The sequence below is a fragment of the Melozone crissalis genome, unplaced genomic scaffold (genome assembly GCF_028551555.1).
Source record: "Melozone crissalis strain CALT ecotype California unplaced genomic scaffold, PUWL_Pcris_2 ptg000007l_1, whole genome shotgun sequence".
In the NCBI taxonomy this organism is placed as follows: Eukaryota; Metazoa; Chordata; class Aves; order Passeriformes; family Passerellidae; genus Melozone; species Melozone crissalis.
This window is the reverse complement of record NW_026535785.1, coordinates 21057436-21201614: the sequence shown is the minus strand read 5'-3', so window position 1 is coordinate 21201614 and position 144179 is coordinate 21057436. Positions and strand designations below refer to the sequence as shown.

Genomic DNA, 144179 nt, shown 5'->3' with positions numbered 1-144179 from the left:
CAGGCACAAAGAGATCCTGGGTCTGGCTCTGATATTGGGCTCCCAGGGAGATGGGTCACAATTCTCCAGTCCCAGGCCCATAAAATGTAATGCTCAAATTCCAGTTTTAAATGTCCTGCTGGCTGTCTAACCATGGAACCTGACTGTGTTGCCGTGATGATAAACCTGGGGCTGCTCTCCTCGTTGTTGTTATGTTCATGTTGTCTATCTGCCTGTATTAAAACCAGACTTCCCTGGTGTTAAAAAAAGACCTCACCCAAACCAGGAATAGCTCAGAAAATGCTCTCTTTACTTGTCATGGTTACAATGGTCCCACTATTTACCCTTCCTGAAAAGATGGGGATCTCTCAAGGAGCTGCTGCTGGTGCCTGATGGGCAGATCATTCTGTAGATAAGCAGGTGCTGGAAGCCTTCTTCCAAAACAATGCCCAAAAATGTGTGAAATGCTGGAAAAGGAGAGCTCCACTGACCAGAAATTAGACCCAGCAGGCCCTGCAGGGACACTGGGGATGCAGAACTCAGAACTGCAAAATGATTTCTTGGTTATGCAGAAAGCCTGTTCAGATTTCTTTCATAGGAAGACCAAAGGCTGTGGAGGGAAATGCAGTTTGAACCCCAGTAGAAGGGAGTGTGCTGCATGCAAAGCAACCATGCTCTGGAGTGCAGGGAGGGGACTGAATTTATAGTTAATGGTTCAGTTGTACATTGTCTTTCAGAGGTCCCAGGTGTCACCAGCCCCCTGTTCAGACACTGTTGTTTTGTTTCCTGAGTTCACTTTTTGAAGTTTAATCTCAGATCAAGAATATTGATGGTACCAATGGAAGCAATCAATTAATATGCTCGGTATTTTGGGTCTAAATTCATAATTGTAGGTGAAATCACCCTTTCTGAAGAGCTGCCAGGAGCACTCATGTAGGGCACAGGCTTTATGCTGGCCTGCACAGAAGATAATTTGTGTTTTCAATAGTGTTTTCTTGTTTGATTTATGTAGATCATGCAGCCAAATACTTTGTATTTTTAGCTGACATGAAAAGACTTTCTCAATACAGCGTGGTTTAGAAAAATCCATTCAGTCAGGAAAAAAAGTTGTGATGACCCATTAAGGAAACATTCCTTAAACCCCAGCAGTTTAATTTAAAAACATCTTGTTTCTTCAGTCTGTTAATCCTAAACAAGCCCTGGACATTTTTTGAACTATGCAACTAATCCTGAGAATGCTCACCCATGCAAATTGTTGCTTAGAATGGGAATAAAGAATTATGCTGTCAGGTTTCATATCTGGGATATAGAGGACTTCACATTTTAGATTATAGAAATGTCACTAATCTTCTGAGGGAATGAAACACACTTTAACCTTGCCCAAGTACTTCTTTGCTGTCATTAAGGTAAACAGAGTGAATATTAATAGGAGAGTTTGGCCTGTTAAGGATGGAAGGCAGTATCTGTACCAAAATGCAGTTCAGAACACTGAAATTGGCCTACTGGGCTGCAAATCCTAAAATGCATTAACATCCCAAATGCCATGAGGCGCTGATGGGAGTTTTTAAAGGTATGAGGCTGAAACTTCCTCCAGCATGTTCAACACTTGCAGAGTAGAGGATGCCTGCTGATGGAATGGGGCAGGATTGATTTGCTAATGGATGTTTGTCCATTTACATCTATGGATCTTCCAGCCACAAGGTAGCAGATATGGTGGGAACTTCCATTTGTTGTGGGAAGAGGAGGAGAGCATGAGATCATGGCCCTGGATAATATGGCCATAGTAAATCATTCATTATTGTGATGTATATATTGCCTTGGGTTACCTTCAGCAATGTGAAACATGACAGACTGTTTCTTTATTTCTAATGATTAAATAGACAAAAAGCTTAAGACATCTTCTGATTTCCATTTCTCCTTTTTGGGATTTTTATCTACCATTGTTTTCAGCTTCCTGAGGGTGTTCTTTATTTTAAATAATGGAAGAATGGGGAAGAAATGAAGAAGGAAGGAAACAGCTGAGAATGGAGACAGAACTCCTTCTCTAACCACTGTGTGAAGCTTCTGACATGCCTTGACATTGCTCCTCTCACACAGATTTAAAATATATATTTCAGAACTTCCCCATGCCCCTAAGCCATAAATATTTAATTCTCAGTATTACCATCAATCAGCTTAGAGGATCTATGAAGGATATTGGTGGTAAAAGCTTCTTGTGCCATTTGCTGCAGACCTCCAAAAGCGCTCCAGTTACTCAGAGCACTCCTGAGGAGCTGCTGGCACAGGGGGGTGTTGATTCCTGGCTCCCTGGGACCCTCGGACACCCCTGCCTGGGTCAGAGAGAGGAGAGGCAGCCCAGGAGCAGAGCTTGGTGCAAGGCAGGCAAAGGCTGGCAGCGTGCAGGAATTCCTGCAAGGAGCAGGAGAAAGGCAGCAGCTCCCTCTGGGGCAGGAAAATGGGCTGCAAAGGGCAGGCAGAGAGTGAAGGAGCATTTTGTAGTACTCAGGCAAAAACAAGAGACAAGACAGATGATGTGAGAGGGTTCGAGAAAAGGCAATAACAAGAATCCACAGAGAAAGGAAGCTTAAAGTCTGTCAAGTTTTGGGGCTTTTTTATAAAGTATAGTTTAATTTATCATCCATAACAGAGGACTCATATCAGGAGGGTTTTGTTTATTTATTATTTTTGCTGCCAAAAATACACCATACTTTGGACAGCAGGTGAGGGAGGGGATTCTCCCCCTTTACTCTGCTGTCCTGAGACTCCACCTGGGCTGGGGTGGTGCCACCTGTGAACAGTTCTGATGAACATAAAAAGGACATGGAACTGTTGGAGAGAGTCCAGAGGAAGCCATGGAGGGGCTGAGGGCACTGGAGCAGCTGCCCTGTGGAGCCAGGCTGGGAGAGCTGGGGCTGCTCAGCCTGGACAGGAGAAGGTTGTGTGGAGAGCTCACAGCTCCTTCCAGGCTCTGAGGAGAGCCCAGAGAGGGACAATTCCTCAGGAACTGCAGGGACAGGAGCCAGGGAATGGCTCCCAGTGCCAGAGGGCAGGGCTGGGTGGGATCTTGGGAATGAGGAATTGTTCCCTGGCAGGGTGGGCAGGCCCTGGCACAGGGTGCCCAGAGCAGCTGGGGCTGCCCCTGCATCCCTGGCAGTGCCCAAGGCCAGGCTGGACACTGGGGCTGGAGCAGCCTGGGACAGTGGAAGGTGTCCCTGCCATGGATGGGGTAGAATGAGAAGAGCTTTGAGTCCCTTCCAACCCAACCCATGCTATGATTCTATAATTTGCCATTCTGATCCAAGCTCATTTCTCTATCCCAGCAGTGTCACCAATATATCCAGTACATCTAACAGTCCGGTATTTAGTTAAAATAATGCTCACACTGCAGGGGTACAGGAAAATTCAGATAGCTTGGTTAGAGTAGATTGTTCTGCAAATGTGAGCTATTTGTGATAATTGGCACAGAACATTTACTGTAGCCAGGCAGTTTCTGTGTCCCGGGGACATTTCTTCCATGTAAAGCAGAACAGAGTGCAGGAATTTGCATTGCTCAGTCATCCATGTATCCCAGTGTCATGCCATGTGAAGAGTCCAGAAACACATGCTCCACAAAACTGAAAAATTGCATTTTAGAGTAACTTTATCGTTTTCTCAGCCTGTGCTTACAATTCCTGGTACAGAGCAAGTAGGGTTTTTTCAGTCAGTTTCCACTTGAAGTCATTGAAAGACTTTTCTGGAGTAAAATGCCATCCCACAGGTTGCCTTCCTGACCAGCCAGGGAGCTTTGTTATTTACAGATCTAACTGTCTGTAAATGCCCTGCATTGAAATAAAGGTGGCTTTACTTTGCAAATGACGTTTGCAGGGCAAGGCATGAGGCAGTCTTGGGAGAATTCTGTAAATAGAGGTTGATTCATAGAACCTGGGAGTCATTGGAGGGGAAAAATAAATTGGCTTTAATGAGCTTCAACTTAGTATTCAAAGTAGGAAATTTTGACACGTTTGGGAGTACTTTGCATTAGTGTGAATGAGCCAGGAGCACAAATCCTTGGAATGGGAATTATTTCATAATGATCACAGGCTGACATCACTGAATGGGTCTAACTGCATCACTGTTAGTGGGAAAAATAAGGGGAAGAGATCCTTCAGGGCATGACAATATAAACTTGAGCTTGGCATGGAGTCTCGAGAGGGGAATACCTACAACATCTCCCAGATGTGGGTGGGCAATGCCTAAAACCCAGGGTGCTTTCTTCCATAGGAGCCTCTATTAACTGGTGGCCATGGAGGGAGAAATGCAGAAAAATGGCAAAAATGTCAGGGATATCCTGCTTGACATGGAGGCATGGCCACAACTGAAAACCACCTCCAGGAACTCAAGGAAAAATGGTTTCTTTGGGTCAGGAAGAAGGGTTTAGAAAGGTTGTCAGGGAGCTTTTATTGGAAGAGTCATTTGGAGTGACGTTTTGAGGCTGCAAGGACACACCATCCACTTCTTACAATGTGTTATTCCTGAGAGATCCCACACCACCCATGTGTGCAGTGCTCATTTCCTAAATGACAGCAGCAAAACATAAACTTGGGAAGCAACACAGTTTCATAATGGAGTTGGTCTTTCTGGTGAGGATTAGTTACTTCTAACTGGTGACAAAGCAGCAAAAATAAAAATATTGCATTTTTTCACTGTAAGAAAATGATTTTTAAGATTATGATGTCAAATTATGTGCAGAGGGTACAATGATCTTATTTGCTGCTGGGCATAAGTGGGCACTAAAATTTGTGCCATGCTCACTTCTGAGAGGCAGCATTCTAATCCAAAAGCACAAGATTTTTAAAACGGCATTAAAGAGATATTTTTATTGGGCAAGTGGGAATTTTGGTGCCTAAAGATATTTTTAAAAATCGCACTAAATGCCCTAAACAACAGTGAAGTAGCTTAAGAATGAAGGTTTGTAATTCCTCAAGGAAGAGAAGGCACCTCCTTCCCCCCCAGGTCTGTGAGATCTGGCCATGCCTTTCTCATGGACTTGGGCCTTTAATGTCAAGGCTGTTATACCTTGACATTAAAGAAAAAGAAAAGCAACTCTGTGAGGGGACTTTTGCTAGTTTAAAAATCTTAAAAGTACCGTCTCACTAGGGAAGACGTTTGGAAATAAAGGGATAAGCTAATTATTTATAATTAGGTCAGACTGAGTAGGCTGATTGCCATAATTAACACAGCCTAATGACTGGCCGAGGGGATTGTACTTGGCTGTACAAGGTGAAATCTGGTCAAATGCATCTCGACTGTGCTGTGCTGCTGTGAGAGCATCCCCAGCCCAGCAGGCTGGGAGCAGGGAGCGTGTGGGTCAGGGAATTGGGTGTGGGTCAGGGAATTGGGTGTGGGTCAGGGAAATAGGTGTGGGTCAGGGAAATAGGTGTGGGTGGCTGTGCTGGAGGGCCCGGCTGGGATGGAGCTCCTGGGAGGGCTCCGTGGGCTGGGGCACCGGAGAGGGGCTGGGTGAAGGGGAAGGGTTAGAGAGCTGTGCACCGCAGCAAACAGCAGCACCCGTGTGAGATGCAAAGCTGTGTTTCGTGTCAGGTACAAACAGGCGATGTGTGTATTTGTAAATGCAAAATGTGTGGACCCTGACAATGGGAGAGCTGTGAATTCTAATAATAACAGGAAATTAAAGCATGGAAAAAGGCCTTTGAACCTATCTTTTGTCTGCAATTAACCCTAGTTGATTTAGGAGCAGTTGAATTAAGGTGTTAAAGATGTTGCTTTTTGCTTGCATTTCATCCATAAAAAGCTCTGCAATAATAACCTTTTGATGTATAATTTTAGAATATTACTTGTATCCTTGAAACTATAGCTTTGGAACATATAGAAAGGAAATATGCTTATCTCATGCCTTATTGAAGCAGAGAAAAACAGCTTGAGAAAGGAAGATGAACATCACCTCAAGTTTTGACCAAAGGGAAGCTGGACATCAGTTATGAGATTTATAGTCTCTGCAATTAAAAGGTGGACACACATCTGGGGAGCTGGACCCCACCAGATGGGATTCGTCTTTCTTCTTTCGGAAGCTGGACCGTCACCATCTGGGGATAATCCTTCGAGATACATCCTGAGAAATTAAAATCACAATAGTGTATAGAATTGTGATGTAATAATTTGGAATAAAAATTGCTGATGAGTAAAAGATTGGAAATAGAAACTGCTGAAAAAAACTGATGGGTACCCCTATAAATACCTGTAACCATCAATTATCGGTGTGCAGTTGGAGGGAAAACGTCCCCCACTGTACCCAGCACTGTATTGCTCATATCGTACCATATTAAATAATAAATTGATTGCTGCTTGAATATTCTTATTCTTATTCATAACACCCAGACTGGGTGAAGGGGAAGGGTTGGAGAGCTGTGCACCACAGCCAACAGCAGCACCCAACTGGAAAGAGATGGCTGGAAACCAGAGGAGCGTTCCTGCGGCTCAGGGAACCGAGGGTGCGTCCAGACTGAGCTGACCCAGGGTAAACACGGCACAGAGAGAGAGGATGAGCCAGGAACGTTCCCAGTCCCACAGCCCCTTGCAGGGGAGCCCAGAGAGCTCTGTGGGATGCGCAGCGAGCCGTGCTGGATCAATCATTGCTGGAATTGATGCAAAGTTTAAAAGCTTCTTAAGTTACTTTAGTCAGTTTTGCTCACCTTTGTGCCGTGGGAAGGGAATTGAGGTTTCTTTTCAGAGGACTGTTCCACCAGGCGAGGTCTGATTACCTGAACATCTCATGCAGCAACAGATAACGACCATCAATGACCATCAGCTCCAAACAACTCTGCCATCGTCAAAAAAGAGAGAAAAAAGGTCTGGGAAACAGAGAGAAGAAAGAGGACCTAATTAGCATCAGAGGATCCGTATGCAATAGGAAACCAAACACTGAGAACTGCACAACTTAAGACCAATGAACATTGAACTAATGAATTTCTATGGATTTTGACTGCATAAAATATGTGAAAAATATGGTAAAAATCATGTATCATGGAATGATTTTCTTTGCACAATGTGGGCTATGTGTGGATGAAAGTATTTCTGTTGCATGTCCTAGCCAGAACAACATTCTGGCCAGAATAAAGTAATGCCTAACACTAAAAATGTTCTGATGTTCTAACTCTAAAAATGTTGTTGGAGAGTTTTTGTTTTTCCCACGGTTTTGGTGACACCATCAGGCCTCATTGTAGCACAGGAAAACACTTGCTCTGGTGCTTTGCTCGCCAAATAGAAGTTGCCTGAGAAGAGAAGACATAAAAATGACAGGTAGAAATAATTTCATACATAATAGGTGACAAGAAAGAGACCTTCCTGAGGCCTTGTGCAGCTCAATAAAAAGATTATTTTCCATCTTTACTGACATCAGGCCCAAATGTTTTAATGTTTTAAGATCTCCTGGTCTTTCATAGGTATTTGGTAGGATGGTGAGGGAAAAGATCTCAACTCCATTGCTCTGATCTGAGTGATGCTGGTGCCTCTCTGGTGCCCCTTTGGAAATGTGGCTGGGTGTGGGGGTCTGTACTCAGAGTTAACGTGGCTGTCTGGGGAAACAAAATGCTTAGAGGGTCTGCAAGACCCACAGTTGTCAGATGCACAACCAAAACACAGATTACTGGAGCTGTGTGACAAATGCAGACTCTTGACATTGATGGCCATTTTCCCATCACATATTGCTGTCATCAAAGTATTCATGGCTCCCCAAAAAAGACAAACACAATGCTTTACAAAAATCAAAGCATTTGTTTTTGACAGATTTTAAACATATTTCCCTGCTCCTATTTGCATAAGATTTCATTTGGAAGTTTATTTCAAATTCAGGTAAACTTTCCCTTTGAACCGTACAAAAGTGTTGTTGAAATACTGAAATACAAAATGAAGTGTTCAGTGCAGATCAAAGTAAAGGCTTCAAGTACATGCTTGTCCACCCCCCAAACATTAAAAATATTGTTCTTACAAACCTACCTTTTTTTTTTTTTAATTAATGAAAAGCAAGGCAAAAACTTAATCTGGAGGTGACATGGACAACCTCCTGCTCAAACTCAGCCAGAAGCTCCCAGTGCCACAGCACTGTATGAGCATCTCTCACTAGAATGGCTGTTAAAAATGACCTTGGAAATGCAAATTTTGGTAACTTAGCACAGTTAGGTGCTCAGAGGGCAGTTTTCCCTCTTGCATCTCTGATGGTCACTCTCCCCAGGCTACCACCAGTGTCTCATTTGTCGAAACCCCAATTATCCAGTGTGTTGAACATTCCCATTCCTGCAGGACTGTGGGGTGCAGAGCTTTGTCATGTCCCAGGACCCCAGGAACAATAATGCTGCACTGTCTTACAGCCACAGAGTGCTTTAGAGAGGGGCACTGTACCCTGCAACCCCCAGGTGAAGTCAGCCTGGAATTGGAAGAAAAGCCCTTGTAGCCAAGAATGGTCCTTTTATATACATATATATATATATATATATATATATACAGCATGTCCTCATTTTAAACTAATGATGACTTTTAGGCACAGTGTAATTACAGCACCAGTGGGAACCCATATGTCAGCAAGCTTTCAAATGGAAAGGTTGTGCCTACAAAATGAAGCCATATATTCCCATTAATTCATTAATTGAAGCAGTTGATTTCCAGTTACACAATATTAGTTTTAATGGTGGGACTCTGTAAGTCCATGATTTTTTTTTCTTTTTTCTATTGCTCTGTGGTGCTAAGGTGGCATAATTTAAACTGAGCTGAGTGACACTGGTGCCAGCAGGGTTGTGAATATAAGTGACTTTCAGGGTGCTTGTCTGTGAGGTGGCATCAGAATAACCTTGGAGGAATGGTCTGTCAGCACTGCCTGCACAGCCAGAGCAGAGAGGATTAGCAAGAGAAATTTTGATTAAGGTATTTACTACTAATGACTGCCTTCAAAATTGCCTTTTATCTACAGCTTTTCAAAGCATTTTCTATTCATTAAGCCTTATAAAGCCTTAGTAAAATTGGTAGAAGATATAGAAATGCAGATATCTCTGTGCCAAAGCACACAGAAATACTTTGACAGAAAAGGGCAGCGGTACACACTGAACATTATTTTAAATAAGAATTGCACAATGTTACAGTGATGCTATCATTCTGTTAATTAGAGTTAGACCAGAACAGGGGAACAGTCCTGCTCTTATGAAAAATGGTGCAGAATGATCAGTAAATAGTCCTCAGGGCTCGTGTTTTGTGTAGTAGCAGTGAGACAGATGTATGTTATGCAGTGATATAAAAAAAAAAAGTTAAGAATAAGAATGGCACCTGTTCTTTTATTGTAATGAAATCTGCTTCCCAAACTGCCATCCCCAAGAGATAAAAGCAGTGAGTCAGACCTACTAAACTGCTAAGCTGAAAACCCTTAGATTTGAAAAATGATAAATGTAGGGTCTTATTTTAAAGAGCCTTCAGAGTCAGTTTTCCTTTTCTCTGTAGGAAGGAAGGAAGGAAGGAAGGAAGGAAGGAAGGAAGGAAGGAAGAAAGATAGAAAGATAGGAAGATAGAAAGATAGGAAGAAAGAAAGAAAGAAAGAAAGAAAGAAAGAAAGAAAGAAAGAAAGAAAGAAAGAAAGAAAGAAAGAAAGAAAGAAAGAAAGAGAAAAAGCTGAAGACAAATCCACAAAGATGTTCAGTCTGGTGGTGTTCAAGAGAGGAATGTGAAGGCAGGGAAGAGAAGTAGGTATTTGGAGACTCTGTTATGGCAGTCATGATCAACAAAGACTTAGATAACAAGTTTTTTGGTAAGCTCTATTTCCTTCCTTCCTTCCTTCCTTCCTTCCTTCCTTCCTTCCTTCCTTCCTTCCTTCCTTCCTTCCTTCCTTCCTTCCTTCCTTCCTTCCTTCCTTCCTCCCTCCCTCCCTCCCTCCCTCCCTCCCTCCCTTTCTCTCCACACAAATTCAAACTTTAACAGGTTAATTCTCACTGTTGATGTTTAAATTCCTCCTTCTTTGGAGTACCCCAAGAATTCAGCAGTTGCTATAGGAGCAATGTTTAAGGGCTATCAAAACCATTAGTCTATCCTATAAAAACACAAGCAGTTTAATAGTTGAAGGCTGCCAAAAGATACAGTAATCTGTTGGAAACCTTAAGTTCTGTGCACATGTGTCAGAGTGAGTCAATGTACATTAAATTAAAAAAAAAAAAGACCAAATTTTTTACATGGAAATGACTTGTGGAAGGAACCTCAGAGAATGTCTGCGTATTTTTAAAGGGAAGGATGTACAGATAATGCACAGGATGACTTGCAGATTCAGCCATGCCTGCTCTGAGGGCCGCAGGAATTCTGTGCATCTCTGAGCGCCAGCTCCTCCCTGCAGGGCTCGGAAGACGTGGTAAGAATGAAGGGTCACCATCACAGTGAGTAAAATGTTGCATCCAGCTTGGGTGGCTTCCAGGAAATTCTCTTATTTAGTTCATTTGCTTATTGCCTTGCCATTTCTGCTCGTTAAACCAGCCACTGTGAAAGTCAATTGCAAATAAATAAATTAATGAATTGATAAATATTCAGTGATGCAGGAGAAGGCTGGATAAGAGGTGGCACACTGAGAGCTGAGGAGGAGGGTGCAAGAAGGCTCTTTGCAGCCCTCCCTCATAGCTTTTCTAATGGTTAGTAGAGGGAACCTATAGAAATTTGCTTTCTGATTTTTGGACAGTGTGAAAATCCCCACTAAACTTGTGTAAGGGCCTGACTGTGTCCATAATGGTTGTAATAAGATTGCTATGAAAAAATCACTGAAGGGTTTTCTAAGTAAGTCAGTCTGTAAGCTTAGGAAGAAGTCAGATTTTTTTCTGTTTCTCAGGGCTGTAAAGCTACATAATTGTTCATTAAGGAATCACTTGGTGGGTGAGAAGTACCCTCATTCCTGAGTACAGTTCAGTTTGGTCGTCCTGATTAAAAAAATCCCATGCTGCAGTGTTAAACTACTATTAAATAGTTTATTTTATATATATATACATATATATATATATATATATATATATATATATATAAAAAATATTAAATACTATTAATCGTTAACTACTATTAAAGAATAACCTGGCCTTTGGCCATTGGAATTCACTGTAGGATTTTTTTTTCACCCAGTTTATTTCACAGCATTTTGGATTATTTTGAGAAAAAACAAACAACCAAGCAAATACAAAACTGCTTCATTTCACAAGTAGATGGAAACTTTCAGAAAGGTTCATGGAACACAGATCCTTGTACAGGGAGGATCTCAGGAAATGCTTTGGGAAAAAAGGACACCATATTTAGGGTCTTTTGAAGCCTCCACTAGGCACCAAAGAGCTTTGAAGTCTTTTAAATGATTCTTTTATAAACCATTGGCACCAAGCTCAGTTAAAACAATCAGCTAATTTTTAATCAGATATATGAAAAAGCATAGAATAAGAATGTGGGTTTCTTTTCTGAGGCTTGTTGGTTTTCAGAGTAGTGCTGGAAAAAAGGCAGCTCCATTTCAGTGCTTAATGTGCCTTAATACTGCATGACCACAAACCATTAGGTTCTTCATCGATGGGTGATTAATTTCCAGGGAACATATGTTAAGTGAATGAAGTCTATCCCCAGATTTCCTCCCCAAAAGGTTCTCACCAGGCAATGTCACTGTTTTGTATTTACTGACACAAAAATGAAAAAAAAAAAAAAAACAAACCCAGAGAGATGAAAAATTGGAATTTTTTTTTCCAACAAAACTAGTTTTAGTCATTAGAGGGAAAACAAATATTTCCCAAAGCTCTGTGAAGCAGTATGGTGATGATGAGGAAAAAAAATATTGCAGCTAACTTAATGTGAGCATGAGATGCATCATCACTGTTCCCTGACTTCTGAAACTGGATGATGCAAGTTCATAAAATGACTATAATTTCTTAGGCAAAACCCCTATTTAATCTCCTTTCAAATAAGCAGAAATGTAATTCTGTTGCCCCTACTTTAAGCAGGCAGCTCAGTGCTCAGGCTCCTCTCAGGGGCTGATGCTGAGCTGGGGAGGACAGGGCAGGATGGGAAAATCCTGAGAGAACTTGGCTGCCGAGTGCTAACAGGTCTGCACTGACCATCTGTAAACTGAGTTCTGTTCCCCTCCTCCCCAGCCAGGCTTAGGCATCTCCTACCCTGGGCTGGGTTTTCTGAGGGCAGGATCAGTGATGAATGGACGTGGTTACCCAGGGTCCTGCCAGCCCCCACAGCTCAGCAACGCTGACATTCCATAACAAAACTATTGCCAGGATTCTCTTCATCTCAGCTCTACCTTTTCACTGAAACTTTTCACCTGCTCTATTTCTCCAAAACTTGGTGTTCTTTGAACAAAACCAGGAAAAAAATAGTCTAAATCGTTTATATTTGACAAATTATGGAGGTTTGTATGTGTGCCTGTTCAAGGCAGGTCTTAGCGTGAGGTTTTAGTGCTATCTCCAGTATTGTGTAAGAACAGCCCAACGGGGTTTTCAAGTTATATTAGTGCAATTGTTTGAAAAATTATGTACAGCTAAATCTGTCTTTAAAACTCCCTATTTATTGTGTAAGCTTTCAACAGATGGACCTAAATATCAGTATCGAAGTCATCTATTTCACCTGTCTCATTAGAGAATTAAATGTAAGAGCCACAAGAATGTAAGGGTTATATAAAATTGTATTCACTATTTATGTATTATTGTCTCCAACACATATGTCCTTTCCATATGGGATGTTCTCACTGTACAGAACATGGTCGCTTCCAAGTATAACTCAACAGAAGCACTCAACCTTTGGTTTTAAAACTGTGATCATCCCCACTTCAACAGCCCACGTTGGGAGGAGATTCCAGATTGTGGGGGGGGGGGAATGGCTGCCAATCTGAATGGGGAGGAACGTCGTCAGATGGCAGGGAAGTATTTGTACGAGTTGTATTAACAGAAGCACTGACCTTTACACACTCCAAAACAAGCCAGATGGGCCTTGGATCACAACACCCGTTTGTCGCGCACAACTCCTGAATCATCCCAGGCAGTGTTCAAATACAGCCAGGAGAAGCCTGAACACAAAGATCTCCCCTAAAATACAGCCCTGATGCAGTGGAGGCACACCAGGTTTTGAGGTGAATGCTATTCAAACCTTCAAATCCTAGGCACTATTTTGTTGTGTAAAATTTGGCCTATCCATTGTCTGGGATGGAAAACAGATGGGCTGCAGTTTAGCTTTGCAGCAAGAATCCAAATTCAATTCTCTGGCTTGTTGTTAAGAGAGTTAATGCAAGTTGAATAATATGCACTGGCAGCTCCTAAAACCCTCCGTGGTTTTCTTTCTCTTTTCCTTGGCAGGGCGAGGCCATTCTGCATTAAATTTGCATATGGCCACCTTTCTCCCTAGAATAACTCCAGTGGTTCATCTGACCATATTTCTGGTGGATAAGGGTCTGAAACTGCAGGAACTTTGCCCTCACAGACGATCCTCATGCTCCTTTGCAGCTCCTGCAAGTGAACCAGAGGGACCTGCAGAAGTGAGCAATGATTTAGCATTTACCCTGTTTATTCATTAAACTGGTGAGGGTGATATTCTGCTCCTCTATGACAACACTGATCTTTAACTGAAACAAATTAGACTTTCTTAAGGGAGAGAATACATTGAGTTGTGGATGTTTGTGGCAGGGATATTAATAGAGTGCTCAGGGTGGCAAACATAACACATTTTAAATGGACTCTAAAAGAGATCAAGGAAGAAAACACCATCTTTCAGGAAAAACAACAACAAAAAAACCCCAGAAAAATTGAGCATGTAAGCTTTGTTGTGAGTAGTGTGAGTAGAGCAAAAAAGTGCATTGGGTTTTCTTGGAGAGTCCGGAGGAGAGGAAGAGCTCACGTGTCAGAACTCAGAGCTAAGAAAACACCACAAACATTGCAGTCTTCTGAGTTAAAGTGATGATGGGATTCAACCTAATAGACTAATAGATAGACTAATTTTGAAGTTTCTGAGAGAGATGGAAACTCTTTGCCAGATAAATAACTCTGAATTTGGCCAATTAGGAAATAGAGCCTTCTTCCAGCTGGACACTGCTTCCCTGCCATTCCATTGTGGGCATGGAAGCTTCCTGGAAGGAAGGACTGGAAAGATTTATCCTGCTTTTGGTTTTCTGACCTGCCTGACTGTCTTTCCAGACAGCAGTGATGTGCTGAGCCCATGGGGAGCCCTGGAGCACAAGAGGGTTGGGAAGGAACCCAGTAGAGAGGGGATGAAAGTTTTCAGGGGTCTGTCACTCTTAAAGATCAATGGGCTCGTGAGACAAAGGGATTCTAAGAGCTGCAAGGTGACATTTGAAGTCAGCAGGGACCTGGATTCTTTCAAATGTTGCACCCTCAACAGACCTGCAGGGCCTCTCAGTGGAGCTGGTCCCACTCACAGGGTGCAGAGCAGCCCTTCCCTGGCACAGGAGCCAACCCACTGCAATGGCTGTGTGTCCCTGACTGTGTGTCCCTGGCTGTGTGTCCCTGTGTCCCATGGCTGTGTGTCCCTGTGTCCCTGGCTGTGTGTCCCATGGCTGTGTGTCCCTGACTGTGTGTCCCTGGCTGTGTGTCCCTGTGTCCCATGGCTGTGTGTCCCTGGCTGTGTGTCCCTGGCTGTGTGTCCCTGTGTCCCATGGCTGTGTGTCCCATGGCTGTGTGTCCCATGGCTGTGTGTCCCTGGCTGTGTGTCCCTGTGTCCCATGGCTGTGTGTCCCATGGCTGTGTGTCCCATGGCTGTGTGTCCCTGGCTGTGTGTCCCTGTGTCCCATGGCTGTGTGTCCCTGGCTGTGTGTCCCTGGCTGTGTGTCCCTGTGTCCCTGGCTGTGTGTCCCTGTGTCCCATGGCTGTGTGTCCCTGGCTGTGTGTCCCTGGCTGTGTGTCCCTGTGTCCCTGGCTGTGTGTCCCTGTGTCCCATGGCTGTGTGTCCCTGGCTGTGTGTCCCTGGCTGTGTGTCCCATGGCTGTGTGTCCCTGGCTGTGTGTCCCTGTGTCCCATGGCTGTGTGTCCCTGGCTGTGTGTCCCTGGCTGTGTGTCCCTGGCTGTGTGTCCCTGTGTCCCATGGCTGTGTGTCCCATGGCTGTGTGTCCCTGGCTGTGTGTCCCATGGCTGTGTGTCCCTGGCTGTGTGTCCCTGGCTGTGTGTCCCTGTGTCCCATGGCTGTGTGTCCCTGTGTCCCATGGCTGTGTGTCCCTGGCTGTGTGTCCCTGGCTGTGTGTCCCTGTGTCCCTGGCTGTGTGTCCCTGTGTCCCATGGCTGTGTGTCCCTGGCTGTGTGTCCCTGGCTGTGTGTCCCATGGCTGTGTGTCCCTGGCTGTGTGTCCCTGTGTCCCATGGCTGTGTGTCCCTGGCTGTGTGTCCCTGGCTGTGTGTCCCTGGCTGTGTGTCCCTGTGTCCCATGGCTGTGTGTCCCATGGCTGTGTGTCCCTGGCTGTGTGTCCCTGGCTGTGTGTCCCTGTGTCCCATGGCTGTGTGTCCCTGGCTGTGTGTCCCTGGCCGTGTGTCCCTGGCTGTGCTCTGGAGGTGGGCTCCATCATGGCCATGCAATCAAAGTGGGGCTGAGGTGAGCATCGAGGCCTGAGTCCCTCTCACTCCCTCACACAAACTCAGATTATCTTGTGTGCCTTGTTGGCTTTGATTTCTTGCTCCATAGGACATTGAACCAATCAGACCAAAAGCACTTCACCTGAATCTTCTCCTGCTCTTCTCTGGAAGAATTTTCAAGACAAAGAGTAAAGCTCAGAGAGACCAGGATGGTTGAAGGTGAGCTCCTCCTGCTTCCCCTGCTGTCTGGTGTTTTCAGGCAGGCTCCCTTCCTCAGAAATGCTTCTATCCCACTGTTTCCTGATTCCCCAAATGAAAAAATGTTTTTTTCTGGCTGCAAGGTGGTGGTTCTGGTGGTGTGGTCACGGCACATCATTCTCTTGGAAGATGCAGCTCTGCATTGGCTCACCCGCACTGCTGCCAGGGCAGCCCAGGGGTGCCATGGGCAGGAGCCCCGCATCTCTCACCCACCAGTGGCTATTCCAGCCTGCAGCTCCCAGGGATGGTTCATTAATGCTGCCCTCAGGGTGCGCAGCCAGCACAAACTGGGAGCAGAGCATGATGGCACCTGCGAGGTGTGAGGGAGGTCACAGGAAAGGAAAGGGCCTGGGCGGGTGGAGAGAGGATTCCAGCCACCCCCACAGCACCAACCAACAGAGCAGCGACTGCTCCTGCTCTGGCTCACCTCTGGAGCGTGTGCTGGGAAGGGGCCGTGGCTGCAGGGAATTTCTGGCATCTGGCTGCCTGCATTGCATGGGAAGGGTTGGTTTAGGCTCCGAGTTTTATAGGTACGCTGGGAGTCTAATGCTCTTTTATTAGCACGACTCCACTCTGACCTCCATGCTAAAAAAAGCAGGGACTTTCATTTCATCTCATAATCCACCAAGGGCAAATAAACAGTCAGAAATTCTACTCTTTCTTTCTCCCCAACTCTCATTAAAACTGTGGTCTCTGTTATTACCATGCAGACATTTTGCACTAGTTTTTTATGACAGTCAAGTACAGATGCCCTTTTTATTTTGAGGCAGCGTTAATAGCAAAGGGTTTTTTTGCTAAAGTTTCTGATTATCTGCTATGGCTGAGAGCACTTTGCCAGCAATAATCTCCTTGGAATATTCAGGGTTATGCACAGCTTTTAATTCTTTAAAGAGTTTGTCGGTAAATAGCTTGTGAACGCTGTGATCTCACTTGAAAAGCAGCCAGCAGATTTCTGAACGTGCCTGTCCACTTCTCCCTCACCCAGCCACTGGCCCAGCATCAGGAACATGAAGCTGCTGATGCAAAAGGCACATAATGGATTTAATTTAGGGGATTTTACAATGAGCCATTGGGCACAGCACAAGCCATGCCCCATGACCATTGTTTTGGTATTGCTGTGGCTCTGTGCTCTGTAGGATATCCCTGTGCTCTGTAGGATATCTCTGTGTCTCTAGGATATCTCTGTGCTCTGTAGGATATCTCTCTGTGTCCTGTGGGATGGTGCTGGCCTTGCTGCTCTCACCTGGATGTGGCACAGGAAAGGGCGAGGGCAGCAAGGAAGAACAAGAGATGCTGTTTTGGTCTGTGTGCTGGGAGTGCCCAGGCCAGGCTGGGCAAGGGCTCTGAGCCCTGCTCCGGTGAAATGTGTCCCTGGTGGGAATGGGATCGTCCCCAATGCCCCTTCAACCCCAATCATTCTGTGATACTTTGATACAGTGGCTGGACAGTCCAGGCTGACCCTGCTGGAGATTTACAGTGGCTCTCAATTCAGCAAATTTCTGCTGATTTTTTCCTTTCTTTTTCAAAATATTGAAAAGCAGCTCCTATGTCTTTATTTGTTTTTGTTTTTATTCTTACTACACTTATGTATTTTTACTTAGCTGAGTGAAATAGTCAGCTCTCTTTGGGTGGCCATGGGAAAAAATCTGCCTTTCTACCTGTTCTTAGTGGGGGACTTAGGTGTTATTGGAGGGATTTCCTCATGAAAGGAATGGTTTGTGACACCAGGCACTCCAGAGCAGTGGCAGCCTGGGTGGGCACACAGAGTGTCCATATTGCTTCATCTTATGATGTTTAAACACAATGTGACACAGCAGCCTCCAGGAGTGTGGGAGCACTCGGATTCCAGCTGTGCTTGCTCATTACACTGACTGTCCTGAGTGCTACCATTTACTCACAGCAGTAAACACTCTGCTAGAGCATGTACACAGGATCCAGGCTCTACAAAATGATACAATTATGACAACTGAGCAATCCTGAGAGACTGTGCTTAGTGGAAAACGTTTGCTGGAGAATTGTATAAAGCCACAGAAATGGGCAGTTCTTGGATGTCAGGAGGTTTTTTACCCAGATAAAACTCTGATAGAAATTGGATGTCTGAGATTAACTATGATTCATTAGTGAACAAAACTGCAGAACTTGGGGGCCATTCAGTACCTGAGCTCCTTTAAGACTCTTAGCAAGGGTGAAGGATGGCTGGCTGAGGACAGCCTCTGAAGCGTAGATTTCTGCTAAATCAATGGAAGAGATTTATCAAATTTCCAGTCATTTCCCAGGGCTTCTGCCAGCCCCCACAAACAGCTACTCTTTCATTCACTCTGTGCTAGAGACACATAACAGGAGAGCAAACTGTGTTCTCTGGGGTTTTACACTTAAAGGCATCCAACTTTCCATTTTAGAAAGCAAAGAATGTAAACAATTGTTTTGTTTCTATGTCTGGCCAATGTAGAGCAGGTCTAGAATCAATAACAGCACATGTTCCTGAAAGGCCCAGCAGACCTCAAAGAGATAATGTGAATTGTCCATTAACAGTAAGTCATTATGGAACTTATTAAGTGAAGCCTTGGGACTGTCATAGAGCCTAAAGGTTGACATAAATTTTTCATACACATTGAACTTTGCTAAATGTGCTTGCATTTGATTAATGATTACTTTCTCCAGTGTGCTAATAAGAAGAAGGAGAATGAGAGCGGGGGCTGCAGCAGGGAGAATGGGCTCCCGCAAGGAAGGGCAGTGTCGGCAGCAGGAGAACAATGGGCCTTTCTAGAGATGCCCTGCCAAGCTGGAGGGAGTTTATAACTCCCTGAAAAACTGCTCCTTACCACCCAGAGACAGGGCACTGAGCACAGCATGAAAGCCAATTTTGTAATTGTGGAAGTAAAAGCTTCATAGCTCCAAAACACTGTGGAAAAATCCACCTCCCAGCCCCCTAAAGCACTCATATATCACAAAGAACAACCCAACGCCCCAACCTCAGCCCCTAAAGCCCCCCATACATCACAAAAAACAACCAAAAACCCACCCTCAGCCCCTAAAGCCCTCATATATCACAGGGAACAATACAGAAGATTTTCATATTCAGCAAGAGAGAGGAGTGGTGTGTCTGCAAGTCCTGCTGGAGACAGAACTGCAGGAAATTTGCCTTGGCAGCAAATGCAGTGAGTCATGGACTCATGGAATGATTTAGGTTGGAAAAGAAGACAACAACAACAAAACAAAGCCTTCACTTGCAGCTAGGTCTGGACAACAGCATATGGATTTTTTCAGTTAAAATAAACATGTTTTTCCCTTGTTTGGAAGTAGAACAAAAAGGGAAAGCAATCAGCAACCTCAGTCCAAAGCAGTCACAAAGTCCAAGACTCTTTCACTAACCACCAAAAATGCAAGGCATGCCCTAAAATTCAATTAAAATTGAATTCTTAAAAAAACTACAGGGTAAGTTTTTTGGGATTATTTTTAAATTTCTAGTTTTAAAGTTGCTAAAGGCCAAACTTTTAAGCTTTTGTTTTATTTTAAAAGGGCAGTCCTTTGAACAAGAGTCTGCCAAACAGCCATAGCAAAGAGGACTCAAGATGAAGTCTTCTCCTGGCTTAGATAGCTGAGCAATCAGGTATTGGTCCTGATTTTACAAACACAAAAGGAAGAAGAAATACAGAAAACAAGAGATGTGGCTGGCTATTCCATCTCCTGGCAGCATGGGGTAGAAGACAATAATTGTTTCCCCATCACCATCAGCTATAAATTTGCCACTACAGAGCAGTTTCCCCCAGCCATGGAATACTTTACCCACAAACTTGGTTGGTGTATCAGCTGTTGCTCTTCTCTGTGCAGTTACAAACTACTGCAAATGGACTAAACAAGTACAGAAAACAAAAACGGAGGGGGGAGGAAAAGTATCAGGTTTTGAGTTTGACAGTTAAGAGAACTCACGAGGACTTTGAAAATCTCAGGTTCAATTCCCTGCCCTGGATAATATTTATTTATAAAACACAAACCGGCTTCACTGGGAAATCTGAAAGACTCTGGAAGGAGTTCTGAGAGTCACTCACAGCCCAAGCAAGTCTCTCCCTCTTTCTCTCGTTTTCCTTCCACGGGGAAGCACGAAGTGCTCCGTACCCTCTGCAGACCAGCCAGGAGCTGTCCCCGACATGCACATCCCTCACAGGAGGAGGAGGTCTGGGGCATCAGCAGGGTCCCCTGTGTGTGCACGCACACCAAGTTCCCTTGGCAGGGCCACTGCAGCTTCTGCCCCTGCTCTGTGGGACAGGGAGGATGCCCACTGTGGGATCTGCAGCTCATCAAGGGAGGGAGTACAGAGATCTAGAGTTGGCGAGCAGGCGAGGTCCAAGATGCAGAAATACAAGAAAAATATTTTTCAAATTACTATGAATCCATGAACTGGAGTGGTAATTGGGTAATTGTAGCCAGTCCAGCTAAGTCAGGTTTGAAAGGGCCTTTCTAATCAAACACAGAGATCAATGATAATAAATAATGGAAAACTTGGGCAATGCAGGGAATGGAACTGGGTCAAGATGGTTGATCCCCAATCTCAGGCTATAAGAGTGAAACAATAATAGAGCTTCAGAGACCTGCAGCTCACTCCCTGGAAGGCGCACTCAGTTCCTTTCCCAAGCCATTTCTTTGCTTTTCTCACTTTCATCTTTTTCTTTCTTATTTTTCTTTTTCTTTTTCTTTTTCTTTTTCTTTTTCTTTTTCTTTTTTTTTCTTTTTTTCTTTCTTTTTCCCCCTTGATATGGAATGTGATTCTGATGCTAATTAATCAGTTTTGGTTACAGTAGCTCAGTATTTAGAGCAAAGGCCAAAGGGAAAACTTGCACAAGTCCTACCTGGATTTTTGCTTACTGACTCTTTCATTACAAAAGTAATTCTGACAATGCAGTTAGATGGGGAAGATGTACAAGAATTTCACACTTTTGGATCCCTAAGAATGTCCCTTTGTGAGCCTTATTTAAATTCCCGCTGTTCTCTTTACCTCTGAGCTTGCCAGCAGCAACACGGTAAGCTTCAGCATTTTATTTTGCCAGTCAGTCAACCACATGGAGCCAACAGAACCTACAAGCTCTTTAAAAAGCTTTTCTCATCTGAGTTGTAGCAGTCTCTGGGGCAGGATCTCGCCTGAGATCACAGAAATGCAGGTGGTGAGCTTGCAAGCTTGTACCCCTTAACATGGTATCAAAGACTGCTTGACATCGTGGCAGGAACACGGCAGAGGAGATCTGAGAATCCCCAAACAAACCCTCCCCTTCCCTATCAGTGCTAGCTGGGAGACCTCCCTTAGCAACCGGCCCTGCACTTGCTTCCCTAATTGCTTCTTGCCAGGAGGAGGAACAGAGTTCCAAACACTGCAGAGCCTCCTGCTCTCCTGGTGATACCCAGCTAGGCCAGGAGCTGAGCAGCTCTGTCAGCTGCAGCTCAGGCATCGCTCAGCTCACTACAAAATCCCGCTGGCCAGGTCAGGCTGTCTGTTGCTGGTGGTGTTTGGAGGGGCGTTGTTGTGGCCCCTCAAATGATCCTCGGGCGAGGCTCGCAAGAGGCAAACCTGGCCAAAGCATCACCTTCACTTGCCACCGTCCCCTGCCTTACCTGGCTCAGCCGTGGTGATCCTCCTTGTGGTCAGGGTTTTCTCCAGACCCACTGAGGCTGTAATTAACTTTTCAGCTGTCTTCCATGGATGTGAGGCTCCGTCCTTGGGGAAGGCAGTGCCTAAAGTAACTGGAGTGGGTGAGTCCTTTCCCAGGTGCCTTGGATCTTTGGAAATGCTGCAACAGCCCAGGGCGCACAGCATTGCTGGGTGCGTTGGGGCTAACCCGGAGCCGCCGTGCTGGGCTGGGTTTTACCAAGCTCGGATTAAAGACCCGAGGCTCCGTGAGTGCCGCGGTGAAGTTCAGCGCAAAGCAAGGTCCTGTCGTGGTGCCAGAACACGCTGCTCGTCCCAGGTGCTGCCGACGGTCCGGGCTGAAGGTAATTCCCAGCATTTCAGGGCTGGCTCTGGCTGAGATTAGCAAACATAACTCAAAAAAGCACTATCACAATTGCATGTTCACTGGGAAGGGGAAAAATAATGAAATGAAAAAGGACAAAACCAGCAGGGAAAGAAAATTTATTTCCAAGCATCTACGAGAGTGCTACAAACAATAAGAGACTAAAACTCAAAGCATTTGAAACTATTAAAAAATGTAGTTGACAATGTCCTTCTTAAAAATTAAACATAAAAACGTAGAAAATGCAGTTATTAATTCTAAAACTTGCTCAAAAGTGAAATAAATCCAGATAGCATCAATGAAGATGGAGTCCTACAAATTACCTTTTTTTTTACTTTATTTCAATTTGTTAATTTTCAAAGTGATACTCATTTGCTTTCTCTTTTTTTTAATGTTTATTTAAATTTATAATGGAGAAATGTGCAAATCTGGCAAAATATTCTTTGGATTATAAACAGAGAAAAATCAGCAACCAAAGAAATTTGAACCAAGTTAATAATAAGCTATAGAATTATATAGAATGCATACAGGTATAATAAAGTGAAATATTACAATAAACATTGTAGAGCAAATCTGCTAATTTAGCAAACTCTGCCTTATAAAACATAGGGATATAATGGGACAAGTGAATATGTTAGGGATGTAGAGCTGAAACATCAGTCATCATTTTTAGGAGTTAAATTTTAATCTAACTACATATATGGGGGGGTCTTCAGAAAAGCAACACACCAACAAATCAGATTTCCTCTCAGATCAAGCAGTTTAGTACCTGACTGCAAATGAAGGACAGGGTCTGTAAAACAAATGTAGGAAAATGTAGATAATTTTTATTTATTGCCTCTTCCCATATTGCAGCTGCTGATCTCTGACCCTAAACAGCCAACTATATTAAATTCAGCAGAGGTACAGCTGTACACAGATGCAGAAGATGTTGATGTGCAGAACATACCCCAATCCCTTGCTTCCTCTGAACTAATACTTAAAAAAAAAAAAAAAGTTATAGATTCCTTTTTGGATTAAAAACATGCATTACAAAGAACAATTCTGAAAGCATTCTGTATTTCTGTCATCACAAATTAAAATGTCTCCCTATCTGCAGATGATGCTATTCTACTGGAAATTAGAAGAAAAAAAAAAAAAAGCCAAACAAACCATGCCCCACCCCTCCCAGAAAAAAAAAAAAAAAAAAAAAAAAGGAAAAATAGGAATTAAGTACCGGAATATTAATTACTACTCAGGCAAGGTAATTCAGGTAGAAGAGTCCTTAGGGAAGTCACAGCTAAACTGGGTCAGATTTCAGTCTCCAGAACCTGCAGAAGCTCAGCACAGATTCGGAAACTCACAAGGCTGGAGTAAAGTGTAAGCACAGAGTACTCCCGCCCACCCAAAAACTCATGAAGACTTGGGAATCTCTAAGATATAAGATAAATGCTATTACATGGGAAATATTGAAAAATATTACACTTAATTTAATCCAGAAAACACAGTAGGACTATATGATGATTCTTACTGTGTTCTGGGAGCAGCCACAAGCTGTAGATAGAGAGGGTACAAAATGTTCACCAGACGTTACATTTGTTTTAATCTAAAAAACATTTGTAAAATGTACTTGATTTTTAAATAATCACTTAACAAGGCAACAAACCAACTACAAACACATAATAAATAAGGCTATTAAAAGGTCACAATTGTAGTAAATTAGTCAGAACTATAAATGGGACATTAGAAACACTACGTTTTTCCTTATATGCTTAATAACCAGAACAAGAATTAAAAAAGAATCAGTTTATTTCAAAGTCTGCTTCTTATATTGAAGCACATATTAAAGCAACAGTACAATGTTCATAAAATATAAGTGTGATGCTGTAACATTTCTTACATGTCAGAATACTGATATTTGTATGTATACTAAAATAAGAATTTTAAAATTGTACAAATAGATACATTAAAAATGACATAGAAATAGGGTGCCTCCCACCGAACAAGACAGAGTTTTTATATCTGGCACGTATTAGTTTAAGATGAAAGAATAAGCAAAAAGATTTACAAGAATCAGCAGTAACAAGTTTGATGCTCAAGAGACATAATAATTGTACATTGTACTGTACATACATCATATGGGTTTAAGCTGGCTGAATATTATATATTTCAAGTTTAAAAATGCACTACCATATAGAGTGTCCATAGTTTAAGGCGAAATTACAGCTCAGAACTGTTATCTTTTCTAATTTGTGGAAGCTTCTTTGAAATAAAAGATTTTGATGTTCATAACACGTAAAAGATTTCCCTTATTTGTAGGTTTGCTTTTAGCATTTTCCTTCATTTAAATATTTCTCATATCTTAAGTGGGTTTTTTCCTTCAGTGAAGCTGGCAGCCAGCTTCCAGATTTGCCTTTTATAGGAAAAGGTACTTCACAGTATTTACCACTTTCATGTCCTTTTTCATCAACGGAATCCTCTCTGTCAAACTTAAATGTTTAAATGAGATTTTTCTTGATTTTTAAAAAAATACCTGTTTACATTTCCTCTGGATTCTTCAGAACTTCGGACACAGTTCTTAAGGCCAAATCTTAAACTTTATTGTTAAGAATCATCATCAAAAGTGTCTTTGGAGCCATACAAGTCTGCAAGTTTCTTAAATCGAGGTCCCCAGTTTTGTAGATAGTCGTAGTCCAAGTCAGAATCTGTGGTTGCTGACTCCAAGGAGCTGAGGGACCCAGCCACGGAGCCCCTGCCCTCGTAGCCATAGATCTGGATGGAGTCATAGGGAGGGGCAGTGGGGTCGTTGTCGGCCTCCTGTATCCTGGTGTTGATGAAATCGTCCACGTCCACGCTGTTGGGCGCGGGCCGCAGCCCCGGCCTGGGCAGGTACTGGTACTCGGGCTTGATGTCCTTGCGCGGGATGAAGCCGTTGATGCCGTCGGGGTTCTGCAGCGTGGCGATGTCGAACGCCTCCGTGTCCTCCTCGCCGCCGCCCTCGTCGTCGTACGTGATGATGTTCTCCCGCACGTCTTCCTCCTCAAACACGATCAGGGGCTCTTTCTTCTGCCTCTTCAGGGTCACGAACAGCACCACGATGACTGGGAAAACAAAACACGGGTTAAACTGCGCCGTCACACAGCAGCGCCTTTGTAAGTAATTATTGCGTCCCCGAGCCCTTGGCTTTTCTGCTGGATTGTTGCAAACTTCTGCATTTTTAGTGCTCCTTGCTAGGTAGAAGCAGAGATGTTTGTACACAGAACCAAACGCACTGATCTGAGGCTTTCTGTCTGAGCTGCATGCCAGTGCTCTTACTAATTGCTCATTACTGCAACACTAATTCGAGGGAAGTGTTTGTGGGGCCTCAAGTGCTGCGGAGTACTGTGACACTGCCTTTGAGCAGCCCAAGCACATGAATATCTGCAGCAAAACAAAGATGAATCTTTATCCTCTCCTGTATGCCCAAAGCTTAACTCTAGTTCCAGTGTGTCATTTCCATTAAAACTGAATTTTTTTATGCAACACCTTCAAAGATGTGTTTGTTTTGCATTCTCACTTCAAATTTCTATAAAATAAAATATATGGAAAAAAAAGAAATGCTATAAAATATTGCAGGGAAATTAGAAAATATTGTGTAATTTTTTTCCAAATCATCAGGAAATATTTTGCAGCAATTTCTTAAAAGCAGGTCTTCCAAGTCACTCATCTGGTTTCAACACAAGATGGGTTTGAGGGAAATAGCTGTCAGGGGCCATTAATCCTGGCTGACCTCAATAAGGAACTTGTCAACCAGGGAAGAACACAAAACTTAGAACTGTATGTCATGACCTCCTTTAAGCAGTGTCCCTGATTAGCTGGCATTAGGCCATGGGAGGACATTCTCTGAGCACATCTACACAAATCCATTGGTGTTTGTTATTGAAGATATCACAGAAGCCCAGAATGGTTTAGGATGGAAGACACCATAAAGCTCACCCACTGCCACCCTCTGCCAAGGGCCTTCCACTGTCCCAGGCTGCTCCAAGCCCCAATGTCCAACCTGGCCTTGGGCACTGCCAGGGAACAATTCATCATTCCCAATATCCAATCCATCCCTGCCCTCTGGCAGTGGGAGCCATTCCCTGGGTCCTGTTCCTTCAGCCCTCGGCAATTGTCTCTCTCCATCTTTCCTGCAGCTCCTTCAGGCCCTGCAGGGCCACCCTGAGCTCACCCCAAAGCCTTTCACAGCCAGGCAGATCAGCACTCCCTATAAAAACAAAAGCTAAAAAATTCAGATTCATTTCTCCATCTTGGAGCTGAGGGCAGGATTACTTTTCTAACGCAAGCCCAGAGCGGCAGCACGGAAGGAGCATTTTTCACCTAGGAGAATGACGATGCAGGCCAGGATGGCGATGAGGGCGCCGGTGCTGAGCCCCGCGTTGAGCACGTAGGCCTCGGCGTTGCAGGAGAGCAGGGAGCCGCTGCCGTCGCAGCCGCACACGCGGATGCTCAGCGTGTTGGTGCTGCTCAGCGGGGGCACGCCGCCGTCGCTGATGACGATGGGGAGGAGGTACAAATCCTGCTTCTGCCGGCTGAACCCTTCCCGCCTGACCAGCACACTCGCTGTGTTATCTGCTTGGAGAAGAGAGAGGGTCATTGTTAATTCTTCCATAGTCGTGCTCTTAGCCAATATTGAAAAGGAAATTATCTTGCTGCAAAGGCTCTCAATTTTCTGGGGCTTTAGCGTAATTTCTACAATAAACCAGTAGAAAGTGCCGCCTTTGTAATGACCTAAGAGCAATTACAGATTGTATTTAATTCATATAGAACCACACTCAGCTTTAATTCTTTAATTAACACAAGCAACACAGATAATCTCTGTCTGATAGCGCCTTTTAGTATCTGTAACTTTCTGAGAAATTCACAATATTTTTTCAACTACCCAAATTGCTGGACCTTCTTATTGCTCTCTGATCTGGTTTGAGTGTCTCTCCAGAATGAAAGCTTTCAATGGAGGGGTAAAACCCGTATCTCCCTTATGAGTTCTTGGAGTCACATCTAAAAGCATGGTAGATGCTGTCCCAAAATGGGCTCTGATAATGAGACTCCCATCACAGCAAAAGCCAGTATTTGCTGTGTATGAGCAAATTTGAGCCTTGTTTTTTCAGCAAGAAATGCTGAAGGTAACAGCGTTTTATCAGAATCTGGTTTTCACCCAAACTTCCAAAGCCATAATTCAGAGAGCTTGATCATACATGCACAGTATGTCTGGTCACATTTTGAATCATGTGGATGTGAGGAAGAATTAAATCACAGACTCAAAAACACCCTGAGTTGGAAGGGACCCACAGGGACCCATGAGTCCAACTCCTGGCAGTATTTCTGTAACTCTGTTCCCATTGCCCTCATGAGAGGTGACCTGCCATGGTGCAGGACATTTTGGATGGTCCTGCATACTTCCTCTGGCTAGAGCCTTGGAAAGGGGACAGTTGAGATGACACTCTGGGCTGAGGCAGCCTGTGCTTCCTGCTCTCAGCAGAACACCAACAGGCCTCCCTTGTTGTGCCCCTCCCCTGCCTCTCACCTCAGCCTAAACCAAAGTTTATAACAGTTGTAAACATCCCAACGTAAATAAAGTGAAGCAACCACATCCATGGTTTTCAGACCTTCAAAAGCCAGTTTATATTGAAGATTTATTCCATACAACCTTTCCTGGCTTGCTATGTTCTTTATTTTTCACTGTATAACAGAAAGGGAGGGGAAAAAGAGCAGTTCTTTTATCTTCTGAGGGAGGGCTGTTCACCTCCTAAGGTACCCACTTTACTGCTGCCTCAGGCTTCTGCAGATTAATCGTTTTCCTGTTGAAGAGTCAGCATAAATCCCAGAATTTAATAATGCAAACCATAAAACCTCTCATAATGATCTAATCACTGTGATTTCCATGGAAATCTGTGAATAAATTATACCTGAAGAGAAGTGTTCTTGCCTTGCATTAAGCACCCTTGCAGGCAGTGCCCCCGATGTAGGACAAGGTCTGAAACTGCCCCCAAATTTGGTCAATCTATGGGATGGAGGAGGATTGCACTGCTTGACTCTCCCAGGAACTTCACCAGAAAGGATGAATATTTAAGGTAGGAGCTGTTTGTTACACAGCAAATGAATCCATCCCCCATACCTGCCCCTGTCCTGCCAGCCACACCCCTGGTGCCCTGAATGGCCACCTGGGCTTGACACAACTGCTGCTTTCTGCTGTTGAGTCTCACAAAAACAACAGCTGGGTGGAAAGGAGCTTGTTAACTTCTCTGCACAATGTCACATTTGCTAAGGACAGAGACACTGATAAAGATCTGATTGTTTATTACTTGTGCCTGTTGGAGGTGTCTCCCTCAGAGTCCTCCTCATCTCCTGAATGTTTACATGCCATCTAAACTTTGAGGCACAATTTTTTACGGGACCTTGGTGACATCAATGTCTGCATGACAAAAGCCTTATTTTAGGACTTTATTGGGCTCGTAACAATTTGGTACAAATAGGAATGCAACATCTAATATCTATTAACCTATCAGCTAACTTGAACTAATAACAGGGGGGCTGAGCTACAGCTGCCTCGAGGCTGCCACGGCAATGTGTAAGGAATGACAATACCATATATTACTACATATAGTCTTTGGCTATGCATTTTTTTATCATATATTTTGTTTTTCTTATGTTTTGTTGGCTGAAATAGTATTCCTAATTTAAAATAAGAAAAGCATGGCAAATTATTTAGCTGTTATGCAGAATGGCCTGGTCCACTGCAGTCACACTAAACAAAACTGATTTTGATCCAATGGCTGATCTATCCGTTTTAATGGGAACCGATTTTCGGTTTAACATAAATTTTTAAAAAGAAAAATCCAATCAACATGCCTGACTAAAGTTTAAAAAGGAATACAATACATCAAGACTAAAAGGTCATTTTTAAACTTTTACTGTTTATGTTCACTTCTCACATTTAGAAGAAACATAATATCCATTATAGGAAAAAACCCCCTCCTTTCTTACCTAGATAAAAGATAACATATAATCCTAGCTAATATTCTCATCCTTGCTTTTTTATTATTTTCAAGGCCCAGGAGTAGAACTCTAATCCTGGTAAAATGGCATTTTTTAAGCCAACAGAAGGTAAATGTCAATACCAGCTTAAAACTATTACTTAACACATATGGGAGCCACTTGACTGTCAGTCCTAATTAACACAATGGGGGTCAACACAAGAAGGAAAAGAACAGTCATCTCAAGGCCATTCCCAAAATATATCACATTTTTCCAGCTACTATTGCCTTGGCTATCCAATATCCAAAGATGTTACAAGTGAAGATTCCCTATGCTCTCCATGAAATCTTCACAATTAGAAGCTAAAATTGCATTATTTCTTGGTGATACTTATACTGCTCTCTCTGACCTTTGATTTTTGTCTTTTTCTCTGGTGATCTTATTGATGATTTCCAATTTTTCCTGTGTGCACAGGCAAATGTAGCTTAGTTTTTGGGGCTTGTTAACACATAGATTGTGTAAGGAGGATTCTAGATTACAGGGGTTGACTGCAGTGTGAACTTTATCACCTATATCAGGTGTGAGTGCTGATTCAGTCAGAAAATGAAACAATTTCAGGGGTCCAGCTGTCTAAAATCCTTACCTTACCAGGAGTGGCAATCACTGTGGATAATCCATGACAAAATCCTGTGACTTGATTGTCTGTTTCAAAATTTTCTTGTTGAAAAAGTGTGAAGCACATGTTTGAATTTAAAAAGTGGACTCTAGTCACTGATTTTCGGGGGCTCACAAGTTTAATTTCAGGCTCTGTAAAGCTCTAACCTGTGAATTTGGGACTGCAGCCATTCCAGTAATGCCATGCTGAGGGAGCTCAAGGAAAGGGCATCTCAGCACAGGACCCAGCAGGGTCAAAAGCAGGAAATCCATTTACTCAAAATCTGCCTCTCTGCTGTGAAGTGCCACGAGCCTCTGCTGCTGTTTTGAAGGCCTGAATTCAGTGGGAGCGGAACTGAGCAGAGCCCGGGCAGACAGTGCTGTTTGTTTATGAGCTATAATATAGGGAAACAGTGCAAAAGTAATTCTGTGTTTTATCCCAGCGTGGGCTAAGCCATTATCTCATGTTTTCTATGGGAGATGGGCTCAGCTGAAGACTTGGTAACACAGTGGGCTATTAATAGGATGTAGAACGTGATTATGCTTTTTTGGATTACTGCAATATGTGATTACTTTCAGGAGCTGGTAAAAAGAAACTCTATTAAATGATAATTATGAGACTGTATGCACTTTAAAGTTCTGTAATAGGCCCAAACACTGGAGTTTTCATTAACTGTTCTCCACAGTTAATAAAGCCATTTTTCTCTGAAAGTAGCAATTCCCTCTGAAAGCTGTGGCACGGCTTATAGAATACTCTGACTTATAACTGTAAAAACAACTTTGAATGACCATGGACATTATTTGACTTGCAAATGGTCACACATTCTCCCTAAGAAGTTTTTTTATATGGGAGTACACAGAATTTTAACTTTTTTACTTTGTTCTAGTATAACTTACTTTAAAAAACTCACAAGAATATGTAAATTAATAACATAATTACACTGAGGATTGAACAAAATGAAGGAAAAAAAGGATGGAAATGAATGAATTTCCTCAGACTATTAATTTCCCAAAAAGAAAATTATATGGGAAGATTCAATCCCTCAATATTATCTTCTTGAAATAACCTTTTGCATTATTGTCAGGTAGAAACCTTATATTAAACTGACATAATAATTTCAACTACAACACATTCTATCTGAGTTAATTTTGTCCGTAACAAATTTTGCTGCAAATGGCAATGAAGGATGAGTGGGATTGGCTGGAGTCAGGAACCATAATACCACTCAGAGTATCTCCACTCTGAGCTGTGCTTCCTCTGCTAGATTATAAAATCTAATCTAATTTCAGTTTGATGTGGTGACCATAAAATGTATTTTATAGCAAGCCTTGGCCTCTGGGTCTCAAGCAAAGAATACATGCTTATTTACTCCTTTCTAAAAATACACCCATGAATTTTTCAAAACTTGTGTTTTACTACTTTAAAGAGAATAAATATATGCCCTGCACTGGCTCCTTTATGAATTGCTTATGTATGTACAAGTGTCAAGCACCAGGCAACAGTATTACTTTGATCAGTCAGGAATAACAGAGATTTTGTTTGGGAACTCTGATGATAATTACACTCCCTTCAGATGAGGAGAGAGATATAAAGTGTGCCTCAACAGAGCAGTTTTTACTGAAATCATGTATCTGGATTGTGTTGCCTTTTGTATTTCTGGTACTCTTGGATTCATTATTTAAGCCAGTTCAACCAAGTTTTACTTTTCAGAAAACAGTCAAGTTTCCTTCAAACATTAAAGCTTACTAATCAAAACCAATTCCTTAGAAGCTGAAACAGTTTTTTTCCCTGTGAAGGGAAATAAAAAATGAACATTTGAAAATGAAAAAAAAAAAAAATAATCCAAATATAATTAAATAAATGGAATAAATACATATAATGGCCAAACCTGTCTTTTTTTTTTCAGTTTTCCCATTTCCTCTGCTTCCCTCAGCCTCTGGCAAGTTCAGGTTACTGATGTTATTATATTGTGATCAATTGAATTTTGACACTTACCCAGGCCTGACGATTTTTGCTTACAAATTTATTACATCTTGCCATCAATCTGAATGCAAAGCTCTACTTTATTTTGTGAATATGAAACTGACAAAGGGATCAGGATATGCAGATCCTGAGACAGCCAGCGCAGGTATGTTCCACAGCACAAATCCCTGATTCATTTCCTGCACTGGGCAGTGATTTGATTCCGTTAGGAATCTAGCCCACATCTCTTGTGATCCATAATTTACAAAAGCTGGCAGGCACAGTGGTGAACAAATACAAGCAGCCTAATAATTTATGCTGTCTCAGCATAATTTTAGGTTTTCTAATTCAAGGAGATCTGCCAATTCCATTTACTGAGTGTTTGGCAGTGTTTTTATCCTCTTCCTGGGAGATAAAACGGCAGTGGATTCTTCCTATTGGGTATTATTATGTAATTTATAATATGCATTCAAGAAAATTCAAGTGAGTTAACAAACATCCCACTTTCCCAAGAACATCCTTGCATTTTAGCTGTATGCTTTTTCTTTCCTCCCCTAAATCTTGGAGAAAGACTCTGCCGAAGTTAATGACAATGCTGTTACATGACATTACATTGGCCATTAGTTCTACTTTGTCATTTCTTTGGATTCTGGTAGAGTGATAATCTTCACACAAACCTCTGTTGTCTCTGAGTGTAAAATTTGGATTATGAATAATTTCAGGTGGTAAACTGAAGATAAATCTTGGTCCATTGGCCGAGTCATCCTTGTCATCAGCACTAATTGTAATAAATTGCTGTAAAAGAAAAGCACTCTGTAAACAAACAGCTCCTTCTCTGGGTACATCACATACAGGCAGCATTCTGAGACAGCCCTTGAGTAAGACTTGTAAAATAGCAGAACCCCCCTCAAATTCAAATATAAGCAAATAAAAACACAGAGCTGACTCCAAACTACAACAGGCAATCTTTAATTACTATTGCATTAACCACCCCAGAATTACAGCTGTAAAAGTACACATCTTCAACATTCTTATACACAAATATGTGTTAATAGTAACACAACAGATTAAATAAAATTCTGCAGAAAACTCAGCAGCTGAGAAAGTCTCTTTTAAGCTTCTACACTGACTGCAGAGGCACAGATCATGTGCAGAACTGTATTTCTCTATGATCCTAACCCCTCTTCCTCACAGATTGCCAGGAACAAATTGCTGGCTAGACTCTACAGGCACTGCACTGCAATTCTTCCCATAAGACACTGACCATTTCTGTAATATCCAAACCAGTCTCACAAGTGGGAAAGCTGCCCCCAGCTCCACTGGCCCTGTGCTAGTGGGTACTCCCAGGCAACACCAATCCCACTCCATACACAAAGCACCGGATAACTGCTGATAGCAGTTCAGAAACAAAGTGCCTTTCTGGGTGCTCAAGGCTTTCTGGTCAAAAGCTCAAAACAAATGTTCATTTACTCCCTCTCATTGGAGCTGACAGGACAAACCTGGGCTAATGCCTAAGGGAAGAGCTGCGTGTGCAGGGAGGTGGGGGGAGCAAGGAAGGTGGTGGGAACAGTGAAGGTGTTGGGCACAGAAAGGTGGTTGGAACAGAAGGGTAGTTGGAACAGGAAGATGGTGGGCACAAAACAGTGGGCAGAGGAAGGTGGTGGGCACAGGGAAGGTGGGGCAGGGGAGGATGGTGGGCAGAGGGAGGTGGTGAAAACAAGGAGGTGGTGAAAACAAGGAAGGTGCTGGGCACAGGAGGTGCTGGGCAGGCCGTACCTGGTTGCTTCGGGCATTCTCACACACAAAGGCTTCGTAGGCAGCCGCAAACTTGGGAGCGTTGTCATTGACGTCAACGACCTTGATTGCAACGGGAACTTTGGCTTCCTGGTGCTGTTTGTCTGCGGGAGAGGCAACACTGAGATGAGACAGAAGCAGGAAAACCCCTCAAGACAAACAAATCCCCAGCTGCATCCAAGGAAAGATCAAATATGCTGATGTAATTCTGCTGAGATTTCTTGCAGCTTATCAAACTGAGACAATTAGAGGATTACAGATTCGTACCACTGATTCTCAAACACCTCAGCGAAATACTCACGGACTTCCACTGCAAAGACAGAGATATTATGCCAAGCCATTTCTTCCCTATCCAAAGTCTTTATTGTCTTGATATTGCCATCTTCTGCATTAATAACAAAATATCTTTCAAGGTCGGTGTGTCGATCAATTGAGTATCTAAAAAAGATTGAAAGCCAGTAATTAGAGAATTGAAGGACTTAGGAGTTTCCTGCATCCAGATTTGTTCTGTATAATTATTATTTCTAAATAATTGTAAGTAGTACACCTATTGTTGTCCTCAACATCATTGTCAAAAGGACGATATGTGTTCTTTAAAAGGAGAATCACCTGGTTGATTTCTACATTTAGAAAAACAGTACATCAGAATGATTGTAATAATTGAAAATGCTGGTCTTTGAAGTCTCTATATCAAAGCTCTAATATATTCTTTATTTTCTTCTCTTATAAAATATGATAAAAATATCTACTGAGATATTTTTCTCTTCTGTTTCATATGAATCTTGATGATCTTTTAAGTCTTCCAATCTTTGGTTTACTTGGAATATTAATTGATCATACCAATTTATCAGCTATTATCCACTCTCTGCACATTTGTACAGCTTTACACAACTCTGACTTTCATAACTTCACGTTGAAATTCTTTGAAATGTTAAGTATACCCACAAAAGAGGTCTTCATAATTTAAGTTACACTGAGAACATGGCAAATAAAATTAAATTAATAGAAAGCTATTATAATATAAGAATTCTTTACTATGAGGGTGGGGAGGCCCTGGCACAGGGTGCCCAGAGCAGCTGGGGCTGCCCCTGGATCCCTGGCAGTGCCCAAGGCCAGGCTGGACACTGGGGCTGGAGCAGCCTGGGACAGTGGGAGGTGCCCCTGCCATGGCAGGGGTGGAAAGGAATGAACCTTAAGATCCTTCCAGCCCAAACCATTCCATGAGTCTGTGATTCCAAGACGATCCAACATAACTGCAGAAAGTAGGGGCCTGTGTGGGCTTGTCTTTAATAATTAACACTTAACAATTACCCAGCCCAATCCCTAATCTACATCTTAGACTTTGATATGATGAGAAAAATCCATACTGTGATAACAGCACAAGATATTTGTGGAAAATTTAATTTAGAATAGATGCCCTTAAGTATATTTGAATTAGACATAGTATGATACAGGCTTTGAGAAACTGGCAGCTTGTGGAACAGGCACATAAACAATGCTGGATGGTTAAACTTTCGATATTCTGGGTGTCTGTAGATCTGTCGCACTGTCTTCAGAACTCGCCTAACAATTCCACATGCTAATGCTCAGAAGGAAACAGGAAATCCAGCAAACCTTATAGCACTGTTGGCAGCATCCGGGTCTTTGGCATGTACTTTTCCAACCACAGTACCAGATGCTGCATTCTCCTGTACTTCGAAAATGTAACTTGGCTTCAAAAACACTGGTGGCTCATCAGCGTCTTCCACTGCTATTTTCACTGTCACCGTGTCCTTGAAGGGCCCGTTGCTGATGAACTTGGGGTCAATGTGGACATTGGCTGCCTCCACCTTCAGGCTGTAGGACTTTTTGGTTTCATAATCTAAGGTCTGTGAGAAACAAGAGGACAGTGCGTTCCAGAGTCAGGGACACCAGGCTGTAAGAGCAGCAGGCAGCACCCCAGTGTTCAATGACATCAAACAAAGGTGAGTGTCTGTCAACGAGCTTGGACTGAAATGTGTGTATTTAAAAACATAAAGACTCAAATGGAAGGAGCTACATTCTATGTATGGAGCAGCATAGAAAGGCACTCAAAATATCACCACAGAGTCTTGGTCTTGCTCTTTGCTTGCTGTATCACTAAGGAAATCATCTGTACTGGAAATGTGAATTTTGTCTCCATCCAGCCTTCTAGGCAGCACAAAAGTGCAAGGGATGGGAAAGGGGCTCCCACAAGAGGCCTGGCTTTATCCAGGTTGGCAGGCATTCCACGTGGATGTGGTTTCAAGTGCTCCTGGGTGCACCATGAGATAGCATACTGAGGAGTTCAATTATTTAGGTAGTGGAGAAAATACAAAGATGGTTTGGAGTGCTTTCATTCCTGCAGTTCTTTCCAGCACAGAAAACTCATAACACTTTCCAAAGGGGAGGTGGAATAATGCCCCATGGGACAAGTCCTTTTGGGAGCCTGATTAAAGCCACAGCACCTCTGTACCTGCATTAGCATGAAGCAGCTGCAGGGTTGCACCTCAAAATGATCACACAGGTGCCAATCACAATTCTCAAAGTATGTTAACACCAGTAGAGTGGAGTGACAGCTCACCCACATTTCAAAACACACAAAAAATCCACTCCCACCTCTAGGACAGAGACAGAAATCAAACCAGGGCAGTTTTAAGCAGAGGAGACCTCTGGGTCCCTTCCTGATGGGCTGCCCTAAAGGGCAGGGCAGGGTTGACCAGAAGTTGACCAGGCCTTCTCCTTTGATTTCTGATTATCTTCAAGAGAGATAAATAGCTCAAAGATACAAAAGGCAAAATGATAATGCTTCCATAATAGTAAGACTTTATGTTCTGTAATTTGCAATTTAAAATTAATTTGATAACGCTTTCAAAGCTCAGCTGACGGGCTGTGTGTGAAATCCCCTCTGCTGCTTTTCCCATAGCCTGTGACTCCTTCAAAACACTATTGTGGACAATGCACAGCTGAAGAATTCAAACTATAGGGTATGAGGCTTTTCAGACTGAACATAAAGCAACAGTGAATGTCTGCTACTTATCAGCACTAGGCAAAACTTCATTAACAATGAAGCTGATGGCATCGTATTTTACCGTGACTTTTATTATGAATTCATTTAGTTTGTGCAATTAATCCACTGTACAGTATTTATGTAACTCTTCTTGGTTATTTTCTTCCATTCCAATTCAGCTAATGGGGAAATGGAATATTAAGAGTTAATCACACCTTGAAAAATTAATTAAGTGAAATTTGCATTTAGTAATATTTTAGCTTAGGTGCAATCCATTATTACCAAATATTCTGTCAGCAAAAAACACTACATAGCAGTAGGCATCACTCACCTTCTTAAGCTTCACAACCCCTTCCTGAGTCTCATAATCTGTGGTGATCTCAAACATGTCCATGCCATCTCCATCGATGATGCTGTAAGCCACCAAGCCATTCTCCCCAATGTCAGGATCTTTGGCCTTCACTCTCCCCACTTCCTCTCCTGGGACAGCTGCTTCCGACACCGACATCTGGTACACACCTGGGCCAGGGAGCACAGGGACAACAGGCGTGTGCCCCGAGTGAGCAGGGGCTCCCCACTTGGGTCTTTACTCTTTGAACTTGGGAGCTCCAATAAACACAGCGATTTTTGGCATTGTCACCCCCGTGGAGGATTGTTGGGTTGTGTTGTGTTCTGTTGTGTTGTGTTCTGTTGTGTTCTGTTTTGTTCTGAAGAGCTTTGAGCAGCAAGTCAGCTGTGAAAACTTAACCCACATGGATAATGTGTAGAACATGACCTCCTCCCTGTTACCCCTCTGCTCAGGGAGGGGCTTAAAAGGACAGCCAGGCACCCAGAATGCAGCAATTGTTGTGGCATCAAGGTTACCATCGATAGCAGAGATGTTATTACAAAAATGGAAGGAAAACTCTCTCACATGAGTCATGGTAAAACCTTCATCTCTCTTTCTCATTTCTGCCCATTCATTCAAGAGCCATAAATTAGATACAGTGAACTGGATAAATCCTGTCTGCTGTGCTGGCTAAAGTATAAATCTGCTGCTTTCTATGGCTTGAATTTGGAGTGTGAGTGTAGAGCAACTGTGACTATTAAAATTTCACACCACAGAGAGTATGCACCAATTTGTATGTGATTTCATGCCAAACAAAAAATGGCTTTCCCATGGCAAGCTCCAATAGGAAAACCATCCCCAAACATCCCACAGGTGTTTCCCTGGGTATTCAGGGACACCAGAGAAGAGCAACACTGTTCCTGGATAAATATCTCTCCAACAGTTGTCCTTTAGGCACTACTGATTCCAGAACTTTCCATCCACTTCCAGAGTTCAGATAACATAACCTGATCCTAAATAGATAAATCTATGTCAGCATTTTCTGCCACATCATCAGCAGTAAAAAACTGGAGAGGGAAAAAAAAAAGGGGGATGATGAAACAAAATAATCTAATTTATTCCCCTTTGTAGTTGCTCTTCTTTGCTCCGTGGGCACCCTAGGAACATTAGGAGACTTACACCAGGCAGGGACTTGGCTCATTACCCATAAAAACAATTGCCACATGTCATTGAAATAGGTCATTAACTCCAGTCACAAAGAACCCAAAATTTAAGCATATAACTCATTATCAGCTTGAGCAATGAACATTAAAAACAAAAACAAAAAAAAAACAACAACAGAAAAAAGGAAAATAAGAATGAAAATATCAGTCATTTGGCTGTTTATACAGACAGCTAAACCCTGGTTATGAGTTACAAAACATTCCCAAATCAGATTTAACCTGGGGATGAATGATTAAGTAGAGGAACTGCTTTTGGACGTTTCTGATAATTTAACATGTTCTTGCAAAACACTCAGTGAGAGGCTTCAATTCATGAAAAAAAATCATAATTTGATGGAATTAACAAAATATTGTATCCTGGTGTCCAGGTTATGATGTGGAGGGAAAAGGCTTGTTTGTAAGGTACATGAAACCTGATTTTTTATCATTTAATCCTTTTCTTTTTGAAGGGTAAATAATGCAGGCACAGATTTTTGCATTCAGCTCTTGCATGAGAAGTCAGGGAGCTGCAGCACTGGAAGAGGAGCTGTAAGAGCTGTTAGGGGGATGGCCATGGCCAGGACACATCAGGGTCAGAAGGGCTGCTCACAGGAGAAACACGGTGGGCTGAGACAGCTTTGAGTGAGTCTGCTCAGCACTCAAAAAACCCCAAACCCACACAGAGATGAGCTGCACAACAGATGTGTGGGCCCATTAATGTACTTCCACCCAGCTGTGAAGGCTGAGTCTGGTAATGTCAGCCCTGATTAATTTTATATGTGAAAAGTAAATTGCTCAGGTATAAAAAAATTGCTGTATTTGACCTCCATTAATACACTTCAACAATTTAAAAATGTAATTGTGCAAAATTTAGTTTGTTTTGTTATGGTAACTGTGAGTCTTGAAGAATATATACATAGGTCTCTCTGCTCATATAAGTTACACAGCATGGCCCAGTAGCTTCAAAAATGAAGTGTAGGGTCAGGAATCTTTGCAATTAATGCTGGCCCTAAAAATGTCTCACTTTGCAACACAAAGCAAATATTCCAGACACTAAAGTTACATATTTTACCAGCCACAACTTCTTTATTCACGTGTGGTGCAATAATCCATCAGTTATTGCCTCTTCAAGCCTTGGGTGTGTCTGATACTTCACAAACATGGGTCCTGGTAGGAGATGGGAGAAGGACTGTGTTGGTACTCACTCTGTGGGAACTTTGGTGGGTTGTCATTGACATCTGTAAGCGTAATTGTCACTTTGGTTGTCCCTGAGAGGCCTCCCATGTGTCCTCCCATGTCCTTGGCCTGTATCACCACGTGGTACTCCTCCTTGGCCTCTCTGTCCATGTTGGGAAGGGCAGTTCGGATGATTCCTGCAGGCACGAGGAAGGTGCCAAACACAGATTTAATGAAAATCTGGCTGCTGCCTTTGGAGTGCATTAAACACAGCAATATTTGCAGTGATGGTGGAGGTTCTGCTTTCCCTGAGCACTGCTGTGCGGAAAGCAGCCCCAATATTCCACCCAGAGGACAGGCCTGCAGAATTACAGCTGAGCACAGAAACAGCCTTTCAATCATACAGCACACAGAACACCCAGAAACAGCATCAGCTTTCTGGTGCAGGAGCTCCAGCAGATGCAGGAGACCAACCTGCAGCAGAGCAGGAAGATGTGCTCAGACACAGCAGCAGCTGTGCCCAGCCAGTACATGCAGTTCATTGATGCACTCTGGTCATGAGGTGCACTCAAATAAACTGTTTGACAATACCTGTTTGAGCCTCCACTGAGAAGTAGGGCTGACCTTCAAGGATACTGTAAACCAACTTGGCACTGTTCCCATAGGTAGGGTCATCAGCATCTGAAGCTGTTACCTGAATAACTGATGTACCTAAAAATGGAGAGCAGACACAGGAGGGAGAGTCAGAGGCGAACACGTCTGGAAGGATCATGCAGAGATGCTTTCAGACACACAGCAGAGCTATCCCTAAAATTTTTTATTTCCATGTTTAGTAAACGAAAATCAAAACTACTTTACAATTTCTATGTGGCAAAATATACTTGTATGATCCAAAAAGATCTGTCACCAGCTGTGATGTGGATTAATGTTCTAACCAGTGAAGATATAAAAGTCAGCAGTCACCCTGCACTGTTATGGTTTTTCCCCTCAGTAGTTTAAGCCTTATATTGCTTTTGTTGTTAGACAGCCAAACAATAGAGTTTTCCTTTACATTTTTCTCAGTAAGTTTCAGACAAATCATTCCTGTAGAAATCTCTCAGACAGACACAAGCTCAAACAGGAGATGAAAATGGAATAGTTGGTGAGGCAGTAACTTCCCAGCTTTATTACACAGCTCTGCCAAAGGAATGATCTTTGTGTTTACCCCAGAGGATTCACACTCCATAAATTCCAGGGGACTCTTCTGCTCCTTCCTAGGAGGAAAAATAGTTCTATTCTAGGAAAAATAGTTCTATTCTATTCTAGGTCTCCCAGTTAGGAGCTGTGCGGGGTTTGATTTGGGCAGCAGATTAAATACATCAAGTGAATCACTGGCTGAACACAAAAGTAAATTTTACTTCCCTGAATCCTTGACAATAGGAATGAAATAAAGCCAAGATATCCTGAGAGTGCAGCACCTTCCACAAGGGCAGTGCCCTTCTGAGTACTCACCTACATTTGATCTCTCGGGCACATTGGCATGGTAATTTTCATGGAGAAACTCGGGTGGGTTGTCATTTATGTCTTGAACTTTGACAATGAATTCAGAGGGGGGTTCCAAAGGTCTGTTTGTATTCCTGTCCACAGCCTGAGCTGTCAGGGTGTACTGAGCTCTCTCCTCCCGATCCAGTGTCTTGGTTGCATGGATGTTCCCTGATTTGTCATCAATAACAAAAATGATTCCTGCTCCTTCACCTGAGAGAATGTATTTAATGTTTCCATCTCCAGAATCAATATCTGAATGAAGCTACAAAAGGAGAAACAGACACACCTTAACAACAGGGCACATATTTCCTGGATGTGTTTATAAAACAAAGAAATGCAGAATTGCTATCATTTCACAGTTTTCAACAATTGTGGCTTCCATCAGGCAATAATCTACACTCAGGGACATGCTGTGACCACAGGTACCCTGCATCCAGGGCAGTGCCAGCCCAGACATGCCTCCTGTCTCATGCAGGGCTCTGCTAAACCCAAAATTTCAGATTGAAGGAAGAAAATACACAAAAAGATGCTTATAGCAGGTTCTTTATTCGCATGAAGTTGGTAGGAGGAGTAATTTTTACAAAGCTTTTGTACACTTCAGTGAGCCATGTTCTACTGGGTTGCATGTAAAATGCTGTTAAATAACAAAGGGGATGAGTTGTGTGATAAATGAATGAGTCCAGCTGCACCCAGGTGTGCAAGAAGGCCAAGGGCACCCTGGCTTGTAGCAAGTACAATGTGGCCAGCAGGACCAGAGCAGTGACTGTCCCGTGTCCTGGGGACACTGCTGAGGCCACACTCGGGGCTGTGTCCAGTTCTGGGCCTCCCCATTCAGGAAGGACATGGAGGGGCTGGGGGTGTCCAGAGCAGGGATCAGAGCTGGGGAAGGGGCTGGAGCCCCGGGAGGGGCTGAGGGAGCTGGGCAGGGGCTCAGCCTGGAGCAAAGGAGGCTCAGGGGGCCCTTGTGGCTCTGCACAGCTCCTGACAGGAGGGGACAGCCGGGGGGTCAGGCTGTGCTCAGGGAACAGGGACAGGAGCAGAGGGAACGGCCTCAGGCTGGGCCAGGGCAGGCTCAGGGTGGGCACAGCAGGAATTTCCCCATGGAAAGGGGGCTCAGGCCTTGGCAGGGGCTGCCCAGGGGGGTTTGCAGTGCCCATCCCTGGGGGTGTCCCAGGAAGGGCTGGAGGTGGCACTCAGGGCTCTGGGCTGGGCACAGGGTGGGCATCGGGCACAGCTGGGACTCTGTGGGCTGGGAGGGATTTTCCTATGTCAGTGATTCTGGGATTCTGTGTGATTCTGTGTGATTCTGTGATTGCCAACTATTTTTTAATTACGTCCTCTCTCATATAAAAGAGACAACAAATGCTTACTAAACATTCTTAATTCCAAAACCAGTGCACATTTCAGTTTGATGAATGGGGGAAACATTGAGCCAAATTACAGATTTATTGATTTTATATTGACAGCTACAAATTGCACCATTTTAAACCAGAATACCCAGCATGGTATTTGCTGACATTGATCCTGTTTCTCCACTCCTTTTGTGTTGTGGTTAAGTCAACACCATTCTGCTGCTCATTTAGAAACTGCCAAATATACTGGTTTATTTACCTGTTTATATTTTACCAGTGTTAGACAGTAGCAGAATAAAAAACCAGTCCAGGATGTGTGTACATATACACGTGCACACAGATATTTACCTTCCTCTATACATGGACCTCAATATATTTCATTTTACTGATAATTTGAAAATGAGAGGATAAAAAGATACCTATTTTACTGAGCTTCTGGGTTAGACATTCAATTTTAATTGCTGTTTTTAAAGATCTGAGAATGATATTCTTGAGACATATTTTTGCTCTGGTTGTTGGCGTGGTTCTTGCTGTTTTGCTGAGTAACAGCCTGCATACCTTCATTCAAGGACTGCTGAGGTCAATGGAAATATTTGTATTGACCTAGGTAGTATTTTGCTTAGCATCTAAACTTATCTACCAGAAAATGAAGAAGCAGCTTATAAAGCGCAAAGGCAACAGCAAAAAACAAACAAACAAAAAAACCCCCCCCCCCCCCCAAAAAAAAAAACCCACCAGAAAACCACCTCAAAAATAATAGAAATGAAGCATATTAATGAATGGCTGAAAAAGGAATGGTTTCTTACCCTTCCTACGAGCACAGGATCTGGCCCCGTGTACTCCTCGATGACGAAGAACTGGTTCCACACCCAGCCGCGCTTGGAGCGGTGCAGCACCTGTCCCTCCTTGCCCCGGTCGCGGTGCCCGTGCAGCGAGGGCCGGGCGCGCTCCCCTGCCAGCCCCTGGCTGCAGCACAGCACCCCCAGGCACAGCAGGGCCGCCCGCACACAGCGCTCCTCCTTCATTCTGGTCAGAGCCTAGGCACGGGAGGATCCGAGATTCCACCCCTTCCACCTGGGCAGTCAGCAAGTCTGGGGCCGCCGGGGAGGTTCACACCAACCCTTGTGCACATAGGATGCCACCACGCATTAAACGCATCACCTTAATGCTCTGCAGCTTCCCAGCTCAGTTCCTGCAAGAAGAAGGGAAAATGGAAAAAATCGTCAATTCTTTGAGGATCTAGTAGGGTTTTTTATTTAGTAAAACAAAACTAGGACTTGGTAAATATCAAGATAAGAAGATTAAAATAAAAACATCAATGCTGATGAAATCCTGAGTAATGAGCAGATTTGATGTTTTGCTACATGCAGCTGCTACCTTGCAGAATCTCCTGGCTGGCTTGTTTGGCCACTCAGTGGCTGGAAGTTGAAAGATAGATAGGGAATCATATTTTCTCATGATCTTCTCAAATAGATTTAGCCCAAAATGCAAGGTAACTGTAGAAATACCTAATTTAGACCTAATCCCTCTTTGGAGCTTAGATATAAGCCTTTGATATAAACTGCTAAGGCAGAGGTCCAGATACAAGGGAGATCCCAAGACTTATCAGGAATGCAATATTTCTCCTCCAGCCCTTGCATGATCAACACATCCTTATGCTGAACGTAACCACCCCTGGTTTCTGGGCAGGAGCAGGGGCTGGCAGACCTCCAAGGAGCTCCAGTTTGGATTTAGACCCTGGAAGCTCCTCTGAGGATCAAGGCACCACCAGCACTGATTGCCAGTGTGATGCATTCAGATATTTTTGATAACAATTGATTTAACTATTTTTTCTACTTTCCCTGGATGTCAAATTACTAGGATTACATTGATCTCCTACTTTCTAATACTTCTTAAAACATTAGGTCGGATTTAATATTTGAGGGAGAAATTGTATTATACAGTGAAACTTGAACTAAGCAGCCCTCAATCCATCACAAAGGCCACTTCCACTTATCCCTGGGGTTTCCAACATATTCTCCTTAAATCTTTACACAGCAAGAAATTTTACAAGGTCCCTAAAATGTTTGGTTTAGTTTTTGGTGTGATTCACTTTACTCTTCTGCAAGATACAGATAAAAAGCTTGATGTTATATTTGTACAGGCAAATATATAAATATGTACCACCATTAACTGTAAAACAATGATTTTTAAATGTGAAGTAGGGAGATCTTAATGGTATTTTCAGCAGAGAAAATGTGAATATAGGCAAAAGCTTGAAGCTAAGCACATTCTGTAACTCCAGCCACAGACAAACATCTCAGTCCCAAACCCACTCATTTGGGGTTGTCTTTCTCACGTCCTAAGCAGTCATGTTCTCCTTCCACATTCCTTTTACAGTTACATAAAAATACATTGGCTGGCAGGGGTTCATGAATAAGGAATGAAATATATTGGTTTATTTCCTCAAAAAAGATTAGCTTTCAATTTTATTTTACTGAAAACTGAAATCACAGCACCAAACTAACTACAGCATAATGAATGAAATGACATTCTCATACATAGATGCAAATGTAGTCTGGCTTTCCCAAGCATATTTATTAAATGGATTTGGTGTATCCATTTGGCATTTTCCTATTGTTACATGATGACACATTACAGATTACTCACACCAACATGGAAGACATACAAAGGAAAACAATCCCTATGATTTTGCTCAGGAAAATGCTTCTATTTTGACACAATGTATGTGCGTGAAGAGTAGAGCATTAGGTCTGTGGTTTCATGTCTCCATTTCATGTCTCCATCTTGCTGAGGGGTAAAAACAATGAAAGGCATAAATGGTGTGGAAACTGAGATTTCACCTAATTTGGATGCTTGTTTTGCACCCAGCTTTGCATAGGGATAGAAAAGGATGGGATTTGTGCTGTAGGGATCACTCATGTGCAGTAGTTAGATGGGATTGGGTTCCTGGAATGTTATAAAGAACTTACATACTCCAAACATGGAATAGGAAGATATTCCTGGACAGCTGTGCATTTCTAAACCTGCTGTGAAAAAAAAAAAAAAAAAAAAAACCACCAAAAACCCAACCTAAAAGCTGTAAATAAACTTCTTATGTTAATAGACTTGGGGTGCATTTGCAAATTAAACTCACTGACAGTCATTCATCATTAGCATCACAGAATGATATCAGCTACAGAGATAAATAAACAAATCCCCCCACTCTTCCCAACTCCTCAATGCTGTTATGTAAACCAGTAAACACTTTTTAAAGCTGCTTAACCAGAATGGCAGAGTCAAGCTGATACATACACTGCTTATTATCAGCTATTCAAGTGTGAAGTGCTGGAAACAAAATGTTAATCACAGATCCATGCTTATTTACTAACAAGGATTTAAAGCAAACTTCTTTGTTATCTTTTGTTTTATCCTCTACAAGTACAGAGATGAAGCAATAAGGCTCCATGTCTTCAAGCTAAAAAAGCCTATTCTTCCTCATCCACCACTTCAGAGAATCCCAGAAGCTCAGCATGGTTTGGGCTGGAATGGACCTTAAATCCCACCCAGTGCCACCCCTGCCATGGCAGGGACACCTCCCACTGTCCCAGGCTGCTCCAGCCCCAGTGTCCAGCCTGGCCTTGGGCACTGCCAGGGATCCAGGGGCAGCCCCAGCTGCTCTGGGCACCCTGTGCCAGGGCCTGCCCACCCTGCCAGGGAACAATTCCTCATTCCCAAGATCCCACCCAGCCCTGCCCTCTGGCACTGGCAGCCATTCCCTGGCTCCTGTCTCTCCAGCCCTTGGCAATTGTCTCTCTCCATCTTTCCTGCAGCTCCTCCAGGCCCTGCAGGGCCACCCTGAGCTCAGCCCAAAGCTTCTCCTGTGCAGGTGAACAATGGCAGCTGTGCCAGCCTTTCCTCCCAGCAGAGCTGCTCCATGCCTCTGCTCATCCTGGAGCCTCCTCTGGGCTCTCTGCAGCAGCTCCAGCTCCTGGCTGTGCTGGTCCCAGGGCTGGGGCAGCTCTGCAGGTGGGGTCTCACCTGAGGGGCAGAATCCCCTCCCTGCTGCCCACGCTGGGCTCAGCCCAGGGCAGGGGGTTCTGGCTGAGTCAGGCTCCTCTGGGGCTAAAAACCAGTCCCTTGGGCTGTTTGGAGCAATTGCTTCTGCTTTGGGCTATAAAGGCAAAGGGCTCTGTGCTGGCAGCAGTTCCAAGCTGGCTCTGCAGGCAGTGACCCCCAGGTGAGGCTGCCAGGAAAGCTGGAGCTGCAAGAGCGTGGCCCTGGCCTCCTCCTGCCCCTTCTCCCCTCCTGGAGTTCATGCTCTGCTCGCTCACATGATGTTCCCTGCAGCAGTAAAACCTCTGACTCCTATCCCCAGAAAACCTAAAATAGCATAAATCAACAGGCTCCCACTGAAGCCTGTGAAATTACTTAAATTCAAACCAGCCACAGTCTGGATTTTCATAAACTACTTGTATTCTAAAAGATTAGGTGCACGAGATGTTCTTAAGTTAAAGCTAAAATGAACTTCATTAAAAAATGAAGCAATAGCTTTTAACAAAAAAAAACCAAAAAAACCAAAAAACTCCAAATCTCTCTTTTCCTTCCTTTATTTTCCAAACAATCTACTTAAAACATTTCAAACATTTCAACATTAATTCAGCTGCTGAAAGCCTACAGTTTCCTTCTACAGAAAGGAAGAAAGCAGAAAACATGGAAAAACAGCTAAACAATTTATAAAGCAATTCCTTTTTCTCTTGGGGAAAAATACCTCATAAGACTGAGAGTTTGGAATACAAATGTGAGGATGGCAATTGTTGCAGCTGCTGGGCTGCTGCTCCAGCGAGCACCTGAGAATTCTGTGTGCAGCACTTGGATTCAGATGCACAGATTTGTCAGACTGATTTGCCATTAAAGGTTGCAGCCTTTTTTAAAAGTCACAATCTTTGAGACCTTTGGGTATCTCTGCCCATAGGTTACAATCCTCAACTGCAGCAAAGCCAGTCTCAGTGGGCAGCTGATCAAACTGCAACACTGGGACAGAGTTAACCTTCCTCCTGGAAGCTGCTCCAGTGGTGTGCTTTGTATTTAGGTGGAGAATGATGCTGGTAACACTGAAGTTGGAGTTGTGCTGAGCAACTGCAGTGTGCATCACTTGTATTGTATATTCAAATCCTTTCCTGGCTGTTATCACTAATTTCTTCCTTTTCTATCTTTATCTCAACCCATGAATGTTCTCACTTTTACTGTCCCAAATCTCTGCCCCATTCCTGGGGAGTAGCAGGGAGTGAGCAGTGCCTGTGTGGTGCTCAATTGCTGGCTCGGGTTAATCGACAAACACCCTGATTTTTTTTTTTTTTACATTATTATTTAGAATTGCGCAAGGTATCATTTTGAAATCCCAAATTTTCCTAACAAATCTGTAAGAAAAGCTGTTTCCCACTTCCTTGAGCATAGTGGATCCCAAGTTTCATGGAAACGTACAATATCCTGAGTGGGAAGGGACCCACAGGGATGATGGACGCAGCCCCTGGCCCTGCCCAGACCCCCCAGCAATCCCCCCAGGATGATGGGTGCAGCCCCTGGCCCTGCCCAGACCCCCCAGCAATCCCCCCAGGATGATGGGTGCAGCCCCTGGCCCTGCCCAGACCCCCCAGCAATCCCCCCAGGATGATGGATGCAGCCCCTGGCCCTGCCCAGACCCCCCAACAATCCCCCCAGGATGATGGATGCAGCCCCTGGCCCTGCCCAGACCCCCCAGCAATCCCCCCAGGATGATGGATGCAGCCCCTGGCCCTGCCCAGACCCCCCAGCAATCCCCCCTGTCCGTCCCTGGTGCCCAAAGGCTCCTGGAGCTGCGGCAGCCTCGGGGCTGTGCCCATTCCCTGGGCAGCCTGGGCAGTGCCAGCACCCTCTGGGGGCAGCAGAACCTTGCCCTGCTCTGCAGCCTGAGCTGCCCTGGCCCAGCTCCAGCCACTCCGGGGGCTGCCCTGGCCTGAGCAGAGCTCGGAGCTGCCCCTGGGGAGGGGCTCAAACTGCTCTGGCTGAACCAAGAGGGACTTGTACTCAAAAGCAGGAATTCCATTCATACCTTTGAACTGTATACAGATGAATGTAGGCAATTTTGGTACTGAATAACAGCGTTATCAGGGGTAAAGGGTGAACAGGAGTTAGTCAGCCACCACACAAGACCTCATCTCATTAGCAATGCACATGAGTGCAGTGAAATCCCTGAATATCTTTGGATGCATACAGGACAGAGAAATATTTAAAAGTCTAGTCCACACTCTAAAAAACAACCTGCATGGGGAGGTGTATACCAAAATGTCTGCATGGAAATAAAATGTGTCCCTAAACAATTGTGAGAACAGGCCTGCTGGGCATTTCTAGCTGCACAGACAGCATGGCTGTGCTGTGTGCTTGTAGTTAATGCAAACCTCACCAGTTTCAATCTTAATATAAGAAGAGTCTGTTCTTTGACTGCTAGAAAATAACACCTATCAATATTCCTAATGGAAATATGCTGTTCATTTGAGAATTCAATCAAGAACACAACACCTGAAAAATAACATATCCATGTCCACGTGGAAACCATATTGCAAGCAGCCACTCTGCAAAGTCAGTGTGCTCCCCACAGCTTCACACAGATCTGAATGACTGCTCCAAGACACCAACAGTGAAAAATGAAGAGGCAGCAGAGATGATTTCAATGACAAGAGCAGTGGCGGAAGTGAAGTCTAGCCAACTTTAAATTCCTTTCATTATTTTTATAGCAACAATAATCCCCAGCGTTCATGATGATTTCCTGTATGCTATTAAATGACCATATGCCAAATTATAATAGACTAAACAATTTTTTCTGATTTGTCTAGGCCATAACTTCTGGATGATGCATTAAAATAGCAATTGTTCTCAGGAATACACTTGGCAGAAGGCAGCCAAGATCACAGTGTTGCAATATAATAATGGATGATTATGTTCTGAAATGTTTTGCAAAAGTATCAAGTAAACATAGCAAACTCCCAGTCTAAATGAGATTTTAGCTGTAATTAGAATTAGCTGAAAAGATGAAGGATTTATTCTACCATAATTTTATCATCAGACAAGGAAATGAATAGCTTTTTAATGACAGAATAAATATTGGATCATATTAGTTCTGGAGCTCAGAGTGGCAGAGTTTTGGGCAGAGAGGCAGAGGTGGGGCTCGGCTGGAGGAGCCCTGGGAGGCAGCGAGGGGCCTGCAGTGCCCAGGTGATGTCCCCAGCAGGGCAGGGACTGTCCCCAAGGGATGTGGCACCACAGGGCTCCCAGCAGCTGCACAGATCCCTGCCTCGGGCACTGGGGCTGTTCTGAGCAGCCCCGGGCTCTCCTTGCATGGTTTAACCTCAGTGCCCTGCAGTGTCCCTTCCCTGGACACTGCAATGTCCCTTCCCTGGACACTGCAGTGTCCCTTCCCTGGACACTGCAATGTCCCTTCCCTGGACACTGCAGTGTCCCTTCCCTGGACACTGCAGTGTCCCTTCCCTGGACACTGCAATGTCCCTTCCCTGGACACTGCAGTGTCCCTTCCCTGGACACTGCAGTGTCCCTTCCCTGGACACTGCAGTGTCCCTGTGGAAAGGAGCACTCCCATGGAAAGCAGGTGGGGAGCACCTCCCCAGATCCAACAATCAGTCGAGGCATATTGCCTAATCTTTAGGGCACATCACAAAGGTAACTCTGGGAGTTTTAATGAAACACACGAGGGGAGGGATGTGGAACAGTTCTGTGCACAAGGGTTGCATTCTCCTGAGCATCGATGAGCGTGGGAGGAGCTCAGCCTGCCACGGATCTTTATCCTCCTGCAGATTTCTCCATGCAAACCCTTGATGCCTACCAATTTTCAAGAAACTTGGTGCATATTAATAAGAAAGGATTTTTGAAGGATAAAAGTTATTGTTACAGAAAGCTATCCAGTCCTAACCAGACAGTCTCCCACATTTAACATTTAATTTTATTTTTTTCCTCTTTGAAAAAATGTTGTTCTCTTGAGTCATTTCAAGAAAATAACATAATAAAGTAAATTGATAACCTCTTCCTTATTGTTTGTGAAGCAAGAAAAACCACCAGAAATCAGTACCTTGCACATTTAACTTAATTCTCTCCATTAATTTTTGATTTTAAACTGTTCTGCATTATCAAACCAATCTTTGAATAGTTTTTAGCTTGGACTTCATGACAAACTTGTGCAAAAAAGGGCTCCTCATTTTATTTACACAAAATAACGTTATGATATCAAGATCTGCTTTGCAGCACATTCAGTTGCATGACACATATGGCAAAGCCAGTTCTTCAAATAAACCCTTTAGTCCTGAAAACAGCTAAAATTTTAAATTCCAGGTGTGCTAAATTTGGACGAGACTCAAATGAGGATTATTGCATTTTTCTGCAACTAGAAACTAGAACTGCAACTAGAAAACCTAGAAAACAGGCTGAATTTACCCTTAAGCAGAGTTTAGGGAGGTGCAACTCTGCTTTGTCAAAATTTGTAAGCCCTCCTTTAAAAGGACAGCTGAACTGGGAGATGAGACAACATCAGCCTTCAGCTGTACCCCAGCTGTTTAGGGCTTCCTGTGTATTTCCAGTCAGGAAATCATCCCACTGGGAAGCGGAGTTTTGGTTCCTCAAATGAGCCCCTTCTCCCAGGGCAGCACTGGGACACAGCAGCAGCACAGCTCCCTCTCTCAGTGCCAGCACCATGGGCCTCACTCACCATGTGGGAAATAGGAGAACTAAACACTGAAGGACTCCCTCTGCATCAAAGTGACTCCATGCCTGTGAGCAGCCCTAGAGGCTGGTCATGTACATCTGTGTGTGCTGGGAATCAGGCACCAGGAGCGTGGAATGACAGGACAACTGACAGAGGGAAGATTTGGAGCAGATATTAGGGAAAAAAAAATGAACAAGGGAGGGTGGGCAGGCCCTGGCACAGGGTGCCCAGAGCAGCTGGGGCTGCCCCTGGATCCCTGGCAGTGCCCAAGGCCAGGCTGGACACTGGGGCTGGAGCAGCCTGGGACAGTGGGAGGTGTCCCTGCCATGGCAGGGCTGGCACTGGGTGGGATTTAAGGTCCCTTTCAGCCCTAACCATTCTGGAATTTTTTAATAAACGCTAATGTGCACTGGTCTCATGTAAAATGTTTTGTTTAGATGACAAGAGCTCTGATCTCTATACATTGCTGCTGTATAGCCAGCTGGCAAATTTCATGTTTCCCAGTGTGTGTCCCAGAGCAGAGCAGCAGCAGTTACTCCCTGGGAGCCCCTCTGCAGCTCTGGGTCCCTCTTGCTGGAGCACATTCCAGGCTGGAGAGAACAGCAAAAACCCCTCAACTGAATGCAAATGAATATGAAGTTTTCTGTGCCATTCACAAAACATAATTAGTCTTATGAGACAAAAGTATTTAGTGCAGAAAAGGAAATTCCTCAAATTTAAAGATACTTGGGGGAAAAAAATTCTCTTAGTTATTGCACTGAATAATGAGAACCTCACACTCCCCCAGTTCAAGTTCTGTGTTTTGCATGGGAGTGCTTTACGTTGCAATGTAAAGGATTAGAATTTGAGACTTCAATTCTACAGAGATAAGTGTATATATAACTTCATATATAACTTTGTATTTGGTGAGCAAACAGCCAAGATTCTAGAGGTATCCTACCACAGAGGAATTCTAGGTCATGGCAAGATTTGTATGTACTAAATACAGAAGTGAAATCTTTACAGAACTGGTGATTTGCATCTTGACAATAGAAGTTGCTTCAAAAATGCTAAGCAAGTTTTGTAGAATCCTATTCTGCGTTCTGTAGAATCCTATGAAAGGAAATCTTAATCCTTTGCATTTTTAAATTATGTTTTATAGCACTGTATTGGATTACTGAGATGTTTAAAGCCAATAATCCCCACCTGCCCGAAAGAAGAGTTTTTGAAATGTAGCCACATTTTCCTGTAGCAGCATTGAGACTCAGCATTACAAAACCACAGACAAAGCCAGAAAATGATGGCTCTTTGAAAACAGAAGTCATTGTGCAGGGAAGAGGAAGAGAAATAACCCCCTGAACAGTGTGATGTGCTATCTGTCAGCATCCACCTCTGAATTCATCATGGAAGGAGGGCATTTTCCCCAAGCTCTGATTTAATTTGTGCTCGTTGGGGAAGGGTGAGATTGCCTCTTGCTGTACCTCATATAAAGCAGGGGAAAGCAGGAAGACAACTTAGTACATTATGGAGTGAATGACACAGAAATAAGCCTGAGAGAGTGATATTAAAAGGCTTGGGAAATGAAAAATGGCTGTAAACAGAGTTTTACATTTACTTGCTGCCCTGGGGAGATCCACTTAAGATAAATGTGACAGAGGCTGTCTGGTTTTAAGCATAAACTCTACAGGAACACAACCAGCATAAGAAAGGCAGTCTTATTAAAGAACATGGTGATTGATAGAGTCATTTCGAGTAATGACTAAGCTTTTGGTAGAGTTTATTTTAAATAGTAATTGTGTTCTTGTGCTCCTCAGACAAACTAGAATTCTCATAATTCTGTGGATGCTCCAAGGCCAGCGAGGCTGCAGCCAAGCCCATGCTAGTCTCAGTCATTTTGTTATTATGTAAGTGGCTATCAATGACAGCCTGAGGAGGACACAAATGACAACTAAAGTCAACTTACTTGCAACCACTAATGCTGTATTTACGTGCTAAGCCAACCCTGAATATTTTTCCCCCTAAGAATTGATATGTATGCATGTCTGACTAGCATTTGTGCTGTGACTGATAATCTCTTTGGTTTGTGCCAGAAATGAGACAGAAAGTCAAGATTAAAGGATGAAAACCTATGAAAAACTAATGACTGCAGGCAGGTCTATTGAGCTCCCAAACCAAGGCAGACAGACTTCCAGCCAGCAGTCCATTTGTGCTCGGATCCACAACCCCTTGCTGAGAGGCTGGCAGCCCCCTCAGGAGCAGAAATCTACATTCAGCCCGTGGTTCTGCACTTACAGCTTCATTTCCAGAGGCAGCTTCAGCAGCGCTGCCCAAAAGCTGGACTACTAAAGCATGCTGGGTGGTCTTTGTGTGGCCAGTGTGCTCCTCCACAAAACATTCTTCCCCTTTGAATTTAATCCTGCTGGACTCCTCCATCCCCTTGTCCCCTTCAGTTTGGTCTCCCTCACGCAGGAAAGCTCCTGAGGAAAGATTTCCCCTCCTTAGAGAGGTTCACATTACAGGCCCTGGAACATTTATCTTTCTAAAACTCGACAAGTCAGGGAATTACTGAGAGTTCCCTTTACAAATACATTTGCTAAAAAGAGAAAGGTGAGGGCTAAATTAGCAGCCAAAAGCCTTCTCCTGTCCCCAGCTTTCCCGGAGCTGTGGAAGGAAGAGCTCAGATCCTTTAGCCCTGCCCATGGAATGTTCCTCTTTTGATAGCTTGCTTAACTATTCTAGTTTAGTGCAGATTTCTTCCACAAAGAGCATAAAAGCCACTTTGAGACTTCTGAATGAAAAATTGAATCAATAATTAATTTTTGCCTAGGCAGAGATTGTCTGTGAGGAGACCAATTTTGGCTCAAAAGTATGAGATAACAACCTCAGAATATTCAAACACATTCCCAAAGCAGCCTCAGTGGCACTAATAAAGAAGACCATCACTGTTTAAATACCTAATGGGAGGCTACAGCTGAAAGGACCAAATCTTCACATTTCTATTATTATTTGCAAGCTATTAAATCACAAGATTATAATTAAAACAATGTTTGCATGACTCTTTCCTGAGATGCCTTGCTGTAATTAGTCACCACAGAATATTTCCATTTAACCTAAGAAACCCCAAGTACACAAACACAAAGAAAACACCATCTTCATTAAAACAACTTCCTTTTGGCTTCCTGATCTGCTCTGAGCACAAATCAGAGGAATTATATGGATTTTTAGGGTTCACAGGCTGTAAGAACTAAGGCAAAATTTCCAACTTTTTATTGCAAACCCAAAAGTCCAGCAACAGGTGCTAGGATGATGCAATGAGATGCTAAGCATACAGATAAATACAATAATAGCACAAAAAAGACGGACTGGTGTCAGCTTGCAATTAAAATTTGGTTTTCATTCAACTAATCCATTAAAAAAAAAAGGCAAATGATTCAGCATATTTTTCATAAGCATAATTCATTCTGAGTTAAACCTGTCCATCACATCTTTCTAACTGATCACAGGAACCACAAACACATCCCAGACCTGGCTTGGCACTATTTCTGACCTATAATTACAGATGATGGTGCCAAAACATTTCATTTCTGTTCCTGGGACAGAACCAGTAGCAACAACAAATTTAAGGCAGTGCCTTGCTTTAGCTGGAATGATGTTTGGTGTCATTGTTACCATGCAGAAAAGGCAAATTTTAAATACCCGAACTGATATTTCACAGAGTTTGTTGTGGGAAATTGGCCAAAAACGGGCATTTAAAAAATTAGCTTAGTGATATTCATAGCTGAATCGATGAATCAACTTCATTAGATGTATTTTGGAAGTGCATTAGGGATTTTGAGGCTGTAAATACCTTTTGTGGTGCCAAGGGCAAGCCTTGGCCTTAAGAGTGCAATAACCAGGTCTGGGGGGGTGAATCTGCAGGTCCTGGAACACCAACCTCATTTCTGCACCAGCAAAGTCTTCCTCAACCAACAGGAGGTCATGGAACTACTGGAGTGGGAATGAACCTATGTCCAGGCAGGTGGAGCTTCACCTTCCACATCAATAACAATTTTCTCATTAATGAAAATGCCTGAAGTGCCCTTAAAAATGAGTTTGGGGAAAAGAAAGAGGAAAACCTTACATTTGGTAGGACTGCTGGATCGAGAACAGTTTCATTTTTTGATGAAATGACCTCAATATGAGGCAAGTAGAAGGGAAAAATTTACTTTTATAGAAGTGAAATAAATCAAAAAACCTATAATTAAAAAAAATGCCATGCATGTACAAATATACACATAAAAATGCTGAAGGCTCCATTCACCAGAACAGGATTAGGCATTTTTTTCCTCCACATTAAACATGCCCTTACATTCAGCATATTTTCTACCAAAATGTTCTTTTCAAAATGTTGCCAGGGTGATATCACTATTTTAATCCAACCAATTTCCTTTGAAGTCTCCCATAACAGTAATTAAATAAATTGCTCTTGCAGTAATTATGTTGGTTTTTTTTCTGGAAAAGGAACTATTAGGTTAAAGAGAGATGAGAGAGTCTGTCACCAAACATAATCTTTCTAGAAACATTGGTGCTTGCTACATTTATTGGAAGAAGGATGGAATACTTAAAAACTTTGGACCTTTTTAGCTTTTTTAAAGGAAATGTCAACTTCCCAACTGAAATAAGCACCAAGCTTAAATGACTGCTGACAGTCCTGGGAGTGCAGAGGGAAAGAAAATGGAAGCTGTGTCAATAGAAAGCTTTTCAATTCTATGTATTAAGCCCAAGAGGGCTGGTGAGAACTGGAAGGCCAAATTGCAGAGTTAAAGCAAGTGGGTGGTGAACAAGATGAAGGGGATGGAGAGCCCAGGACTGATGATCCAGAGGAGGGCACAAAACGGAGCAGTCAGTCCCTTAATCCATCGTGTTGGAGCCCTTGGGACTGGGCTGCTGCAGCTGGGGGGGTTCTGTGTGTGCCCATCCATCAGCTCCAATGCCTCCCCTCTCTGGGAACCTGACCTGCCCTGACAGAGGCAAACGAGGCTTTCACAGCTCCACAGAGTTTCAAATGTGTAACTTTATGTTCCAACTGTGCTTTGGCTTTGGCTCCAAACCAGGCTAAAATTGCTAGGTGTAGCATGTTGAGCATCTCATGACTTTTTGAGGTGTTTTATTTTTCCCAGAATAAATTCTTTTACCTTTGCTAGGGATTCCCTTTTATTTGTGGGGATTTGGCATTCATCTGATAAGCAGCACTGATTTCAGAACAAGCTTGTTCTCTGTTCACCTTGTTCTCTGGCTTAGTCTGGTACCTCAGACTTCATAGAATTAAATTCTGGTGCTTGCTAGTATTGTTCACATTGCAAAGAACAGGGAGCTTTCCATTTAAAGCTTTTCTTTTAATTCCTTGGCTATGTTTTCCTTTATGTGTGATGCTGACACACCCATCCTCCTTTTCCTTTAAATCTCTCTGGTATATGAGATAATATTGCATAAGGATCACCCACGTGGATCAGTATCTGAATTTCTTTATGGATCTTTACCAGATCCCACCCAAGGACAGTGACCCAGTGCTTGTCTGCAAGCTGAACCTCTACTTTCTCACCACACTGAAGACCCAAAGACAGTGTTTCCAACTTAAAAACTCACAAGGGTGAGCAAAAGGACAGCAAGAAATAGCTTCCTGGAAATCCAGTGGTCAGAGGGAATAAAGCACCAGACAGGCACCAGCTGGAGAAACTGGATCTGGGGATTCATCCAAGAACAGGGAACATCTTTCTGAGCAGACAGACATATTTCTTGTTCCAATGGATGGCTGACAGGGTAAACATTGCTATAAAAAGCTTAACGTGATATTTTATTTTTTTTTTAACTCTTCATACAAATTTTGTGAACCCCTTCTGGCTTAAGCTTCAGCAAGTGAGCTTAGAATCAGACCCAAGGAAATGGCAAATCCATATTACAAGCAGGAAGAATAATTACAGAGGCCATGCACAGGCACTTGAATGAAGTTTGTAAACACAGCTTGAACTAAACCCAGCCATGATACGTGACACGAATGATGGTGTGACAATGAGATTGCCTATAGGAGTGTTTATAAATGCTTATTTAATAATGGGGCTTAAATAAATAGTGTAAAACATAATTTTCCACATGTTAATGTGAACTTGTTAAAATTTCAGTGCCTTGTAAGCCCTTAGGACAGTGTCACCGTTGCTTGTGACATGCCCAAGCTGGAGTGAGCTGCCAGCACAGGCAGTAGGACCCAGCTGGATTCTTAGGCAGCATCAGCACCACTTTTGGCCTGCCCAGGCCTTGGTTTTATGAATTTGGTTGATTTATTTGGCTGTAAGAAGTTATTTAAGGACCAAAGGGCCATTGCCTGATTTGCTTGGGCTTATTGCTTCACTCAGGATGACTCTGTGCTGTAACACAGTGGGTTCATGTGTATGTTTGAAATGAAAGGGTAAAAATAATAATGCACTGGTCCACACACAGTGAACTACTTGTGCAGCCAGGAAACAGCACAGGAGGAGAGAGGAGATGTGAAAATTGGAGGATGGTGGGGCTGGAAACTGCTGCCCAGGGCTCAGCCATGGAATCACTGAGCCTGGGAGCTGCACAAAGCTCAGAGGCAGCACAGAGAGCAGAGGGTGCTGCCCAACACCCAGAAAATCACCTTTCACAGCCACACAGGCTGCCATGTGCCCTACAGAGCCCAGGGGAAAGTGCAGCCTGAGGAGCAGGTTTGCAAATTTAACAGTGACTCTGGAAAAATAACCTGTTAGAAACAGAGCAATGGCTCTGGGTCCAGGAGAAGGATCCATCCCTGAGTTCTCTGGGATAAGGTCCTGCCCCCAATGCCTCAATAGCTCTGCCTGGGGCAGCTGATGGCTCCTCTCCATCAGGAAAAGGCAGGGACTGGGAGGCTCCTCTGCATCACTTTTAACTGTACATAACTTGTATAAGAGCTCAGTGTGGCAGAACTGACAATTCTCTGGTTAGACGCTTTAGAATTTAGGCCAACAGAACATTCTTGGCTTTTAATTCCTGTTCTTTTGGGTTAGATGAGCTCAACAAGCTGCAGCAGATTAAACTGATGGAGACTTGAAGGACCCTGCACTGAGACCTGGATGTAACTCCACAGCTGCTCAGAGGCAGAGCACTCAGCTGGGCAAAGGGCAATGTGTGAGCCTCGTGTGAGCACAGGAAACACAGGCAACAGCACTGGGGAGCACAGGGAACTGGACAACCCTAACCCAAGAGAGCACCAGCCCCTGCTTGGGAGAGTGCTTTTGACAGCTGTTAAAAAGTCATTACCATTCTATTCCTTGCTGGAAAGTTTTCCCACTTAAACAATTAATTATCTCTGTATTTGTTAAATATAAAACAAATCAAATGACTACAAACCAACAAGGAGAAAAGTGGTCTGTCGCAGACATCTTTTCATTAAAATCCTTTCGTTAGGATTTTTCCTGCTGAAGCTGAGAAGTTTCAGCAACAAATGTAAACAAGGGTTATCTGCCGCCGTGGAATGCAACAGGACGATCTGTGATTGGTCTCCTGTGGATGTTTGGATTTGCTGACCACTCATGGCAGAGCTGGCTCTCTCTCTGCTGAGACACAGACCTTTGTTATTCATTCTTTTCTATTCTTAGCTTAGCTAGCTTCTGAGAACTTTTCTCTCTATTCCCTTTAGTACAGTTATAATGTTATATACATATCATAAAATAATAAATCAAGCCTTCTGATCACAGAGTCAACATTTTCGTCTCTCTCTCATCCCCAAAACCCTTGTGACCACGGTCACAGTGGTCATTCCATTTGTTGGACACAGTTTTGGGGTCATTGTGCTAAGGCTGGGAGCAGCAGAGGGGTGATAACCAGTGGGTCAGGGGCTTTACTGGCAGAGAGCACAGCACAGCCCTTGCTGAGCTGCCCTAGGGGTGAGCCCGTTCTGGGATGGGGCTGCTCTCTCCTGGGCCTCACACATGGCAGAGGGGGACAGGAGACACAGCTGGCACCTTTGGGCTCATGAACAGGCCAGCAGAGCAGGGAAGGCTGCAGCTGGCTCCCAGCCTTGGGATGAACAGCTCATTAGTGAGCGCTACATGTTTGTGTGAGCACGTTTTCTGGAATAAACAGGGAATGTCTTCTACCCAGCGTGCTGCAAGTCACACATGCTGCCTGCAGTAAGAAAGTATGGGAACAGCTCAGGAGGTCAAGGCAGAGCCTTTGGCTTGGTTGGTTATTTTTGCTTCAGTGACGCCCTGGTTCACAAAGTGCAGCTGATGGCAGGGACCCCAGCCAGGACAGCCAGGAGGCCTCTGAGAGTGGCCAGGCTGTGCAGCTTATGTAATCTGCTCTCTCTTTTGGGGGAGAGATGGGAGAGCTGGAGGCCAAATGGCCAAGTTCTCCTGTAAAAGAAGGGGAAAAGCTGCAAAAGTACAGGGGGTCAGACCGCATGACCATGAATATTCAGGATTTTAGGCTGTTGTTTCTAAAAGAAGACTGTGTTCATAAACAGAACCAGAAAATACCCTTCAGGGTCAGTCCTGCTTTTGATTCCAAATGTTATGTTGGCTCAGACTTCCCCTTTCCTGGCCTCTCCCATTATCCCATTGAATTCATTAGGAGGCTGTGGCTACTGGCCAAAAGAAACGGGTAATGCATCCCAGAGCCCATATTCTTTGAAATATCTTCTGAGACAGGAATTTATGGCATCAATATAATGAAACTCGGATTACAGCATTAAAGTCTGAGTCTGTCTGCTTGCCACACATACCAGAATTATACAGAAAATCTGAGCCACAGAACCCTGAGGAAATTGGGGAAAATATGCACTCCCATCTAGAGGGAGGCTTTAGGACTTGGTTGCACCAAGTCAGAGAACAAGTTAAACCAAGTTTAAGAACAGCCCCAAGCAAGAGAGAAATCACACATGATACTACACAGGTAGCAGCAGCAGACCTGAAAGCACTGCTATGGAATCACAAATACTTTGGCTTTGGCACACTGAACTTAGCAAATTTAGCCTGGTCTACAGCAGTTACTACCTTAGATAAATAAAAATAGGATCAAGTCCTGACTCCGTTCTCATTTTGTCCCTCCTCCCCCTGACCAGCCCTGAGAGAGTTACTTTTTTGTTTTAAGGTATCTGTTTAGTATGCTGTATTCTATGCCATTCACTTTGATATTATGTTTATTATTATATATCCAATGATTATCAAATGGGTGCTTTCTATCCCAAAAAATCCACATTATTCTCCTGCAGTGATTACAAGTATTGCTTTTATAGACCAGAAACTGGACACCTTTTTCCTGTAAAAGAACAGGAGAGACTTCACCTAAAACCTTGGAACAAACCTTCATTTATGAGACAAGGGAATCATTTTTATTCCACTACATGAATTCAGTGGGCTGCCACAGGCCAGTCATAATCTGTTATTGTTTCCCTACAACCTTGTACTATTAATTTTTCTTTTTAATGAACTGTCCAGTCTAGTTTAGCTGTGGAAGCTATGATGGAGCTGCAATAGAAATGGTTTATGTCATGCCTTTGTCAAAAAGCTTTCCCCTACAGCAGCAGAATGTAATTGAAAAGCCATTTTAAAATAAAAGTAACTGAGTGCTTGCAAATGCAGGTTGTCAGGAATGGAGAGGGAAAAACTTTTGCATTACATTAGATTTTACCAATCACTACTTGTGTGTCTTTATTAGTGTTTATACAGATGAGGAAAGGCACAGAAACTGCATCTGCTGCATCATTATATCAGCAAGTGTTCCTGAAAGATACATTCTTAAGAAGTTTTTCTTTAACTGTGACTAACAACGTAGTAATTGGCTGGGTTAAACACCCCAAAAGAATTAAATACACTAAATTGTAATTTATTTTATGGCATACAGAATATGTCAATTTTTGAGACAGCAAACTAACATCTGAGCAGAATTCAAATAGTTTTTATTGCATATGAAACCTTGAAAGGCTGAGTGCACAGCCATCTTTTCATATGCAATATATATGTGAAGGGCATGCTATTTACTCTTCTCTCGGGTTTATTTTTCTAGCCCTGGCTATGTGTATTTTTCTTGGGGACACTATAGTATAAATTTTAAATTTGCTATTATTGTCCTCCTCACCATCACTATTAAAACAGAAAGTGAGCAACTATATCTATATCTATATCTATATCTATATCTATATCCATCCATATATATATATACACACAGAGATATATGTATATAGGTATACATGTGTGTATATATACACACTGTATATTTATGTATTTATTGTTAAAGCTGACAACAGTTTTATCCACAAATTCCCATTAAAATTGTTTCAGAAAGACTCCAATTTCGCTTTTAATTCCCACTTTTCACCTTTGAAGCAGCTGTGGATCTTTTACCACCTCATTTTACTGGAGCATAATTTCCAAGTATTTGAGGTTATTTGGACCCAGAAATGATGAGAGTTTTGGGGAGTTTTTCAGTCAATGGATCAATCTTTTAATGGCCTTTCTCCTCTGCTGGCCAATCTCTGCAGCCTATGCAGTGCAAATTCTTTAGGGAATCTCATCCTGGGGGGGATTTCAGAGTTTCCCATTCCTTAGCCCAGCCAGGCTGCTCCAGATCCTGCTCCAGAGCTCCACCCTGCAGCCCAGACATGGCTGGGATTCCCCAGAAAGCTGGAAAATGCAGGGATGAGTCTCTGATGACTCAGTTGTTTCAGGATTCAACCAGGAACAAACTTTTTTGCCACAAAAAGCTGAATTTCAGTTCAGGTTTTCATTGTTTCCAAAAACAAATCACTCATTTCAGCATTCTTCTACATTGAAGATTCTTTCAAGACAACATAGAAATAATTTTCTATTAAAAAGTAATAGGAAAACCTGAAATGTCCATGTTAGTAAGTACTGAGACCATAAGAGACAGGACAGTGTCAATGTATTTCCCCACTTGATGTCTTTGAAGCCATTGTAATTCCTAACAAAATAAGCATTCTTCTTTGGTATCTGTTTGACCAGAATAGGTCTTATAATTATCCCAATAATGTTTCCAAAGGTTTTTCAGCTCAGGCAAGGTCTTGAAGAGAACCAAAAAGGCAGAAGTAATAAATTCAGACTCCATCTCATTGCACAGACTATGTGAAATGACACTTACTCTTCTTAACAGTTCACTCTCAGGCATTTCTTTAAGAGCCAGCTGGAGATTCCCTGTACTTTGGAGCGTCATCCTACTGAAATCAAAGCTTTTGCCCTCACATGTGAGCCTGTTTCATTTAGATTACTAATATCCATCCTAAAATACATGTAACGAGCTAGTCCTGCAGGTACACTGAGTGTCTGTTCAGTGGGCTGACACTGAGAATTCAAAATTCAGTTTTTAAAAACCTACAGAAGTGGATATTTGTAGAGAAGCGAAGTGAAGATGTGAGACAGGATAAAAGGCACCTGGAGAGGGAACACTCTGCTCTGACTTGTAGGCTGGGCTCAACATGCAGGACAGGGATTCCAAAGGAAAATTAATTTTCTTTCCACGTGCCATCTGTGCAAAAACAAAACTATAGAGGAATTTCATTCCAAGATGTCCTCTGTGCATTGTGAAGAGCCTGGTTTTCCCATTATAGTTTTTCTAGATAAGAATGAAATATTACATATGAAAGAGGCAAAGTATGCATTATACAGCACTAATTTATGGATTTAAGAAGTGAACTTCAGTTTCTCCTCCCATCTGAGGAACTCATCACAGCCTTCCAGGACCTGGGGTGGCTGCAGGGAGAGAGAGGGGCTGGAGAGGGGCTCTGCACCAGGAGCTGCAGTGCCAGGGGCAGGGGCTTCACACTGGCAGGGGGAAATTCAGTCAGGTATTGGGAATGAGGAATTGTTCCCTGGCAGGGTGGGCAGGCCCTGGCACAGGGTGCCCAGAGCAGCTGGGGCTGCCCCTGGATCCCTGGCAGTGCCCAAGGCCAGGCTGGACACTGGGGCTGGAGCAGCCTGGGACAGTGGGAGGTGTCCCTGCCATGGCAGGGGTGGCACTGGGTGATCTTTGAGGTCCCAGCCCAACTCATTCTGGGATTCCCTGATTTTATGATTCTATGAGAGTATTCTTCTTTGGGGTCCTGAGGAGCCTTTATTCCTGTGGGATGCTTTACAGAATAATATAATCATAGGGAAGTGTATCTGTTGTGCTTATCCTCAGTCTCTTGAAATTCACTATAGAAAATCCATGCAGCACAGGAAGAAAATGTCCAGTCAGGATATTCCCAGTTCCTGTAGGTCCCTGGTCACCTTCTGCAGTGACTGAGCCAAGGCTGTGTCACAGCCCCCAGCAGCTCAGCAGGGCCTTGCTGTCTGCCCCGCTGCTCTTTGTTCCATGAACAATAGTTAAACATGAATATTTTACCTTCTCAACTCTTGTCATTATCCAGATACTGTAACAGGAAATTTGCATTCCTGAATAGGCACAGCTGGAAGTAATTTAAGAAAGATCCTTCAAAAGAAGGGAAGAGAATTTAGGAAGCATATGGAGTCACAGGTTTACATGATAATCAACAAAAGCAGCTCTTGTTCCTCCTCATTTGCAGGGAGACACTTCACACTCCAAGCAGAGGGAACATCCCACAGTCTCTCTGCAGGAAGCTTTCTTTCACAAATTATTTGCTTTAACTCTGAAATGCAAAGAAGTCCATGTAAAAAAAGACAACACTTTGTCAGATAAAACTTGGGTAGAGACCCAGTTAAAGCTCACTTATCTCACACTCTCTAGTGAGAGTGGTGGGCTGTTTTCCTTTAAGCTTATTCCTGACAGTCCTTTAATTTCTAAAAATTAAGTCTGTTTGGAAGTAGCTCTGAAGTCAAGAACAAGTGGAGTAGAAAGGGGCCTGAACTAAACCATGAACTGAGATATTAGAAAATGCCAAAAGAGGCAAAACTGTGGTGAGAAAATTCATGTAACTGTGCATGGAGCAGAGACATGCAGAACTAATTTCAGATATTTTCTCTACGTCTTCTTAATACCCAGGAATGAATTTGAAACCTAGGACGTCCTCAAACCAAACCCTCTTTAGAATATTTCTGTTGAGAAACTGGATTTGAACAAGAGCTGAGCACTGTTTGCAGTTGTGGCTTTTGTGTTCAGACCGGACCAGAACCTGCCCTGCTGAGCTCTGCCTTTGCTCAGAGTTAATTCAGCCCAGTGCTGCTGGTGTCACCCAGCCTGGCTGCTGCTGTCCCCTCCCCAGACCTGAGGACAGCACACACACAGCCCATAGAGCTCACAAGGATGTTGAAGCGTTGGTTCATTTGGCTGCCAGAAATAAGATAATTGTCATTTAAGGGATTTTCACTGAAATTAAGCGTCTGTCAAGCAGGACCTGAGTGAATTGAATGTAGAAAGTGTGAATGAGTCAGCAAGACAAGGAACTTTTATATCCGGGCACTGTACTTTTTATCCCACACGATTCAGGTGGGCTCGTGCCTTTGATTCTGTATAAATGACAGTATTTAGATATTTATTGTCTATTACACCAGATCTGTTTCTGTGTTAAACTTAGAAACAAACAATGGACAGTCCTGTAAATGAGCAATTCTCACCTCTGTGGAATTGCAGCAACAGCACAACTGAAAGTCACAGACATTTGAACAATTAGAGGCATCAGAGCAGCAGATCCAACTAGTTTTACTTCTAGTTTCCTAAACTCTATACTTCCACAATTTCCACCTTCTCTGAAGCCTAAGGGTCACCATGAAGTTACTCTCCTAACCCAAGTCTGAGCAGTTATACTGAGCTCCATAGTATTGCACAAAATATCAGAGAAAGAGTCCAAATGTGGAATTAATCACTCACTAGAATAAGCAAACTATGAACCTGTTTGACTGATCACTTCCAGCTGTAAACCTAAATATCAGCAAAATTCCTTCATTCCTGTTCTTCAGCGTTCCGCTGCTGTGAGTTTTCAAGTGATACTTTGATGTTTAAAACAAGAAATTCAACAAAAGGGATTCAAAACCTGTCCCTTATCAAACTGTGTGTACAGAGGTAGAAGGATGGTCTGTGTCCTACAGCTGACAGCTATCAGGAGCTCTAGTTAAACTCTCTGAGGGATCAGTGCCTGCAGAAATGTTCCCCATACTGCACAAACTCTGTAGACACCACAGAAACAAGGTGCCAGCCATGGACATCCCTGAGGAGATCACAGGGCTGGATGCAGGACTCACCTTCACCCACTGGAAACCTGCTGCCAGTTGATGTAGCATATTCCACACATCTGAAATGGCACCTCAGGAGCTGTGACACCTGTCAGCGCTCTGCTGCCACTCAGCCACTACTTCAGCTCTGGCTGCAAAGAAGGAAAAGGACATTTGAAATCCAAACTATTGGTGGGACCATAAAAAAGGAAACTGAAGCCTGGCCTATAAACTACCTCAGCAGCTTAAAGAGAGTTTAAAGACAAGCAATTAAATACTACTTATAATTAATAAATAGCTTTTACCTAGAATCACAGAAGTCCAGGTTTGGAAAGGACCTTAAAGATAACCCAGTGCCACCCCTGCCATAGGCAATGACGCCTCCCACCACCCCAGCCCTGTCCAACCTGGAATATTTAAGACTCACTTTTGCTACAATGTTCCCATAACTAAAATGCTTGAGGCCATATCAAAATTCTTTCACATCTCTTTTGTGTTATCTATGGAAGAAATCTGTTCTGGCAATGTTATCCAAGACAAGACACACTGCAGTGAAAAAAGAAACAGCTGCAGATGCCATTAACCAGCAAGATGTGCTTTGAACATTTCTAAGTGCTCTAAAGGCATATTAGAAAATTAGTGGGTTTATCATTTTGATGGAAAAGGGAGAAGATTATTTTAGGAAGTGGAACTGCCACTACAGTAGTGAAAAAATACATAAGAGAAGACAAAAAGCAAAACAAAGCAAAACAAAACCCACCAAAAAATCACAAACCCAAAAAAAACCCCAAACACGTAAGAGGCGCCTGTGCCTGTAAGAAGTTCATCTACAGCTGTTTCAGTGGTTACAATTCTTAAATAAATAGGGCAGGAAGTTGAGTCAGTCTGGACAAAGAGAGCAAGAACAAAAAGAAACCTGCTGAATCATTTCTCATGACAAGTCTTGAATTTAAATTGGTACATTAAGGATGGTCACAATTTCCCAGAGCAGTCATCCTCACACCTCATCATTTCACAACTCATCATCCCAGGTGTTTCTGACGATGTCCTCACACAAGTAAAATATAGATAAAATATAAGTAATGTGACTGAATGCAGAGGAAATACTCAGTGTGATCTGTTGTTACCTACTGGTACAGACACTGCATTCCTGAGATTCATCTGAGACCTTGATAGACACTTAAACAGCCCTACCTGAATTCCAGGACTAGGATCCATTCCAGCCAAGGAAAACAGGCTAGATTCCCTAGCACCTCCAAATTTCTAGAGCTAATTTCTAGAAAATAATTTCTAGAAAATAATATTTCTAGAATAATTAGTTCTAGAAAATTTCTAGAACTAATTATTTAATTATTAAGAAATAGTCTCTGTAATTTGGGCTGATAGATCCAAGTCAGTAATTTTCTGTAGTGTTTAATTGTTGATGATACGTCATCTGTATCAATCCTTCATTTTATACCCACTTTTCATCCCTGTTAAACCAATCGAGTTTTAATTGCAAAAAACCAGTTCAGCAGCACAGGTGGAATTTCAGAGTTCTCAGCACAAGTGTTGAAAAGGAAACAGGCATTGACTGGCTATTTTATATTCAGCATTGCACAAACATATTTCACTCTTGCTCCACCAAAGGAATAAATAAATTCGTGTGGTTTCTGTGGCTACGACTGCAAATACATTGAGTCTTTTTTAAAAACTTGGCATACATGTGCCATAAAAGCACATTCCTAGACAGTGCATTTTGCTAAGGTTAAGCTCTGTGAAGTGATGATTTGTGTGACGACTGAGCCACTAATATAAAAGCACTTGGTTGGTAAAAGTACTCCACACATTCATACTATGAAGTACCTATGGCACTTTGAAATATATTCATTTTGCAAGTATTTTTTTTTAAATAAAGGACTCTTTTGAACTAATTCACAATTCATATGAATGACTGAAACTGAATAAACTCCCTCATTTTGACAATTTGTTCAATATCTTTACAGAAAACAACACCTTTATGGACGACTTTGCAGCTCAAGACTCCTTTATGCCCGAGACATTTGAATTTGCTTGGATAAGGACTTCTCAAAATATCCTCTTAAATATCCCCACCATCCAATTTTTTAAGCTCTTTTGTCTTTAAAAGCCTCAGAGATTTGATAACAGCCACTGCCAGACCCCACCTGACCTGCAGCTCCATTGACTGCATCTGCCTTGCCACCAGCAAAGGCACCAGCCATGGAACCAGAGTGGGCTGGGCTGCAAGCATCTCAAAGAATAAAAGATAATAAATGGCAAATGATCATTTCACTGCCAATCACAGCCTCTATTCTGCAGTCACTCTGCATTTCAACAAATATCAGGGGTTTCAAACTGATACTTTTTGTAGCATTAATCATTATCAGAAGTAAATAAATCTTCATATTAACATCAAGCAAGGAGAAACTCCTCCAGATGTCAATTTCATTAAAAGTATAGTTTGAGACTATTTCCATCCTTGTGACTGTAGACAAAACAGTCTGAGTAACTGATATTTAGATACCTATTTACTTCCTATTACCATTTAATTTATCAGATGCCTATTACTTATTGTATAACATTTTTATTTTCCTGTTTCCTCTGCAGCTGAATACGCCTTCAGGAGTTCTAATAACTTTATAACGCTTACAAAAGGGCAAAAAAGCCAAGGGCCCCCAACTGCTGTATTTATAGAAGGCTGTTTCAAAGTCCAATTACAATTACAAGAAAACTTTAAAAATAAATCCATTAACCAGTTTCAATGCTGGAAAGAGATTTGTCACAGTGTCTCTTTACAGCACACGGCCTGACAAGGGTTGTTGGGGGGAAGGAGCCGCGGCTCGGGGCCGGGGATGCCGAGCACAGGCAGGGCCGCTCTGGGGGCGGCGGGAGCGGGGCAGGAGCGGCCCATTGTCCCCATTGTCCCGGGGAAATCACCGCACAGTGCCGGGAAATCACCGCACACTGCCGGTGGGGAGCGGCCCATTGTCCCGGGGAAATCACCGCACAGTGCCGGTGGGAGCGGGGCCCATTGTCCCGGGAAATCACCGCACAGTGCCGGTGGCAGAGCGGCCCATTGTCCCGGGGAAATCAGCGCACAGTGCCGGTGGGGAGCGGCCCATTGTCCCGGGGAAATCACCGCACAGTGCCGGTGGGAGAGCGGCCCATTGTCCCGGGGAAATCACCGCACAGTGCCGGTGGGAGCAGGGCCCATTGTCCCGGGAAATCACCGCACAGTGCCGGTGGGAGAGCGCCCGGGCAGCCCCTGAATCCGGCATTGTCCCAGCACCACAAAAAGGTTTGGGAGTCTGAAAAGCAGAGGAACGGAATCTCACAGCTTCTTAGAGTCCCTCTGAAAGGGCCATTGTAACATCACCATAAATCCTGGGCTCCCCAGGCACTTGACAACTAAAGCAGTGGACAATGGAATTCTTGTGCTGGACAAAACACTCCTTGTCTGCCAAAGCGCTTATCTGCTTCATTTACAAATGTCTTTCATTGTGCCCAAATAATTCCCTATTAGAAAAACGATTAGGAACAGCACTAAATAAATATTCACAGCTTTGTGGGCCATTTGGCAAAGTGAATAAACCAATACAATCGAGGTGCACGCAAAATACGCAAATTTATGCCGAGGAAACCCAAAACAACCCCAAACCTCTGTTTATTTTCATTTTCCCTTTTCCTGATGCACTGCACACACATTTGTCCCTCTAAAAAACACCCAGGTACATTACTCTTATCAAAAGAGATGAAAAATATTAGAAATCCCCCACAATCTCAAATTGGAGAAAAATTGCATCCACTGTACCCCTAAAATTAAATATTTCCAAGACAGCAGTTCCAGAAATAAATTTGGGAGCATATCTGAGAGTTCAATGAAATAGAGACAAATTGCTCACAATCACAAAAGGATTTGAATTGTGGATTTCTAACTACATATGTTTAGGTCCCACTTACAGAGAAATCCAAAAGCATCGGGGATGAGTTTCTGAAATGAAATGGTGCCAGATTTTTGCAACACTTTTCAAGCCCAATGAAAATTCTGGTAAATATCACAGAACTGACTGAAAGAGACTAAAATATTCCATAAATACGACACTTCAAAAAGCATTTCTAACACAGAACTCCATTGCCTCAGGTTTCCACATAAATAGTTATTTGATTACAATTTGCTGGAGAAGTGCCTATGGAAACACAACTGACACCACACACAATGATTAAAGAAAAACCCTAATAATCTAAATTATTGCTTAAGCAAAGAGTGCTGATCATATTCAAAGTGCCAGAGACATCTGCATGGCTGAATTAAAACCTGGAGAAGTCAAAACTTCTTGACTGAATTATTGATCATAAACTACTTATTCAAATCCAATATAGGAACAAAGTTTTTACACAGCCCAGGCCAATGGACTGAGTGGCTCAAGGGCTTTTCCCCCCCTGTGATTAATTATTACAAGCCTACAAAAAATGCAAGTATTCATAACCTATGAAACAGATTACTTATATTAAATATTCAGAATGTATGCAAAAAACAACATCACAAATGGTAAAATAAAAAAAGAAAAAGAAAGGAAGCTAATGTAATTTAAAATAAAAATTATGCAGGTTTGAGCTCACAATCACAAAGGTTTAGGAATATGTGAGCTTTCCATGGTTCTACCATGAATTGCAGTCTGGCCCTGCCACATGTCACTTAACCTTGGAGCCATTGCTGAAAGTGAGCAAAGGCACACTATAAAACATTTCACCTCTGAAAAATGCACGGTTCCATATAAAACTCAGAGCTCCCACATGCCAGCTGAGGATCTCTGCTGTTTGGGTGCAGAGCTTCCCCATTTCTTCTCTCACTTCTCTCCTCACTGAATAATTTAACTGTTCTAAAGATGTAGGTATAAGTTCTGTCTTAAAATAAAGTTTACACTTGACTTCCCCGATGCTGTTTTTGGTGTTTGCTGCTCTGTGCTATGCACTACCCAAACTCCCCTTTCTCCTGAAGCTGGATCATCTGTATAAATATAATTTGCATGAAATTATTATGATTATTTCTGCAATTTGCATTTCAGGAACACAGTTTCAACAAAACCTGCTTCCTGTCAGCTTTCTGAGTTTTATTCTAGGCCCTAATACAGACCACAGCACCACACCATATTTTTATATAGAGTTATCTCTGTTTAGGTATAAAAAAATGGATCTGCACTGGGGTTTAAGTCTCAGTGTACAACAGGGATTATTTAACCCTTCTGGAGAACTCAAATCTGGGGACCTTGACCAGGGTGATTTTCCTTGGCTGTGTAGAAATTGCTCCTGTGCTAGCCATTGTCTTAGCAAGGAAATCAGCTCATGCTTGGAGTCATCTTGAGGAGAAACTGTTTTTCCCTCTGAGTCCAGGCAGCTGAGCCAAGCAATGGGAATCCCACAGTCAGGAACCAACAGAGCAGCCCAGGATAGATGGGAAGGGGCTCTGGAGGACACCTGGTCCAACTGCACCGCCCAAAGCAGCTCCAAATTCAAAGTTCATTTAGGTTATTAAGGCTGTCACCTAATTAATGTCCACAGCTGACTCCAGCAGCATGAGCAAGGTCTCTGTGTGGACATGGACATGTAAGGGTTCCCATCTTGTGTTGAAATATGGTCAGGTGCAAAGGTATGGAACAAAAGGCAAGAACTGCAGCAGAAAGGACAAAAGAGCAATTTGGATAACCTGCCTGCCCCACACACCCCCAGTGACAGGTCTGTAGGCAGCCCAGGGTAAATAAATAACTCTGATTTCAGAGCTGGGGTGTTTTTCCTGCCCTGTGCTCACTCCTGAGCAGCAGGACAGGAGCACACACTGTCCCTGCAGCACCTGAGATGGTTCTGCTGCCCTCTGCTTCCAAGGCAGGGCACAGCTAATGCCTGTGTCCACACACAGGGCTCAGCCTGGAGGAGCCCTTCTCAACACAAGGAGCCTGACATAAAATGAGGATCCAAACCAGAATCTGGCTCAAATGTTGTACAGTCCTGTACCTTTGTCCAGGAGGAAAGCACCTCTGCACTCAAAGGGGATTCCTTGCGCAGGACAACACGTGAGGGCTGCAGAGAAGGTTTCACACAGACAAGGTTCTGCTCTAAGCAGGTTAACAGCCTGATTCGCTTTCTTATGAACTGTTCTGACTTTGTAGTCTGCCCAAACATTTCCCCTGGTGCTCCCAACCCTTGTCCACCCACACTGCTGTGGCACAGACAGGGAGCCCGGAGAGCAGAGCAGCTCTGCCAAACCCACAGCCAAACACCCAGCTGGGAAAGCACCAACCAGGCAGAAAGGAAGCTCAGGAGCAGTGTCTGCTCTCCTGAGAGACAAAACCACATCTCAGTGCTTTGCAGGATGGTGACAGTCTGCAGACTAAAGCCCAAATCTCACCCATCTGAGGCCAAATTACCCAGCAGGACAGAAAAGGTTCATGTGGGCTCACAAGGAACAAATTAACCTCCCTCCAAAATCCCCCTGCAAATCACATGAGTGCCCAGTCCTGTGCTCACCCACACAATATGACTTTATCAGCTTTTTCTTGCTTTTGGGTCACGAGGGCCCGGAGGCAAACGATGGGCCCTGGAGGGAGAAGTCTGTATTAATTATCCTCATGCTGCTGCAGCCCTGTCCTGCCCCGGTACCAGGAATACAAGTGGGTTGGGAGGCCTGCAGGCAGGTGTGTTCTGTCATTTTAAATATCATAAATCAAGCCCTCTGTTTCAATGTTTCCAATTTCCCTGAGCTTCCTCTAAAATCTAAATTTGGAAGCATTTTGGATCCACAGCAAGCAGCTACAGACTTTTTGTGCATACACACTTATAGAGATGTATATGCATGTAAATAAATATGAATTAAAAATTATACAAGTTCTGAATGCTTAAATAAATATTTCTATGTACCACACCCTATATAATTCAAATGACCTACATGTGGAAAAAGCACTTCATTTGTACTCTAAAAACTTGACTTTTTATTTTTGTTGTCTAGCAGATTATCTCAAACCTTTGTTCTTGAGCTGCTACCAGTAAAAGGCTCGTATATATTCTCTCTTGGAAAAGCAAATTCTACATGCAGAGCATACCAAATCAGTTCCTGCCAGTGCAGCAGGCACACAGAGCTGCTCTGAAGCCTTCTGAGTCACACTGGAGCTCAGCTTCCACTGGCAGCAGATGTCAGACACCACGGATTGGGAGCTTGTCAGCACTGAAAGATTTTTATAGCAAATTTGCCCTACAGTTTTGGGGGCTTTTTTCTGGTTTGCATCCTCCCCTTGCTATTTTCCTATTCTTTGGTGCTTTTCTTCCACTAAACATGCATGGCCAGATCCTTCCTCTAGAGCAAATCCGTACCAGAGGCTGTCTTCACTAGCATTTGGTGCTCTATTTACATTATCTTTCAGAAGGCTGTCCTCTATTTCTTTCCTCTGGCTTTCTTCTGCTCTCTTTTATCAATCTCTTCTAGTGATCTGAAAAGAAAACCTAAAAATTGAGAGCCACTGAAGTATATGCTGAATGCCCCCATTAGTCAAGCTGTAGGGGACACTCAGCACAGAAAATAAATTCAACTAACCTTTGGAAAAATCTTTATATAAATGTTCTACAAAATCATCCTGCTGGTTCCAGGTCCACTGGAGACATTCAAGGAAGAATAATTCTGGGACATCAGAGATACCATAAAGGAGAATAGTTCAGAGTCTGTCCAAGAGACTCAAGAGAGACCGAATTCTTTGGTCTCAGGGACATTTTTTCCTACCTTCTTCCTTTTATTAATAAATAAAGAAAAGAGGAGTTGTTCAAAGCCACCCCAGAGATCTGATGTTTCTGAATTTCTGTGAGCCTCATTCAACTCACTGAATATCTCTGTCAGCCCAGGAAGATTCATTATTCATTCTGGGGACCCTATTGCAAACCCTGTGATGACTCTTCAAACATTTGTAAGGCTTTTAAAAAAGTTTCATTCAGTCTTATTTCTGCACCAAATTTATCCCTTTGCCTATTCCTATTCCATTCTCCTCCCAGACTCCCAGAGGTCACAGCTTGTCTAGATCTAGGGAGGGTGGCAGGAAGGGAAAATGGATTGTAAATTCATTTTAGGTCACCCAGAAGCCATTCTGTCTCTGTCCTTCCTCACTGGCTTTTCCTCATTTCCTTTTGTGTTTCCTCAAAGGACATTACACACTTGGCTTCTCAATCAAGGACAAGGCAATGTCAAGCACATTAATTTGTCCATGAAGCAGTCTTTAAGTGTGGACAAAAGAAAGCCTAAAGAAGTGCAGACAGACAAGATAAACATTACTGATTCAAAAAGGAAAACAACCCCCAAATCTTCTTCAACTGGTAATTTCAGTTTTCAGGACTGAACAATACTGAGCAATTGATATTTTGATACTGTAATAATATAATTTATTTGTATATAATATATACACACATATATATTTTATGTATATTATATATATGTATATAATTTTTAAGAAATATCTAATAAAATTAAGAAATATCCATTAAAAACAGAGCTCAATACTCAGTGAGTAAGAACTTGGGAGATGAGAAAGGACTAGGAGCATTTCCTGATGCCTGCTGTGCAGTTCCTACTCACAACTAATAGAGTTTTGCAGAATTTCAGCAGTATTTATAGAAGGATGACATGATTTTCCACCACCAATCATTTCAGGATATCACTTCTGAAATTACAATGCACTAATATTTTTTATGGAGTTACTTTGTTATTTGCTAACCTGCCTTCCCATCTGTTCTTGGAGCTGTAACTTGAGCACGTATCTGTATTTCAGCAGGTAATGACATGTTCATAACACCAAAGTTTACAGCCAAAATGAACCAGAATAGTTGACAATATTAATATTTAACATTTGTCTGCTCTTCATTATGCCATCTAAAGCTTTAATTTTCTGTGGTGTAATTATAACAAGCTACAAGCAAGTGCATTAGGAGGTTTCTTCCAAACAATGGTTGTGAAGCAGAAATACACACAACCAAACAATAACAGTGCAAGTGCTCTGCATATTCCAGAGAAACTGCACAATTAGGGAAAAATTCCTGCTGGTACCTGTCAGTGATATTGCCTGGTGGAGATAGTCCTAGGTGCTGTAGGCAGTTCTTTAAATAACAGTAAATGAGCTCCAGGGTACCACTGGCAATCATGTGGTAAACTTATATTCAACCAGCAAGAGGATCTATTTAGGAAAATAAAAGGGTCATTAAAAAAAACAAAACAAAAGCAAGATGAAACAGAAAACACCACTAAGAAAGCAAGAACCCTCACTGGCTAAATGCTGAGAACCTGTCTCCACTGTTTCACCAGATTTCAGAAGCACAGCTACTCCCTCAGTTTCAGTGGCTTTTTTTGGGGCTGAGCAAAGGAAGACTGCATGGAAATAACCTCCCTGGGAGCTGGGCAGGGGCTCAGCCTGGAGCAAAGGAGGCTCAGGGGCCCTTGTGGCTCTGCACAGCTCCTGCCAGGAGGGGACAGCCGGGGGGTCGGGTTGTGCTCAGGGAACAGGGACAGGAGCAGAGGGAACGGCCCCAGGCTGGGCCAGGGCAGGCTCAGGGTGGGCACAGCAGGAATTTCCCCATGGAAAGGGGGCTCAGGCCTTGGCAGGGGCTGCCCAGGGGGGTTTGCAGTGCCCATCCCTGGGGGTGTCCCAGGAAGGGCTGGAGGTGGCACTCAGGGCTCTGGGCTGGGGACAGGGTGGGCATCGGGCACAGCTGGGACTCTGTGGGCTGGGAGGGCTTGTCCAGCCCACAGATAATAGACAGATAATTTTATGATTCCATTATTCTAATTACTAATAGAAGTCAAAGATAACTTTATAATAATGGAGTCTCTTTACCAGCTCTGCAGAAATGTGACTCTCCCCAAAAGCACAGAAAAGCCTGTTTGCCAAAGCCTTGTCTAAAATAGGTAAGTGCAATAATTCTCCCACAGCATTTTTCCTTTTCAGCTGAATTGGCCAGGGGTGGAAGAATGTTCCAGGCCATAACTGAAGCCTTCTGGGTAGCCTTGGGCAGCTTTGCTGGGAGTGTCTCCACAGGGCACAGCTGGCAGATGAGAGCTCCTCCTGCCCGAGCTGCAGTTTGAGCTGGCGCTGGCTCAGCCGGCACGGTGTGCCCGGGCACAGGGGCACAGCGCTGCTGACCAGAGCTGCTCCCCCAGCCCTGGCACGGGAACGGCACGGGGCTGGCTGAGGTGCCATCTGCCAACAGCAGCTTTGTCACCACGGGCTCTGCTCCTCAGCTCCGGGAGCTGCAGACAGCAATTAACGCCTGGGTTGGGAGCGGCCGGGAGGGGAGGGAATTCACTCGCACAGCCAACGCCGAGATGCTCTAAACCCAGAATGAGATGGCCATATAATTATTTCTTCAGGGAGCCAACCTTTTTCCATATGTGTGCTGTGGAGCTGAGCCAAACTGAAGCTGTCTGCACACTTAATGTTCAATTTGGTGAGCTCTCCACTTGGAGAACATAAACACGCACTCGTGTCTGTGCTATCAGCTTTGAGTTCGTGAGACTTATGAGTACTTGACAGCTCAACATGGCTAAACAAACCTGTTATTTCATTTTCAGATAGAGTCAACCGGAGTTACAGGGAAACAAGCCCCCTGAGTTTACCTGAGAGTGTGGACAGCTCAGCTTCAACACCTTGCTGGTTCCCCAGTCACAGAAATGATAATTACACTGCAGCCCTTTCTAACAGACAGCATTCTGCATGCTAAATTGTGGCTGAACACTTCACAAAATTCATTTGAGAGGTTTCAAATGCCAATAATAAGCTTCCCCACTCCCTTTCAAAAAAAGAAATCTAGTTATTCATTCTGTCAATCTCATGCAAGATGTTCATTGTTTTTACATAATTGTTTTCTTATTACTGTAACGGCAGTGCCCAGAGAAAAAAAGAGCATGAGGAAAAAACCACAGAAACTCCACTAAAGGTTGGATTTTTTTCTTTTATAGTTTGCATTTTACTCAAAGGCTGGGTTTATGTTATCTTTCAGGGCACAGAAACTGCCCTAGCCACAATGGAGAAAACAAACCTCACCAGTCCCCACATCAAGACAATATAATTTTATGAGCAATTACATAAATTACCTTCCAAAATATTTTGTTAAGAAATATCTTGTGGAATTGAGAAACACCCACTGCTGTAACTCAAAAGGTCAAGGTTTCAGGGTCTAAAGCACTGCACATCCACAAATCTGGTACAATGGACTGAGACAAAAGTGACCAAAAGTTGTAACCTGGAGAGTAAGATCTGGTAAGATCTTCATCAAAAAGATGAAGAAAGAAGTCTGGATGAGTACCCAAGGCACAGTCACTGCTCTTCCTTCTCTTTGTGATAATCCACAATTTCACCCAGCTGGCCTGGAGCAGCCTCTGAGACACAAAAACCTGCAGAGCTGGACTTAAGGACACAGATGTTTCCAAGTGCCTTAGGAACAGGGAGGAAAATGCACATTATCAGGGAGATGAAGCACAGGCTGCTGGAAGTTGAGCTGTGGACCTGGTTTTTACCCTTCTGGTTGCTTTGTGCCATTGAGATTTCCAGGGCTGGAGTTACTTCAGAACAGCACAGGAATATTTCAATTAATTAAAAATAATAATTGAAGGAAAGGATATTTACAGGGGGGAAGAAAAATGATCCAAGGCATCAAAGATTTTTTTGAGCACAAATTCTATTGGAAGTGTAATGGCTTTGTACAAATAAATCACTTTGGCTTGGAAAAAACTTGAGATCCCGTACATTTGAAGATCTTCCCCCATATCAGCAAACTCAAACCCTATAGTTAAGAAGTAATAAACCCACATCTGCAATGAAAGTGCAACTATTCAGCACTGTTCAGCAAATGTAATTTATTTTAATTGTCAAAACCAGAGCCAGCACTGGGTTAATGCTCTACAGAGAAAACCTCCCCAGCTACCCAAGCTCCTGTGTGTAACAGAGCTGCCTGAAGATCCTTTGGGACACCCCCAGCTCGGAGCCACCGCGTCTCACCCTCCCTGCATTTCCCCATCTGCCACGCGTAGGAACAACCTGTGGGCTCTCCCATGGCACAGCTGGGGCTGCACAGGAGCCCAGGCATCCCAAACTCTGCTCTGAGCAGAGCACAGCAACTCACCAAACACAGAGACAAGTTTAGCTGTCTTGAGGAATTAAAAAAAAAAAGTATCCTTAAAAATGAAGCCAGCAATCTTGGAAGAGCCAGCAGGCTCCCATGTCAGCCATATGCCTTCATATGTCTGTTCTGGGGGAGTGTTACAGCTCCTGCTGTTCCATTCTTCACTTTTTAAAGGAAATGTTACAAGGCCACAAGGACTCACAAACATTTGTTGACATTTCTTCTGGGTCAGCCTTAGGAGGCCTGCAAGAATTTAAACATATGGCAGTATTTAGCTGCGTGAGGGAATGGGTTGTTTCAGAGAAAAGCAGTATTTAGTTGCAAAACAGTTTAATCTACCATAAAGATTTTACATTTTTTGGCCCAAATCCAAACTTTTTCTCATTATAGTTTCCACATTATATTTTTAAAGCAATAGCAGCTTACCCACTGAGCTGATATTGAGAAATACTGAGATACTTCACAATGTTTTCTACTGCCTTCCACACAAATAATATCTTGATCTGATCAAGCAGATTTGATATGTGCTTAGATTTAAAGAGGAGGAGAAAAGAAGAGATAATTTGAGCACTAAAATGAAGGCTATTGCCCACACTTAAAGGACATACAACCTTTGTATTTTGAACCACATGATGAAATGAACTGGGTTTTCAGCATGTATGGCAGTACATATGCATTTGCAAGGCAGGAAAATGAGACTTGCAAGGCTTTGTCTTGTTCTTCAGCTCCCATTGCTGTCAGTCAGCTGAGCAAAGGCACAGCAGCTCCCTGGCTGACCCTCGTTAGGCCTGGCTGGTAAGAGAAGCACATTGCACATCAGGAGCTGAGCTCAGGTTTGTCTCAAATCATGTAAAAAGGGCAGCACAGTATTAAACTTCCTCAAAACCACACTGGGAGCCCACCTGACCCAGCTGCAGGGCAGGGAAGCACCAAGGCAAGGTACAGCCCCTTTTTCCTTCACTGCTGGTTTCCTGCAACACCAAGCTCAAGGAGGGCAGGGTTAGAGCAGATATGGAAGAGAAATTCTTCCCTTCCTCCCTGTGAGGGTGGGCAGGCCCTGGCACAGGGTGCCCAGAGCAGCTGGGGCTGCCCCTGGATCCCTGGCAGTGCCCAAGGCCAGGCTGGACACTGGGGCTGGAGCAGCCTGGGACAGGGGAAGGTGTCCCTGCCCTGGCACAGGTGGCACTGGCTGGGATTTATCATCCCAACCCATTCTGGGATTCTGTGGTTGCAGCTCACAACCTAAAGAGCTCCTGCCACTCTCTTCCCTTCCACAGTCTTGTCTGTAAATTGTACAGCACAATATTTAAAATGAGCACTTCAAGCAGCTGAAAAGGAAGATCTTGCACGGGAAACAAGGATGCAAGAGCCACTCTCTGTTTATTTTTTTCCCCAAGCTGTAGAGCAGACATGGTTTTTAAAATGAAGAGTGGATCCAGAAATTATGCTCTTATAAAATGTTCTGTTAATTAACATCTACTTGAGCACATGAACTAACATGAACCAGGAGGAGACAAAGGCCTCTGGTTTTGAACAACATTTTGGAGCCTCAGAAGGAACCCAAGATTACTTTGCTGGAAAAAATTATAAGAAAATCATGTATGAATGACTGAGATGGATCCAGAAATTTTATAGGAATGATGAGAGAACAGCGAAAATGTCTAATTTTAACAAGTAAATTGCACAAAGAAATAAAACCTCTGGATGAGAAAGTTCCAAAAAGAGAGGCAGAATTTGCTTGGGGGTTCATCAGCTGGCAGCAGGCAGGGTCTAGGTGCATCACCTGTGCTGGCAGTCAGATGAAGGAAGTTCCTTATAGGTCTTATTTTAACTCAATTATAGGCTGGAACATCATCAAATATTCTGAAATTTAAAATAAGTCAGAGGAGAAACATCTGTCTTAATAAATTTGTGTGGACATAAAAATGATGTGAATAAAACTTCAAGGGCAAGTTACTTTTATCCAACTTTCATAGTCTCAACCAAACTATCACCCAAATTTGGTTAGAGGGTCACTGTCCAAAATGCTGGAGATTGTGCAGCCCTTAAGAAACAGAGCACGTCCCATCTTCTAAAGCTTTGCAAAAAAAAGTTTATATAATCTTGCTAAAATTAAGTTGACATTTCCTGAAAGTTACCCGCTTACATTTAACCTTTATCCAAAATTACCTTTTATTCTAAACTCTTCAATAATAAAATGCATGAAGCATTAAGGGAAGGTAAAAGCTGAATTTCAGAATCCAGTTATCAGTAGCAATCACAACCAGGAAAATGAAAGTTACTCTAAGAAAGTTCCAGTAACTCCAGAGGAAACAAAATAAAAAACCCACTGATTTTCGGTCACCACATAACAAATATTAAAACTAGGTAAATATTTGAAATTAAAAGCTGAATTGGACAATGATGGAAGGCCCTGACTACAGAAGATATTGAAGGGTATGAAGAATCTGGTGACCTTGATGGAAATAACTGGAAAGTATTAATTAAATGCTCATGTGGTTAAGTAAATAAAAATTAAAAGTTGAAAACAGTCTAAGGCTGCAGTGCTTGATCTTGCAGTTGAATTCCAAGCTTAAGAATTTGTGAGCCAGGTAGACCAAAAGATGTATCAGCAACACAGGAAAAATAACAAAACAATGAATAAAAGGCACCTTATGACTCATTCAGATGTCAGGGAGAAAATGGCATCAGAGACCTTAAAGCATCAGCTTGCAACAAATAAATAAAAGGTTAAAAATAAGTTTCATGCATTAAAAAACCATCAGGAAGGCTTAGCTGCAAACTTTCTCATGCCTTAATGGCAAGGGTGGATAGCTTTAATCAAAAGCTGGGAATTGTTAGGAAATGTTTATAATGAATTTTTTCTACAAGCACTTGGTGTTAAATCCACATTTTCTCAGCTTCATGACAGAAGGCAAGACCCACAAGTTCATTTTCATCTTTGGGTGAGGGAACAATGTAAGCATTTTAAGTTCCCCAGTGTTATGGGAAAAAGGCTTGTTAGATTCTTGAGTCCACTGACATTTTTAAGTAGGAAAAAAAGAGTTGGATTCATTTCTGGATCTGGAGACAACACAAACAAATGTAAAATAACTGTGAGCATGGAACAGCAAGGCTGAGTGGGGACCCTACAGTTTCTGCTGGGATGCTGAGGGGTTTCTCAGAGTGGTGAACGTGGTGGTGGTCCTGGTTGAGCTTGATGATCTTAAAGGACTTTGCCAAACTTAATGATTCTGTGATTCCATGACTAAAAGCAGAACCGTGGATTCCACTGCTCTGCCTTACAGAGATGAGCAGCTGTGCCTTGGGCTCCTGGACACCATTTCAGTGATGAGAACCTCACTCCAACCCCCTGGGAGCAAAATTGTCTCTATTTAGCTGCTTGCCCCACGTAATTAATTATTTTTCCATGGTAAGAAAATGAAAGTAGTCTGATGCACTCATGAGCCATTTTAAAAGCTGTACAAATATTGCCAAAGCACTGTAAATACTCATTTCAGATTATAACTTTTTGATCAAATTCACACACTTTCAGGTCCTACATCTGCAAATGCTTCCCTGAATCCATATTATCAAGTGCATTTGCTGAAACAGCATATTTTGTGTAACTATTCACAGCAGCCTTTCAAGTTGTCATTGCTAATATTCCTGTCAGGATCCAAACTCAAGAACTACACATCTATTTAGGAAACTGAAGGTTATCACACATCACTTGTACATCACATCAACCCAGCTCAAAATGCACCAAACATCTCACAAAAAAACCCCAAATAAACACAATTCCACCAACAGTGTATGTCAGTGACCTTGTGCAAACAGTCAAGTGAGGTGAGAAAAGTTGATCACATACACGAGTCTTCACTGAGATTAACTAATTTTCAATTACTATGTCAGCATGTAATTATTGCATGAAAATACTGCAAATGGAAAAGCAGGATGACCTTTACTAAATGAATTCTTGTAATAAATTAAGTAATGCTATTAAAATAATCTAAAAAAAATTACTGTATGTTCTTAATTACACCAAATCAGCATATTTTTCTTAGAGTCATAGAATCACTGAATGGTTTGGATTGGAGGGGACCTTAAATCCCCCCCAGTGCCACCCCTGCCATGGACACCTCCCACTGTCCCAGGCTGCTCCAGCCCCAGTGTCCAGCCTGGCCTTGGGCACTGCCAGGGATCCAGGGGCAGCCCCAGCTGCTCTGGGCACCCTGTGCCAGGGCCTGCCCACCCTCACAGGGAACAATTCCTCATTCCCAAGATCCCATCCAGCCCTGCCCTCTGGCACTGGGAGCCATTCCCTGTCACATCCACCTGTTTAATTTTAACACATAAATTCTGAGGAAAGGAGAACGCATGACCACGATTTTATGGCAAGGTAGGAGCATCAGTGTGGATAAACCATAGTAATCACAGTTAGAGTTTCTCATTAGCTCCATCCAGTTGAACACCCAACAGTTCTGCTGTCAAATCCAGACTAATTGTATCCCAATTTACAGCAATCATTAGCTCCAATTAGCAAACATGATGGCTGTCTCAATGACAAACAGCACTGTGAGGTTTTGTAACTCCCCACACTTGGGCTGAAATACAGGTTTGGTCAAGATTACTTCCATTGACATGAAGCCTAATAAGATATATTAGCTTTAGCATTACTTTTATTATTCAACAATACAAATGGTTTTGCTGCACTGAAACAACAAATATCATGAGAGGCAGCCAGGTGACTTCTCATTTATACTCAGATTTTAGGTCCACAAAATTTGGGAAAAGGAGACAATCTGAGCACAAGTTCAGCTCATTAGAAGAATTATTAAGAGCTGAAGCCATGCTGGTGTATTATTCTGCACTCCTGGTAAGATGTGAGCAGAAGCTCAGGCTGCTATTGGAGCATCTCTGCAGTATTTAGCAAACACTCCATCCTCCTTCATCACCATTCAGTACCTCTCCAAATAAACAGCACAAAGAGTAGATTCTTCCTGTTCTTGGGAAGGAAGAACTGCAATTCAATAAATTGATGTTAACTTTTTTCTTGCCTCGCATTAAATACGTTTTCAGTACCAGTTTTAGGTCAGATTTTTAGCAGGAGGTGAAACACCCTGCAACTGCTCCCAGTTCAAGCAGGGCTCAGGATGAGGGAAGGCAGGATGGGGCTCACAGTGTCTTTTGGAAGAGCACAGCTTTTTCTGGATGGCCAAAATGTCATTGCCCGGATCTCCTCAGTACAGCTGCTGTGCCAAGGCCTTTCATCCCTAACTCAGCAAGTTTTAAATGCCTTAAAATTTTCTTGTTCTTTTATTTTTCACAGCCTTAACTATCTTCTGTGCATCTACACTGGTAACTCTTGTGCTGATCTAACTCACTTCCTAAGTCCTAAATCCCAAAACCAAAGAACACGTTTTGCTTAATTCACATGCCTTTTGTGTGTAGAGAAGGTGACAACTAATAAAATCCAAAGCAGTCTATGAAATATAGAGCAGGAAATAAAATGGAATATAAAACACTGGGTCAGAACTCTCTCCTATATATAGAAAATAAAAACCAAACCTGCAGCATATTTTCATTAAATGTAACTTTTGGAGAGAGAAGAACAAACAAACAGAACAGAAATCATGGTAAAGACAATATTGCCAAAAGAGTACATTTTACTATATATACTATACAGTAATATATACAATATATGAAGATATAATTTATATGCTTCTCTAGCACTTTTCTCAACCTATCAGCAAAGAAATGATCCGGTGTCAGCTGATCCTCACCCTGTATTTGTACTCCATCCCCCAGAATAAACTCACAGTTTCATTGCTTATAAACCAAAAATGCTGAAAGGGAAATAGCCCCACAAAGGCTCCAATGGAAAGGAATGCTCCTTGCATTTGTATCTCCCATCCCTTGCATCTTTATCCCCTTGAACATCTGCCTTGGTGTCTCATCCCTGCTCAGCCACTCGAGCCTGTCTCAAGCCACAGCACCAGCCACAGCTCTGACCTAAAGAAAAGCCAGGCAGCTGAGTCTGAAAGAAGCCTGGCACATCCCTCAGCTATCAGCAGTCATGAAGAGCTTTCTGCACAGCTGGGAGAGGCTCTGGAGCCACTGCTGGGAAATGCCTTGGTGGGTGAGAAGCCAGAGGGTGCAGCAGTATCCTCACGTAACTGCTGTGGGCAGACCCAGACACACACCTGGGAGAGAGCTTTGAGAACTTTCTGTAGTTATTCTTGTCCTACCTCTCCATGAACAGTTCTGTTCTCAGAAAAACACCACAGGCCTGGAGTAAGTACGTTCTGCACTTAGGAGCTTATAGAGGAAAATGGAAATGGTGCTTTGCCCTGAGGATTGTTGTGCACGGCGCATGAATGGCACATCGCATGAATGGCACATCGTTCACCAGCAATTAGCGGCATTTCCAAGCTATGAAGTGCTTAATTTTGCTAATTTAATAATGATGGAGCTAGTGAGATACAGCTCCTGAAGGTTCTGAACTGAAGGACACTGCTGGTCACTGTAACATCCACAGGTTTTTAGGTTAGCACACAGCTTTTATGTAAGAAAAGTCTTTATCCATTTTAGATTACTCAGATTGGAAACTTTTCCTGCCTTGACAGAAGGACCTATCTCCCTAAAGCCTCTAGATTTCTAAAACCATGTGCAAACCTATTCCAAGAGATGGGCACAGCCACCTGGGATGGTGCAAAGAGATGAATGGCCTGGATAAAGGCCATAAAACAAGTCACTAAAGGAATCCACAGTGGTAGGAAAAGAGCCCACATTTTTTACTCAGATGTCTCTAGATTAGCAAATGTGACATTAACCATATAGTCTATCAATCTTTTCTGTCAGATTTTACAAGACCTTAAATCCCTTGCACTGACACCTCTCTGTGTTGGTGATAACAGTGTTTCTTTAAAATTGTGACTCTAGAAATAATGTCTAAAAAATAGCAGAAACTTTAGAGATGTCTAAATTAGCAATGTCTCACTTTCTTTGGCTCCCTGAAAATTTGGGTTCAGCCTACATCAGAGCTGCCTCAGCCCCTCCTGACAGTGTAAGACAAAAACCTGAGAAGTTTTTCATCTGGCAAAACTCAAGTCCTTTCTGCCATATGAGTTTTATCCATGAGCCGATAAAAGCATTTCTTTGCCAGCACATGCTGTGCTTAAAATAAGGAGTGTTGTTGATACAGCTATCCTGGCAGAACTCTATCAGCAAACACTTTCTGCTGCAGAACAGGACCCAAAACATATCTTCTTCACAAGAATTTTTTTTCTTTTTAAAATTTGAACCACAAAAAAAACTCCACACTTGGAGCAGACGATGCGGTGAGAGTACATTTCTTTAGGAGATAACGTCTCCATTTGAAGAAAATTCTGTTTCCTGCCACTGTCCTGACCTAAAACTAATTACAAATAGTAATGTTAAAAACAGGAATCATCTCAGACCTCTGACCTGTGAAGTCCACCTGTATTCCACAGCTCCATGGGTCTGTGCTAGTGGATTTTCTCTGTTCCCACCCCTCTGAACAGAGCTACTACTGCTCTTACACAGCAAAGGCTCTCCCACCAACTGCACGCACGTTTCCATGCTCCATGCGCCTTCCAAGATATCCACATATTCTCCTACAGAGAAACAAGAGGCAGACAAAGAAATAAATTTGGCAAGTAGTGTCAACTGAGTCCAACTGACACCACGTGGGCGTCAGCAGTTCCTCTGAAGTTCAATCTTATGTCTTACCCAAAGACAGATTTGCTGGTGCCTGAAAACTGTTACATGAGTCATTTACTAAGAATACTAAGGGATGGAATTAATTTTCTTCTGAATTAAAAATTCAAGGTTTTTTTTCTTCCAGGAAATAAGTAGCTAAAATTACAGCAAGTCTGTCGCTTTATGATTTTTGCCTGTTTTAGCATCTGAGAAACCATCACTTCAAGGTAGTAAATGTCCTTTCTTTTCTGCATAAAGGATGCAACTACTGGATTTATGTGCAAAATAGATATCTGACAACATTATCCTAAAAGAACCTGGAGAAAATAATAACAGTTCAAGAATAAGAAAAATAAATATTGCAATTCTATACTGTAGTGTAGTAGTACCGAAGCTATATCTCACTATCTGAGGAAAATACTTGAAAGAAATTACTACCCTGTATTAATTTAATGTTCTTTCTTTTGAAAACCTTAATGGTTCCTTGAGATATTATTGCAGAGTTTTATCTGAATTTTGTCTCATTCTGTGGTACTCTCACACCTCCTCAAGGAACATTTTACTACAGGAATAAAATTGTTCCATTTCCTCTATTTAAAATGAAGAAACAGGTAATCAGAACTGAAATAATCATATTAAAGTAGTCAGAAAAGAACAAATGAAATACAGGGAACATCTTGTGAACTGATACACTTTGAGGAATTTTTACAAAATTTATTCTTAAACTGTAAGGACAAAACTATGGATTTCACTAGAGGTCCATTAATCCAATATACATGCCTTGGTTTTCCCAGGCTCTGTGGGAATTTAACAAACACACAATATTTAATTTGAAAGAGCACAATGGATATTTTATACAGAAAAAAACCACTGCAAATAGAATTTGGCTTCTCTGATCCAAAAGATGGCAAATAAATCTGAACAGGATGAGTATAAAAAATGAATTCCACTCTGTATTTTCATTTATCAGAATCTTTTACGACAAGTTTTAGTGTTCCTTCACTCAAAGGTCCCCATTCCAGTGGTGTTTCCTCCAAGTGACTTCACAAGGAGCAATTGACTCAGGATGTTGTTTGGGGTGGGGCTCAGCACAACCTGGTTTGGAGGGGTCAGTGCAGGTTCAGGCAGTGAAATCTTGTGCAGCTGAGCTGGGGGGCTGTGACAGCTTCATTTTGGTCATTCCTCAGGAGAAACTCCTCTGAGGAGCATTGGGCTGGAGCCACCTGAGGGCTGTGGCAGCAGAAATCCAACACTCCTCAGGCAATCCACGGCCTCTTCAAAAGCTGCTGACACTGTTTGGTTCTGAGCATTTAAACTGGCTGGTTCAGTGTTTGGCACAACATTTACTACTCTCAGAATGTTTAAGTATGTAATCATACTTGAAATAATTACAATTACAGGAGGGAGGGAGAGAGTGTGAGAAAGAAAGGAAAGACGGAAGGAAAAGGAAAGGGAGGGAAGGGGAGGGGAGGGAGGGAAGGAAAGGAAGGAAGGAAAGGAAGGAAAGGAAGGAAGGAAGGAAGGAAGGAAGGAAGGAAGGAAGGAAGGAAGGAAGCCCAACCACAAAAGGAGGATCCCTGTATTAAGTATCCTGGAAACCCTGAACTGAGGTTGGGAATCCACTGTATGTGGCACTGTGAACCCTCAGACCTGAGGCAGGAAGAACCTCACGGAGCTGAAGGAAATCCAGAATGTGAAAAGGGAATTCATGGTGCAGGAATATTGAAAAATGGGCAATAGAGATATAGGATAAAAGATCCAGACACTGAAAAGGTAAAAAGATGAAGCAACATTGGGGTGAAAATTTTTGAATAAGAATGAATTTTATATCTGTCTTTCATCTGAGAAAGGGCATATGAAGCAAAGAGGATCCATGTTCCTCTTGCTTCTGGCACTGCTCAGTCTATTTTACATTTCAGCTCTCATCATGGAGCCCATAAGGAGCTTCCTGCAGGGTCAAACTTTACATGAAACAAAGGCTTTAGGTGCAACACCTCCGTGATCTCTGTATTTACCTGCATTTAACCCTACTAACCACCCTCAGAAGTTCTGATACCTTCCACACAAATATGTGCTGGGATTCCTTTGTTATCCAAGAATATACAAAGTTGCTTATCATCCCCTATCCCAATGCTGTAACCTGCCCAAAATTCACTGAAAGTATTTCAGAAAAGAGAAACAAGGAACTGGTATTGGTAATACCCCTGCATGAATCATATATGAAGTGAAGGGTCCTTTTCCCCTCAAATCACAAGAAATTCTTGGGAAATTTCTGGAAGGAGCACACGCTGTGCTCAGTGCCACAGAACTGAGCCAGAGATAATTACCCTGTGAGCACGGAGTCAGAGCGGTGTGAAAAAGGTGCCAAAAATCCCAGAGCTGTCATTAACAGCTGCTGGCTGCTTGTCAGCTGCGAGGGGAGCACAGCCCTGCGCTGCTGATGGGCAGATGAGAACACACCTGAACAAGGCAAGATATTTATAAAATCTAATCAGGCAGGGAAAAAAATACAGCCATTGCCTCACAAAGACTTGTAGCACTTATTTCAGGTACAAGACATCTCATTTTTCCTCTCGAGCTGGCAGTGTCATATTGCTGATCTTTCCCCGACTTAAAACTAAGTTTCCAAAAACCTATTAAATAGGTTTTAATAGGTCTAAGCCCACTGGTTTTTTTTCTGTATAGTCCCTGGATTGAAACAGGATCAAGGAGAGAAAGAACCATTAGTGGAATATTTTGTGTATTTGCACCAGATCTATTTTCTTTGAAAGCTATCAACGCCAATATTTTTAAGAGTTTCCAAGTACCCTATAAATAATGGCAAGGGGTTAAGACAAGGGGGTTCTACTTTCACTTCTATATTATCATGTAAATTATCAAAGAAATTGCCTCTCTGCACTACTGAATAAAAAAGGAACTCCAGGATTTTCTAGACTTGGACTCAGGCAGACAAAGAAGGGCATGGAAAAGGTGCAGCTCCTGAAACACCATCACAGGTAAGCAGCAGACAGGTTTGAGTTTAGGAAGCTCCAGATGTGCACTAGAAGATGGAAAACCTGAAGTGCCTTAAAAATAAAGCTTGAGAAATCAATCACAGATTCTGGAAGAGGAATATATTCGCAATGTAAAAGCCCTGGATGATACTATTAAAAATAAAATCCCCTTCCATGTTCCTAAAGAAGAAGAGTACAAATTGAAAAACAACCCCATTGAGTGACCCAAGCCTGCCTAGGTCTTGTCCAAACCACAACATCTGAGTCAAAGGTGAGGCATCCCCTTGTTCTCCTGCCTGGGTGCCAAACTATGCCCCACAGTTGGTGTTTTAATTACCCTAATCTAGGCACTTCTCTAAATGGATTAGCTATAGCCTTTTACAAAAATAAAAGTGCTCCTCTTTAATTGCACATAACAGCATTCACAACAAACAGCCGCTATTCCAAGTGATTCATGTACATTTTGTTTTAGTGGCTGCCCAAGTTCTGCAGCCATTTCAAGAGACAACTTGCTAAACTTGTAAAACATTTTAACTTTATCTGATTTGGCTTTCATCTCTCACACTGAGTTGTAAAACACATTTTTCTTATTCACTAAGAGTGCCACAGACAGAGATTTGGGCTGGAGCCTGATCTACATGACAGCTGCTGAAGCCATGGACAAGAAAAACTGTATCTGAAATTGCAGGGAGCAGGCTGGGAGCGATAGCACCTGCAGCAGGCAGGAGCTGCTGAGCTGGGTTAAGATATATTGCCCTGACTATTGCATTTCATTCCCATGGCAGTAGCAGGCTGAGTGCACTGTTCAGATTTCAGCGGCTCTGATTCCCCTGGAAAGGACAGAGCCAGTTCAGAGGTGCTGCTGCACACTGAGATTACCCAAGCTGACCCGGCTGATTTAATTCACTGTGTTAATACAAACACAGGGCTGCTCCTGGTTCCCCCAGGTTTAATTCCCTCTCTTAATACAAATACAGAGCTGCTCCTGGTTCCCCCAGCCTCCAGCTGCAGCTCATGCAGCCATGCAGAGAGGGCATGTCCTTGGACGGGATGAGCTGGTGTTGCCCCTAATAAATGCCCCTTCTCATATTTCAGCTTTTCCCTGGTTTTCCTTGGCCTTTTGGGAACAGCAATTCTCAGCTGGACAGGCTGGCTCCCTGCTGGTGGCCAGCAGGAGCTCTGGGGACATTCTCATTTTTGGGTGTTTTTTCAGCTGGTGCTTAATCACCAGCAAGATGTGCTGATGCTCGAGCAGATTCCAGAGCCTGGTGTGGTCCAAGAGAGACTTCAATTTGACAAGAATATTCTGCAAGGCTCCCAGGATCAGCCTGGGGTGCCTGCAGCTGCCCACAATGGGTATGAGGGGTGTGGGGGACACAATTAAAATAACCATACACATTCCCTCACCCCCACCTCTGAAGCTCATCCAGGAGCACTCTAAGGAAGTGAATCCTGAGCACCCATGGCTTATCTCTGAGAATAGGCTGGGCAAAGAGACACCCAAGACTGACTTGCCCTTTGTCTCTCTCTGTAAACCTTGGGAGATCCTTTCAGATTTTTCAACAGCATTTAATGGACATGGAGAAATGGTAGGAAAAGAAGCAAGCAAGTAAAAAGATGGAAAGTGGGCAAGAGAGGTCTTGCCAGAGGAGCTGGAGAGAAGAGATGGCATTTTCAAAGACTGTGCAGCACATACAGCAACTTCTGTGAAAAGCTGGAGAAAAAAGTGACCACTGTTAGGGCTCAGGAGTGTTACAGCTTGATCACCTCAACAGGACCTCTCAGTGGTGAACCCAGTGCAAGATGAGCCTCCCCTCTCCTGGGATGTTCTTTCTCTCAAAGGCGAAGTGCCTTTACATTTGTCCTTTGCACCTCTCTTAACCAACTGAGCAACCCTCTCTCCAGGCATTATTCTTGAAACTGAGGTAGTGTGAACTCAGAGTGCTCCCTTCCTTTCCCTGTCTGCAGTTGTTGCATCCACAGTGACAGAACTCTGTTTAAAAGCCTTTTGGCAGACTTTGGGTGCCAACAGCCTTGTCAAAGTTTCACTCCAGTTTCAAGCAGAGATTGAAAGATTCATGATTCAAATGTCAGATTTGTGTCTGCTCCTCTCCTTACATAACTTGCAAACACAAGTCACCATGCATGTACGACACCCACAGCCCCTTTTCTTAGCTAAAATAATACAATGCTCTTTGGGAGTTTTAAACTCTTCACCTCAGATGAGGGATTTAAGGATGTGTTTAACAAAATTATCTGTATGAATGTTTCCTAAAAGAACTGAAACACCTGTCCACGTACTCTTACAAAGAACATGGCTGTCAGCATCTAAAGATGTTCTGCATTTCTGTCAGGAGCTTTGCTTTGATCAAAGGTAGATAAATCTTGTACTACCTGAATTTCTGTTCATGTTAGCACATAGAAGATATTGTTTATACTGTTGGATTGTAAGATAGCTGGATAAAATAGAAATAAATGTATATTCCTACATTTTAGTCTGACTATCCTCAGGCAGCAAAAGGGAGAATGAAACTGTTCCACATCCAAAACTCGCCAACTGAAGATCTAAATGAGAACTCTTATGCTCTGAGATGCTCCATGAAGGGCCTGGGTATCCAAACCAAAGGATGCATTACATTCCTCATTTAGATAACATTTTTAGCTCCTACATTTTTTTCTCTATGTACTAAAATATAATAATCTTCTATTAAAAAAATTAAATTGTGCTAAGCACTTCGTTTTCATAAAGCAAATGTTGGCCTTGGCAGACAACAGTCTATGATGGAGGTTTTCATTTGCAGCACCTTAATAGCTTTTTAGTCCCTAACTTAGACCTGAAATTTTCATAGGAAGGAGTCTGTGTAGGAGTTGCCATGAAACAAACATAAAGGCACCTTTCAATTCATCCTCTGAATATTCACCTTCACTGTACAGCAACAATGGGCTTATATCAGCTTTCTCCCTAAATCAGGAAACACAGCCCAGTTTTCAAGGACTTCCCTCAGCCCTTCTCATCTTTCAGTATGATATTTTTATCCACTTTTTAATTTTTATAGGGATACTTATCCCCACTAAATATTCCAAGGGACTCAAAGTCTTGTGTAATTGAATTACCAGGTTTATAGGAAATCATTTATAGGCAAAATTGCCAAGGTGGGTGTGGGGAAAGAAGGAACATTTCAGCAAGATGTGGCCCATTATGCAAATTTGTCACCACATGCCATACATAATGAATAAACCTTGTGCTCTTAACACTTTGATTATAGACTATACAGACAATGCAAATTAAAATTCCTGCTGCTCCATAAACGAAATGAGAGGAAATTATGTAAATTCTAACACATTAGATTGATTTGGTTGAAACAAAACCTGATCCAGCTGATGTTTTAGGGGAAGAGCCACAATTACAATGATTGAGAAAGTGCAGCGTTAATGAAGTGTGTTATTGCTAATCAATTCCTCCTCCTCTGGTAGCGGCATGACCATGAGCTGTATCACCCGCTGCCCACGAGCCCTGGGGCACACGCTGGGGCTGCCAGGAACCCCTGCTGGCACCAGGAGTCACAGGAGCTCCGTGACACACCCAGGAGGGTGAGTGTTCTCAAGCAGGATCATGGAATGCTTTGGGGTGAAAGGATCCCAAAACTCCCCCCTGCCACAAGCAGGGACACCTTCCACAAGATCAGCTTGCTCCGAACCCCATCCAACCTGGCCTGGAAAACTTTTTGGCAATCCTGCCTGGCTGTCTTGGATGCCACTGGAAATCCTACTCAAACAACTTTCCCCTGAGCCAAACAATCTCCTTTCTACGGCTGACTTCTCAGAAAATAAGGAATAGGATTTTCACCTGGTAATAAACTGACCATGTTTAGTTCATGGAAATTAAAATTAAGTCTTTCAGGCTTAAAAGTTCCCTGTCCAAATTAAAGAAACTAAAGAATGGGACCCAACGGTTTTAAAAGTTTCAAACGAAACATTCTTCCAATAACAGTTGCCTGTGTTTTGCTGTAGGAATTTGGAATGTCACTAGAATGGAGCTCAGTTGATTGAATTCTGTGATCTGCAGGGAACTGATATGCACAGAGCTGATAGAGCTGTTCTACAGTAAATCAATAGGTGAAGGTTGCACCTTTACACCAAGCTAGGAACATCTCTCCGAGCATCCTCTCACCATTTTACACAAAATTCTCTGTAGAGCTCCTCACCAGCGAGCTGCAGAATACTGCACTGCTATCTTAATTATTTACTCTGTTGAATAAAATAATTAAACAGTTTATTTATCATGCTTTGCATTTTGCAGCCCTTCCTCTCAAATATTTCATCGCATTTTTAAAGAAAAAAAAATCATTTGCAAAAGGATCTGCATCATTAGAAATTTGTGGCTCTTCTTGCACAGGTAAATATGAGCAGGTAGAATGAGCCACTGTTTTATTTTCTATTTAGAGAACTTTTATACCATTCTCAGAAACATTTGTCACTGCACGTAGTGACTGCATTTGTTTCCTCTCTCTGCTGATTTGTCTCCCACTAATTTATTTTGGCTCCTGCTGAGCCATGAGGAGGCACAGAGACATCTCGCTGCCTTCAGCAGCAGCTTCACACACAGGACCGGTGCAGGTTGTGAATCCAACGCATCCAAAAGCGCATCCAAAACCAGGGCAGCACCGGCAAGGAGAGAGCCTCTATGCAGAAATGACGTAGCACACAAACACACAACACACACACCGAGGCTGGCACTTACCACAGGAAATTCTAGCATTTTATGTTTGCTCCATGAACAAGGAAACAACAGGGGTCAGGCCCCAGCTGCGAAAGAAAACGCGGCAGAGCGAGAAAAGAGAATGTTAAAATGAAAAGAGAAGGGAAAGATACAAAGGAGTTCATCTCTCCCAGAAATAAAGCGACATTTAGTTGTGCGGGCGGAGGATCCATTCTGGGGGCAGCACACGCTCCTCTGCTCGGCTGGGGTTCAGGAATGCCGGTCCATTCCTGCCTTATCAATAGGGAGCGTTCTGGGGTTCAGGAATGCCGGTCCATTCCTGCCTTATCAATAGGGAGCGTTCTGGGGTTCAGGAATGCCGGTCCATTCCTGCCTCACGGACTGGGAGCGTTCTGGGGTTCAGGAATGCCGGTCCATTCCTGCCTCATCAATCGGGAACGTTCTGGGGTTCAGGAATGCCAGCCCATCCCGGTCCCATTAATGGGGAACGTTCTGGGGTTCAGGAATGCCGGTCCATTTCTGCCTCATCAATAGGGAGCGTTCTGGGGTTCGGAAATACCAGTCCATCCCGGCCCCATCAATCGGGAGCAGCTCCGGACCAGCTCCGCTCCCTCACGGCGTTTATCCCGGCATTTATCCCGCTCTTGGCCGGCGTGCCGCGGGAGCCGCCCCCCCGCACGCGGCTGCCCGCGCTAATTGCGATGTGCTAATTACAATCTCAAAGCGTGACGCGGTCAGAGAGCCACTCAGAGCTCGGCACACAGAGACTCCAACTCAAACTGCGAAACATCGCCCAAAACTGAGGAACGGGGACAACAACGGCAGCCAAGGGACTGGGCAGGGCGGGAGCTGAGCGTTTCTGCGCGGGACAGATGCTTCCTTATATAAAACAGGCACAAAGAATCACAGCGGTAAATATCTCACCCCACAGGAATCATCTTAATTTACAGCTCACAAAGACATTAGAAAACTGAGGCTCTCCACATCAGCTTTTACTTGAATTCTTTGACTTCCCACTGCTTTGTTTATAGGAACAGGCTCTCTTTGATGTCGGAACATTAGAAGGAGTGCAACAATAAATTTCCCATATTCTAATATCCAGCATCCCGAGCTTGTTCAAGGACCCCCTGATTCATGAAGGCAAATAATTCAATTACCTGGGCTTTGATCAAGGAGTCGCTGCAGTCCGTGTTTGATGTGGATGGAGGCTGTCTGCAGCTCCGCACGGATAACTGGCCCGCACGGGGTTTAACCTCTTTGGCGCCAGACTGCAGCAGTGCTCTGGCATTGCCAAGCGAGCCCCACAGCATCGTTTGGGAATGCTGCTCCAGAAGGAGCACAGGAGGCATGGCAGGTCCAGGAGGATCCCTGTGCCAGACTGCATGGGATGCTCATCTTCTAAACAAGCTGAAATTATTTCCCAGTCAAATCAACCTGTGTTAAAAGCATTTTTGGGAGCTGCTCTTTGGATGGAATGGCACTGAGACATAAAAATGCTGCTGAGAAGCAAAGGGGTTTGCCTTGGCTGTACAAGAGATTTCATCACATCCATGCTTCCCAACAATCTCCCCCAAAAGAAATGGGAGTGGGCACAGACTCCTCTAGTCAGGTGAAAGAACACTCCTCAAACAGGAAAATCAAGCAGATCGAACCCTTCCCTCTCCTCAAATACAGACACCTGGATGAATTAATCTGTGCCATGACCAAGTCAAAGCCCTGGTGGTGCTGCCTGCAGAAAAGCAGAAACTAGTCAATGCAGACACTGTGCTCTCAGCTGATTGCCATTCTGAATATGATTACTGAGAGAATTCCTCCACGTAAATGAGGAGTTAGGCTCCCCTTCATTCATTCTAAGATTCTTTTGGGACATGAGGAGGTTACTAAAAGGACATAATTAGAAGGCATAATTAATATATAGAAATCTCTCACTCAGTTTCCTACCCAGCTCCAACAAAACAGCCATGGATACATCCCTAATTTTAGCAGCAGTTGCATGGATGATGGAAATGACCTCACCAGACTACTGAGATGTGACAAAAACAGTTCTGCAACAGGACTTTTCTGGTCTTTCACGGCAGAAAGGCATCTGTCCTTCACAGCACAGCTGGGGAAAGGATCCCTGTCATGCAGAGTGACATCTCAATTCACAGGATACAGCCTGCAAAAAGCATAACGAGCATGCCTGCCTTTCCCTAGATAACAGGCAAATTATTCTGGGCCATGAGGGTGTAGATGGAAATTCATGTATTTACTTTAGAATGCTTGATAAGTTCTTAAAAAGTTGGGATGTTTCTGATTTGTTGAAAGATAAAACTTGGGGCCTTCTGTAAAGCCTGGAGGGGAAATGTGTATAATGAATTAGTAAGAATGAGAAAAGGACTCAATGCACACACAATTTTATGCATTTTCCATAAAGCCAAAGGAGCTGCACATAGAACTAACATGAGAAATGGGAAACCTTCCTCTTGGAGCCAACGCTCCTGGTAACACCAGTGAAAAGCATTAAAGGAGGAGTTGCTGATCTCCAATTCAACAAGCAATTAGCATTCATTAGCTCAGAGTAATAAAATGCCCAAGGCAATTATGGGTTAAATATAGTATGTTTTAAAGAACATGGAAACAGTTAAAACACAAGCTTTACTCCGGTTTATTTTGAATTATTTCATTTCTAGTAAAAATTGATGTGATTTCCAGATGGGAGATGCCTCTAGGCAAAAACATTCTCCTTCTCTCCTCCAGTAGGCAAAATGACTAAATACCAATGGCAAAGTCTTTTGTAGACATGATTAATTCAATTTACATTATTTTCTTAATAAAGTATCAATGACCTTCTGTAAATTTTGGGCAGAAAAAAGTAAATAGAAATGAAAAGTCTTGAGTTTTGGTAGCTCTCCTCAGAGAGCTGTACAACTTCCAAGAAATGACTTGCTGGTTACTCATTTCTGAAGGGAAACACCTTAAAGGCTGAGCTGCTCCCCAGACTGTTTGTGGGGACAGTTACAAGCAGGATTTCACAGCTCTGTGATCAAAATACAGAATTGCACCCAGTCCCTCAGTGATGGGGGACACTGCACAGTCTGGTAGGAGCCCTCAGGATGCCTGGGAGGCAGAAATGCACCCTCCCTGACTTGCAGCTCATCCCAAAAAAGCCAAGGTCAGGACCACGAGCAACTGCAAATCTTGGTAAATCTTGGTAGATCTGAGAGCTGGCACTTCCTCTGCAGAATTGTTTCAGCCCAACTAATTTCAACTTGATTGGATAATTAAACATGTATTAGTGCAATTTCATCCATTTGATGGCGCATTGAGCGCAATCCTAACACATTCCAAAACCTGGCTGAGCCCCGGGATGCACAGCTCCATCTCAACTCAAACACAAACTCAGGGTAACCACCAAAACTCCCTGAAATGCCACATCAAAGGTGCTGCTCAGTAATCCCAGTGTCACTGAATAACCCATGGACTCCAGCAGCACTCCAGGTTCACCAGTCTGAACTTAGCCAGGAGGTGCAGACATCAGATAAACAGCTTAAACTCGCCCACTCATAAAAATATTGTAAAAAGGCTGCTAACCACAATAACAAAGTTCTGAGCATGTATTAACCAAGGTGGATATTCCCAGTGCCTTCCAAAAGTACAAATCCACACTGAAGGGCACAATAAGGTGGAACTCAATGTCAAGTCCATGCCATGAGGAAAAAATCAGCAATTTTACTTTTGACTTTTGATTTTCCTCATGCGTTTTGACTGCTCCTTTAAAGCCCAAGCCAGCAGCCACTTGGTAATTTGTGATGGTCCACAATGACAGCACATCACTGCAGCTGGAGTGAATCCTCGTGCCACCTTTTCCAAGGAGTTCATGATGTCCTAGTTCCATGTGACAGCTGCATATTGCACTTCTGAGTGAGGCAGCAGGGCTGGTTCCCCCTCCTCTCTCAGGAGAGTGTTCAGGTATTTCTCAGATCACACTCTTGCCTCATTTCAATCTGGGGTTTTCTTTGTCACGAAGTAAATAATTATTGAAGTCATTGAATGCACCAAGACTTAATTTTAGCTGCTCCCAGCACTTTGATATCTACTGACACAAATACACAGACAAATGAGCTTTTGCTGTTGGATCCAAAAAGTGAAATAATGTCAGCAGAAGGTCACTGGACATCACTCCAAGCTCGTAGTGAGGAGTGTGATTGCCCTGCAAGCTAGACGTGGAAACCTTGCTCAATTCAGGGAGTAGGAAGAGTCAGAGGAGAAGGCAAATGTTGGATAAGCCTGACCCAAGGAAGCTGAGAAGAATGTCTCCACTTTTGAACACAAATGGAGCTGGCTGAGTCAAGGAGAAACATGAAAATTAAAAAAGAAAGGTCAGAAGAGGCTGCTGTACCTGCTAAAGGTGAGGTTACAGCAGGGCAAAGTTTGCATGGCAAAGTGGGAAAGTCTGGGGGTGAAATGTTCACTGAATATTAGATTTGGAGCTGCACAGGGAGAGCAGAACCTGACAAACTGAGGGGCAAGGAATCTCATGCACACCTCAGCGAGGTGAGTGACCTCCAGCCGACGGTGCAGGAACCTGAGGGACCCCAAGCCAAGGCCGGGAGCACAGGCAGGACTCTGAGGGCACGGAGACACCAGCCCAGTGCTGAGTGTGGTTCCCTGTGGGCCAGGGTGTGCAGTGCCCCAGCCAGCTGGGAATGCTCCAAATCAGCTTTCCTTGTCCCGGCAGTGGACTGGGACCTGCAGCACCGGGATGGGAGCGCTGAGCAAGGGAGCAGCTGAAACCAGTGTCACACACAGGGCTGTAGCCAAAGCACCACAGAAACCAGAGATCTCCAAGAGGATTTGTAACTCAATACTTGAAACATGAACATAATGAGTTTATGAGTATAATTTTTTCATATAAATATTACAAAATTCCTAATTTTAAGGACAGAAAAAGCAATTATGACCTACAGGCTGTCTGACCTACAGCCACTTGTATTGCTACCTAATCAGCCCTTTTGTATGTAAATGGCAAATTGTTTGCATGCAAATGCCACTGCCTGCTCTGTTTTCTTCTTGCTTTAGAAAGAGAAATGCTATGGAAATTGCCACCGTGCTAAAAAGAATTGCAATGCATACTAATCAGCCATATTCTCCCAGCTATACCAGCTATAATTGGAACAGTAACAAATAAAAAGGCAACAATCAGCACTGGACAAAATTTTCTATTTGAATCAGAGCCCCAAGTAAAATTATTCAGCTGCTTTTCAAAATTTTGGAACCTCTTCCGTCTGGAGAAATTGGGTTTGAAACTGTGAATGAACAGTGACTTTTCACTAATGTGAAATATTGAAGATCTCTGGAATTTCAATTGCAAGAAAAATATCCTGAAAGGGAATAGGAAGGAGCCATTATCATAAAAAAAAGTCTGTTCTCTGTGTGCACTGGGTAAATGTTGGAGTGATTCTCAGTTCCACCAAGCTGCTGATCCCTGTGGCTCATGCAATATGGAATGGGAGGGTTGGATCAGTGCTGTGGACGTGCTGAATTAACCTGGCAGCATTCAGCTGCTCCAATATTGCTCCTTCCTGGAAAACAGCTCACAGCCATTCCTGCCTGAACAGGAAGTGCCCTGAAAGCAAGAAATGCACTAAAACCTTGTCTTGAATGATCTACCATGAGCTGAGTGATGCTGGGGAATCCTTAACTGCACCAGTGTGTGGTCAGGTCTCTGAAGGGAGCACTGCTCTGAGGAGGGTGAGATTGAATGCAACACTTCAAGTGTTTTCTATTCTAATGAGACATTTCTTAATTTCTAAATGCCATTCAAAGTCCTGTATTTGCCTCAGGACTCTCTTTATCAAATTAAACTGTGTCAAAAAATTAGGGATAAACTTTCTGAATGGCATTTTCCTTTAGCAATATGAAGGTTGCAATTTTTACCTGTTGCTTCCATCAAAGTTTTCCAGCCACCTCTATAAATGGTTCAAATACCAGCCAACTTTGCACACAGTCTATTTCTTTTGTTTGCCTACCAAACCAAACCAAAAAAAACCACCAAAAACAAAACCCAAAAAACCTTAGTTGATAAAAGATGAAAGGAGTAACAGAGTTATTCATTCAGCAGCCAAGATCAGTGAGATAATTACTTTAAATCAAGAAGGGGCAGACCATTTAAATTTATTACTTAATGCTGACACATGCATGTATTAATAAAACAGTTAGCATTAATGGAAATAGGGTTTAGTCTCCTGATTCCAATAGAGCCATCATTTCTGCTTTCCACCGAACTAATGACTTAGCCTTGGCAGAATGATATGTATGCATGTATTTAACTATTTAACTTAACCACTGAGACCAATTAATGTGTTTCTGAAGTTTGATTTTATTTAAAAGTATATATCAGCAACCTCACTGGGATCAAAATTATGTTGAACCAGAGTTTATATGGCAGCAGCTTAACCTTAAGCGTGACTCTCTCCCTTGGAATATCCCTTGTAAAAGGAGGAGCACTAAAATGTGGGGCAGAAGGAGGAGCCTTTCAATGGGATTTGGCTTCCAGGCTAGCACAGACTGTGGTTAGGGGCTCACGGGGGAGGGAGCAGGCTGTGAGAGGCACAGCTCTGATTTACTGCTCCCCTGGGATCCAGGGACAAGCCTGACCCAGCCAGGCTGAGCCGAGCTGAGCTTGCTCACAGGGCACCAAAACCCGCACCAGTGCACCATACAAAGGCAGGGGAGTTAAACATTGAGTGCTCTGCAGCTCACAAACACAAAAACTCTGCTTTCAAGGGGTTTGGAATAAAACTCCTCCTGCTCATCTCTTCAGTGTTTCCCAGCATGGGCTGCTGTCCTCACAGCATCACCCAGGGCTCACGGCAACAGTGTCAGGCTGCACCAACACCATTGAATCAAACCCTAATTGCAATTACTGTCTGAGACAGGCATTTCCTACAGCTGACATTCACATATCAAAGTCCTGACCATTCTGTCTGCATTATCATGCTCCATGATCCACAATTTCTGTTAGTGTATCTATAATGTGGCTACAGTCTACCTGTTGATGAACAATTAAACATCATTATAATAATGAATTGTATTTGGAAACCTCTTGCTGCACTGTTCCTGCTGTACCAATCACTCTGGAAAATTGTGGCTCCTTTTTTACATTCAGTTACTTGGTCCTTTTCTTTTAATCCATTTACATTGATTTCTACTACTCCAGCTCTGCCTGCCATTGCATTCCAATTAAGAATTCTGATGAACTCTTGCTGATTCAGAAGGGAGAGGGCTCTCACTCATTGCCAAACCTCGGAGGGAAAAAAGCAACCAACCAACCACACACACAAAACCTCCTTAGAATTCGCTTAAGCCAGCACTTCAAAACCGAGGAGCCAAATTATGGCTGGTGGAGCCAGCAGAGCTGCGTGGGACGGGGATGCCTGGGAGGCACTGAGCCGGGAGGGACAGAGCCCCGGTGCCTCCGGAGCCCGAATGTCACCGTGCCCCGAATGCCACCGTGCCCCGAATGCCACCGTGCCCTGAGGGTCACCGTGCCCCGAATGCCACCGTGCCCCGAGTGTCACTGTGCCTTGAATGAAACTGTGCCCCGAGTGTCACCGTGCCCCGAGTGTCACCGTGCCCCGAATGCCACTGTGCCCCGAGTGCCACCTTGTCCCAAATGCCACCGTGCCCTTAGTGTCACCGTGCCCCGAGTGCCACCATGCCCCAAATGCCACCGTGCCCTGAGTGTCACCGTGCCCCGAGTGTCACCCTGCCCCGAGTGTCACCCTGCCCCGAATGCCACTGTGCCCCGAGTGTCACCGTGCCTCGAATATCACCGTGCCCCGAGTGTCACCATGCCCTGAGTGTCACCGTGCCCCGAGTGTCACCCTGCCCCGAGTGTCACCCTGCCCCGAATGCCACTGTGCCCCGAGTGTCACCGTGCCTCGAATATCACCGTGCCCCGAGTGTCACCATGCCCTGAGTGTCACCGTGCCCCGAGTGTCACCCTGCCCCGAGTGTCACCCTGCCCCGAGTGTCACTGTGCCCCGAGTGTCACTGTGCCTCGAACATCACCATGCCCCGAGTGTCACCGTGCCTGGGCACTGCTCAGCGGCATGGCCGAGCTCCACATGCCCGTCTGAATTCCTGCTGGCCAGGGAGGCACCGCTGCTATCCCTGTCCCTGCTGGTGCTGTCCCTGTCCCTGCTCCTGTCCCCGTCCCTGCCATGCAGGATGTTCCCGGAGTCCTTGAGCAGCGCTGGCAGCTGAAGTTGCCGTGCCAGCCTGAGCGCAGGGAGCAGCTGAAGGGCTGTTCCCGGCCCTGCAGCACAGAGGATGGGCACTGACAGGACTCCTGACAGGAAACGTGCCCTCTTGTGCAGGAGCCACTGATGCTCTCACCAAGGGTTGTTTCTGCAAGATAATTCTAAATTAACAGTCTCTCTCAGGCCGCTGACAGAAAGCTGTACAGCTGTCATGGCACTGCCTGGCTTTGGTGTAGGGAAGAACTTGGATTAGGTGCATTAATGAACTTCTCTGGCTGCACCTAGCGGATGTTCTGCAATTTTGTAGAGTTCTGTACTGTTATTTGTGGTATATCCTTCTTCCACAAAGCAATGTGGTTGGTCTGAGTCAAATCAAAGGTCCAGTTTGTAGGAACACCCCAAAGGGGATGTTTAGAAGAACATCAGAAGAAGGCAGCCGGAATAAGCCTCTTTCCATGCCTGCAACCATTCCAAATCTATATGATCATATATGTCCCTGCTGGTTAGCATCCAGCATGGATGGAGTTTGGAGCAGCCTGGGACAGTGGAAGGTGTGCCTGCCTATGGCAGGGGGTAGAAGGAAATGAGCTTTAATGTCCCTTCCAACCCAAACCATTCTGTGATTCTGTGGGTAGTAACAACATCTTTTGTATTCCAGGGTGCTGCAGGATATATGGAAGTGATTTGGACCAATTTGCTTTCCTCAGTCCTTCAGCTGTAAGCTCCACTGACCTGGATATGAACTGATAAAACTAGTCCAATTTGGCTTAATATGTCTTTTTTATATAATTTTTTTTCCTCCTATCAAGGATTTCTTCATAAGATCTCTCAAACCCGATAACATCTCTGAAAGAAATACATCTCGTTTTGCTGTATCATTGTTTTCCAACTTCGAACTCTTGGCACGGTACGAACCGACCCAGCCTTTGCAAAGGGACGAGAGAGCGAGCAGAAACCCTCCCGAGAGGGGCCCGCGCTCTTATTCCACGCCCAGCCTCCAGCTGTGGAGTCAGCCTGTCTGCAGACGGGCCGCACCTCCAGCATCCCAAAACGCCTCCGCCAGAGCCGGGACGGGGCCGCGCGGCCGCGGCTGAGACGGTCAGGGCTGGAGAGCTGCGAAACCCCGGGAGCGCGGGCGGGATCCCGCGGGACGCTCCCGGTGCGGGAACAGAACCGGGAACACACGGAGCGTCCATCCCCGCATCCCGCGGGACGCTCCCGGTGCGGGAACAGCCGGGAACAGAACCGGGAACAGCTCCGGGCACACGCGGAGGGTCCGGCGTCGCATCCCGCGGGATATTCCCGGTGCGGGAACAGAACCGGGAACACACGGAGGGTCCATCCCGGTGCGGGAATAGAACCGGGCACACGCGGAGGGTCCATCCCGGTGCGGGAACAGAACCGGGAACAGAAACGGAACAGAACCGGGAATACACGGAGGGTCTATCGCGGTGCGGGAACAGAACCGGGCACACGGAGGGTCCATCCCAGTGCGGGAACAGAACCGGAACAGCACTGGGCACAGCACCGGGCAGACAGAGGGTCCATCCCGGTGCGGGCGCAGAACCGGAACAGCACCGGGCACACGGAGGGTCCCATCCCGATTCGGGAACAGCACCGGGAACAGAACCGGGCACAGCACCGGGCACACGGAGGGTCCATCGCGGTGCGGGCACAGCACCGGGCACAGCACCGGGCACACGGAGGGTCCATTCCGGTGCGGGCACAGAACCGGGCACATACGGAGGGTCCATCCCGGTGCGGGAGCAGCACCGGAACACCGGGCACACACGGACGGTCCATTCCGGTGCGGGCACAGCACCGGGCACACACGGACGGTCCACCCCGGTGCGGGCACAGCACCCCGGGCACACACGGACGGTCCACCCCGGTGCGGGCACAGCACCGGGCACACACGGACGGTCCACCCCGGTGCGGGCACAGCACCGGGCACACACGGACGGTCCATCCCGGTGCGGGCACAGCACCGGGCACAGCACCGGGCACACACGGACGGTCCACCCCGGTGCGGGCACAGCACCGGGCACACACGGACGGTCCACCCCGGTGCGGGCACAGCACCGGGCACACACGGACGGTCCATCCCGGTGCGGGCACAGCACCGGGCACAGCGCCGGCTCCATGGCGGCGCGGAGCCGCTCGGGAGGCGCAGCAGCGCCCCCTGGCGCCCGCCCGCCGCAGCGCGCCCTCCCCGCGCGGGGATCGCTCCCGCCTGCCGCACGGTGCGAGCCCTCAGCGCCAAAACCCCACACACAGCGGCCGCTACATTTGCTCCTAAAATACTGTAAAAGGGTTTCACTCCGTGTCCAGCATGAATCAAAGCAGAGGGGTACAGCGCTCCTCGACCGGTAAGAGATAACGCATCTGATGTGCAGAGATACAGACGGCATAAAATGACCATAAAGTCCTCTTAGTTCACCCAGACAAAGCCCCCGACCCAATCTCCATTTAAATCAATGGCCACCATGTCATTTCTGTCCCCAAGCCTTGGATTGGCCCCAACAAAGAAACAGTGAAAGCTGAAGTGCTATTAAAAACAATAAAATGGTTATGGCATAGGAAACTGTACAGAGATTTTAGCTTAAAATGCTGGTAGAAAAACTCAGACGCACACACAAAGTCCAGGAAGTATGTTGCTAAGCTGTTTCAAATTAATTGATTCCAGATGAGACCTCTGCTTCTCACACACTGAAGATACTTTGCTAAACAGCCAGCTCACAAAATGGCTTCAAAATTCAGTTAGGAGGTTCACCAAAAAGAAGATATGGCAATTTAAGGTGTGAGATTATTTGAAATTTCTATGATGTCTGAGCTACAAATAGCTTCTGTTGTGGAATTCTCAAAGATTTGTTTGTCAAGTTATGCTGTTATGCTAGAGCAGTTGCAGAAAATAAGAATGCTAGTCTCAGTCTACTGTAACTCTGAACTTCACATATGTTTCTTACACTAAATTAAATATGTCAGATGTTGTCAGAATAGCATATTAATTGAAGCTGAAATCACATTATACACTTTAAATCATTTTATCAGATAAATCACAGAAATCACCCCAATCTTCACAGTTTCCCCATATTTTATGCAGAAGAAAAATTAATTTAGCTGCCCTATCTCTCAATCACCCATTTCTATACATATTTTCCTCTGAAACTGCTGCTGATAAATTGCAATGACTTATCCCCTAGCGTGCCCTATTGTAGCAGCATTTCTGCTAATGAAGTAATCTAGCTCCTACTGATTTCTTTGGACAGGCAACACTTACAATTGTAGTAAAGTTAAAGCTGATGTGGAGAAACCTATAAATAGCATTGTCTGTCCGTGCTCATTCTCTGATGCGCAAAGCTGAGGTGAAAAAAAAAAAAAATCCTATTTCAGGGCCTAAGAACAAGAGCGTGCCAAAGAAAGATGTCCTTTAGGTAAAATTTTCCTAAAGGATTTCCAATTCTTTTACTGAATACCTTGTTCTTAGTCCTGTAACTTTATTTTGTTCTTCTGCAAGAGGCAGGAGAACTGCTTTTGAACTGCAGCCAGGAACTTGTGTTTTCTAGAGCACAGACTTTTCTAGACTCAGAAACGTGCTCCAAGAACGCCTGGTGTATTGAGCACGAAGCTCAGACCTGCTGCTCCCCATTTCCCCTGCTCTCCCTGCCACAGGAACCGTGCAGCCCTGCCAGGGATCACAAACATCTGCAGATCCCCTGCTATGGGCTCACACCTCTGCATATAAAGCCAGCCCAAGGACCGAGCACGAGCATCGATTTGTGTTCCAAACCTCGCGGACAGACCTGGCTGAGGCTCACGTCACGTTAATTATTGCAGGAATTCTACACTGAATGGCAATTTATTCATTGGGATTCCTTAGCCAGCGTGGAAAAGGAGAATAAAGTATTTACCTGGAGAATCACACAGACTTTGGAAGCAGCGAGGCAGACGGCAGAGCAAGGGGGGAAGGAGAGGGACATGCAGCAGCGCCTGAGTGCGTGTTTCCCTGCCCCTGAGCCCGCACTGCCGCTCTCGTTCAACAGTTCCATTAGTAAATAATTCAAAACATTGAATTTCTTAATAGAGAGGCACGGAGTCTGTGAAAACCTTATCGTATCACCAGCACAAATCAACAGGAAGAAAGTCTTTCCTAGAGACTTGCTAGTAATTGGAACGTGAAAAAGAAGTGAGCATTCTCCTCATAAAGGGCCAATTTCTGAATTACTGACCTCATTTGCTAAAGAGGTTTCTTTGTCACAGATATCTGGGTAGGTAAATACTGTGTTACACAGCCACTCTGTCCTTTGTAGCAGCGGTACAAAGAAGCTCTCCCAGCATATACTGGTTCTCTCCTCACCAAATGAATATTTAAAAAGTAGACAATAAAGGGGGACTTCTATAGGAGGTGAAGGCACTTGTATCATGATGTCAGACTGCTATATGTGCTCCCGAAGGGCTGCACAGGAAGCACTTTTATTCTGAACTTAATGGTATTTATGGGGACCCGCAGCCTGATCTATTTTACCTTCCTTGGGGATGTGCTTATGCATGCATCACCCAGGAGTCTAATGCTTTTTGGACTAGCCCGTGTTAGAGACAGATACCATTTTGGTACCTTGTGAATAGTAATGCATTTGAAAGCCAGCAAAATAATTAAATAAATAAATAAATAAGGGGGAGGGGGGGAGGAGAGAAAGGGTATAAATCAAAGTCTTTGCCTTTTTCATTCTGGCTAGAATATCCTTCATTTTATGCACTCCTAATTCCTGCATATCCATTTCGTGCCTGGGAGCTACGGCGCAAGTAAAAAATTTTCAGTTCGGGGCTTTCGGCATCTGCTTCCCCGGAGGAACATTTTAAAACATCCAAACGCTCGCCATCCCCCTCCCCGCCCCCGAGCAAGAACTGAAGGCAGGGGGAAAAAAAAAAAAAAAAAAAAAAAAAGAAAAAGAAATAAAGCAGCGTCTGCCAGAGCGTTTTCCTTCTCCCTCCGGAGAGCCGAGCGCGCCCCGGGGCCCCGCGGCCGCCGCAGCGCCCGCACCGCGCCCGGCCCCGCTCGCCTCGAGCCTGCCCGGCGCCGCCAACTTCGGGGGGCCCGGAGCATCCCCCGTTCCGTTCCGTTCCTTCCCGCGCTGCCCACACGCTCAGCCCCGCCGCTTCCCTGCCCTCCCCGGCGCCGTGCCCTCCCCGGCCGGGCTGCCCCGCTCCCGCCGTGCCCCCGGCGCTCCCCGCTCACCTGCGGGGCTGGCCGCGTCCCTCGGCCGCCTGCGGAGCGGGGACACCCGGCAAGTCCCATTCACAAGTGGCAGCGGAGCGGGCTCGGCAGCATCTTCAGCCTATTACACTCCAGCGGCAGCGGCTGCTGAATGAGGCTCCGAGCTAGCGGCAGGAATTAGAAAGAGGGAGGGAGGGGAAAGGGGAGAGGGAGGGAGAGGGAGCAAGGGGAGTGAAGCAAGATTAGAGGAAGGGAAAAGCTGGAGGCTGTTGCTTCGTCTCGATTTTCCTGTCCCTTCCCCCAGCCCCGGGGGAGCGCAGCCCCCGGCCCTGCCCTCCCTCAGGCCCCGCTCCGCTGCTGCCCCGGGGCCTGGCGGGGGCTGCAGGCCCGAGCAGCGGGGCAGGGGCCCAGGGCAGCCCGTCCCTGCCCCCGGGGCTGTGCCCTCCCCACGGGTCGCTCCGCACCCTCTCGGTCACGCAGGCACCCACGGGCACGGCTGCGGGGCCCGGGGACCCCCGCCCATGCCGCGGCTGCTGCCCGGGCCCGCTGTCCCCTCGCTGTCCCCTCTCTGCAGGGCGAGCCTGCCCAGGGCACCCCCCGGGAGCTCCGTGCGTGGGGACACGGGGCTCGGCTGGGCAGCGACAGCGCCAGCATTTTATACTCAATCCAGTCATGTTTCCTGTCAGGAGAAGACATTTGTCCAGGAATAAAAAAAGACAAAAAAAAAAAAAAAAAAAAAAAAGACAAAAAAAAAGGAAGTTCCTCAAGCATTTCTGCATGTGGAAAAATCTTGGTCTCTTACAGCTCAGCCAGAGGCTGAGGCCAGGCCTGGATCTGGAGGGGGGGACCCTTTCCTTCCCAACCAGGCCTGCCCCATCTCCCACTCCCTGTCCCCTCACCTGCAGTGGTTCCCAGGTGTGGCTGAGCTCGCAGGGAGCAGCACCCCGAGCCCGGGCACCCATCCCCACCCAGAGGCAGCTCACAGCCCTCCCCTCACACCCACACAGGCACAGGTGAGCCTGCAAACCCCCTCTGATCCACCAGCATCCAGCGTGCCCCACCCGTGCCAGCCTGCGAGCACAGCCGGTGCCATCCGTGTGGCTGTGGAGCAGGGAAGGATGCAACACGTGGCTCCTCCAGAATAAGAGCTGCATTCACTGCTGGAAGAAACCTGGGACTTCTCTGTGAAGACATCCTGCCCATCCTCAGGCAGCCCATCCCTGTGCTCGTTCCCCAAGGCAGCACTGGTTCTGCTCTGGGACAGCACTGCCCGCCCATGGAGAACAAGGCTTTTATATTTTGTGGCTGATTAGATCTGCCAATAACTCCAGGCAAAAGGGGGAAAAAAAATTGGCACAAAAGCTGCCACTGCACAAACAAAGAATCTGGAAGGAGGAAAGCTGATAAACAATGCATCCTTAGGAGGCTGAGGGATACTGAACATAGCACAGTGGAACACTAAGTCATAAAATTGTTTAGGTTGGAAAAGCCCTGCAAGATCATCAAGTCCAACTGCTCTCCCAGCACTACCAAATCTGCCACTAAAGCCTGTCCCCAAGTGCCACATCTGCAAGTCTTTGAGTCTTGAGTCACCGCTTCCCTGGACAAACCTTTCAGTGAAGACATTTTCTCTAATAGCCAATCTAAACCTCCCTTGGTGCAGCCTGAGGCCATTTTCCCTTGTCCTGTTCCTTGTTACTCGGAGGCCACGACCTCCTGTCAGGGAATTGTGGAGAGCTCTAAGGAGAGGGAGCCTCCTTTTCTCCAGGCACAGTAACCCCAACCCGGCCCATGGCAGCCTGGGGCAAACAGCAGGAGCCTTCTGGCTGCAGAGCAGGGATTGGAGAATTAAGGACACAAACTGCTTCAGAGTGTGGTTGAGAGCTGCCATTTGAGCTCAGAAGGGCCCAGAGACAGGTTTGGGTGTGCATGAGCGGGGAGGATGGAGCTGGAGCACAGACACAGCCCCAGGGCCATGCCTGGGGACCTGGGCAGCTGAAGGGGGTGACAAGCAAGGGCCCTGGTTGGGACAGCCCTGAGCAAACACAGAAACACCCCAGGGACTGAGCTGAAAGCATGAGGTAACAGCACAGCAGAGTGATTAGTACTGAAGGTCTAAGGGCTTTATTTTTGTAGGAATAGGGCTATGGGACTAAGATAACATGTTCTAACACTGGGTTTTGAGAGAGAATTCAAGGAGCAATAAAGGCCATCAAGAAATGAAAGATGCAAAGGATTGTTTGAGAACGTCTTTAGGGAGATGTGGATGAGGAAGGAGGGTGGTGCACATTAATTTAACAACAGTTTTGTCAAGAAATAGATTTTGGACAAAAAATACAAGTATGTCCCAAAATTGATTTTATAGACCCAGTCCAAATATGTTGCCTTCAATGGACACCAGTCAATCTCCTCGTGATGGTGAAAGAATTACCATTTGGTTTTGTCATGGGTACATGGCAGCACAAGTGAGCTCTGCCATAATTGACACCAAGCTGAGACCTGAGAGCTGGCAGAGGAGCTTTTCCTTTTTCTCCTTCTCTTGCTGATTCCAGCACATGGCAGAGGGGATGACTTCTGTAATTCCCTTTTTTAAACTGCTGAGATCAGATTTTTTTGAATATAAAGGAAATGTGAAAGCAATTTCAATCTAATTAAGCATATACAATAGGTACCCATAATATTCTCTAGTCAAAGAGCATATTGATCTATAATGAAAGGTTTCATTAATTCCATTCAAGGACGCACGTTAACAAATGAGTTCAGTAACATCTGATCTGGAGAGAGCCTTGTGTCTTCCCTTCCTTCTGCACTGAAATCTCAGCATAAACTAATCAGATTCTGCTATTATTTTTCTCATTTGTTCATCTTCCCATAGGATCTATGGATGGATGGTCCTTATCTGCAAACAAAATTGAAGGAAAACTCCTGCTGGAATCTGTATTTGTACCTCTGGCTAAGTCCCAAGGCTGATTACCTGAATAACCACTGTGGAATTAATTTCACCTACCTTAAACCATTTTAAAATTGAATCTCTAACAGGCTGCCTGTAGAAAAAGTCCAGTCAATGTCAATAAACAGTCCCTCGGGCTGGGACAGGCCTTTAGCTGGATATGCCTCTCTGTATCCCAAAGACAACCTCCTCACTAAAACCCTACCTACAGCCATCTATCTGCCAGCTGGAGGAGAAGAGGCAGGACCTGTTTTCTCTGTTGGGCACAAAAAAGAAGAAGTGCTCAAACCAAAGTCAGCCCATGATGCTGATAAATGGCGACATTTGGAATATTCCCTTCAGCCACTGCAGCTCCCATTGCAGCAGCTCCAAAGCACCATGCCATCTTTCCAGGAGAGCATTGCCCAGGGAATGACAGCAGGGCACACATGGGCAGGGAGGAAGGGCAGCCTGGAGTGGCTGCAGAGCTGCCCTGTGGATTCCTGCCAGTGTCTGTGAGCTCACAGCCTGCCCAGGCCACACCTTGATATTCCCAGCACGCACGGACACAGGGAAAAGTGGATTTGGCACTGCCCATTTCTGCCTTTGGTGACTCCCCACCTTCACAGCCCTGGGCTGGTGGTCCCTCTATGAACGGCACATTGAACCAAGCTAAACTCAGTGTCACATTCACTGCTGGGAAATCTTTCTAAATACAATTGTCAGCTCTCTTCACAAAATGCTAGATGCACCCCCAAAAACCAGGCTGAGCTCTCCTGCTGCCAAGGAAGGCATGGGGAGCAGCAGGGGAGCACACTGAGCCCTGCAGTTAGCATTTCCAGCTGCTTGAAACCTGGAGTCAGAATAAAATCGGTGTCAGACATAAATAAAGGAAGTTTATACATATTTTAAACAGTATTTGTTTTTGCATATCCATATATTTAGGTTAAGAACATCTGTGATAACAAATCTGTGAAACTGAAAAAATAAAAGGTTTCTTTTCTACTGTGGACTTACAGAATCTGAAGGTTTTTTTTTTTTTAATTATGATTATTCTGGGTAAATTAACCCATTTTTTGTTTGAAGATAAGCTGGCTGCTTTGTTTTTTAAGCATCTAAAGGGATACATGCACTTCTGCTAATTGAATTATTGTTCAAGGAAACTGTAAGTTGATAAATAAGGGTAAGAAAGCTGCAAGTTTGATTTGGACATTTGCATTGGGGTGCATGAAAAAGCTTGAACTGTGAGCCTCAGGAACTGAACTGCAAAAAGCCTTTAGCAACTCAAAAGAATTTATCAGTACCCCATTTACTCAGCAGCTTGAGCGCATTTGCACAGGGAATAGGAAAGGAGAAACTTCTTTCCATCTCTTTGACCCTGTTTTCTGCAGCCCCCCAGTCCTGTTTGGCTCTGCCAACACACGCTCTTCTCTCTCAGCTCCCTCTAAGAGACCTGCAATTTCCTTCACTTTTCTTCTCACCTGGAAAATATTAGAGATTTAAGAGGCACATGAGTAGCATATTGCTATCTGCAGGAGCTGGGAGCACAGGAAGGAGCTGGAAAAGCAGAGGTCTATAGGAAAGGATATTCCACAAAACCAGAACAAAGTTCTTTGTTCAAAATGTCCTTCAATTTCAGTGTCATTTTGCTAATGAATCAAAGCACAATTTAAATCCTATGTGGAAACATGAAAAGTGGCCAGGATTGAAGGAGAGAAAAAAACCTTGTTCTTAATAATGCCAAAAAAAGGGAAAACTAATTAAAGTCACAAGCCAGCCCAGTGAGAAGACAAGTGTGTAAAAAAAGTATAACTAACAAAAGTGTTTTCCTTGTGGCAAGGAAGCAAGGCTTTTACACCATAAATAATAAACAGCTCAAAGCAGCTGCTACCTAGAGCCATTTCTTCCAATAACAAATGTCTTCCTTGTTTACTTGAAAAAGGTTAAAACAAAGGCAAAACCATTGAGGTTAAAACAAACATACACAAAACAACTGATACAGAATCTCCACAAAGTTAGCAATGCAAACATTTACCGTGGGTTAGACTTGAAGCACTGAAACCTGAAGGGAAAAGGAAATTTTGAAGTGGGAAGAGGATCGCAGTAAAACCAAACTGAGCTATGGAAATAGTACAGTCATAGACAGAGGATTTAGGCGTGGTTTTAAATTTCAGATGTGCACATGGAGCATTTTGCAAGGCCGCAGGCTACACTGATAAGGCGTCAGCTGGAAACACCTATCCCAAGCGGAACAGCTCTTCATGGAGATGAAAATCCCTCCTGTCAGCCAAACCCAGGCACCGAGGCTCAGGCCACAGAATCAGCACCTTCCTGCCCACAGAAGACAACAGAATGCAGTCCAGTTTCATTTAGGCTGCAGTAGACAACAGCTCATTTTTCTCCAGTGTTCAGAGACCTTATAAAGCTGGGTGTGTTTGCGTTAAGGCTTTAGTGGGAGAACTCCCTTCATGGCTTTGTTTTATAAAATCTGAGGATGTTTGGCAATGCATGGACACTGAAACATTTCTGTCACTGAGCATTGAGATCATCTTACCCTCATACAATCCTCTGAATCTTTTGACCCTATTTTATTCAGTTTTATGATGTGGTAAGTGACTGTTGTGAATGCAGCAGCACTCTGGCCATCATCCCATTTCCTCAGCTCTGCTGGGAGGCAGTGAAGGCCAGCAGGACTGGGCTGGTCAGATTTTTTGTCCTGGGGGTCTCTCAAGCCTGGGAGGTTTCCAGAAGCACTGGGACACTTTAAGTTGCCTTGAGTTACACACTTGGCCCACGCAGGGATCAAGCCCCAGCTGGGTGATTTTGACCACACTGAAGTAGATTATCACAGAGAACATTATTTGTAAGGGCAGTAATTCAAAAATGCTCTATACTAAAGGGTCTGCTGACCAGTATAGATTCACAACTGTGAACTATTTATAGCTTCAACCCACTATCCAAAAATTACAGCACAAAGAATCCAAGGGGAAAAAAGGCTTGCATGGGTGAGTCAGACCGACCTCATAAACTTTTTAACCTATAAATGTCTTCTGCTAATAAGTTCTTTAGAAACACAGATACTAAAATTAAATTTCTCATTTAGAGAAGCCATTATTTAGTTAGGAACTTGAGGCTCATTTATTTCTGACGCTGTGCATTAAAAGAAAGAAATGCATTTTTTAATGTGTATGAACACACAGTAAGGGACAGGCTGGGAATGAAAGGCTGGGGAGAAGCCATGAGAAGGGACCTGGGGGTCCTGGTGGATGGCCAGGTGGATCTGAGTCAGCAATGGAGGGACAGATGATCCTTGTGAGTCCCTTCCAACCCAGGAGATTCCAAAATTCCATGGTTCTGTGATTCCAACCACGTGTAAGGCACTGTCTGCACAGGCTGCCAAGCAGGATAACACCTCTGAATATATTCCTCTAATGTAGTCAACTGATAGCTTATTAATTTATCTTGTTAGGAAACAAGTTAAAAAAAATCACTGCATCTTCCTAGAGAGCATGCACAGCTTGTACACACATCTGACAGTAAGACATAGCACAGCTAAATAGCTGCTAATAATCATGTCTTTTCATTCCAGGTCTGAATGTCAGTTATTTGGTGCAGGATGTGCTGTACAATTCATGATTGACTATTTCTTCCAAAATCTAAGAAAAAATAGATAATCTTCACAACGTTGGTTTTTTTTTTTTTTTTTTTTTGTCCATTTTCCTGTTTTGTCTGGTGAAATCACGTTTGATTTGTTAGCATGTACTTCTGCTGGGAATATTCTTTCTGTGTGTATTGGGCGCACCAGGCACCAGTTTGTGAACAGCCCTGGCTGTGCTCAGGAAGATTTAAAGGAGAGTGCTGTCCCTGTAATCTCCCTGCTCAGCCCCCTGTGCTGAGGGACACCAGGCAGTCATGCTTATCCAGCACAAAGATCTTTCTTCATTGAATGCCCACAGCTTGAGATAGTCAATCTCGCCCAGCGAGGCATCGAGTATTTCAGATTGTTCCTGGAGATTTCTGCCCATGTCCCCTCACTATTCCAGGCACCAGGAGCTAGGAGCTACTTATCTCTCCACACAAGGCTGTAATCAAAGGCATTTTCACGTCTGTATATGAATAGCCATGATCCAAGACACCAACCACTCTCGGGTTCAGTAAACAGCTATAAATTGTGCGTAGACTAGCAAAATAATGGCAAAATTATGAAGTTTTATCCATAAATCACGTGCTGTCACTGCTTTCACATCAATCTGCTATTGGAAAAAACATGGTGGCTTTAATGGAGTAAAAAAGTTATAAAAAGAAATATGTTCACTTCACTATTTAAAGTCCCCAAGATTATAATTCTTTATTATTGATTTTATCAGGAGATAAAAATATAACAGACTTTGGAGTTTGTCAGATGAGTCACAACTGAAAACATCAGATGATTCACACAATAATCAATCATAAAACAAGAAAACAATCTCGGTTATTAAACTTGTTAAAAAAAAATGAAATGGCACCTCTTTACTGTAAATCTGCCACAGGGTTTAAAATCTCATTGATCACACAGCACAATCTTTTTAAAATCCTGTGTATAATATGGTATCATTTTGCTTGAGCCCAGATAATTATTTGAAGAGTCTGCTGGGTTTTTTTTTTTCTATTTTCCAATAACATAAATGAAATATTGAATACCATTTTTAGTTCCATGTACAAGCAAGTCAGGGATCATAAATCCCACTCAGAGAAGAGATGCCTGAAAATAACAGGCAGGAAGCTCAGCCATCTATTTGCCTTTAATTCTCACCCAGATAGATATCTAACAAGCTTCTGTGGAAAAACATGGTGTCCTTTGGGCATCTATAAGAAATCATGAGATTGCCTTTCTGTTGCTTGGTCCTTTGCTGATTTTGGTTATTTTTTCCTTATAAGTGGTGATGTTTTTTAGTTATAAAAAAAAAAAAAAAAAAACCAAAAAAAGCAACCTACAAATCTTCTGTCAATTCCACAGTGGAGATGTGTTGCTGTTTGCTTTCCATTTTTCAAAATCAGGAGGTAGATTAACACAGATGCTTAATGCATCAAACAATGTCAGGGTTTTTTCCAAGTGAAATATTGTGGGTGCTAAGAAATCCTGAAAAACATGCCCAAAGTGTAGTGCCACACTGTCAAATGCAAGCAGGAGACAAACACATTCCATCTGAGAATCCAATGCGCCCTTCCTCCTAATTTAATCAACAAAGGAAGCAAACCTATGTATTTAAAAAAGAAACAAATGGGAATTTGCACATGGACTAGGCCTCTTCTGCCTCTGTTCAGGTTATACAACACAAAGCAACGCTTCACAGAAGCATTTCATACAATTTAACACAGCTGAATGGCTCTTTCCTAGGAGTATTGGAAAAAATTACATATGTTCTGGATCTGCAGAGCCCTTAATCCATGGAAAATGCTTTCATTTCCATAAGACCTACTCAGAGAAAGCCTCATCTTTCTCCATTTTCCACCGCTGCCGTGTAGGAATGTGCAGGGAGCCCTCACTAAACTGTTTAGCATCTAGATGAACTCATTTCCATGGAAAGCAGCACCTGCAATGCTCTCCCATGCAGAAACCTCTGAGAGGTTCTCTGTAGTTGCCTCAGCTTTAGGGATGTATTGATTACTGTGACTCTCCATAGCTTTCCCAAGCATCTTGGAGAGGGGCGGCCTCCTGCAGCTTTTCGGGATCCAGTGGATGCTCTCTGCCATTGCTGCCTGCCCAGTGCTCCACACCAGGCACTGGGACCTGTCCTGAAGGGACCCAGATACTGGCCCAATTTCAAGACCATACCCACGAGATGTTAAAATGACCCAGTGCTCACTTTCCTAAGCTTTTAAAAGTCAGTTATTTCAGCATAGTCCCATCTGGACTTGTGCAATGAAGTCATGGACTGCCCAGCGTGGGCAGCAGGGAGGGGATTCTGCCCCTCAGGTGAGACCCCACCTGCAGAGCTGCCCCAGCCCTGGGACCAGCACAGCCAGGAGCTGGAGCTGCTGCAGAGAGCCCAGAGGAGGCTCCAGGATGAGCAGAGGCATGGAGCAGCTCTGCTGGGAGGAAAGGCTGGCACAGCTGCCATTGTTCACCTGCACAGGAGAAGCTTTGGGCTGAGCTCAGGGTGGCCCTGCAGGGCCTGAAGGAGCTGCAGGAAAGATGGAGAGAGACAATTGCCAAGGGCTGCAGGGACAGGAGCCAGGGAATGGCTCCCAGTGCCAGAGGGCAGGGCTGGGTGGGATCTTGGGAATGAGGAATTGTTCCCTGGCAGGGTGGGCAGGCCCTGGCACAGGGTGCCCAGAGCAGCTGGGGCTGCCCCTGGATCCCTGGCAGTGCCCAAGGCCAGGCTGGACACTGGGGCTGGAGCAGCCTGGGACAGTGGGAGGTGTCCCTGCCATGGCAGGGGTGGCACTGGGTGGGCTTTAAGGTCCCTCCAGCCCAAATCACTTTACCACTCTATGATTTTTATGGTGTCATGATAAAGTACACAGAACTATATTATAGGCCTACATGTTTTCCTTTTTAGTTTGATAATGCAGCTTGGTGTTATTTTGAAGATCTAATTAGACTGCACTACTTGTGGTAGAACATAGTATGGGAAAGTTTGACTCAAGACTACCAGAAACAGAGAATTTAAATACAATATTGATAAATAACACCCCTGCATCCCCAGGAGTTACACATGTTTATACATTTAAACCTGGATCTAGTGACATTTTTGACTTTTAATTGTAATATTAAAATTAGTAATAATGATGGCTACAATTGTCCAACAAAACCAAGGTTAAAAAAAACTATGCCTGAATGTTTGAACCTCCTGATCATGCAGTGAAAAGAGAGATTAATTTTCTTTCATTGCTGTGATTCATGCAATTAAATTAATACTGTCCCTTACCATTTCAGCATCTGTTCTGTTGAAAAGGTAACTGAAAAAGACTCTTTATGAGAATTGCAAAATAAAGAGGCGAAAGAAATGGGGCAAAGAAGTCAGATGTCCTGGGGTGACTCTGTGATGCTTGTGTCCCCATTTGTCTGTTTAGCCCAGAAATAAGTTTTGCACCTTTAAGGCTGGTTCTGAGAGCAAAGCAGGGGGAGAGAAGGTACACCCCAGGAGCTGAGCTGTGGTTCTTCCTGTATGATTATGGAGAAAACATGAGGAGATGGGATGGGTAACCTACTGCTGCTCTGGCACAACGGGTGCGTGAATTGAAAAAAGACAGGGATGAGAGAGGAAGTTCCACCAAAAGGGAAGCAGCTCCAGTTGCCCGTAGCCGAGCTGCCAGGTATGATGATGATGACTTGTCCCATCCCCTTGAAGGAACATCCAAGACATACACCCAGGGAAAGAAGGATAACCAGGCTTAGAGGGGCCCTGCCTCTGACCAGGTAGAGGCTGGGGAAAACCGTGTTTTCTGGTCTGTGTGGATTCATTGGCCTGGCACATCCACAAAAATATAAGGCCTTTGTCAACACTGGTGCACAGTGCACACCAATCCCATCAAGACATGTGGGGACAGTGTGTTTCTATTGCTGGTGTGACAGGGGGATCCCAGGATTTCACTTTGGTGGAAGCTGAGGTGAGCCTGACTGGAAATGAGTGGAAGAAACACTCTATTGTGACTGGCCCAGAGGCCCCATGTATTTTGGGCATAGACTACCTCCAAAGTGGATATTTCAAATACCCAAAGGGACTCAGATGGGCGTTTGGAATAGCTGCTGTGGAGACAGAGGGCATTAAGCAATTGAACACTTTGCTGGGTTATCAGAACCCATCTGCAGCTGGACTCCTGAGGGTGGAAGAGCAACGAGTGCCAATTGCCACCTCAACAGTGCACCGCCGACAGTACCGAATGAATCGAGATGCCGTGATCCCCATCCACAAAATGATCCGTGAGCTGGAGAGCCAAGGGGTGCTCAGCAAGACCCACTCACCCTTCAACAGCCCCATTTGGCCTGTGCATAAGTCTGATGGAGAATGGAGATTGACAGTGGGCTATCGTGGCTTGAATGAAGTGACTCCACCACTGAGTGCTGCCATGCCAGACATATTAGAGCTCCAGTACGAGCTTGAGTCCAAGGCAGTGAAGTGGTATGCCACTATAGACATTGCCAATGCATTTTTCTCCATTCCTCTGGCAGCAGAATGCAGGCCTCAGTTTGCTCTCACGTGGAGGGGAGTGCAGTACACCTGGAACCGACTGCCCCAGGGGTGGAAGCACAGCCCCACCATCTGCCATGGTGCCACTGATCTAGGCTGCACTGGAAAAGGGTGAGGCTCCAGAGCACCTGCAGTACATGGATAACATCATTGTGTGGGGGAACACGGCAATGGAAGTATTTGAGAAAGGAGATAGGATCATCCAGATTCTCCTAAAAGCTGGCTTTGCTATCAGGAAGAGCAAAGTCAAGGGACCTGCCCGAGAGATCCAGTTCCTGGGAGCGAAGTGGCAAGACGGATGGTATCAGATTCCCTCTGAGGTCATCAATAAAATCACATCAATGTCTCCACCAAAGACATTGTGTTCATTCCAGCAAGAAGGAAACACAAGCTTTCCTGGGTGCCATAGGTTTTTGGAGGATGCATATTCCTGAGTACAGTCAGATCGTGAGCCCTCTTTTCCTGGTCACCCGCAAGAAGAACAATTTCCAGTGGGGCCCTGAGCAGCAACAAGCCTTTGTCCAGATCAAGCAGGAGATTGCCCATGCAGTAGCCCTTGGCCCGGTCAGGACAGGACCAGAGGTGAAGAACGTGCTCTACTCTGCAGCCGGGAACCATGGCTTGTCCTGGAGCCTTTGGCAGAAGGTGCCTGGGGATACTTGAGGCTGACTGACCACTGGGATTCCGGAGACGGACTTACGGAGGGTCTGAAGCCAGCTACATGAAATTGGTGTTTCTGCCTGGTTTCAAACTGAAACCACCACATTAGAGAACATGATTCATTACTTATTGATGTCTCAAGTCTTCAGGTCAAGCTCAAAAAAAAGAAAACAAACCTTTTGGCAGGTAAAGATGAGGAAACAAGAGCACATGATTCAGAAACTTTCCCACTTGCTCTCTCAAGGAACTAAAACATAAGGAGGCCATGCCAGATTCTATTCTCATGCCATAAATCCAAAATAACACTATTGGCTTACTTAGATTTTACATTGACTTCAGGAGAGTTACTTTGAATTTACATCACTGTAGGATCAGGATCAAACTGCTGAGAGGATATTAAAAGGAGATTAAACATGATCTTAAACAGTGATTTCCCAGGAGATCCGAGGATTTTCAATTTGCAAGATTTTACAACTGTCTGAGAGTTGGATAAATTTCAAATGCAGTTGTTGATAAGAGCATTTGCAGCTGCCAAAAGAACCTGTTTTAAGGATCTGGAAGTTGGCAGAGGAGCTGAACATCCTGGGAGAGTGTAACAGAACAAGGGAGGCTGTGAGGGAAGGGAGATCCGAGAGCATTTCTGGGTGCACAGGGGCATTCCTGGATTAATTCTACTCAGATATTGGATGGAATTATGCTCTGGTCACTTATTTAGTAAAAATTTGAGTCTAGGTTTAAAGCATAGATATCAGATTTTGATATCATTCAGCTGCCTGTCTTCTGTTCAAGACAGACTTGTGCTGAAAGAACTCAGAAAACTTTTAAATACTTTGGTCTGGGTTGTTTTGCTTTTTCCCAGGCACAAGACTAATATTCAGCATTTCCATGTCTGAGTGTTGATTTCAACCTTGATGCCTCATCTAGCTTTTCCTTCATTCATTAAACAGGACTTCTACAGAATTTAACGGGAAAACTAATTTTTATCTGGAACCTGTGCTCTTGGGTCTCTCCACGTGCAATTTGCAGGGAGCTCTCAGAGCATCAGCGAGAGGAGTGCAACAATCCAATCTGTAATTCTTGAAACAGAGGATGAGTTTCATGTCACTCAAATTAATTTCTCATTTGCCATAAGAGGACACCATATCCATCTCCTCATACTTTAAAAGTCATAGGCTCAGTTGATAAATTTTCCTGAATAAATGAGAACCTCAAAGAACTGATAAACAAAGAATGAAGCCTGGTTTGGTGCTGGTCTTTGGGTAAGAGATATAAGAAGAAATTAATGCTCCACTCTCCAACTATGTGTGCAGTTCTGAGCATCGCGTGCCTTTAAATTTCCTTATGCACCCATGTACAAACTGCCCAGAAATCAAGTTAAACAGATCTACAGAGGCTTTCTGAGCCCAACTGTAATGATTCTGTACACCAAAGAATTGAATAAAACACACACAAAGCAGACATACAAAATTTTTTGTACCTTTAACCCTGAAAATCAAGCACTGTAAATCATCCTCTTCAGAGATGTGCTGTAGTAACTAAAGTATGCAGATTTTAAAGATACCAAGAGAATAATTTTAAATAATCTAAACTACATTACAGACATGATACATTAAACATGAAACATTATATAATGGGCTAATTTGAAAAAGTCCCTGAATCCTACTGGCCTTAAATTTGGCTGAGGAAAATCCTTAAAGAAAGCATCTTCTCTAATTTACAAGTGATATTTTTACTGTTTGTGTTTTATGATGCAACAGTGACCTAGTTCAAATTTTATACAATTATGTAGGGCTTTTTCTGGAATGAAATGAAACTGAAATACACATACAAGTAAAATAGTTTAATTTTATTGCCCAGAGCAATTACAGCATGAAATCAGACAAAAAGGGGGCAGAGCCTGCCTGTAAAAGATCAAAGAAAGTATTCAGATGCCAATGTAACTTAATTCTCTAGAAACAAATCTGCCACTAGGAAATAGAAAAAGGAATTTTTTCATTTGTTATAATAAAAATCCCAACAAGAATATGGTAGGTACTGGAGCCTGTCCCATATGACATTCCTGAGTAACACATTAAATGTCATTATTTCTGCATTACTTCCAGTCGTGGCCATGGCCTTTGTGCATTTCCCCTCCCTGTCCCAAATCCAACAGCCCTGGTGGCACCCAATGTCTCACCTCTCAAAGCATTCCTCGTCAGCTTTTCCAATTGAAACCCCAATTAACAACAGGGATGTTTCTTTTCAGCACAGAATATTCAGTGCCTTGTGCAATTTGGGCCTGAATTTGCATGTGCTTTTCTCAGCCTCTGTTTAAATTGTTCAATTCCATAATGGATTTACTTGTTTTCTCTGTTGCTAGTCAAAATATTAAACCGAAATTTTGGCAACAAATTATTGATAAATTGACATTAAATCCAGTGTGCAAATGGGATTGAGACAAATGGAGAAGGGAAACATTTTAGATAAGGCAAAGCATTGTTTTAATATATTTTAAATAAAATGTGTGAAAATGTTATTTATAAATGTAAATCAAACCAAAATGTAACTAAATTTCTCAAACCTAAATGTTTAAAACTGTCTTTGAGCACATTAAAACATCTAGTTCAACTGTAAATACATTTTGGGAGTTTCATTTCAAACAGAAAAAATGTTTAAATTGTTTCAGTTGTTTAAATTGAGTGACCAAAGTGGAAAAAAACAGTTCTCAGTTTAAATAAGGTTTATGGGAACACCTATAAATGTTGGTAACAAGTAATATGATAATGACATGCACAGAAATATTCCACTGAACTTGTAAATTATGAAATTCACTGGTTTGATAAAAAAGTATTTCCATGACCTTTGTTCCCCAGGATCTTATGAATAGGTTCTCATGTTAATGTACCCAGTATATAAATATATTTTTATAATTGACATACTCCCAGAAATAAAAAAAGAACAGGCTATTTTTACCTATCTCTATACATATTAAACAACTAAAAGGCAGTGATATGTGGAAAGGCTGGAGCTAAAATGTGTAAAACCAAACATTTATAAAGATATATCAAGACTGAGCACCAGTGTCACCCTATTCACGGTGCAGGTTACAAGGCATCTGAGGACTGATGAAGGTGGCAAAGTGAGGGTCTATCAAAAGCAGTTCCATGTTCAAGATAACGGGGTCATCACTCCATTGTGCATTTTTGGGATGGAATTCACAGAAAAACTCATTGAAGGTCAAAATCCTGTATTGCAACCCAAGTCCTTGAAAGTGCAGGTTCTCTTTGAAAACCTTTGCTTCCAGATGGCAAAGAGAGGGGATTAGATAATCCATGTTTATAAAATGCTATATAACAAGCAAAGTGGAGAAATGTGTAAAAATAAGAGGAAAATTTGAGTATTAAGTGTTGTTCCCAACTGCACAGTATGGTTCTTCCACAGAAAACAAAACCACTGCATTAGTTTGTAGTATCCACGAGCTGCACTCAGAAAAAAAAAAGAATTGATTCATTTGTTAAAAATAGAGCTTTCCCCAATGACAGAATTAGAAATTTCCTGGGCAAAACCCAGGACAGCCATTAAATACAGGGCTGACCTGGGTGTGCTGAGGGTGGCTGAGAGCTGGGAAGAGACATCTCAGTGCATGGAAGAGAGACTGAAAGAGGGGAAGTTCAAATGGAATATCTGGAAGGAATTGTTCCCTGTGAGGGTGGGCAGGCCCTGGCACAGGGTGCCCAGAGCAGCTGGGGCTGCCCCTGGATCCCTGGCAGTGCCCAAGGCCAGGCTGGACACTGGGGCTGGAGCAGCCTGGGACAGTGGGAGGTGTCCCTGCCATGGATGGGGTGGGATGAGATGAGCTTTAAGGTCCCTTTCAAACCCAAACCCAAACCCAAACCCAAACCATTCTGTGGTTCAGTGACTCTAAGAGTCACACATCTTTTTTCTAAAGATGAAGACTTTTTGTCCAGAGAAATAAATGTTTCCAAAGTATTTTTTGAAATATTTTGGAATACTAGCAGTGGCAAGAGGAAAGAAAACTTGCAAGTCTAATCAGATTCCCAGCCATTTTAATCTACAGAATGATGATCGACATCAAGGAAAGGGAAGAATGACTAATTTAAATTAAATTACATCTAATGAATCTACAGGCTTGCCAATGTATTAAAAACTTATGCACTGCCACGTTAACAAACAAAATGCCATAACTCCATGAAACAACAATGCTAAAAATTGGCCTTGAAAATAAGGCAGTTCTAATGAGACTTGTCGTTCATCCCCTTCACACGAGGTGTGATTCATCACCTTTGTAAAACACTTTGAAAGCCTGAGAGGAAAGGTGCCAAAGCACCACCACGAGGATCCAGAGGAGTGTCCTCATTGCCAGGGGACACGGTGGCTCAGGAAAGGGCACTTCCCACAGCAATTCATTTGGGATTTTAATCCTCACTTAGTCCTGGGGGAAGCTGCTGCTGCCATCAGATCCAAACCTGTCTCCAGGGAGGGAAACCGTCAGGAATAAACCCTTCCCTCCCAGCCCCAAGACTGCTGCACAGAGAATTGGATCTGAATTAGAGCTTAGCAGGGTGCAGCATCAATTCAGCATCCAGCTCCATGGGCAGCAGCTCCAGCTCTGGAGCCCCTCTCCTGCAGGACACTGGGCAGACAATTCCAGAGCTCCTCTCACCCAGGACAGTGGGCAAATCATCTGCCTCTTCTGAGCTCATGCAAATGCTGTTCTAAACAATACTGCACAGAGAGTGCAAAAAAAAAAAAAATACAAATGCATAATATGCAAAAGTGAAAGGTCATTTCTTTTAAATTTATTATTATTATATTAGCATTTTTTATTTTAACATCCTCCTGAATACGGTAATAGTTTAACTTCACAGTTACACTGAATACCTTCAAAATTTCTTCAGTATTAGCTGAGGATTAGGGATTTTTTTTTTTTTGCCAATCTAGGCAGCAACACAGGCTCACTTTGGCATCTGTGTCATTAAAATAACGGGGCTGTGCTGCTATTGAAGGAGAGATTGTGGCTCCATACATCAACACCAACTCATCCCCTGTGACACAGCAGCAGGATTTCCACAGCCAGCATCTGCCCAGGCAGAGGAATCTGTGGGGAGCTTTGCAGGAGCCCCCACGAGCCCAAGCTCTGCCTTTTGCCACTGCTGTTTCTGATGATGAAATATTAATGATTCTTTGCAAGGTTCAGCTATACCATGCTGGTAATCTGTCACTTTTACCCACTGATCTGTAAGTAAGCAAATGACATCAATGGTTAAAAGGTTACATTTTTTACTGATCTTTAACCACGATCTGATGGATGTTACTTTCTTGCCATAGGTGCTGTTTTTGGCAGCACACCTTAGTGGAATTGCCCTGAAATTAAATTCCTGCTTTGGTTCATTAAAATATTCAACAAGTGAATATATTTATAAATCGCAATTAACTTCTCCTGTTTTGTATCTCTCTTGAATTGCTTTGCATTTGTTTGCTACAGTTTTGGGGCAGAGAGAAAATATGTCTATTAAAGATTTTGGAAATCTCCTGGAAAAAAAGTAACTTTTATTGATTGCTGCTGAAGGAATTTGTTCCTGCTTGGAGAGGATCAAACTATCCTTGTCCTTCTCCAGTTAAACCCAAACCAGTCTGCAAACTTCTGCAGCTGACCAGTCACATACAGAGTCTGGCCCAAATTACACCTCTGGCTGTTAATTCTGCTGTTAACTCACAGAACAGTTTTGAAGTTAGTGGAGCTGTGCCAGTTTTCATGTGCACAATATTCTGCCCATTATTTCTGACACCCCACAATTACAGAACAGCTCTGCCAGGTTCCTTGTTTTTATCAAGAAACAGTTTATTTAAATCAAGTGTATTGTATTGTACAACTCTTTAAAAAAGGCTTAAAAAACTAAGGGAGTAGAAAGAGTAGATCACTGTACTACTTACAATAGGGGGGTGGAAGAGCTTAATTTTAATGTAAATTCCTCTAAGGAATGATGGGTTCATTTTCAGGTGTCAGTAATTCTTTGTGGAAACAACATATCAGATATTCAGAAGAGCTTTCCATAAGAGTACACTGGAAACCAACATGTTTGTTACTTTTAATAGACCAGCAGAGTAGTTTGGGAGCGGTTTCTGATCCTTTTGCTTTTTTTCTGATGGCTTGGGAAATAATGATCAGCATTCTCATGTCTCAGCAGAGGATGGTTTGGGGAAACCAAATGACACGTGAGCATGAACAAAGGGTGGGGGGCTGCTCTTCCTCCTGATCCCACCCTGCCAGCAGAGCAAACGGGCCAGAGCTGCTCATCGTGCTGAGGGATGATCAGCACGGTGCTAATCCTGTCTGCTAAGTGGCGATCACAGTGCTAAACCCCTCAGACAGAGGAAATCAAGGATTGTGCTCCTGGGGTCATTCAGTTCCACAGCTCCACATGGCCGACACGCACCTGTCTGCCACAGCCTGCCTCTGCTGGCCTGCTGAAGGGTCTGCTTCAGGAAAGCACCAGGCTGAGGCTTTCTAAACATGATTCCCAAAGACAATGGAGAATTTAAACACCCCTCAAATCTATCTATGCCCTGCCTCCCTCGAATATCAGGGAACAGATCCATCTGCAGCCCTGCAGTGCAAACTCTGCTCCCCTCCCACGAGACCAGGGCACAGCACCTGGGACACACTCAGGGCTCAGGATCAGAGCAGAGCAGGGCACACCTGGGACACACTCAGGGCTCAGGATCAGAGCAGAGCAGGGCACACCTGGGACACACTCAGGGCTCAGGATCAGAGCAGAGCAGGGCACAGCATGTGGGACACACTCAGGGCTCAGGATCAGAGCAGACCACACCACCACTGTTGGGAAGCTCTGCCAGAGGTGCCAACTGCTTGGAATTCCCACCCTTGTACCCGGGTAAAAGAACCAGCAGTGGGTTCTTGGCTTGCAGACAAACAGCTCTCTATGGAAGGGCCACAAGGTTCACAGGGAAAATAATGTGATTTAGAGCACCATTTGCTCTCCCTGACTACTCATTTGGATCATTCCCCTGGTTCAGAAAACAATTTCTCTTATGTGCTGCTGTTCTTCAAGTCACCACTTAACTCATTTGCATTTTTGCCCCTGGCAAAGAGAAATGTTCTGGTTCTTTCTATGTTGATCCTTTTCTGTCTCCTGTTCACAATGTGATTATAAAAAATAGTGTAAATAAGTGTTGATCCTCCAATAAAACTTCATCTGAAACATTGTCAAGGAAGCCCAAGAAAACAATATAAAATGAAAGGAAAGGTAGAGGGGGAAGCTGCATATTGCTGCTTCTGTTCAAAGCCCAGACTGCCTGAAAGAATCCAGTGTGAATATAACATTGAAGTGACCTACAGAAACCATAAACACTTGATGTTTGATTCACAAAAGAGAAGAAACCTAGGTAAGACATCAAATACCGTAAAAAACAGCAGAGAATAATAGCTACAAGGCAATGTACAAAGGTGAAAGAAGAGAGATATTACAAAAATCCTGAAACAAAAAGGTGCTAATTGCCATTCATCTTAAAAGTAGGCAATTTTCCAAGGCACTGTAACTAGCCCTCGTCTTCCTGTTAGATGAAAGAATAATATTTCAGGTAGAACACTTCAAATACAAAGCAAAATCACCCGACTCAAACCTCAAGTAAGAAAAAAATTCCCCCAGAATATTCTGTGTAAATTGCACCAAAACTCACTGGATTTGTAAAACAAAACATGAGAGCCCAGTTCAGTGTTTAATCATTGCAGCATCCTGTCAGTAATGACTTAGTGAGCAGGTTAACGTGATTATTTGTACCATTTAGCACAACCATCTGGAGATACAGAAAATATTGTTTAAGGACTCCCAGGGCCTGTTCTGTTCTGGTTCACCTGACACTATCACTTTGAAACAGAAAAGTTTGCTTTTAAACCAGGGTTTTTATTTACTGTTAAATTAAACACATCAGATTGCACTTTCTGCTTGATTGTTAGGTATCATCCTCACTCAGCCAATGGAAATTTGCAGGAATATCTATTCCCAGCTGTACACATTGGAGCCATGGAAATATGCAGCGTGTGGGATATTTGGAGCTCTTCCTCTACATTTAGAGCCCTAACTGAGTGGCTGAAACTGCTCCTTTGTCTCAGAAAACCCTGGCTAGAGTTCACTCTTGGTGGCTCATTGGAGAAGGTTCTGGGGGCCTGTGGAGCAGGAGTAACTCCATCCCAGTGGTCTCACACTCCATCCTCTGCTGGCAGGAGAACTGGCTGGGCCTTCCCCCACAGATGCTTTGAACACAGCAAGAGTATGTTTGGCTAATGTTTGAAGTCAAATATTTCAATAGGTTAAGGCCAGCAGAATTAATGATCTACATTAGTAAATCACACAATCATTCAGTGCTGGTTTTCCCTCTGTGGACAATAAAGGTAATGGGGTGTGGAATGCAGAAAGAAACACCAGATCCTTCTAGCTTTCTTTTTTCCTGTCAGTGTTTCACAGGATTTGGGGATAAATTCTTACACAGCCATTACTCCTTTTGTTCTAACCTTTACTGAGCTCCCCACCGCACAAAAGGTGGGGATACTGGGCTCTGTTTTGGCTTTTTCACCTGATCTTCCTGCTTCAAGAATACTGAAGGAACTGATCTTCACTTTAAAATGTCAATCCCATTTCAGCTGAAATACTTATTCCAAACCAGATAAGCTTAAGCCATTTATCCAGGGTTACAGAATTCCATTTTTCCTCCATCCTTCTGGCCAGGCCATGCTGGGACCTGAACTACACACAGCCTGTGGAGCTGGAAAAGCTGTGCCATCTCCACTTTCCTCCTCTGAATTCCCTTGCATAAAAGGACTCGTTTGTGAGAATAAACAGCCCCACAAGTAATGATTCAAACCTTCTACAGCATCTTGAGGGTTTGTACTCATTAAAGTCTTAGCACAGACTCCCCAGAGGAAGCCAAAAACCTCTCAAACTTTAACACCACTAAGGGATTTATAAAGACTAAAATATCCACCAGAACACACACTCAAACATCCAGTGAAGGAATGTTTGTTTTAGACATTCTGATTAAAATCTCCTGTCAGTCTGACTCCATCTGTGACGTGGTGGTGTTGGCTTGCTCACCACAATACAGAGCACCAACACAACCCCAAAGCATCCACAGGTTACACACCTGGGACTTCTGCTGGACAGCACAGTGCTTCTATCGGGGAAAATTCACTGGGAAAAACAGCAATGGAAATGCTGTGAAAAAATGAAATGTTTCCATATTGTTATGCCTTGAATGAAGAATATGACAAAAATAAGTTGGATTGCATGTTGTAGATGCAGAGCTGGCTGTGAGAGGAGAGAAAAAGCTGTTCCACTGGCAGGAGATAATTATGGACAATGACAGGATATCTCATAAAGTCTCCCAGGGAATAAAATTGATCCAGGCTATCAATAAAATAATTCCACTTTATCTTTTCATCTTTGTCTCAGCTTCTTTTCCTTCTTTCCACTTTACTACTACTCTTATTTAACCTTCAGCTCATCATTACAGTAACCATTGAGCAGCAGCAATAATTTTATAGTGTACTCTATAATCTTCTTGCTTTTGGTATTAATCTCAGGTGGTTTTCTTCTTTTTAACATCACTTCTTAATATTTCCAGCATGATAAGGCTATATTCTCTGCTATTTGAGTTGCTTTCTATTGGTGCTAATTATTTCCCAAAATCTGAAAAACATTTCAGTGCCAGGCAGTGAGACCCCCAGCATAAATCCATCTTCCTGCCAAAGACTTATTTTGGATTTGTGCAGATCTCTGGTTGCATAAAAGCAACCCTTCAGTCCACTGTATGCTTCAACAATAAGAGTCTTTGGGCTTCTCACTGATGGGTGACACAAATGTACCAGAACACTGGTGCTGATGTGGCCCTGCCAAAGAGGGGAACAAGTACAAGCTTAAATTAAAAAACAACACACCTACTACTCAGTTTTGTTGTAATTCTGGATATCCTATTCTATTACCTATTACCAGGGACTTTTATGATTTCAGTTCTGCAGAGCATAAACATCACCTTAACAGAATTAATAACTCCAAGTATTATGGCTACTAAGAAAGTACCAGCAAAAATGCCGGAAAGCATTAAAGATATTAGCATTAGCATTTAAAACAAGCTGCAGAGAAGTCAAACTGAAATTAAATAAGAATCTTTCTGCTGGCTCTTCATTTTAAGGAAATCCATGAATTTCACTCTCAGGAATGCTATTAGGAAATTAAATTAAACTGATTGCGCTTGCTGAAAATGGTGTGAGCCCCACAAGATGAGACAGCACAAAGAGGTGACTTGGGAAGCTTTATCCTGACCAGCCCCTGCACAAAGACAGGGAACCACTGGAATTTAAGGGTTGGTTTGTAACTAGAACTGCACCAACCAACTGTTCTTCACGTCACAGGGACTTGCAGTGACAACTGGAGGATGTGACAGGACAATGCTAATTTTACAGTGTAAATTCTCTGGCAAACATGGTGAACTCACAGACAGAAAACTTTCCTGGGGAAATCCTAAACACACCTGGCACAAACCATGCTGAAATCAGGCAAATCCCAACCAGGCATGGGTTTGTGCTGGCCAATTGAACACAGCAGTAATTAAGGAAAGGAACCTTCATCTTCTCCCATCGAGGTGCTGCTCTTGTTCAAGCGCTGCTGCCTCCCTTACATCATGGGCCCAGCACAGAAAAGGGCAAGAGTTATTGCACAGAAAAGGTCAAACAGATAATCTTATGGTTCCAGCCAATCCTGAAATTAAAAACACTTTTATTTACTTGCTCTCTGAGCTCTATACACACGCACATCTTCATAAATGCCTGTGCTGCAGGAGGAATTTCTTTCATGTGGTCCATTACTCACCTTTTTTATTGTTCTCCAATTGGTTTTCTTTTTTTTTTTCATGGAGAAGAAACTGGATGGCAAAAGAGATCTATTAATTAAAAAAAACCCCATATATTTTAACATTATATATACAATATAAATACATATATTTTTGTAATATGTATTTAAACATATATACAATACGTTTAAATACATATTACATATGCTCCCTTATGATTTTATGGCTGATATTTTTAATATGAATATTCCAGCAAAGGGGGTGAATGGTCTGGAGTAGTCAATCAGAGGCCATTCACACTGCAAAAGTGAATGCTGCTCAAAGGAAAGGTTTAGTTTATGTATTTTTATGAAAAATAACCCATTTTGACTTTTTTTCCAATCCAAAATCACTTTATTTCTGGACAAAAGAATGCACCAGAATGCATTTAAGGTGAGCTCTTAGAATTAATAAAACCAGGATTTATGCGCTGTCTACAGAAATCTCAAAAATGTGACTTGCCAAAATTACTTAATGTGGCATAAATACAAATGAAAGAAATCAAATCAACAAAACAAAACCCAGAAAAAACCACCATGCCAACAAATTTCTAAACATCCAGCGAATATCTTTGTACAGAAGAAAAATGCATCAAACAATGCATGGATCCCTTCCACCCCAATTTTTATGGCTGGAAAACTGGGCAAAATTCCCAGCATAAATATATGGAATAGATAATCACCAATACTATTTTTATGTAAAAAAAGTTCGTGCCGTCAGGATGTATTTAAATATTTTTGTAGCTCTCCACCCGAGCACATGCTGAAAGAATGTCACTTTGAGGGTAATAAAAATGTGTTCTAGATTAGAATTGCACATAATGAAGGAAGAATTCCAGTCAAAATAGAATGATTCTCATGTTACTTTCTTGGGTTCAAGAATCAGATACAGTTTCCTTTTTTTTTTAACTTATGAATTTGAAAAGTGTTTCCTCTTTAGGATATAATCAGGAACATGTGTGAGAAAGATCTAAACTGATGATACTCTCACAAAGCACTGAAAGAAACAGATTTTCAGAGGCAGGATTCTGATTTGGTAATGTATGTACATAATTGCAACTAGGAAGGTGAAAGCATAAATTGCTACAGGCACCTGCACTCAATCCACTTTAAAAAGCAAATAGAAGAGCTCTAAAATTCCACATTTAACCCCTAAAATATTTAACTCCCAATCCTGCAGGGAACAAAATATCTTTAAAATATATCTAAGTAGCTAAACATTTCTTAATAACCCACTTTAAATACCCCAATGGAAACAAACTAAAACTCTCCACTGCATCTCTGATTCTCTAAAACACAGTTTAAGGATTTTACAACTCTTCCCCTTTAAATTTTAATTTGTGTGTTTTTCATCATTCACAGAGTTTTTTGTTCTATCCAAAAGGCAATGACCAGAAATGGCCCAGAGCCTATTTGTGGTGAGGACAACACCCAAATTAGTTTGAATATTTTTTAGGAAGATTTGATTTTGCAAGTCTTCAAAGAGATCTCTGCTGAGAAATATGGATATCAGACATAAATTATCCTCCATGTAGCACCTGGAATCTGAGTGGAGCAGGTGAAATACCATCACCGAAGAGAAACACAGAGAAGAAATCAGGGAACTGAGTAGCTCAACTTGTTTCTCTTCATCTCCACCTGCATCCCCTGCATTGAGCCACATTTTGTGGCCAAATATCAGTACTCAGGAGCTCTTTGAGGGAGCTGAGGTCAAGCACAAATACAAATTTCCTTCAAATTTTTCTCCAAGTTCTTCCTGGTGACATAAAAAGTCTCATCCTGGCCATTTTGCTCCTTTTATGCACATATTAATTATCAGAGTTAATTATAATCTCCCTTATTCTCTTCAGTCTTTTAGAGCAAACTTGGGCTTTGTAAACAAGTCAAGCAGAAGAGGTGAAAATATGGATACTGGGAAACTTGGACTTAACTAACTGCACTGACAACAGGATTTTCCACCCTTCAATTTTTAGGGGATATTTATGAGCTAGAGCACAAAAACACAGTCATGCATTGGGTAAAGCTTAAAAAATAATATTAAAAAAAAAGGCTTCAAAGCAGTTGGTATTAAGTAAGCTGGTACTTTGGTTCTCTCCTTGGCCTAAATACTTCTGGGAATTTTCTGAGCATAGATAAGGCTGTTCTGGTGCAATTGGAAGACAGTAAATCTGAGCTGGATTCCTCCAGCAGAAGATGTGCCCTTATAAGACGAACTTGAAAAATCATATAAAAACCAAGCAGACTGAAGGAAGAACACAATTCCAAATGTAACAATACTGATTTAAAAACAAGCAATAGTTCTGTTGGAGACTGGCAGCATTCCAAATAATAATATTTAAACAAGCAAAGACAGAATACAATATGCACAGGCATGCTCCAACTATTTTTAACTGACACATTGCTGTATACTTTCTGAGAAAAGTTCAGCGAGATTTGTCAAATCACTCAAGGTCTGGCTATTCAAACCTCTCTGCACAGAACAATGGCCTTGTTTTGCAGAGCTGCCTTTCTGCATCCCATCAAAAATGTGCTGAGGAGCTCCAGTCCCAGGAGGCACCTTGGTACCAACAGGGACATCACGCACATTGTCCTGCACAGTTTCCTGTGACCAAAAGGGGGTTCAGTTACTGATGTGACATTCTGATTTACACACTGTGGACAAGCTGCTTCCTGCCTGCCCATCTTCAGATATTTGGCTCTTCAGGGAGACAATTCTGTTTTCCCTAGGAAAAAAATCCATCTCTGGTGACAATGCTCTGCTCCAGGATCTGGAAGTTTTCAGGGAAGCTGCTGAAGACTCAGAGCAGTGTGTCCCAACAAAAACTACCAGCAAAGCTCTCTGAGGTTTAACTCCTTGACACCCATGGCATAATTGAAAATTTTTAGCCTGACACAGATTTTTGAGGTCTGTCTGATACTTAAAGACATCCAAGAGTTATGGCTCCACCCCAGGCTTTTCAAAGGTTTCTTTATCAGCAAATGACCAAGTGGAAGCCATCAGTGCAGCCCCATGGATGAGATTAGATATGTTTTAGGTCGCAAGCTAAAAGCTTGCTAATGCTTACAGGCATTCCTTGTCTAGGAATGTTTGTTAATTTGAACTCCCCTCCCTTGTTGGGTTTCTTTAATCTCCCAACCAGCTGTCTCCCATAAAAAGATATTTCTGTTTTTAGTTACAAATCTGTTTAGAGATAAAACTTGCTCATAAATACACAACTGCATCCATGGCTGGGTTTTTGTTTTGGTTTTGGTTTTTTTTTTTTTTTTTTGCTGACAGCAAACCAACTCCAGATGAAAAATACTGAACTTTTTTCTGGGATCAGAACATGTTTCCTACTTGCTCAGAGCACGGTGCATGTGTAATAGATGGTCTCGATTTTAGGGCTGGCATGACACTGTGAAAGAACTCATTGAAACAGCCATTTTTGTCACCTTTTCAGATTTAGAGCTCATGAGATTGGATAAATTGAAGCTCTCTCAAGAAACTGGCAGTATTTTTACCTGCAGAACACCCAAATATATGAAATGGACTCAATGTGAGCGACTAAAAACCTCCTCCAAGCCCCACAGTTTTTACTTTTCTAATAACAGCAAACCCGAGAAATCTCTAACTTGTTTTCAATTCTCTTAATTTCTAGATTTTACCGAAATAAATTGCACTTATTTCTTATTTGTATATTCACTACAGATACATCAATCCAGAGTTCAGCACTTCTGGGAACAGCTTTGAGCACAATTAAGAGCTATGAGCCAGAACCTCTGGTTAAAGCATGCACATTTAAGGGGTTTTTAAGCATTTTCACTAGAATGTGATAAGAATTCTTTAATTTACCCATACCATATTCCTCTTAAAGCAACCTCCATTTTCTGAATAATTCCGGTTTCCACTATAATGATTGCCAGGTATTTTATTAGAGATAAATTGAAATACTTCTCCCTGTAATTCAAGTTAAGTAAAAGAGGAATAGAATTCTGGTGATGAATTTTAGTGCTGCAGAAAGTAACATTTCAGTGATACCCCAGCAACATTCTCAAAAATGCTTCTACCCATCATACCTCATACCTACAGGAAAACATTTACTCTCCCAAACCTATCATTCTTCCACTGGTCATCTGCTAATTGAGGCTCTGGAAATTTATCTTGCAGTATTAGTTTAGGATTTAGCCATGAATATTTCTGTATATATAATGTTTCAGCACATCTTAATAATTAAAATACTATTTCAGATGTATTTTCATTAATATTTACTTTACTCCTGCTGCAGTTCAGCACACAATTCAGTAGAAAACTGATTAAAAATATAGTTGCATGAAATATATGAAAATTAAATTCTGCTTGTCTCAAAATATCAAGATTTTATGGACAATGTGCCAAAACTCTCTGTTATAGTGTAGAGTATAAATATTTACAATTGGATTTATATATTAGCCGTTAAATGCTGTGGGATGTATTCGTTGTCCCGAGTGAATTCCCATTGGAGGACACTCTGCAGTTGTCAGTTCATTATTCCACAAAGTTATTTTATCTAGGCTGTCTTCCATGGGAGGTTTAGATCCTGAGGTGATACGTGCCTTACAAATACCCTGGGCTGATAAAGGTGACTGACAGGAGCTACAAGGAGGCAGAAAACTAAAGCTGAAAAAAGCCTTCCCTGCTTTTCACCTCAGTGATGTTTTCCAGGCACAGGAGCTGCCCTTGGCTCCTCCCAGGGCTGGATCTTCAGGGGTTCCATCACAGCTGGGGCTCCAGGGGTTTCCTTCTGTGCAATGGGGACCCAGCTCTGAGGGACAGCCAGGAAAGAGGAGCTCCAGCTCTGGAGGAGAGGAAAAATTACCTGAGGATAAGATCCCAGAGTGGTTTGGGCTGGAAGGGACCTTTAAGCTCATCCCATTCCAGCCCTGCCATGGCAGGGACACCTTCCCCTGCCCCAGGCTGCTCCAGCCCCAGTGTCCAGCCTGGCCTTGGGCACTGCCAGGGATCCAGGGGCAGCCCCAGCTGCTCTGGGCACCCTGTGCCAGGGCCTGCCCACCCTGCCAGGGAACAATTCCTCATTCCCAAAATCTCATCTAGCCCTGCCCTCAGTGTGAACCCATTCCCCCTTGTCCGGTCACTCCAATTCCTGATGAGAAGTCCCTCTCCAATTTCCTTCTGCAAGGTGCTGTGAAGTCTCCATGCAACCTTCTCTTCTCCAGGCTGAGCAGCCCCAAATTTTGGAAACTGGAACCTTGGAAAGTTTGAGGTCTCCTCACAATCCATCTTCACACAACCCATGGGATAACACTGGGATTGCCTTGGCTCCAAGAAGTCTTGAAAGCAACTGGAAGCTGAGCTGGGAGTAACCACAACAGAAATTCCACTGGCTCCTACCATCCCTCCCGTCCTGCTATGCTCACACCTAAACCAGAGCAGACCCCTGTAACCCTCAGAGCTTCTTCATAACAAGATTTTATCCAATGCAGAACAAACCCTCCCATGAAAAATACCAATAGTAAGCAGCAACACGAACTCCTCAGTGTCCCATCTATAAATTAATTAAAGAACTTGTTACAGAGAGAATGAATATCACTCCCAGGCCTGTGTGGCACAGCTGAAAAATGATCTGACAAACATGATGCCTCCAGAGGAATGAGCTGGCAGTTAAAGCAGACAGGTTAATACCCTTCCTACAGCCACAAGACACTCACTGCTCCCTTCTAACTGCTGGGCCTTGAGACTAAAAGCTTTCACCAATAAAAACCATTACACCCAGGCAATAAAACAATGTCAGCTACAACAGACCACATGACTCCAGATCAATACACGGTATTTCCTCTAGAAATCGTGGCATTATGCTTTCAGCCTGAAAGCATTTAGAAATGCAGAGGGGGAAAAATAAAAAGGAAATTTAGCCAGATCTGTATTTAAAGAACCCAATCCAGAGGGCAACAAGTAGAAGATTAACGGTGAAATCACTCCCAAAATGTTAAAAATGAAACATGGACAGCTGTGGGGTGGTATGGACATGGATATGTCTTTGTAGGGCCAGTGGACTCATGGATTCACCCACAGCTACACTTTGCTTTTAAACACATACATACATATATATTAAATAACAATCCACCAGATATTCGACAGAGCTTTTGAATTTCTATCTAGCATGCAGCAGGAAGATAATCACCAATGAGAGCTGATGCCAGGTGATTCCTCCCCAGGATCCAGGCAATGCACACACAGAATCACTAGGCCAGTACAAGGCCAAACCACTTCGCCATGAAGCAAAATTCCCCCAGGAACTGGGTGTTCTGGGTTCTCTGTGCTGTCAGCACAGAGCTTTCTCTGCATGTGAGCCCTTCCACACCCCTGCACAGCCCGTCAGAAATGGGGGTTTTTATCCCTCACCAGATCTCCATCACTGTGGGGATTTGCATGCTCCCAACACATTATTTAACATATTCAGAAAGTATTCTTTATATTTATATACTCAGGTAATACTCTACAACAGAGAAGAGAACTCAAAGGCCAAAGAATATCCAAAGAAGGTTAATTAAAGACTTATTTCTTTCCCATTTTCTATCCAGCCCCATTCCCCCCTCACCCACGCCTATAATATAATACCAATGATTTTAAACATTCAAAGAAAGCTGAGGGTGAACTTGCCCCCCTTGTCCCGAGACCCTTGCCAGACCTCAGGAGGGCTTTGGGGGCAGCTTCCCAGCTGTGCTGTGGCTCCTGAGCACCCTGAGCTGCTCTGCAGCACGAAGATGAGCTGTGCTCACCCCCATTTCTGGGGCCTGGCAGAGATAAAGCCAAAGCTGAACCCCCACACTGCAGCCCCATGATTTCCCTGTGCCACCATCCCTCCTGACCAGGTCACTGCAGCAGACACAGGTGTTCCATCCACACAGGCAGGACATTCACCTTCCCAAACACTTGAGTCCAGCTAGGCAATACCACGCTTTGCTTCTTCATGACAAACAATAATAAAATAATGATATAAAAGCATGATGAAACCTTAATTCCCAACTGAATGACCCCTTTGACATCAAATTACTCTGATATTTCAATGCCTTGTGCCTTAACAGGGCAGCAGCTTTATCTCTCTCATTGTTAAAGGCCTTGGGAAGTAAGATCAGCAATCAAAGTAATAGAAAAAGCAATAGAGAACGTATATAAGGCTGAGCTGAATATCCTCAAACGTTTCTCAGCATGTTGGCTGTTACAAGATCAGGTACCTGGATAGTAAATTACTGGACTTTGATTTGTGTAACAGGTATTTTGTGTGTGGTGTCCAAATTAGTAGAAACAATCCAAAAATTCCCCACAGCTACTGATGCCCACGTTCTGTTTTTGAAATGTCATCGCAAGTTTACTTGGGAAGGAGCTTTGAAGGGCAGTTTTCCAGACCCAACTTAAATACATTTTCATGGGTCAATTTCTAAAGAATATTATTGTTTCTATTCTGAATTGTTTGACCTTCATGTTATGAAAATCAAAGTCATGCAAAGCCTTTTTTATATAAGCTGAAATTAGGAAAATGTCACTACTTACATTGGAAAGGGAGGTTCAGAGGCACACAAATACACACATACACACTACATTTCAACTTCCAGCCAATTTTCTGTTCCAGTAAATAGAGAAAAAGGAAGATTTATGGCAAGAATAGTTTCCATTTCTTTTTCCATTATTTGAATTTTTTTCTCCCTGTTATCCGTGAATCAGAGAAAATATATTCAAGAAAACAACCATAATAAAACAAAAATAAGAAGGTGAAGCTTTTTTGGGTATAGGCACAAATCTTCTGGACCTCCTATCTGCTTTTTATTTTTCCTTTGTATATAAAGAATGGTTTGGGAGGGCAGGGTGTGTAATTAGAGCACTCATTTGGGCACACAGGAGAAAGCCAGGTGAGGAATTGCTCCTGCTGAGAGAAAGCATCAGGTCAGGAAAGGGGAAGGCATGGGAGGAAAAATCCTCCCCCATGCCACCTGACCCCTCCTTGTGGAATCTGAAAGATTTTCTCCTTCCAAGGCTCCGAGTGAATAGACGCAAGAACATAATGACCAGATGACCTTAATGAGGAATAAAACACTTGCACTGCTTTTCCTGTCACTAATACCACAAACCCTTCATACTTCAGTGTCCTCTCCCTCCCTCTGGAACTGCCTATCTTGAAGTGTAACTAAGGTCACCTTTATTAAAGACTGTTTCTGCCTATTTCTAGTAGGAAAATCAGAATTCAGCCACTGCATTAAAAGCTCCCACTGCTGCTGTTTGTTCTGCTCCTACAGCCCTAGACAGGTCAAACAGAATGACACAGACAGAGGGAGAGGGGTGCACTAATATCTCCCAAAGCAGAGGTGAAGACAGGCAGGTGCATCAGGATGGTACAGTGCATGTGGCTCTATCATTAAACCAGGCAAATGATTCACAGCTATGGATTTAGGCTGTTTTTAAAAGTATTTTAAATACTTATTGATTCCTAAGGCAGCATGACTGGAAATTGTGCTGACCTTGGAAAGGCAGAAATCTTTGTGTTTTTTACCAAATGAGCTGCAATAGCTCCAGGAGCATTCCATGAACCTGGGAGAGCCCCTGCAGCCTTGGATCACCCCAGGAACACAACCCCAAACTCACCATCCCAGAACTGCACAGGGTCCAGGTGCTGAGCCTTGGGGAGGGAGGAGCAAATGGTACATCCAGGAAGAGGGGAAAAGTGTTTAGTGGGGGAGAAGGGAAGGTTGAGAAAGAAGAGTTCCTTCTTAGAAGGAGTTTTTTATTTCCATTGGCTAGATTAAAGGCCAAGGCTCAGATATGACAGTTCAAAAGACTCAAAAGACTAAAATTAGGGGTGAGAAATGCAGAAAATTCCAAACAAGTGCTGGTAAGACTTTTGTACCCCAAGCCATCTCATATATTGTCAAAAAAAAGTATTTATTGAAAGATGAAAAGGAGTTTTAAAATAGATTTTTGAGACTATTTTTGCAGCCTGTGCCCATAAGCCCCTGTTCTCCAGTGAGTGCCAAGACTGAGGGCTCAGAGGGAGAGAAAAAAATGTGAACTAATAAATTCAGCTTTGCTTTTGTGACTAAGGCACCCCCTCCCAACCTCATGCTGATAAACCCTTTCTGCCTCTCTCTTGCATGTTCCCCCTCTCCCTCAATTTCAATTTGAGTTTTTCCCACCTCGTATGCAGCATATGCAGGATCCACGATGGTGCTGAGAATAAAGGTTTCATTAGCACTCATTTGGGATGCAGCAGAACTCCCTCCTGACTTCACAACATGGGAGTGAGGGAGCCATTCCAAATACCTCCTGCTGAAACATTTATAATGCAACCAGCGCTCTCCCACTTCGCCTTTCACTCCCATCCACTCTCCACCCACACACGCTGCCTGCCCCATTGCAAACTCAATTTTCTGTGGTTCTCAAGACCTGAATAAACAGACCACAGCCATCTAAATGTGCATGCAGTCCCTGTGTCTTCATGGAGATTAATATAATTTTAACTCCTCTGCTTTGGTGGGGTTTTGGTGATGGTTTGGGAGAAAATAACTAGAATGACTCTACTTAAAAAAAAATGTATAACCCCCATCTTTATTGAAATGCCCTTTCAAATTATTGGGGCTTTGGCGTCTTTTTCCTCATAGAAATCCTGTTGAAAGCTCTTGCAAGAATTTAGTTAACATTTTCTCTTTAAATATCACACACATTCTCAGAAATCTGTATATTAGAAAAAGTTTCCTCTCCAAAAAAGCTGAAAAACGTAGCATTTTAGCAATATGCAATTGTGGGTCTTTACTTTGCTGGCCATGGAAATGAGAAGGAAATGTGTATTTATTTTAGCTAATGGGTAAGTAAAACTCTCAGGATCACGTCTTTGAATGGATCTGTCATTTTAAAGTTAGGTACTATACATAGTCCCTAATGGTACTGGGGGAAACTGTGCTGGTATGAAAAGCTATTAGGAAGAGGAGGAAACTTTTGGGTGGAATGCAGTGTTAATGAGAGCTCATTATGTTATTGCAAATTTTGACATAGTGCATGTTTTTCTCACAGCCCCAGCTTCCCCAAGTAAGGCAAGCCTTACTTCTCTAAAAAGGTAAAATAAAATCATCCTTCCCCTCTGCCTCCAAAAATAAAAGCAGAATAAAAGGATCCATAATTTAGATCCCTATTACCTGAAGCTACCCTAATTACTCAGGATAAAGCAATTTATGCCTTTTAAAAGATGTGAGTGGTAAAACAAAGAATATTTAATATCTGCCACCCTAAAGAGCAGCGAGGAATTGCCTTTCAGGGAAGATGGATCTGCCACTCCCCAGCTCCAAGCCTCTGGCATGGCTTTGCCAACAGGAGCCACGAGCCTCATTTGTTCAGTGTTTGCTTTGTAGCTTTACCTACTGCAGGAAACACGAGACCATTACTTCTTCTGATTTCCAAACTAACAGTGGTTTAAGAATGGAAGCCATTTTTATTAGTCTGAGACAGTTTCTTAATGACATGATTTATAGAGGTTATTGTGGAGGGGTAGAAAAATGCACACAGACTTCTATATGTGGAGACACTGCCCCGAGGAGTTCTGCAGTCACAGGTTCTCCCAGAAGATGGGTCTTTCCCACCAATTCAGTTATAATTTGAAGCATCTTAAATAAAAAGGGTGAGTTTTCCTTTTTCTTCTTAACTTTTTCTGTATTAAACAGCATTGGAGCAATCCAGACTTTCTGTTCCATTCAAGTGACTGCTTGAATTTGCTGCGCGAAAAGGTGGAAAAAATGTGAACAAAATAGAAATTATACTAAGAGGACATTGCCTGATCTACATTTTTATCTATTCTGAGCCCTTACAGAAAATCAAATTAGCAATAGAATAATAATAATTTAAAAATATGAGTGCAATAAACCCTACAAACAGCCATAAAAAGGTGGTGTCCCATATGAGGAGTGTCTTTGAATGAGACTGGGCTTCTCTCTTCATTTCCCAGAAAAGTATTTTGGACTCTTTTGAGGAGAATACACAACCTTTCTGCATCTGCTGGATGACTAAAGGAAACTGTTTCATTATTACAGCATGAGCATCACAGTGACATAGTCAGGACTGTATCAAATCTGATAAAAATTCTATTCTCCCCTGTCTTACAGGACCAGAAATGAGATCAAGTCTGAATCCCATCTTACAATAGGATTTTTCTGCCTATTTGTATTCTTTAGCATATTTTACAGTCTTTTCCCACCAGAAAATTAGAAGTGATTTAGTCCATTTCTCTTTTCTTTCAATACTCAATTTAAGGCATTCTTGTGTGCATAACTCCAGCACAAGTCTGTTTTGAAAACTTAAATTCATCACTCTGTACATTCTAAATTTAGTCTAATTACTGTTGCTGTTGAGCAGATAATGCCAACACAGAGAAGTGCCAGAGCAGCTCTGCCTCTGTGCCTCTGTGCTGTGCAGAGGTGAACCCAGCAGCAGAAACTGCCACAGCCACACAGATTTCAGAGCAGAATCACAAACACATTTCCTGCTTTGTCTCTGTTTGGAATACAGCCCCTCTGCTGCAGTGCACTGACAAAGCATACACAGCTGAGAAAAAAATGGGAAATTCATCCTGGTTTTTATAGGGTCTAAAACAGGAAGGGTCTAATTCTAACTGGTCTCTTTGGACACCACCTGAATCAATAAAAAATGGCAATAACAGCAATCCATACTTGTTTTCATCAGCCTTTACTCCTACTGTTTATTTCTTGTGCCCTTCACCAAGAAAAGGAAAAAATATTTTTTGCTGGTAAATTTCCTTCCTTCCTTCCTTCCTTCCTCCATCCCATCCCATCCCATCCCCTTGGGATGCAGGTGATGACCCAGCTCAGTGTCCCCTCCAGATACAGAATTCTTCCATGCAGATGTAGGAATTGCTGGTGCAACCAAGAAAAATGAAACCCCCAAATCAAGTCCAAGAGAAGTCCCCACAGAATGCTTTGAATAAATGAGTTTTCAGAATGTTAAACAAGAATTGCCCTGTTAGGACTCTCTCCAAAGTGGTGTCACTGTGTTGGCACTGAGCTGTTCCCTTCAGTGGCTCTGCCAGGCCTGGAGAGGAAGCAGGAATTCCAGTCTTGGTGCTCCAAACACCAGGCATGCTCCTTCCACAGAAACAGAGACTGTTTGGGTAGAAAGCAACCCCCACCAAAGCAAAACAGTCCACTGCACACCCCTCCGTCAGGGACAGAAAACACACGGGACAGATGTAATTCGTGATGCTTGTATCACTCCTGAAGGCACTTGTAAAAAGCCTCTCAAACCAGAGTAATTTCCTGATCCTGCTCCTTTTTTTCCTCCACCACAGCAATAACAACTCATTTTGAAACTGAAGATAAAATTTAGTACAATTACACTAAGCTCATCTTGTGCTGGAAAAATAAGAAACCAATGTCTTTTCAAAGGGTCAGCGAATTCCAGGTCAAACAATCCATGCCAAGCCACAAGAGGTACACAAGGTCTGGTGCCACCAGAAGCAGAAACATGAGGCCTCCAATACCTCACACATTATATTCTGTTAAAGGAAGACTAAATAATTTGAAGAAAATATCTTGATTATGTTTTTGCACAAACACAGCAAAGTTCTTATTTGCGTAGCCTAAAGTATACACTAGCGCATATTTACTTGAATAAGCATTACCTTTTAGCTCCATTTTTCTTCATTTCTATGGTTTTTCCTATGAATGAGCAGAGATGACAACAAAATAAGTGACTAATTTGACTTCAAGCCCATTTGCTTTGATGATAAAATACAGTGCTATAGGTATTAGCCAGTTTCACCTATGGCTATAATATTTTTAAAATATATTTTAAAAATATCTCAGGTGTTCCTTGTCTAACTCTGAAATGCTCACCATTTCTACATGCTGTTTACAAATAATCAAACTCTATTTTGGATGCTGTGGAGTAAATCTAAAACTCTTGGGCTTTTTTTAGGCTCACAGTTTGATTTATAGCTCTGCAGGCTGGTAGAGCTGAGGGTGGAACCCTGGTTCTGCCCATCCATCACACGTCAGGGCAGCTTTGGGAACATTCCCTGGCACTAGAGGAAAAGCCAGGTGTGAACTGATATCCTGCACAGATGCAGGGCAGCAGAGGCACACCCTGCCCTCATTCCTGGCACCAGTTCCCTGCATTTGGCTCCCCATCTCCACATGAATAACCAAGACCCCCGTGAGGAGGAGGTTTTAAGGGAACTCCCACATATTGACATGTGCTACAGAATCTCAGCCTAAAAATGGAAAGTGTGGAGAGGAACAAAAGGCGCCAAACTAGAATGAAAACAATATATAAATCAGCAAAGTTTCTGCTGCTAAATTCACTCATATTGTACTTTGATTTATGTCAAGCTTCAAAATAATGTTTGCAAACATGGGATTATTGAAAATCACAGAGTGATTTGGGTTGGGAGGGACCTTAAAGATCTTCTCATCCCACCCCTGCCATGGCAGGGACACCTTCCACTGTCCCAGGCTGCTCCAGCCCCAGTGTCCAGCCTGGCCTTGGGCACTGCCAGGGATCCAGGGGCAGCCCCAGCTGCTCTGGGCACCCTGTGCCAGGGCCTGCCCACCCTCACAGGGAACAATTCCTCATTGCCAAGATCCCATCACACCCTACTCTCTTTCCCTATGGCATGGGAGCCAGAAATCCTCATTCCAGAAAATCCTCATTCCAGAAATCCAGCACTGTTTAGAGCAGATGAGAAGAAAACCCAGTCCGGGAGCAACCCTTGTATTTTGCCCACACAATTAACATGAACTAATCCCTAAGGTGTGGGCTGGACAATCACTGACTCTGATCCAGAAAATTGCGCATTTGCTCAAACTGAGCAGTCAATCCCAGCTCCAGTGAACATTAACATGCTGCATAACATGCAAAATAAATGATGTGTTCTACCACCACAGTCAGTGCTATTATGCTTTGTCTGTACAAAAGCTTCAAACACAGCCTTCCCTCATTTGTATTGCATGCAGGCAGGGCATTGTGTTAAAGACTTCTTGACTTAGGGATTAAAAGTGAGCTGTAAAGGAATGCAGACATTTCTTATGCAGAGAATTCTGGGTTTCTAAATACCTTAACAAGTCTTTATTTCCTTCAGAGAGGAATGCGTGCAAAACACTGGTGTGTCTCTGAAAGCAGAAACTCCCCAAATTTCATACCAGAAAGATATAGATGAGGGTTTTGTTGGCATGGCTCAGGGTTTTGTCATAAACTCAACTTTTCCCTTTCCCTATGGCCATCCTCTGGGCAACCTGGGATTTGTCTTAATCATTAAAGAGATGATTTGCAGATTGCATCCCTTTCTCTCTCACACGTCTATTCCCATCTCAGAACAAATTTATCATCAGGAAACTCCCTTGTCACACTGTATTCATCCAATAAACACAATTATTCACACTGAAACCACAAATTTGTATTGAGGATCACTATTTCTTTTTCTTCCACTGCAAGATGTGGATTCCTTGGGATAGAGGAAGATGAAGAAAAAAAAATTATTCCAGGCTACTTTCAGAGTGGTAGTTCTAGATTTTACAGAATCATAATCATAGAATTGTTTGGGCTGGAAGGGACCTCAAAGCCCACCCAGTGCCACTCCTGCCATGGCAGGGACACTTTCCACTGTCCCAGGCTGCTCCAGCCCCAGTGTCCAGCCTGGCCTTGGGCACTGCCAGGGATCCAGGGGCAGCCCCAGCTGCTCTGGGCACCCTGTGCCAGGGCCTGCCCACCCTGCCAGGGAACAATTCCTCATTCCCAAGATCCCACCCAGCCCTGCCCTCTGGCACTGGGAGCCATTCCCCCTTGTCTGTCACTCCAGGGCTTTGTAAATAGTCTCTCACAGATTTCTTTAGCCAGATGTGTCATGGGATTCTGTCTTGTCCAGCTGATAGAGAGGAAAACCTCAGGCCATGGCAAGGAGACAGCACAGAGCAGAAGCTAAATCTGGCTCCAGAAGAGCCTGACCCAGGTTTTCAGACAAAAATCAGTCCTGAACCCCCACATTTCTAACACAAATGAGAATAAAATTTTTTAAAAATAAATAGTTTGGACATTTCCATAAAGAAACCACCTGTTCCTGGGCATAAGGAGCAGCAGTGACACAGGGATTGCTCTGCAGAAGGCCTTGTCAATGAGGCCTCATTAAACGGGCAAGTAAATCCGGCCGTCAGTCATCACCTTTGTGTCACATCCCCAGTGCAAAGCCTTGGTTCCAGCACTATCAGAAAGGTAAAGATGTCCCTAATCTGTCAATCAGAACGGAGAAAATCTACCCAGCTACACTTCCTCAAAATGTGCCACCACTCCTCCTGCCCCACAGAGATTTTAGGTCACGTTCGGTGCCCGCCGCACAGCCAGAGCTACAGCAGTTCTGCCCAGCTGGAGGCCAGGCCAGGACAGCACACCCCAAGTCCCACGGGAAGGCAGGAGCCCAGGCTGCTGCATCCTCTGCTGGGCATGGGGCATGGGGCATGGCCATGGGCCTCCCCTTCCTGAGGGCAGCAGGGCCAGGGCCATGGGGCACCGCGGCCATCCCTCCCTGAGGGGAGCACAGGGACAGGGGGCACGGCGGCCATCCCTCCCTGAGGGCAGCAGGGACAGGGCCATGGGGCACGGCGGCCATCCCTCCCTGAGGGGAGCACACGGACAGGGGGCACCGCGGCCATCCCTCCCTGAGGGCAGCAGGGACAGGGCCATGGGGCACCGCGGCCATCCCTCCCTGAGGGGAGCACACGGACGGGGGCACCGCGGCCATCCCTCCCTGAGGGCAGCAGGGACAGGGCCATGGGGCACCGCGGCCATCCCTCCCTGAGGGGAGCACACGGAC

The 144179-nt window shown here is 43.6% G+C and overlaps 1 protein-coding gene across 2 annotated transcripts; it reads right to left on the bottom strand.

Moving 5' to 3' along the window:
• Positions 1 to 23565: 23565 nt before the first annotated feature.
• On the bottom strand, positions 23566 to 105936 carry CDH11 (cadherin 11). Of its 2 annotated transcripts, none has more exons than XM_054296202.1 (12): positions 105701 to 105936; positions 42595 to 42980; positions 40404 to 40698; positions 39504 to 39623; positions 38942 to 39109; positions 36538 to 36725; positions 34814 to 35067; positions 33501 to 33637; positions 33182 to 33303; positions 32083 to 32200; positions 26134 to 26385; positions 23566 to 24875 (listed from the first exon to the last, which is right to left on the bottom strand). In XM_054296202.1, exons 2-12 carry the CDS (start codon positions 42811 to 42813, stop codon positions 24379 to 24381), a joined length of 2370 nt encoding a protein of 789 aa, XP_054152177.1. In that variant the 5' UTR covers positions 42814 to 42980; positions 105701 to 105936; the 3' UTR covers positions 23566 to 24378. The 2 variants fall into 2 exon arrangements, with proteins under 2 accessions (XP_054152177.1, XP_054152176.1); XM_054296201.1 differs by lacking the exon at positions 105701 to 105936 and adding an exon at positions 64688 to 64796.
• Between the last annotated feature and the right edge of the window lie 38243 nt (positions 105937 to 144179).

Bases quoted from the DNA above. Each gene is read 5' to 3' on its own strand.
- CDH11 (XM_054296202.1), bottom strand. From the start codon at position 42,813: ATGAAGGAGGAGCGCTGTGTGCGGGCGGCCCTGCTGTGCCTGGGGGTG. The intron at 36,726-38,941 runs GTGAGTACCAAC...TCCCTGGCCCAG, and splicing joins CCCACCAAAGTTCCCACAGA to GTGTGTACCAGATGTCGGTG. The intron at 33,638-34,813 runs GTTTGCTGGATT...AATCTTTTTTAG, and splicing joins GCTGCCAACAGTGCTATAAG to ATACTCAATTGATCGACACA.